This window comes from Ipomoea nil, unplaced genomic scaffold (genome assembly GCF_001879475.1).
Source record: "Ipomoea nil cultivar Tokyo-kokei standard unplaced genomic scaffold, Asagao_1.1 scaffold1900, whole genome shotgun sequence".
Classification (NCBI taxonomy): domain Eukaryota; kingdom Viridiplantae; phylum Streptophyta; class Magnoliopsida; order Solanales; family Convolvulaceae; genus Ipomoea; species Ipomoea nil.
This window is the reverse complement of record NW_017618328.1, coordinates 1-135,000: the sequence shown is the minus strand read 5'-3', so window position 1 is coordinate 135,000 and position 135,000 is coordinate 1. Positions and strand designations below refer to the sequence as shown.

Here is a 135,000-nt window from a genome sequence, read left to right as displayed (position 1 = left end):
CAAGCAAGAAGGTAAAAGATCACATTATGCATAATGTAACACCCCGCGTTACGACCCCTAAAATCAATTAATCATTTAACCAATTATCCAAAGAAAGAATTAAATTACAATAATTAATTAGGAAAAGGCCCACCATAGTCCGTGGGCCCTCACCTCTAAACCCAACCCCTAGTCCTAAAAGGAATAGAGTTAGAAAGCTTATAGTATTTGGGCCCTAATTAGGACTCTTAGATATGTAAATAGGGGACATAGGAGGCACTTAGAACCCCCACCACAATAATCTCTCACCACACAAGGAGTTCCAAGAATTCCCCTAGGAGGAATCAAGAAAGAAGAAAGACTTAGAGAAAGACCCTCCATAGCCAAGGAAATTAATTAAGGCTAAGAGGTAACCCATGTCTCAACAAAACCTATTTTCTTAGCTATGATCTCCATCTTAGGCATCCCCATATTGTAATGACAAATTTTCATTTTTGATAGTAATAATAATAATAATAATAGGCTAACTAGATATTTTTAGGTCTTATTCTTCCTAGGCCCAAATTATAATTTAGTTGGTTAAGTTTTGATTTGGGCTTAGTCCATTCTTGGGCCCAATAATATTTGTATATCATAAGCTTGAGAAGTCCATTAGGGGGAAGGAGATTATTCTGGAATCTTAGTAGAGAAGAAAGAGGAGAGAAAATGACACTTTGAGCTTTTGGCGTAAGAAGAGTGAGGAGGCAGTAGGTTTTGCTTTTGTGCTCAAAAACAAAGTAAAAAAAGGGGACAAGGTAATTACTTTAGTTTTGTTGTTAAAAGAAGATATTTTACACTTTAGCATCCTGGTTCATTTTTTGCTGTAATCCGAAGCTCAAGAATGGGAATTCTAGTGAAGAATTGAAATTGTCAAGGGTTGTTTTAAAGTGGGTGTTTTGGGATAGCTTTAGTAGGGTTATGTGCTAATTTATTATTTCATTTCCCTTGCAAACCTATGATTTATTACCCATGTTGCGGCTGATTTTTCTCCCTAATGAACTACATCTTATTTGTTCAATTTTGACAGTACTTGTTTCAAGAAGAGTAATAGAGGTCTTAGGCTCATTTATTTATATTTTTGGCTTGTTGCTTGGTGTGGAGAAAACATGGTTTTTTTTTATAAATTTACAAGAAGAATTTGTAAATATTTGGAATGCTAGTAAGTTATAATGGTGTATGTATTTGATAGGTGACCGTGAAGGTTAGTGCATAAAGGAATTTCTATGCTTAAAGCTTACTAAGGTAAGGGAACTTTGCACTTACTTACTCATTGTAACTTATATACCATAGCTTAAGTGATTGTAAAATATTGAAGCTATTCTTGAATATTATGGGCATGTTTTGTATGATAAAGAATTAGTACATATCTCGTGAAAATTTGGGAATTTGATGCGTTTTAATGTTGATCATGGTATATATAGATTTTCAAAGGTATTAATCATATTGGTGGTCTAACCACCCTTGTCTTGACTTGGAATGTTCCCTTGATTTCCAACTGGTGGTCTCGCCACCCTTGATTTGGAACATTCCCTTGATTTTAATTGGTAGCTTTGCTACCCTTGACTAGTGTAATATTATTAATTGATCTTGGCTCATCCTATGAGTATATTATAGTTCTCAAAGTAAAATGGTGAGTTAGGTATGTAATATCTTTATTTATTTATTTCTATGATATTTTGAGCACCGATCTATGATTCATGACTTGAAGGGAAAACTCTGGAATTATTGATACTCTTATGCGATAAAATTGTATAAGAATACTAACGCTTTTATTATACTTTTTATTAAACGTCTTATGTTACCTTATTTATTTGTGGTCCTCTTTATTCTTTATACTTGATTTGGTAGAGAAGTGTTATATGATGTACCATGCTTTGAGCTCACTTGTGTGTTCATGTTTTCAGATTAGAGTGTTGATCGAGGTTAAGACAAGGGAGGTCACATTTTGGGGTTAAAGACCATGGGGTATTAGTCTAGTGTTTTGTGATAGAGGAGGACTACTTCTAGTCTTTTTGTGGAGATCAAAGTCCATAGTAGGACCTTGGATTTCAAGTTGTAATTTTGGACCATGTCTAGAAGCTTAAATGTGTATATTATAATTCCAATTAAGCTATCTTCGGGGAAGGAACTTTAAGACCAAGAGGTTGTTTAGGTTATCTTGTGATTGATATTTTGTTTAGCAGGCTTCGTATTATAACGATTTTGTTTTTGTCGTAATAATACGGCCGGGTTATGCTCATTTTTGGGGCGTGACAGAGTTGGTATCAGAGCCTAGGTTTGGAATTGATTTTCTATCCAAGCATAGGTTGACTCCTTAAAAAAAAATAAAAAAAATCTAGGCTTGTAAACAAATGTATGTTCTAATATGGATTGGGTGGGTCGGTTGTAAATCTTAGGTATTTGATGTTGTGAATGGTTGTTTGTATTGTTTTTGTTATATTTCATTGTTTGTATGTCTTTCAGCAAATTAGTCAATTCATGGATAGAGGTCGTGGAGGAACCTCTGGCGGCGGAAGAGGAAGGCAGGCAAGGCAATCGAGAGGTGGTCGAATTGCTAGGCTAGTTCAAGGGATTCGAGATGTACCGGTTGATGAAGTCCCTTCTTCCGGTATTCCTCAACCTCAAAATACCTCTCAAGCTGCGCCTCAAACAACTACACAAGTTGACATTGTGGGCACCTTTCAAGTGTTAGCTAACCTTTTGCAGCAACAAGCAACTAATAATCAAGCGTCCTATTTTGAAAGGTTTAGACGTGTAAACCCACCAACTTTCGATGGTGGACCAAATCCCTTGGCAGCAATTAAATGGATCAAAGAGGTGGAGAAATTGTTTGTAGCTATGCAGTTCCCTCCGGAAATCAAATTGGGTGTAACTATACCATTGCTTCAAGGAAATGCAGAGCATTGGTGGGGGGTTACAAGGGCATCATACCAAGATGGGGATCATATAACTTGGGAAGAATTTAAGAGGGTGTTATATTGTAACTATTTTCCTGATAGTGTAAGGAGGGTGCTAGAAAATGAATTCCTAAATTTGGTGCAAGGTGATATGACAGTCTTGGAATATGCTCATAAATATATGGAACTAGGAGAGTTCTTTCCAATCTATATGAGTAATGAGGAAACAAAGACCAATAGGTTTGAAAATGGTTTGAGGTCTACAATCCGCAATCATATGTCATCTAATGTTTATCATAGCTATCAAGAAGTGTTCGATAGTGCCATAAAAGTTGAAGCAAGGTTGAATGAGTCCAAGGAGCAGTGGTCTGACAGAAAAAGGGTAAGAGAATCCATACAACAATATGGAAAGCCAAGGGATAGTGGAAATGTACCAAATAAGAAGACAAGTAAAGGACATGTTGTGCAGACCAAGGAGTGCAACTTCTGCCATCTTTATCACACTGGGGAATGTCGCCGTAAGTCTGGGGCATGTTTTGAATGCGGTCAATTGGGACACAAAGTGAAAGATTGTCCAAGGAAAATGCATATTGCAGCAGGATCAACTCAACAAAAACCCAGGACTAATGCTCGCGTATTCGCTATGACTCAACAAGATGCAGATGTTGCCGACAATGTTGTTTCAGGTATATTGCCCATAAACTCTATAAACGCTTATGTCTTGTTTGACTCTGGTTCCTCTCATTGCTTTGCGTCTAAGAGATTTGTGAAGTCTTTGAACCTAATAACGGAAAAATTAGATGAACCCTTGTTTGTTAGCACCCCTATGAAGAAGATTGAAGTTGCGGATATGTGGGTCAAAAATTGTATTCTTTTGCTTGGAGGGAGAGAAATGGTGGCAAATCTAGTTTTGCTGGATATACATGATTTTGATGTCATACTTGGGATGGATTGGTTATCAAAGAACCATGCTTATATTGATTGCTCTAAGGGAAAGGTTATATTCCAGATTCCAGGGCAACAAGAATTTTGCATGCAAAATTGCAAAGAGAGAGGTGTATTGGCCACTAAGATACCCCTACATATCATCTCAACCATGAGTGCAAGAAAATCATTAAGGAAGGGATGTCAAGGGTTTATAGCTTATGCAATTCATGCACAAACCAAAGATGTGAAATTAGAAGACATTCCAGTGGTTAGTGATTTTCCTGAAGTTTTTCCTGAGCAATTACCAGGAGTACCCCCTGATAGAGAGATAGAGTTTGAGATTGATTTGATCCCTGGAACAACTCCTAAGTCCAAAATTCCATATAGGATAGCTCCAGCAGAGTTGCGAGAATTAAAGGTACAATTGCAAGAGTTACTAGACATGAAATTTATCCGCCCTAGTGTCTCACCTTGGGGTGCACCTGTTTTGTTTGTTAAAAAGAAGGATGGGAGTTTTCGACTTTGCATCGATTATAGAGAGTTGAATAAGGTAACTGTAAGGAACAAATATCCGTTACCCCCGCATAGACGACTTATTTGACCAATTACAAGGAGCAAAGTATTTCTCTAAGATTGACTTGAGATCTGGTTATCACCAATTGAAAATCAAGGCAGCAGATGTACCTAAAACTGCGTTTCGAACTAGATACGGCCATTATGAATTCTTGGTTATGCCTTTCGAGTTAACGAATGCTCCCGCTGCTTTCATGGATTTGATGAACAGGGTTTTCAAGCAATTCTTAGATAAATTTGTTGTAGTCTTCATCGATGATATTTTGGTTTACTCTAAAACCAAAGAAGAGCATGTAGAACACTTAAGGATGGTGTTGCAAACATTGAGAAACAAGAAGTTATATGCAAAACTAAGTAAGTGTGAGTTTTGGCTTAACAGAGTATCTTTTCTTGGTCATGTAATATCAGAAAATGGAATTTCTGTTGATCCAGCCAAAGTAGAAGCAGTGTCTAATTGGCCACGACCTACAAATGTAACTGAGGTGAGGAGTTTCCTAGGGCTGGCCGGCTATTATAGAAGGTTTGTGGAAGGATTTTCTCAAATTGCTTCTCCCTTAACTAACTTGACACGGAAGCTTGTGAAATTTGAGTGGACAGCAGAATGTGAAAGAAGTTTTGAGGACTTGAAAAGCCGTCTAGTAAGTGCACCCATATTAGCACTCCCCTCGAGCATGGGAGGATTTGTTATATACAGTGATGCCTCAAAGAAAGGGTTGGGTTGTGTGTTAATGCAAAATGATAGAGTGGTGGCTTATGCTTCTCGCCAACTAAAACCTTATGAAGCGAACTACCCAACTCATGACTTAGAGCTTGCAGCGGTGGTTTTTGCTTTGAAAATTTGGAGACATTATTTATATGGGGAACCTTGTGAGATTTTCACTGATCACAAAAGTTTGAAATACTTGTTCACACAAAAAGATCTAAATATGAGGCAAAGGCGTTGGCTAGAGTTAATTAAAGACTATGATATAAGATTTCACTATCACCCAGGAAAAGCTAATGTGGTTGCAGATGCACTTAGTCGAAAATCATCTATGGGACTTGCAAACTTTCTAACTATGCAACCTCAGATACTAAAAGAGTTTGAAAGGATGGAGGTAGAAGTGATAACTAAGGATAAGTTTAGTAAGGTTCTGGCAACTTTAACTGCTCAACCAGCATTATTGGATAGAATTAAGGTTGCTCAAATTGATGATCCAGGGTTGAAAAAGATAAAAGAAAGATTAGAGAAAGGTGAGACTACAAACTTTTTAATTTTTGGGGATGGTTCATTGCGCTTCAAGTCTAGGTTGTGTGTGCCAAATGATGAGGTGATTAAGAGGGAAGTCTTAAGTGAAGCTCATAAGTCTCATTTTGCAATACACCCTGGTGCCACAAAGATGTATAAAGATTTGAAAAGAAACTTTTGGTGGAGCGGCATGAAGCGTGACGTAGCGGACTTTGTATCAAAATGCATGGTTTGTCAACAAGTCAAAGCAGAACATCAAAGGCCTGCAGGATTACTAAGGCCCTTAGAAATACCAGAATGGAAATGGGAACACATTTCAATGGATTTTGTGTGTGGGTTACCAAGGACTACTCGAGGAAATGATTCTATTTGGGTGATTGTTGATAGACTCACTAAGACTGCACACTTTTTGCCAGTTAGACGTACTACACCATTGAACGATTTGGCTCAACTCTATATTGATGAGATTGTTCGATTGCATGGAGTTCCAGTGAGCATTGTTTCAGATAGGGACTCAAGGTTTTTATCAAAATTTTGGAAGAGTTTGCAAAGAGCCTTGGGTACAGAACTTAAACTCAGTACAACCTTTCACCCTCAAACTGATGGGAAAACAGAAAGGACAATTCAGACCTTAGAGGATATGCTTAGAGCTTGTGTACTTGACTTTAAAGGCAGTTGGAGTAAACATTTGCCCTTAATTGAGTTTGCTTATAATAATAGTTATCAATCAAGCATTGGAATGGCACCGTATGAAGCATTATATGGGAGGAAGTGTAGGTCACCTTTGTGTTGGGATGAAGTTGGAGAAAGAAAGATATTGGGTCCTGAACTGGTAGAACTTACAGTTGAGAAGATTCAATTAATAAGAGATAGGATCAAAACTTCTCAAGATAGGCAGAAGAGTTGGGCTGATTTGAAAAGACGAGGCTTAGAATTTAATAGCGGAGATTTTGTGTATGTGAGAGTGTCTCCTACTAAGGGCGTGATGAGATTTGGAAAGCGTGGAAAGTTAAGTCCTCGCTATGTGGGACCATTTGAAGTTCTTGAAAGAGTTGGTGATTTGGCCTATAGGGTCGCACTTCCACCAGGATTATCTAGTGTCCACAATGTCTTCCATGTATCTATGTTAAGAAAATATATTTCAGATCCTAGTCACATATTGGACTATGAGCCACTGCATATCAAAGATAACTTGTCCTACACAGAAGTGCCTATTCGTATAGTTGACAAGAAGGAACAAACCTTAAGGCGACGTAAAATCCAGTGAGTCAAGATACAATGGTCTAATCACACATCAAGAGAAGCTACTTGGGAACGAGAGGAGATCATGAGAGAATGTTATCCTGAGCTCTTTACTGAGGAAGGTATGTAAGTTTCGAGGACGAAACTTTCATTAAGGGGTAGAGTATGTAATGACAAATTTTCATTTTTGATAGTAATAATAATAATAATAATAGGCTAACTAGATATTTTTAGGTCTTATTCTTCCTAGGCCCAAATTATAATTTAGTTGGTTAAGTTTTGATTTGGGCTTAGTCCATTCTTGGGCCCAATAATATTTGTATATCATAAGCTTGAGAAGTCCATTAGGGGGAAGGAGATTATTCTGGAATCTTAGTAGAGAAGAAAGAGGGGAGAAAAGGACACTTTGAGCTTTTGGCGTAAGAAGAGTGAGGAGGCAGTAGGTTTTGCTTTTGTGCTCAAAAACAAAGTAAAAAAAGGGGACAAGGTAATTACTTTAGTTTTGTTGTTAAAAGAAGATATTTTACACTTTAGCATCCTGGTTCATTTTTTGCTGTAATTCGAAGCTCAAGAATGGGAATTCTAGTGAAGAATTGAAATTGTCAAGGGTTGTTTTAAAGTGGGTGTTTTGGGATAGCTTTAGTAGGGTTATGTGCTATTTTATTATTTCATTTCCCTTGCAAACCTATGATTTATTACCCATGTTGCGGCTGATTTTTCTCCCTAATGAACTACATCTTATTTGTTCAATTTTGACAGTACTTGTTTCAAGAAGAGTAATAGAGGTCTTAGGCTCATTTATTTATATTTTTGGCTTGTTGCTTGGTGTGGAGAAAACATGGTTTTTTTTATAAATTTACAAGAAGAATTTGTAAATATTTGGAATGCTAGTAAGTTATAATGGTGTATGTATTTGATAGGTGACCGTGAAGGTTAGTGCATAAAGGAATTTCTATGCTTAAAGCTTACTAAGGTAAGGGAACTTTGCACTTACTTACTCATTGTAACTTATATACCATAGCTTAAGTGATTGTAAAATATTGAAGCTATTCTTGAATATTATGGGCATGTTTTGTATGATAAAGAATTAGTACATATCTCGTGAAAATTTGGGAATTTGATGCGTTTTAATGTTGATCATGGTATATATAGATTTTCAAAGGTATTAATCATATTGGTGGTCTAACCACCCCTGTCTTGACTTGGAATGTTCCCTTGATTTCCAACTGGTGGTCTCGCCACCCTTGATTTGGAACATTCCCTTGATTTTAATTGGTAGCTTTGCTACCCTTGACTAGTGTAATATTATTAATTGATCTTGGCTCATCCTATGAGTATATTATAGTTCTCAAAGTAAAATGGTGAGTTAGGTATGTAATATCTTTATTTATTTATTTCTATGATATTTTGAGCACCGATCTATGATTCATGACTTGAAGGGAAAACTCTGGAATTATTGATACTCTTATGCGATAAAATTGTATAAGAATACTAACGCTTTTATTATACGTTTTATTAAACGTCTTATGTTACCTTATTTATTTGTGGTCCTCTTTATTCTTTATACTTGATTTGGTAGAGAAGTGTTATATGATGTACCATGCTTTGAGCTCACTTGTGTGTTCATGTTTTCAGATTAGAGTGTTGATCGAGGTTAAGACAAGGGAGGTCACATTTTGGGGTTAAAGACCATGGGGTATTAGTCTAGTGTTTTGTGATAGAGGAGGACTACTTCTAGTCTTTTTGTGGAGATCAAAGTCCATAGTAGGACCTTGGATTTCAAGTTGTAATTTTGGACCATGTCTAGAAGCTTAAATGTGTATATTATAATTCCAATTAAGCTATCTTCGGGGAAGGAACTTTAAGACCAAGAGGTTGTTTAGGTTATCTTGTGATTGATATTTTGTTTAGCAGGCTTCGTATTATAACGATTTTGTTTTTGTCGTAATAATACGGCCGGGTTATGCTCATTTTTAGGGCGTGACACATATATTCTTGTGTCTTGATGAATTGTTTATGATATTGATAATGTGATCTTGATAATTGGTGATATGGTTTTATCTTGATAATCTTGATGATGATAAGGGTTTCTTGATAATTGTGTGATATTCTTGAGGAATTCGGGTTCTTGATAATTATGTGATATTCTTGATGAATTGTATTGGTTCTTGATGTTAAAGGATGAGTTACGTTCTTGATGATTTAAATATGATTAGAGCCCTAGGATGTATCGTGAAACTCGTGTGGTGTTATTCTTGATATATTGGGTGGGAATTCGCATGTTTGGGCGTTAATTGTATTTAGGAAGCATGATAAGGTACGTGCCGTACGTTTCTTGCTTTTGATCCGCTAACTATCCACGTGGTGTCATCGATTGCGTTTAAAAGTGTCTAAGCATGGTTTCGGGTTCCACAATGGATCCCGGGGCGTTTATTGTGAAAGAGAGTCAGTGGGGGGTAGGGGACCCGCCACCTACCCGCGGCCAGAATTGACGTCATCGGCAGCGGGCAGGCGACTGCCCGCCGGGCACACGCTGCCCGGAGACTTGTCGCCGGCGGGTGACCCCTCACCCACCGGCTACCCGCTGGAAATAATCCCACCTCGGGATCCCGGCTTCCCCGTTTGATGTTCCCCCGACCCTCGTGGTGTCCCAACGGACTCCGTCTATCGTGCCTATGTCTGGTTTGATGTTTCGGGTACCGTTCGTAGGATAAACGAGTCTTATATATTGCATGCTATTTGAATTGGTATCCCGTTGGCCTAGGTGAAAGAAGTATGAACCCCTTAGGATTATTCCTAGTATGTGAATGATCATGCATAGGTTTCATTATACGATTTCCTCCCCTTCCCAATGTGTCAATGTGGGTTGCATGTACTTGTTATGTGTTACGTGTGCATGATACCCCAATTTGGTTGCGATCAAATTGGTTATTACTGAGCTGCGGTTCAGAAGCTGGCTGCGGTCAGATTTACACTCTCGGGTTGCGGTCCACCGTTTGGTTGTGATCAAACGTTTTACATGAGCTGCGGTTCATATTCCTGGCTACGGTCAGATGACTACTCTTGGGCTGCGGTCCACTGTTTGGTTGCGATCAAACATTATGATGAGCTGCGGTTCATCGGTCGGTTGCGATCGACCCCTTCGTGTTGCGATACCAGGCAAGGTGCTGCGGGGCAGTGTCAGAGCTATATGCGCTGACCCTCATGTATGGGCTTGCGATTGGTCCTGTGGCGCCATCAAAGTGTGTTGTGTGATGAGATATGGACGGTTTGATGTTATGAATGTTATGATGTGAAAACTTGACCATAGGATATATGCTAGTAATTGTGTATGCTTGGTTATGACTGTTGGCGGTGCTTACCCCTATCTGTCGAGTCTATTCCCTGTTTTAAAAGCTAGAGTCTCTTAGGATATATCTTCATGCTTCGAAATGGTTTTTCTTATATCTATGTATATATCTATATATACTGTATATCAACGCGTTGGAGTGGGTTACCAGCATCTCTCGCTGAATAGATATATTTGGCTTTCAGGCACAGATGATTAGACACTGGAGCGCGCTAGAGATTCGGAGCATAGAGTAGATAGTTTCCATTTCGGCCTGCGTGCCATGTTTATGTATTGATCCTATTTGAGGATTCTAGAAGTAAGCCTGTGCACCTGAGTTCTCTAGCTCAGGTGTGGCATAGCACCCCGTACTCTTATGTATGTTTTGGGATTTATGAGCATTTACCTTTATTTTATAAGCTTCAAAAAGTTTAAAATTTTCGGGGTGTTACAGTTGGTACCAGAGCCTAAGTTTGGCCCTAGGATAATACTCTTAAGACTGGACTTTAAGACAATAGGCTTGAACTTTAGGTATTTAGGAACGTAGGACTCAGGAACTTTAGGACGCACGGTAAGACTGTGAAACCTACACATAACTCTCCCTCACTTTACCCTTCACTTATCTAAAGGGAACTTTCCCTCCGCTTATCACGCCAAAGTAAGGATATAAAACTCTCACCTAACATCCCTATAAACATTAACCCAGAAGGACGACAACATGCACTACTACAGAAAACACTTATAACGTCGCCAATTTAACGTTGGTTTTTTAAAAAACCGACGTTAAAAATTTAAAATTAATTAATTTTTTTTTAAAAATACATAAGACGTCGGTTTTGTGAGACAACCGACGTTTTATATGTATTTAAAATTAAAAAAAGAAATAAATATACTATACGACGTCGGCTAACTAACGAGCCGACGTCGTATAGTATACGATTTTTATTTTTTTATTTTTATTAAGGTTACGACGTCGGTCTTATAGAAAACCGACGCCGTAACCTTTATTTTTTTAAAAAAAATAATAAATTATTAAATATATGACGTCGGCTACTTTTATATCCGACATCGTATTTTTAATTCAACCCTAGATATACAGCCTATTCGAACAAAAGAGATCTCTTCTTCTTCAACACATCACACCGCCGCCCCATCACACCACACGCTACACTGTCGCCTAACACCATCGCCACTGCTCCAGCCCTTCTTATCGTCGCCACTGTTGCCGCCCACTTCGAGGTCGTCTTCGCCAGCCGCCGCAACAGTCAGCCGTCGCCCCTTTCAACTTCGTATTCGCCAGCTGCCCCAAGCCGTCGCGTTGCGTCGCCGCAAAAGCTTCACCGGACATCGCCTCGCCGCACCTGGTAGCCGGAAGTCACCTCGCCGCACACTGCGGTAAGCTTATTTTTGTAGAATTATTTGCCTATCTATGAACATTTGTACTGAAAATTTTGCAATTACCGCAATCAGGAACGCTCTATGAATTTAAGGGCATTGTCTATGTAATTAATCTAGCACTAATGGCTTAGATCTGAGGAAGAGTTGTTGCACATGCATATTTGTCTAATCCCTGCCTTTTAGGGTGGAGATGTGGTCTAATTAACTGGTTTTATTTTATGCAGATATATTAGGTAGTCTACTTGCATACTTGTGGAACTTTATCAGGAAAAATGTCGGCATATGAAAATGTAGTTGTTGGAAAGTTGAAGCTAAAGGGCAAGGCTCTAGATGTGAAGTCTGGAGGTGCCAAAAAGAAGAAGCACAAGAAGCTGCGTGATCGTGATCATGTGTTCCGAGTCACAACAGGTTTGCACCTTTCTTTTATTTGTTGTAGCTAAATTTATTTCAAATGTGTTTCTTAGGGTAGTGTAAATATGATTCTTTCATTGTTATATGCCGGTGTAATCAATATCTATATCTATATATACAACTATACTAATGTTGTGCACGTTTCAAAAAAAAAAAAGTATTGCATTTAGTTGCTTAATCATTGATGCCTGCATCTTTGTTGTCAGTTGCTCTTCCCTAATTGTTGTTAGTTTCGTTGTGTAAACTCGAATTGGTTTTAGGGAAGGAAGCAAATCAGCCTTATAGTGGGTGCATATCTTTAATCTTTATCTGTGATCGACTAGTATTTCTTGTGGTTTTCAGCGCAATGGATACAAAGAAGATGAAGATGGAAACTGAAGATTATTATATCATTTGCTTATAAAGATATCAAACTGACCAATATTGAAGTTGCTTTCCAAGCTGGTGAATTTCTCTTTATCTTCTTCCAGGCTGCTCCTAATTGTATTGTGATAAAGCAGTAGTATTCATAGTATTACTAATAGTGCCAATAAACTGATAATAACATGAAGAAGATAGTCAGGGCAAACCTTTTTATATTGAGACTATTTATTTCACTCCTAAAATCTATTCTTTGAGGGATTGAATAAATGACCTGTGGGTTAAGAGTTGGTCGTGAATTTCAAAAATTCTTATGAAAAACATAACTTTTGCGCTTTTGAAAGAAAAATGTGGCTGACAAAGATGTGCACATACTGTGAATTATATTCTTCTGTTATATGAGCAAGACTAGCCTCAAACTATTTTACATTGAATTGTTTGATCATATTATGGTTATATTAGAGCTACTTGATTAATCGAAGAGGATGTAAGATCTCTGGTTTCATAATCTAGTATTCTAGTGAGTAGTAGAGGTGCATGAGATTACACAACTTGAATGGTTTGCACCAATAATATATCTTGAGTTACTATATGGATATTCTTTGGTTGCTTAAGTTGGGGGAGGATGAGACTGCAAGTTTGTGTACCAAGGTATTCTTTGGTTGCTTATATGGATATTCTTTGGATATTAGTTAAACCTTTAATGAACTTGCAGTTGGACATGCTAAATTAAATTCATTTTAATTTACTTATTTACAGTGGGAGCAACAACAGATTGTGGAAGCTGAAATCATGAAGTGTAACAAGGCTATTGAGACCGTGTTACATGGTCTGCTCCTTACTCATATCTTGTTTCATCTACCTCAGTGGCCATTGCACATAGCCCACTTAGTTGAAAATAAAGTTATACGCATGCTATTTTAAGTTTAAGATGATTTTTTCAAGAAATTAGATAATTTAAGGACCGGCTAATCCATAATTGGTCGATTCAATATGCATGCTAGGAAATGATACCTATCAAATTTTGGCTTAGGTGAAAATTGCAATTATTATCCATTTTCTCTTTTGCGTTCTCAATGTGTACTTGGTTTGGACTTTCTTTCAATTGAAGTATGACAATCTGATTCAAATGTTATCCTTTTCTCATCTCTCCCATAATTGGGCTACTCCCTTGCTGTTGCTTTTAGGAGGTTCCATGGTTGAATGTTGCTCGTCTTGTTAGAAAGAAAAGGATGATCTCTTTCTTAGGAAGATCATTTTGCATGTTAATTAAATTATTATATACTAATAATTCGTACATGACTGAAAACTATTGACCTTGTCAGTATGGGAGCAAGGTGAAAATATGGATTTTCTTATGAGTGCTTCAAACTTCATTCCAAACATATGACGATTATTTTATTTACATCTTTACACTCATCATGCACCTCCGTTGTATTGACAGCCATGGCAGTGATCATTCAGATAATAGTGTCATATAGATGGGTGATCTTTTATGTGGAGAGAAATTAATTATTAGCAACTAATGAACGGATTCATATTGCTTATACATTGCCTCTATTTATTATTTATTATGTTTATAAAGGTGGTAAAAGTGATTTGTCAAGCATTGAACATATGATAGAAGATCCTTCTATTGCTTATCTGGAAATCGAAGAAATTCAACAGAGCACTAGTCTTACTGTGGAACCCCAATGCAAGCTAGGTATAGCATCTAAACTTGAGACTTTTCTTCTATCTTTCACTGTTCTTTATTTATTTCTCCTTTCAGTTTTGCTAGTTGATATGCCTGAAGTGTTTGCTAAATCTGAAATTGTTGCTTGGTACTTCAATTTTTTTTATCATCCTTAAATATCCATGTACAGTGCTGTTGGGAGGAGTTCTTGTCTGGTACTCTCATTCTCGTTTAAATTTTAATAAAAAAAAATAAACGACGTACGTTGTTTATTTATTTATTTATTTTTAAAGTGAACATAAGACGTCGATTTTTACAAAAAAACTGACGTCTTATGTGAATTTATTTTATTTTTTTTTAAAATATACGACGTCGGTTTTTTTAAAAAACCGACGTCGTTTCTTAATTAAAAATATTTTTAAAACTATACGACGTCAGTTATTACTTAATAATCGACGTCGTATGTTAATATTAAAAATTTAAAAATTATACGACGTCGGTTTTTTTAACCGACGTCGTATCTCATACTTACGACGTCTGCTACCTAGACGTCGGTCGAAATCCGACGTTAAATGGGGTAAAAAGACCGACGTTAAAGCCCTTTTTTGTAGTAGTGATGGCACCAAACAGAAGACAATCAAGGACACCGGAACCCGACATACACGACCCTCTAACCCAAACCGTGCAGCAACTAACACAAGTCGCCCAAGCACTAAGCGATGTGGCTCTTCGCAATAACAGACCCCCACCACGTCCATCAAACACAAACTCGGACATCGCCCGACACGTTTCGAATCATCGACCCCCCACGTTTTCAGGAGAAGAAGACCCCGTGATCCTGAAGGAATGGATCCGGACCCTCGACAAAATTCTAGGGCTAGTAGAATGCCCAGAGGAACGTCGCGTGGAGATAGCCACGTTCTACTTCGGACACGAGGCAGACCTTTGGTGGATCCACGAGGGACCCGCTTACCGACAAGAACCAGGGTTCGACTGGGAAACCTCAAAACACGTCAACGAGAGCGATTCTATCCAACACACGTAAAAGCATCTATGCACGAAGAGTTCCTCCATCTGAAACAAGGAACGACCACCGTCATGGAATACCATAAACGATTCCTAGAACTAGCACGCTTCACACTGGAACTAGTCCCCACTAAGGTAACCAAAATAGAGAGATTCGTATCGGGCCTCAACTTCGAAGCCCGAAAAGCACTAGTGATAAGCAGACCCCGGACCCTCAACGAGGCTTACTCCAGTGCCGCAAATCTCTATCGAATCCAACTGCTACAACGAGGGGTTCAAGAACAGATATGGAAAAGAAACACTGGAGGTGGGACACCACCCGTAAAAAGGACAAGAAACGACACCAACACAAGACCAAGTAACCTGGCCAGCCAAAGGCCACCACTAGGGAGCAATGAAGCTAACACAAGAAGCTTCCCTTGCCCAAAATGCAACAAAAGCCATAGAGGCAAAGACTGCATGGGCAATCCCTGGCGATGCTTCAACTGCGGGGAAGAAGGACACAAGGCCTTCCAGTGCACTCAACCCTAAAGGCCACGCACCACCACCATGGGTCAACACTGGGGGCACCACTCACCAAGGAAACTACAGCACTCCCGGAAAGATATTCATCATGAGCCGCACCCAGGCCGAACTCGGGAACGAGAACAACCTCGAGGAGTGGAACCTAACCCCAGAAGACGAGGACCACCAAAACCCCGCGGAAGAAAACCAAGAAGACGAGTTCTGTCTAGGATAAACCGGAAAATTCCTTGTAACCACCTTCGTAGTGGAACTACTTACTTAGCTTAATTACTTCGAAATTATTATAAATAAAAGACTAGATCGAAATTCGACCATACTTACGGGGTTGGAACTAAAATTATACATAAGGAAAACAAGCCAAGCCTCCCACCACTAGAAGACAAAAGAAGGAAAAAGACAAGGACCACACCATCAAAAAGCCTAGTGTTACCAATGGGAATTGAACCCTTGACCTCCCACATGCAAGACCAAGATCTTGACCACTAGGCTAAGGATGCTTCTTAAAACATCAAGGGAACACTCCCTTCTTAAAACCCCTACAAATCCCTAAAACCCACAAAATCCCCAAATAAAAAACCCTTCTTCTTCTTTTTCTTCCTCACTTCCTCTCCCTCTCTCCTCCCCTCTCCCACTCACCTCACCGCACCCCGCCCCCCAACACCGGACCCACGAACCCACCGCCGCCAGCAGCCGAGCCACCGCCGACCGCCCAGGCCGCACCCCACCGCACGCCGCCATCACCGCCGGAGGAAACCCGCGACACCAACGCCGCCCGCCACTCGCTTGAACGCCACCCGCTGCCACGCACTGCCCGACTCCACCCCAAAACCGCCGCCTCCCCTCGCCGAGCCGTCGCCGGAGCCAAGCTCGCCGCCGCCCTCCTCGCCGACGAAGAAACCACGCCGCCGGAAACCCGCCGGAGACACGCCGAAGTCCCACCGGAAGATCGCCGGAAAAGTACCATCCACCCAAAAATGCCAAAAAATCCCCTCGGAACCCGTACCCCGGAATAGAGCAACGCCGGCTATACCGTAATCGGAGGTAAAGCCCTTGAACCCGACCAATTTTCTTCGGAATTGGTCGATATGCTTAATCACCAAGGGCTTTTGGATACGTACCTCACCATCAAGGGGGATACGTACCCCGAATTGGTGAAAGAATTCTATCAACATCTAGTAGCCACCAAACGGGGTGATAAACTAGAAATCACCACCAAGGTTCGCGGCAAGGAAATCATACTCTCCGAAGGCCGCTTGGCTAAGCTCTTGAAATTGACCACCACGGGTGTGTCAAATTACGACCGAAAGGGGTGGATTGATACCCAAAATACGGGGTACAAAGACTACCTCGGGTACCTACTCGGGAAAGAGGAAGGGTTCACCTCGGCCACGCGACCAAATAGGAAGTGGCTAACGGCGGAGCAAAAGATATTGGTTATGATTGTAACTGACAGCCTCTTGCCCACAAATAATAAGAGCAAAGACGTGGGGAGCTTAGAGTGCACTTTTGCCTACCTCTTGAAACACAAAATCAAGTTCAACCTACCGGCCCTCATGTTAAAACACATGGAATTTTGCAAGACAAGCAACCGACTTAGCCTGCCCTACGGGATGATCCTAAGTTGGATCATGGAGAAAAAGGGGGTGGATCTAAGCCACACTGAGGTCAAGACTGTAAACGGCATGATCTTTAACGCCCAGAACCTCCGCCGCAATGATATCTACTACACCAAAGGGGGACAATACATCACCCTCGAAGAAATTTGCCTAAAACCCGAGGAGGAGCGAAGAGAATTGGTCGACCGATTGGACATCTCCAACAAAAAGCTTAAACGAGCAATGCAAGATTTTGGGGGTCTAGAGGAAGGTGGGGATCAGGAAGACGATAGCGAGCCTAACCCACCAGCACACACACGATCGGGAGGAAACCCAAGGGGACAAAACGAAGACTCGGTCAATGAGCGCATCCTAGCACAACTCACCCGGCAAAACCAAATCATGGAAGAAGGGTTCTCGTCCTTAATCCACACGACACGCGCATTAGATCAGAGGGTGGCAGCAATCGAGGCCACCTTGGGCACTCGCAGGGCATCCAGCTCCGGAGCAGGAAACCAAGGTAGACCCAAACTTTCCTATCACCACGACACCAGAAGTCCAGTCTACCCCAGCAAAGACAAAACGTGGGGCCGCATTCCTAACCAGGAGGCCAAAATACGGGATGTCCAGGGGTGAAAGAATGGATTAACACACCGAGCTTCGGGGACGAAGCCCCTTGTAAGGGGGGGGGGGGGGGAGAGTGTAACACCCCGTGTTACGACCCCTAAAATCAATTAATCATTTAACCAATTATCCAAAGAAAGAATTAAATTACAATAATTAATTAGGAAAAGGCCCACCATAGTCCGTGGGCCCTCACCTCTAAACCCAACCCCTAGTCCTAAAAGGAATAGAGTTAGCAAGCTTATAGTATTTGGGCCCTAATTAGGACTCTTAGATATATAAATAGGGGACATAGGAGGCACCTAGAACCCCCACCACAATAATCTCTCACCACATAAGGAGTTCCAAGAATTCCCCTAGGAGGAATCAAGAAAGAAGAAAGACTTAGAGAAAGACCCTCCATAGCCAAGGAAATTAATTAAGGCTAAGAGGTAACCCATGTCTCAACAAAACCTATTTTCTTAGCTATGATCTCCATCTTAGGCATCCCCCTATATTCTTGTGTCTTGATGAATTGTTTATGATATTGATGATGTGATCTTGATAATTGGTGATATGGTTTTATCTTGATAATCTTGATGATGATAAGCCGTTTCTTGATAATTGTGTGATATTCTTGAGGAATTCGGGTTCTTGATAATTATGTGATATTCTTGATGAATTGTATTGGTTCTTGATGTTAAAGGATGAGTTACGTTCTTGATGATTTAAATATGATTAGAGCCCTAAGATGTATCGTGAAACTCGTGTGGTGTTATTCTTGATATATTGGGTGGGAATTCGCATGTTTGGGCGTTAAATGTATTTAGGAAGCATGATAGGGTACGTGCCATACGTTTCTTGCTTTTTATCCGCTAACTGTCCACGTGGTGTCATCGATTGCATTTAAAAGTGTCTAAGCATGGTTTCGGGTTCCACACTGGATCCCGGGGCGTTTATTTTGAAAGAGAGTCAGTGGGGGGTTGGTGGGGGTAGGGGACCCGCCACCTACCCGCGGCCGGAATTGACGTCGCCGGCAGCGGGCAGCCGGCGGGCAGGCGACTGCCCGCCGGGCACCCGCTGCCCGGAGACTTGTCGCCGGCGGGCAGCCGGCGGTTGACCCTTCACCCACCGGCTACCCGCTGGAAATAATCCCTCCTCGGGATCCCGGCTTCCCCGTTTGATGTTCCCCCGACCCCCGTGGTGTCCCAACGGACTCCGTCTATCGTGCCTATGTCTGGTTTGATGTTTCGGGTACCGTTCGTAGGATAAACGAGTCTTATATATTGCATGCTAGTTGAATTGGTATCCCGTTGACCTAGGTGAAAGAAGTATGAACCCCTTAGGATTATTCCTAGTATGTGAATGATCACGCAAAGGTTTCATTATACGATTTCCTCCCCTTCCCAATGTGTCAATGTGGGTTGCATGTACTTGTTATGTGTTACGTGTGCATGATACCCCAATTTGGTTACGATCAAATTGGTTATTATTGAGCTGCGGTTCAGAAGCTGGCTGCGGTCAGATTAACACTCTTGGGCTGCGGTCCACCATTTGGTTGCGATCAAACGTTTTACATGAGCTGCGGTTCATATTCCTGGCTGCGGTCAGATGACTACTCTTGGGCTGCGGTCCACTGTTGGTTGCGATCAAACATTATGATGAGTTGCGGTTCATCGGTCGGTTGCGATCGACCCCTTCGTGTTGCGATACGAGGCAGGGTGCTGCGGGGCCGTGTCAGAGCTATATGCGCTGACCCTCATGTATGGGCTTGCGATTGGTCTTGTGGCGCCATCAAAGTGTGTTGTGTGATGAGATATGGACTGTTTGATGTTATGAATATTATGATGTGAAAACGTGACCATAGGATATTTGCTCATAATTGTGTATGCTTGGTTATGACTGTTGGCGGTGCTTATCCCTATCTGTCGAGTCTATTCTCTGTCTTAAAAGGTAGAGTCTCTTAGGATATATGTTCATGCTTCGAAATGGTTTTTCTTATATCTATGTATATATCTATATGTACTGTATTTCAGCGCGTTGGAGTGGGTTACCAGCATCTCTCGCTGAACAGATATATTTGGCTTTCAAGCACATATGATTAGACACTGGAGCGCGCTAGAGATTCGGAGCATAGAGTAGATAGTTTCCCTTTCGGCCTGCGTGCCATGTTTATGTATTGATACTATTTGAGGATTCTAGAAGTAAGCCTGTGCACCTGAGTTCTCTAGCTCAGGTGTGGCATAGCACCCCGTACTCTTATGTATGTTTTGGGATTTATGAGCATTTCCCTTTATTATATAAGCTTCAAAAAGTTTAAAATTTTCGGGGTGTTACACATAATATTGGAAATCGAGTGGCATGACACTTAACAATAAATTATGAACCAATGGAACACATTGTGATACTAGTGCTAGGCATAAATTCAATATTACACTCTTTTCATGTAACATTTTGGGAATTCTCAACCAGATCTCATCACAACACTTTAACACACACTTCTGGGAATTCTCAACCGGATCTCATCACAACAATTAAACACACACTTCCGGGAATTTTGAATCGAATCTCATCACAACACGTTAACACACACTTTCGGGAATTCTCAATCGGATCTCATCACAACACTTTAACACACACTTCCGGGAATTCTCAACTGGATCTCATTTCAGCATTCTTTTCAACTAACCGAAGATCAAGCACCTCCTCCAATATATAAAATTTTTCCTCACATCAAACACACAAGTGGCATACTACGCATAAATGAAGTTTGAGAAAATATGGGATACGTGATAGGCATGTGGGATATAAAGCAGGGCCGTCCCTGGGCATGATTGCCCAGGGCGCTTGCACAGGGCCCCCTAAATTTGAGGGCCCCAAATCCCCCACTTAGAGAACATATATATACATATAGAGTTAATATCATCTGAGGTCCCCCGAGTATAGTTGTTTTGTCACGTTTGGTCCTAAACTTTCAAATTAACCATTTGTGGTCCTTCGACTTTCAAATTTAACCATCTGTGGTTTAAGTTAATCACCCATAGTCCTTCAAGTTTCGAAATTTAACCAGTTGTGGTCCTCTTGAAAGGACCATGGCTAGTTAAAATTTAATAGGTGAAGGACCATGGGTGGTTAACTTGGACTAGGAATGGTTAAATTAGAAAGTCGAAAGACCACTGATGGTCAATTTGGAAGTTTAGCACTAAACATGGCAAAACCACTATACTCGGAGGACCTTAGATGGTATAAATGAAAGAGATAGAAAGAAGTAGAAACTTATCTATTACTCTGTAAAATGGAATGTGAAATGATGGAATCCAAACTTCAAGTTCGAAATTAAAAGCTTCCAAACTGTTAAAGGGTCTAAATTTAACCTTAATCTAACGTAAAAATATGAAAGGAAATGAATGAGAGGGTTCAACTATGGGTCAAAACCAAATAACATTAAAATGATTAAAAACAGGGACGGAGCCAGAAATTCGATTTAGAGGAGGGGGGGGGGGGGGGGGGGGGGGATGGCAAAGAAGTAGGACGGATTCCGAAATTTTTTCCAGTAAAAGCGAAACATTAAAACAAAAGATATAATTAAAAAAAATAAATAAATTACCTAAGATTTTTTTTTATAACCATTACTTAAGAAATATAAATGTAAATAAAATAATTTGAGTAGAAAACACATTATAAATAAATTGCAATAACAGTAGATAGTAGTTACAAAATGCTCCGTATTCTTTGCAAACCCTTTGCACCTGAGCTGCTTGCATGACGGCTCCGCCAGGGGCCGCCGCGCCCCCTCTCCGATCCTTCGCCGATATTCTATCAGCCTCCTCCAGAAAGATTCAAAGGGATGTCTGCAATATCCTTTTCAGATGATGATGTTAATCTTTTTGCGCACAAGTTCCGTTTCGCACTAGTCGGGAAGTTTGCGAAGAATCGGCCTCCAATGGCAAACATCAGAAAAGCCTTTGATTTTATCGAATTTGGTGGTGCTTTCACCCTCGGACTCCTTGATCAACGCCACATTCTCATGAACTTTGATCATGAAGCGGACTTTCAAAGATGTTGGCTTCGGAAGACTTGGTCCATTAAAGTAGCCCTGATGAGGGTTTTTAAGTGGACGCCGGATTTTCGTCCAGACATGGAGTCTCCCATTGTGCCAGTATTGTAACACCCCCCAAAAACAAGACCTAAAAACAAGTCTTAACACATGCAGATTAACAACAAAACACTAGCACAGCGGAAGAAAACGGAAACTGGATAAAAGAAATCCAAAACAGGGGTGTTATGCCACGTCTACCACACCCGGCAAACGCTAAGGCGAACAATCTGCAAGTGTATCACTATCCCAAAAAATCAATCTAAAACCAATCTAAAACCATTGGCACGCAGGCCACAAAAACACAATCTAGAGGTACAGGTGCTAAGCTACCGGCTCTAGACATCGCGCTTGACTACTCAACACCTGAAAGATACAAAGATAAACATCGGGGCGACGCCCGGTCAGCGAAAGATGCTGGTAACCCACCAATACCGTTAAGTATCATAAATAGGTAGATATAAGATATAAAAAATAATTTTCGAAACGGAATACATATATATAAGTCAAAAGCCAAGATCAAAAGACAACACAATACTCACCACTCACAAGGATAACACCGGGAACACATCCCAAACCACAAAGGTTAACCACACACAAGGATAAAGACTCACCCAACGGCAACACATGCCAAACAACACAAGCCTCCGTGACTACACACGTCACGAGAGAAGAGAACTCACCACACGGCTACACAAGCTGTAACACCCTAGATTTTGAAGACATTTAAAACTTATAAAATAAGGGTGAAATCTCATTAAATCCCAAAACATAATACAAGGGTACAGGGTGCTATGCCACACCTGAGATAGAGAACTCAGGTGCACAGGCTAACTAACTAATATCCTCAATAATGTAAATGCATAAGCATGGCACGCAGGCCGAAAGGGAAGCTATCTACTTCTACGTTCCGAGTTCTAGCGCGCTCCAGTGACTTATTCTTCTGTGCCTGAAAGCCAAATATATCTGTTCAGCGAGAGATGCTGGTAACCCACTCCAACGCGTTGAAATACATTACATATAGAGATATATATAGATATACGAAAACCATTTTGAGCATGAAGATATATCCTACGAACTCTAGCTTTTAAATCCGGGGATGACTCGACAGATAAGGCTAGACACAAGCAACAGTTATAACAAGCTTATACAATCCACAACAGGCAAGATAGATAAAGCTGAGCACCATTAATAATCATAACCCAACGTAAACAATCCCCAACACAAATCCCATAGTCACAACCCCCAAGATACTCATAATCACAACTCATCCATATCTCAACACATAGCACACTTTGTTGGCGCCACAGGACCAATGGCATGCCCATACATGAGGGTCAACGCATATAGCTCTGACACGGCCCGCAGCACCCTGCTCCGTATCGCAACACGGAGGGGTCGATCGCAACCGACCGATGAACCGCAGCTCATCATAGTGTTTGATCGCAACCAAACAGTGGACCGCAGCCCAAGAGAATGTCATCTGACCGCAGCCAGGAAAAAGGATGAACCGCAGCTCATATAGAAACGTTTGATCGCAACCAAACGGTGGACCGCAGCCCAAGAGTATCAATCTGACCGCAGCCAGCTTCTGAACCGCAGCTCAGGATAACCAATCCGATCGCAACCGAATTGGGGTAACACACACACATAACACATAGCAAGCACATGCAACCCATATTACACATTGGGAAGGGGGAGAAAACGTATAACAAACCTATGCGTGACCCATCACATACTAAGAATAGTCCTAAGGGGTTCATACTCCTTCCACCTAGGTTAACGGGATACCAATTCAACTAGCATGCAATATAATAGACTCGTAAACCTACGAACGGTACCCGAAATATCAAACTAGACATAGGCACGATAAACGGAGTCCGTTGGGACACCACGGGGAACGGGGGAACATCAAACGGGGAAGCCGGGAACCCAAGGTGGGGGAATTTCCAGCGGGTAGCCGGTGGGTGGGGGGCCACCCGCTGGCTGCCCGCCGGAAAGTACTGTTCCGGGCAGCGGGTCGCCGGCGGGCAGCTGCCCGCCCGCCGGCTACCCGCTGCCGGGCGGTGTTTCACGGCCGTGGGTAGGTGGCGGGTCCCCTACCCCCCCCCACTACCCCCCACTGACTCTTTTCATCACTTTTGCGCCCCGGGAACCATTGTGGAACCCAAAACCATGCTTAGACACCTTACAACGCAATTAACGACAACACGTAGACAATTAACGGATCAAATACGAGAAACGAACGGCACATAACCTATCATGTTTTTCTAGACATAATCAACACCGAAACATGCGATTTCCCCACCCCACAATCCAAGAATCATAACATACGATACAACCTAGGGTTCAAATCACTTTTATGTCAACAAGAATACGATTCGCCTTCTCATTGCAAGATTCGGTAAGGATAACACATAAGCATCAAGAACATCACACAATTATCAAGAACAACACATAATCATCAAGAATTCCATATAATCATCAAGAACACTATAATTATCAAGAATCTCCCAATATCAAGATTATCAAGATCCCTCATGGGATCATCACGTCAAGCATCAATAATAATCAACAGATCTCGCCATTCACAATAATATGGGGGAAACCCTAAGGGGGAATCATAACTATAAAAATAGGTTTTGTTGAGACATGGGTTACCTCTTAGCCTTAATTAATTTCTTGGCTATGAAGGGTCTTTCTTTAAGCTTTCTTGCTTTCTTGATTTCTTCTAAGGGGATTCTTGGAGCTCTTTTAGGGTGGTGGGGCGTTAATCTTGTGGGGAGGGTTCTAGGTGTCTCTTAAGTCCCCTATTTATATACTTAGGAGTCCTGATTAGGAACTAATATTATAGGCTTGCTAATTCTATTCCTTTTGGAACTAAGGATTGGGTTTAGGGATAAGGGCCCATGGACTATGGTGGGCTTTTTTCCTAATTAATTATTATAATTTATTATTTCTCTTCGGCTAAGGGTTAATTAATTAATTGGTTTTAGGGGCCGTAACACGGGGTGTTACACAAGCCCTTGTGACATCACCCATCACGAGTTGATATGCCTTCCTTATGCCCTGTTCCAACCTTATGGCTACCCCCATCCTTGTACCTTCGAAGCCAACCATTACCTTCAGAAATCCCCTGTACAACCAAGTCCAACCTTATTCCGCTGGGACCGTCGTCCCCCACCTATAACCACCAACGAAAACCCACCAATCACGGCAACACATGCCCGGATAACACAATGTTATCCCCCAAACACGTGGACTCAGCCACAACTCCATAATCACGTCACGGCCACCACGAGGACCGTTGCAATACCTTGGTGACTAGCGTCCCATACCACAAATCGTGCAATCCAGGTAGAGCCACACACGCACCACCACTCACACGAATCAATCAATGGATTGCAACGAAGGTATGAAACACACTCGATCAAGGAACGGGTCACAGCCCAACAACATCAACGATGAATAACACAAGTTATCATCAACCAAACGGAAGGTACGAACAACGCACACGCTAGCATTAAGACAACGAACTAGCATGCTTAACAACGGGGAAACTCAAGATAGTTCCGAAGAACACACAAGACACCACTCGGTTCAACGAAACACAAAGTTGAACACTTAGCACGATTCAAGACACCAAAGATCCTACATGGATACCTACCATAAAGCTCTAGACCTACGAAACATCAAGAAAACGCTCAAATAGTTCCACAAAGAACAACGGGAAGCCAAAAGATCAAACACCGAGACAAACGAATCACGGGGAACAAATTCCGAACCGATTCCACCGTGTTCCCCGCGGGTGGACCCACGAGTAGTGCCCCACCCGTGGTCCCGCCCGCGGGTACAACACCCACAAGGCAACACGTTTCCCGCGGGTAGGTCGGCGGGTGGTGCCCCGCCCGCCGTTCCGCCCGCGAGTACGTCCCTGTACCACAACAAATCCCTTCGGGGATTTTCTCCTCCAAACACAAATTCAAGGCCAACACATGCCAAATCTCACCAAGCACAACAAAATGACTTGAATCAAGGAAAATGCCAAGCAATGGCACAAAGGAACCCTAATCACAAGCTCTAGATATGCAATATCACAAGATAAATGCATAAACTCTCACATTTCATAACAAAACACAAGTTGAAGCCAAGAAATCATATATAGGTAAGAAAAATAGGTTTTGTAGAGCATGGGTTACCTCTTGAAGACCAAAGGACTCCTCTTACACCACAACAAGCTCTCCACTAAGCTCACTAGCCAAACCCACTTCAAGATCAAACCAAAAGATCATAAAGATCTCACCTTTAAGAAAAGACAACTAAGATGGAACCAAAAAGACTAGACAAGCTTAGATCTTACCCTTCTAGATGCCCAAATAGAGGAAAGATTGAATCTTGAAAGCAAAACTTGGAATCTTGACAAAAGTCTCACTAGGCTTGAAGAACAAGCTACTCTTCTTTTCTAGAGAGAAGGTAGAGATATTTTCTAGGAATTGTAAGGGATGAAAAATGAAGAAGTCTTCTAGGTTTAGGTTACAAAACTAACTCTTGGTGAAAAGACAAGGATACCCTTACTAACTCTTAGAAAGTGTAAGGAACAAGGGAACTCCTCTTAAAGCACAAGGTACAACACCACTTAAAGATTGACTAGTCAAATACTAGTCCCTAAGTATCAAAAATCAGGATTTTAGGAATCAATTCCTCAAAGAAATAGAATTAATTACTCAATTAATTCATGGATTGGAGTGTGGATTTTTGGGGTGTCACATCCTCTCCCCCTTCAAAGAAGTTTCATCCTCGAAACTTGGGTACAACGAGTTAAGACGAAAGGTAACAAGGAAACAAAATTGTGACAAGAATTTCAAGAATATCCCTTTTGGTCAAAAACTCCAAAAGTTCTCACAAGGTTCCAAGTTAAAGAAAAAGACATTACGAATTCAAGGATAGGCAAGGGTCAACAAACGGATAGATTGAGCATCAAGAACTCTACCCTCAACACAACAACCAACTTCTAGACAACAACTGAGGACTAAACAACTAACCCAAACACCAACTAACACACTAGCTAAACAACAAGGCAACAAACAAAACAAGCAAGCACACAAAGCACACAACAACCTAACACCAAGCTACAACAGCTAAGAAACAACAACAAAGAAGCAAACGGGGTTACCACAACACCACTAGAACTCCACACTCTCTGACTCTTCGGCCTCTTCACACTCTTCCTCTTCGGCTTCATCTCTGTGACTAGAACTAGCTTCAAACCGATCCAGCCTCTGATGCACTGCGGCAAACTGCGACTTCACAAACGCAAAACCCTCGGCGATCAAACTGTTCTGCTGACGAAGCAAAGAGATGACGTCCTGCTCTCTCTTGGTGCGAACTTCTTTCCTTCTCCGGCTTTCCTCACTGTCTGATTCACTTAGTTCAGCTTCAGCGGTCTCCGGTGCTCCTTCTTCTTCTTCCTGATCTGTTTCCTCCTCAACTTCTTCGTCACCACCCAAACTCTGGACTGCGAGGCTCAACTTCCTGGCATGGATCCCAAGCCCAGCAGCTAACTCTGCTCTCTCAACAGGTGCTTTCCTAGCAACCTCTTCAAGCGTGATGTACTCACCACTATCCAACTGAAACAGATTACAACTTCGGAGATTGGCGGTATCCAACACCATCTTTCCAACAGCCTTCGGGAGACAACCGTCCACACTAACACCTTTCTTAACCAAGATCCAGCTTAGCACCATTCCATACGGAAAACTCTTCCGGTTGTGATCCCGGCAAAACACCATGTGTTGCATCATCAAAGCAGGCAGATTGAACTTAACCATATTCTTCAAACAGAAAGCAAAGGTACACTCCAACTTACCCAACAAACTGCTCTTGTTGTTGTTAGGCAACAAACAATCTGACACCAACATCACCAAGATCCTTTGTTCCGCAGACAACCACTTCTTTTCCGGCCTCGAAGCTTGAGTGAAACCACTCGTACGACGAAACAGATAACTCAAATAGTCACGGTACCCCATGGTATCCGTACTAATCCAAGAATGACCACTGTACTGAGCTACTCCGGTAACAGACAAACTCAAGAACTGGGCTAACCTCTTCTCAGAAAGCACAACTTTCACACCTCTCACCTTAGAGGTGATCTCAAGCCTTTCACCTTCCTTCGTCACAACCATGTGACGGTAAAACTCTTTCACCAAACTCGGGTAAGTCTCGGCCCTTATGGCGAGAAACCCATCCAACAAACCTTGAAACTTAAGCAAATCCAACAAGGAACTTGAAAAAGATTCCGGATCAAAAGCTTTACCTTCAAGCACAAGGTAGTGCGCATCCACCCATTTCTCTTTCCTAGCTAAGCTTAACCTTCTAGGCATGGTGGAAGATGATCCAAAGCTCAACAAACAAAGCCCACAACTCTCCTTCTTGCTGCACTCTCTCTCTCTCTCTCGCTCCACTCTCTCTCTCTCTCTCTCACGGCTACTCGGCGACACGGCACAGCAGAACGGCGGCGGCGGCGGCGGAGCTCCAGCGGCGAGGCGGTGGCGAACGGCGATGGGCAGGTTGGTGGTGGCGGGTTGCGAAGGAGCGACGGGGTGGGGTGGCTTCGGGTAGCTCACGGGTAGGGAGAAGGAAAAAGAATAAGAGAATTTGGGGGAAGAAATTAGGGATTTGGGTGAGATTGGGGAACAAGATGATTAAATTTGGTGATTTTGAACAAAGTGGGAATTAAGGTTTAGAAAGAATTAAAATGGCTTAGGTTTCAGGAAAGATAATTGGCTCAAGTGGTTTAGAGGTTAGGTAGAAAAGAAATTGGCTAAGGTTCAAAACTCAAAGGCTACAAAGAAACATTAGGCTACACAAGGAAAGATTTTGGGTAGGGATTTGCTATTTTTCCAAATCAAAGAATACTTGGAAAATTTAGGGAAAAGCTCAAGGAATTGTTATAAAAACAACCAAGTCCAAAGGTGAAAGAATTGGGCTAAGCACAAGATAACTCAAGGATAGATGGCTACCACCAGAATTGGGCTAAGCACAAGATAACTCAAGGATAGATGGCTACCACCAGAATTGGGCTAAGCACAAGATAACTCAAGGATAGATGGCTACCACCAAACAAGATACCAACTAAAGAGAACACTTAGCAAAAAAAGAGCCTATACTAAGCATCTAACGAAAAACTAACAAGGAAAGCATGCCAAGGATTGCCAAACAAAGACAACTACGAAACACAAGATAACACCCAAGGCAACAAAGAACACAACGCTCTCGGGAACACAAGGATAGGCTCAGAACAAGGGTTACTTGCTAACTCCTCCTCCACCAGACCCTCCGACTCCGCCTGCGAACGCGCCATCACGAAAACTCTCCCAGGCGGCCTAGCTCCAACAGCTCCACGACTCGAACTCCCTCCTGGTGCTCCACCGGCTCCCGGGGGTGGCGGCAACGCTCTCTGACCGACAAGCTGAGGACACTCCGCGACTCTATGACCAACAACCCCACAGCGAAAACACTTAAATGCCTGGCCATAACAAACTTGACCCGGATGCACCTTCCCACACTTGCGACAACCAACCGACTTAGCTTGAACCGGAGGCTCCACCCTAACTGGTCCTTGAGAAGAAGATGACACAACTCTAGCCGGAAAACTCGGTCGGGGCTTCTTGAAAGCAAAAGAACCACCACTCTCAACTCTCTTCCTAGCCAACTCAAGCGAACTCTTCTGAAGCTGCTGAACACGAAACAGATCCGCGGCACACAGATACGCATCCTTGAGAGAACTAGGCCTACTCACCGTCAACGCTTTTCGTGCCTCATAATTCAGACTGGCAACGAAACGCTCAACTTTGGCAAACTCTGTAGGCACTAACACCCTCGCGAAGCGCGCCAGCTCTAGGAACTTCTTGTGGTACTCCACCACAGATAGAGGTCCTTGCTGCAGATGAAGGAACTCATCAAACATGGCGGCTCGCACATGCGCTGGGTAGAACCTTTCGCGCATCCTGTCCTTGAGCGCGGTCCAATCAAACCCAGGCTCTTCAAGAAAGGCTGGACTCTAGTGAACCCACCACAGATCAGCTTCTTGGCAAAAGTAGAACGTTGCCAGTTCTACTCTCCTCTCTCCGGGAGAACCCACCACGGTAAAAATCTTGTCAAACACCCGTAGCCACTCTTCAAGGACTGCAGGGTCTTCTTCACCAGCAAAGGAAGGCGACCGATGCCCTGACACAAGACGACCCACATTGCGGTGCCCAACAGGAGGCGGAGGCGGCGCAGCTTGATCGTTGTTCAACAGAGCTTCACTGAGAGACTGCATCGTCTGCGTCAACTGATGGAGATTCTGGGCGAGCTGCTCGTTGGTCGGGGTTTATGGGAGCGAGCGCGAGGACGAGGAGGCATCGCACTTCTGCTACAACAACAAGGTTACCAAAAGAACAAGCAAGCAAGCAAGACAGAAAGCAACGCACATCTCACCGCGCAACCTAGAGTCCTAAGCTTAACACTTAACTCCTTAAGGTCGCTTAGAGGTCTCAAAACACAATTAAACACTTAGGAAGTCTAGACTCAACTCTTCCTAAGCTCTAAACGAAGGCTCAAAACCTAGGCTCTGAATCCAACTGTAACACCCCCCAAAAACAAGACCTAAAAACAAGTCTTAACACATGCAGATTAACAACAAAACACTAGCACAGCGGAAGAAAACGGAAACTGGATAAAAGAAATCCAAAACAGGGGTCTTACGCCACGTCTACCACACCCGGCAAACGCTAAGGCGAACAATCTGCAAGTGTATCACTATCCCAAAACATCAATCTAAAACCAATCTAAAACCATTGGCACGCAGGCCACAAAAACACAGTCTAGAGGTACAGGTGCTAAGCTACCGGCTCTAGACATCGCGCTCGACTACTCAACACCTGAAAGATACAAAGATAAACATCGGGGCGACGCCCGGTCAGCGAAAGATGCTGGTAACCCACCAATACAGTTAATTATCATAAATAGGTAGATATAAGATATAAAAACCATTTTCGAAACGGAATACATATATATAAGTCAAAAGCCAAGATCAAAAGACAACACAAGACTCACCACTCACAAGGATAACACCGGGATCACATCCCAAACCACAAAGGTTAAACACACACAAGGATAAAGACTCACCCAACGGCAACACATGCCAAACAACACAAGCCTCCGTGACTACACACGTCACGAGAGAAGAGAACTCACCACACGGCTACACAAGCCCTCGTGACATCACCCATCACGAGTCGATATGCCTTCCTTATGCCCTGTTCCAACCTTATGGCTACCCCCATCCTTGTACCTTCGAAGCCAACCATTACCTCCAGAAATCCCCTGTACAGCCAAGTCTAACCTTATTCCGCCGGGACCGTCGTCCCCCACCTATAACCACCAACGAAAACCCACCAATCACGGCAACACATGCCCGGATAACACAATGTTATCCCCCAAACACGTGGACTCAGCCACAACTCCATAATCACGTCACGGCCACCAAGAGGACCGCTGCAATACCAAGGTGACTAGCGTCCCATACCACTAATCGTGCAATCCAGGTAGAGCCACACATGCACCACCACTCACACGAATCAATCAACGGATTGCAAAGAAGGTATGAAACACACTCGATCAAGGAACGGGCCACAGCCCAACAACATCAACGATGAATAACACAAGTTATCATCAACCAAACGGAAGGTACGAACAACGCACACGCTAGCATTAAGACAACGAACTAGCATGCTTAACAACGGCGAAACTCAAGATAGTTCCGAAGAACACACAAGACACCACTCGGTTCAACGAAACACAAAGTTGAACACTTAGCACGATTCAAGACACCAAAGTTCTTACATGGATACCTACCATAAAGCTCTAGACCTATGAAACATCAAGAAGACGCTCAAATAGTTCCACAAAGAACAACGGGAAGCCAAAAGATCAAACACCGAGACAAACGAATCACGGGGAACAAATCCCGAACCGACTCCACCGTGTTCCCCGCGGGTAGAGCCACGGGTAGTGCCCCACCCGTGGTCCCGCCCGCGGGTACAACACCCACAAGGCAACACGTTCTCCGCGGGTAGGCCGGCGGGTGGTGCCCCGCCCGCCATTCCGCCCGCGGGTACGTCCCTGTACCACAACAAATCCCTTCGGGGATTTTCTCCTCCAAACACAAATTCAAGTCCAACACATGCCAAATCTCACCAAGCACAACAAAATGACTTGAACCAAGGAAAATGCCAAGCAATGGCACAAAGGAACCCTAATCACAAGCTCTAGATATGCAATATCACAAGATAAATGCATAAACTCTCACATTTCATAACAAAACACAAGTTGAAGCCAAGAAATCATATATAGGTAAGCAAAATAGGTTTTGTAGAGCATGGGTTACCTCTTGAAGACCAAAGGACTCCTCTTACACCACAACAAGCTCTCCACTAAGCTCACTAGCCAAACCCACTTCAAGATCAAACCAAAAGATCATAAAGATCTCACCTTAAAGAAAAGACAACTAAGATGGAACCAAAAAGACTAGACAAGCTTATATCTTACCCTTCTAGATGCCCAAATAGAGGAAAGATTGAATCCTGGAAGCAAAACTTGGAATCTTGACCAAAGTCTCACTAGGCTTGAAGAACAAGCTACTCTTCTTTTCTAGAGAGAAGGTAGAGATATTTTCTAGGAATTGTAAGGGATGAAAAATGAAGAAGTCTTCTAGGTTTAGGTTACAAAACTAATTCTTGGTGAAAAGACAAGGATACCCTTACTAACTCTTAGAAAGTGTAAGGAACAAGGGAACTCCTCTTAAAGCACAAGGTATAACACCACTTAAAGATTGACTAGTCAAATACTAGTCCTTGAGTATCAAAAATTAGGATTTTAGGAATCAATTCCTCAAAGAAATAGAATTAATTACTCAATTAATTCATGGATTGGAGTGTGGATTTTTGGGGTGTCACAAGTATGGATTGCTTTTGAAGGTCTACCGGCTCACCTGCAAGATAAGCGGGCCATCTACTCCATTGCGAATCTCATCAGTTTGCCTCTCAAGGTCGACAGCTCCACTCTTCTTCACAATCGGCCTTCTGTTGCTAGAGTGTGTGTAGAGCTTGATGTCAGCACCACCCTCACGAACCAGGTCTGGATCAACAATGTCTCCTTCGGTGGTTTTGCTCAGAAGGTGACGTATGAGTTTATCTCGCCCTACTGCCTGGGATGCCGAATATTTGGCCACCTTAAATCAGAATGCTCTGCGCAGTCGAAGAAGCAACAGCATGATACCAGGCGGGAGCCCATGGCTAACCGGGAGCCCGGGCGCCCAATCATAGTACCACCTCGGAAGCGTTGGCGCCAGGAAGTAAGCCATGTAACAACTCCCGAAGATGCCCCAAATGAACAACCACCACAGGCGTGTCTGAGTAGTCATTAGCCGGAATCGGAGAATTCGACGGCTCCTTTCATTGTTCCAGATGCCAACGCACCTCTAGGAGCAACATTAATAGATGACCAGTGAGTTCGACGTGCTCCGTCAGACTCTCAGCTTGGACACCTTTCGGATGGAGATGAGCTTCTGAATGCGGAGGTCTACAGTCCTTCGCTGTTGGATTCATGGAAGGAGGCGAGTAAAATGTTCGCTCTGAAACTTTGAGGAAACAAACAGGACAATTATGTTATGGTAACTAAGAAGAAAAGCCGGCCTAGAAGGACTATTCCGCCCAAGTTCCAGCGGTGACCACACGCCTAGCGGCATGGAAAATCGCAAGAGTCTCTTTTTCCCATAGACTCAAATGAATCTGCTTAGTGGGAATGTCAGGGGTCTACTTTCCTCACGGCGTAGACTCAAGAGGAAGTTTGGCTTCCCGGATTTGTTTGCCAATCTTATTATGAACAACTCTACGGCCACTCAAATATCAGTCCTAGTTAATGGCGAGAGCTGCGGGTTCTTTCAGACTTCAAGAGGCGTCAAGCAAGGTGATCCGCTGTCCCCGCTTCTTTTCATCTTGGCCTTTGAGGCCCTCTCGCGGTTTCTTATTCTGAAAATGGGCGTTGCTATGTTGACACCATACTCCACGGCCCCGAGCTGCCCATTGATCAGCCACTTAGCATTCGCCGACGACATTGTTATTTTTGTAAATGGCACATCATCGTCCTTGAAAGCTTTGACAGATATCTTGAATGAATACCAAACTGGCTCTGGGCAGAAAATAAATTACAACAAAAGCTTCTTTGTGGCTTCAAACTGGTGCACTCGTAGCCGGACGAACGAGATATCAAGGATTCTGAGCATGCAGCAATCTACCTTGCTGTAACACCCCCCAAACAAGGCCCAAATAAAAGCCATAACACATGCAGATTAAACAACAAAACTAGCACAGCGGAAGATAAAAACGAGAACTGGATAAAAGAAATCCAACGGGGTGTCACGCCACGTCTACCAAACACGGTAAACGCTACGGCAAACAATCTGCAAGTGTATACATCTATCCCAAAACATCAGTCTAACTACATTGGCGCACAGGCCACAAAATCAAGGATAAAGGTGCTAAGCTACCAGGCACTAGACATCGCGTTCGTCTAAACATCACCTGAAAGATACAAAGGTAAACATTGGGACGACACCCGGTCAGCGATAATGCTGGTAACCCACCAATACCGTTAACATGACAAGGATGGATTGCTAACTTCACAACGAAGCTTATAGACCAACTAAAGAAATCACTTAGCAAGAAGAGAGTCTACACTAAGCATCCAACGAATTACTAACAAGAAAAGCATGCCAAGGATTGCCAAGCAAAAGACAACTACGAAACACAAGGGAACACTCAAGACAACAACGAACACGATGATCACGAAAAGACAAGGATAGGCTAGAAGAAAGGGGTTACCTGCCACTTCATCCTCCATCAAACCCTCCGACTCAGCCTGCGAACGCGCCATCACGAAGACTCTTCCAGGTGGCCTAGCTCCGACAGCTCCGCGACTCGAACTCCCACCCGAAGCTCCTCCGGCTCCCGGGGGTGGCGGCAACGCTCTCTGACCGCTAACAAAGGGAACTCCGCAACCTTGTGACGACCAACTCCAAAACGGAAACACCTAAACGCCTGGCCCTGGCAACCTTGACCTACGTGCACCTTCCCACATCTTCGACAAACGGCCGACTTAGCTTGATCCCGATACTCCACTCTGATAGGTCCTTGAGAAGAAGATGACACTGCCCTGGCTGAAAAACTCGGTCGGGGCTTCTTGAAGGTGGAAGAAACTCCGCTCTCAACCCTCTTCTTGGCTAGCTCAAACGAACCTCTCTGAAGCTGCTGCACGCGATACAAATCCGCGGCACTCAGATACGCGTCCTTCAGGGAACTTGGCCTACTCACCGTCAGCACTTTTCGTGCCTCAAAGTTCAGACCGGCAACGAAACGCTCAACCTTGGCAAGCTCCGTAGGCACAAGCATCCTTGCAAAGCGTGCCAGCTCCAGGAACTTCTTGTGGTACTCAACCACAGATAAGGATCCTTGCTGCAGATGTAGGAACTCATCAAACATGGCGGCTCGCACATGCGTTGGGTAGAACCTTTCGCGCATTCTGTCCTTGAGCGCGGTCCAATCAAACTCTGGTTCCTCAAGAAGAGCGGGGTCTTCGTGAACCCACCACAAATCCGCTTCTTGGCAAAAGTAGAACGTTGCCAGTTCTACTCTCCTTTCTTCGAGGCAGCCCACCACGGCGAAGATCTTATCAAACACCCGTAGCCACTCTTCTATGAGTGTGTATTAAATATTAAAAAAGTAAATGTGTTAAAGCCATAGGGCTGGAAGGACAAACTATGTTAATGCAAGGTTTTGAACCCAAAACCTTTCCTATTACTATAGATATGCTCTACCAACTAATCTAACTCCTTACTTGTAGACATTTACTAGTTTTTTTATACTAATACTAAAACATATACTATATAAACCTATATACATATACAGATTATATATGGGGTGGGGTGTGGGGTGAGGGGGGGGGGGGGGGGGGGGGCGCAGCTGACCCCCCTGCCCCCCCTCTGGCTCCGTCCCTGACTAAAAACGAGATTAAATACAAACAAAACATAGTAGTCATTGGCATGGACATGGTCATAACCGAGCCCGTGCCTAGAAAATATTTCACACTGGTCGCACAACCGAGCCGACTGACGAGCCAAACGAGGGGTATGCATGCGGTCCTCACTCCTCAGGCCATTGAGGCCCCTCCTCCTCATTCCGCTAAGTTTACCAACCATAACCACCCGACTGCCCTGGGGCATACCGGACTGGGATCCCCGATCAAGGGTATCCATCGAGCACATTCGGTTGTACTATCAACAGTAGGATCATTTGATGAATGCACATGCATGTTTAGAAAGAAAAATTATTAGTAAATGAATATATACCCAGGTGCATAAATTAATTACCCACACATATTAAGCATAAACATAAGTATAATCCATGAATATCATAAATGAAAGAGATAGAAAGAAGTAGAAACTTATATATTACTCTGTAAAATGGAATGTGAAATGATGGAATCCAAACTTGAAAATATGAAAGGAAATGAATGAGAGGGTTCAACTATGGGTCAAAACCAAATAATAGATCACTTTCAATTTAGGCAGCACGAGGCATTGCCTATTGCCTCAATTCAATTCTGGTTGTCTTAGCCTTATCACTTTCAATAATAGATCACTTTCTTATGCATCAAGATCTAAGGATTCTACAGATCTAGTTCTTTTCCATTCAATTTCTCTCTATCTCCTAAGGTATTACTATACCATAATCATTTCTAAGGGAAATAATCTGAAGATCGATGGACAGAAATAAATGTTACAAGAAATCTCTGATGTTGTGCAAAATTAAAATTTTCTCGATCTGCTAATTAAAATAATGTGTTTGTATTTTTGTCAAGAATTATCCTGGGGAGACAACCAAAAAGCTAAGGGAAACAAGTAACTGTACAATAAAACTCGATCTGATATGATCTTTTCTACAAAAATTTGTCTCCACTAATTAATCTAGCTAATTAAGCTGTTTGTAGTCTCGATCTCAAGATCTACTGGAGCTAGAGATGATGTCAAGAAACGTATCCTCCAAGCAAGGTATTGTGAGTCCACCCATTGGATGATCAAATCCGAATTCGTCCTCAGCTTGGCACAGCAAGTCTTGGAAAGAAGGGTCCTTCAAGTAGGAAACTGGAATGACAAAACGCTTCTTCTCGCTCTCACCAACATAAACTGCAAAGTGCCCCTTAGGAACCTCACTTTCTCTGTTTGTTCTTGAAGAAGACCTTCTGAGGCCCTGCTTAGCACGGAGAATGCGAGTCATACTAATCGCCATTATATTCTGGGATGTTTAATTTCTTCTTTAAGCAATTATTTGAGTGGGGTGAATACCAATTCAATTCGATCTATATGTGTTTATATAGATGGTTTGGGAGGTGGATTGAGTGGCTAATTTAAGAGAAATAATTTAGATGGATGGGCAGCCAGCTAGAAAGATAAGAAACATTACCACACATTTTTGTCATCATGAAATTATACATACAACTTTGTTGATAAAGACCTGCCTTTGAACATCATTCCCCACATGCATCAATGAAATTGAACATATAGAGAAAGCTCAACTACTTGTGTCATTCCAAGAAAACTAGCCAAATGAGAGAAGAAATTAAATGGAATTTGGCCATTTAATTTGGTAAGCATAACCATGTATGTGGTTCCTCATTTATATATATATATATATATATATTTCTGGTTGAAGCTAAAAGGCCCCATACAACCATGTGGTTACGTTCCTCATCAGTGTCAATCATGTGGTTTTGCCTCCTCAACAGCTTAAAGACTGTCTTAGCCTCCTCATCACTTTAAATACATCACTTCCTTATAATTCATCAAACACTGAAATTCAATTCATTCAATTCTACCCAATTTCCAAGCTTTCTACAAAATTAAATCTTATTCGATCTCTTCCATTCAATCTCTCTGATCGATCTCTATTTAATTTCTAAGTTAATATCATGATCAGTTCAAAGAGGCTCATTAAGCTGGCCAGAAGATGGCAGAAATTTGCTGCCATCCGAAGAAAGAGGATTTCATTTCCAAGTCTATATGATGATTCAGATAGCTGCAGTATTTCTTCTGCGGGTCATTTCACTATCTACACTGCTGATCAGAAGCGGTTTGTTGTCCCTCTATCATATCTCGAGAATCATATCATTAGGCAACTCTTAAGTATGTCTGAAGAAGAATTTGGACTTCCAAGCGATGGGCCAATTACACTACCATGTGATGCAGTCTTCATGGACTACATCATTTCACTTCTTAGCCGAGGTTTATCTAGACAACTTGAGAATGCACTGCTTGTTTCACTTACTTCTCATCGGTGTTCATCAGCTCCTCCGTTACTCCGAAATCAGGAATTGCTAGTTTGCTGATATTAATCTCAATAAATTTTGTAAATGAGGATATATATTAGTTGTAGCTCTATACATGATGTGAAATGTACATATATAAATCCAATACAGCAATACTTGATATCCCATATGTATGTTCAGTATTCTTATTACAAAATTCACTGCTATAATATTCTTCTTACTTCTTAATCTTCAGTTTGCTGCAATAATACACCTAGCTGTTGTCTTTTCATATGCATGTTGATCATCAACCACTGCAATTCAGTCTACAGAAGCTCATCAAGCTGGCTAAAAGTGGCAAAACTGAGGATATATAAAACAACAATTCCGTTGTCGGGAATCGAACCCAAGTCTCTCAGGTGAGAGCCGAGTATCCTAACCAACTAGACTACAACGGATTTGTCAATATACTCTGACCAACTCTTTGGTGATCCTTGTTTCGTGTTTCCTTGACCCAAAGCCAAATTTCCTTGCATATATTTACAATTGCATCTCAATCAGCATTTAGTATCAATGAGTACGTACTAGATGCCTTTAGGAATTCTCTAACTCCAAAAATCGCTGAGGCTCTTGCATGCACAAGATTCGTTGAGGTTGGCAATCAACCCATCTCAGAAATATAGATGAAGTTGAAAGATTTTTTTTTAAAAAAAAAAAGATAAAAATTTATAACCTTTTTAAATCTCAATTGTATATATTATCTTCTTAACTTCTATTTCTAACATACTTATTTGAGTTATTTCCTACATTCTATTTCTATTATTTAGTATTTCAGTTATTTTAAGTATTTGATTTGATATTTGAGGCTAATATTGTGTTGTATGACTTTATACTTATGAGTTATGTCCCTTAGTCCTTTGGCTGGAAAAAGACTAAATGACTTGGCAACATTATATTTTCAATGTTGATGCCATTGAGTTTAAAAACTCAAATTTGATGTATGTGACTCACTACGACATTGATTGATAAGGTTCTCCCGTCGACTATCAGGAGATGAGCCTCAGGGCCACCCTAGCGAGATCAGATCTTTGACGAGCTGAGCCTGTGAAGTGGAAGGCATTGGGCCAAGCTACAAGAAATAAAAATAACCAATGAAGGAGTTTGAGTCAAGCGACGATGAACACTGAACCTAACAACTGAGGAGACGATCACCGGTACCCACGAAGAGTATATTACAAATCCTTTAACCGCCATTAGTTTTTAAGGGGTTCATTCCTATTCAATTTGCATCTTGAATTCATGCCCAATGTATTCATATCGGATAGAAAGATTCAATCTTCTTTTCTGTATTGGAGTCGCTCTTGAATCAAGTTAATGAAGATACTACCCTAAATGGAAAGCTAGTCTTCTTTTATATAGTAAGCTAGAGATAGAAATGGGCAAATCAAGAAAGTGCTTATTAGCATATTTCAAATTCGAGTCTATGTTATTGAAATCGGTAATCAATTTGACCCTTTATCTTTGAATACCATGAATGTTAATTGGTATATCACTAACCCTATCTCACTTTATTTTTAGAGTAAATACCAGCCAAGGTCCTCCGAGTTTGGTGGTTTCGCCACCTTTAGTACTAAACTTTCAAATTGAGCATTCGTGATCCTCCGAGTTTAGAAATCAACCTGTCGTAGTCCTTCCGTTAAGATATCCCGTCTCACCTGTAAAATTAAAGGGCAAAATAGTCTTTTTATTGCAACCCTTGCCAAAACTGTTTATTTTATTGCATCCAAAATTTCCTGCAAGTATTTTAACTGAGATCAGGAGGTCTCGACACGTCGAGCCATCGAGCGAGGGCGCTGAAATTGAAATCGAGAATGACGCAGCAGCAAATTGTTTCCTAATGCAAATTTAAGGCGCTGGTCTCTTTCTTATTAAAATATATGGCATTCAGCAAAATTAAAGGTGATGCCTACCAAATTTAGAGGTGCTAACCCCCATGCCATGAAATAATGGAAATTACTTTGAGGAATTTTCCGAATTCAACATTCGGTATTTTCCAAAATTACATAGGAAATTCCAATTTCGCCCCAGCTTTGTACCTACTATAAAATCTCACCTTCCTCAACCCTAAAGAGAATTCAGAAATCTTTGGACACAAGACAAGGACAAATCAAGAGCCACAAGTTGTCTTGAGAAGCAAGAAGAAGACTAGGGAGATTCGAGAAAATCGTCTGGTTCATTCTTGTACTCTTTTGATAATTTGTATTTTCTTTATTAATATTTGCTATGTATAATTTAGCCATGCTTGGCTAAATTCTTTAGAGATTCTTGGGTAAAAGTGTTATGAACCTATGTGCCTGAGCTCTTAGATTTTTTAATATATTACTATTTGGGTTTAATGTTTGTGTTGCAATTGTGATTTTATTGTTTGATGCTTGTAATTAGTGGGCACAGTTACTTGTTTCGTTTGCTATCTTTGTGTCACAACGAGAGTTGGGCAAAATTTAGGGCACACATAATTGCACCTTGAGAAAGGGTAATTTTGTTAGGGACCTTAATTCTTGATTATTGCGCATCGAGAGATGGTAGTAGTTAGGAATTTATGATTCTTGATCTTGTTTTATTGGGTGTTTAAGCCACGAGAGTGGAAATTCACTAGTTTTAGTGACTACGAGAGTAGCTCTATACCACCTTACATCCTCACACTAGTTAAACCCAGATTTTAATATTGTCCTTAAGATTTGGCACTAGGTGATTAAATATTTGAATCCCAGGAATCTCATCATCTCTCTAATTGTTTTCAAAATCCTGAATCTCTACTTTATTTTATTTATTAATCATCTAAAAAATTGTTAGGATTAGCTCTAATGAATAAATTAGTAACTAGTGCTTCATACAACCACTTCCCTGTGTATCGATAACTCGTACTCCAAGTATTATTTGTTTGCAAATATACTACACATCAAATTGGCGTCGTTGCCGGGGAAGTGGCGTGTAGTATTAACATTAGTGAAAGTTTTATTGTAGGAGTCTAATCCATTTTTTATTTTTTATTTTTATCTTCATTAACAATTTTTTTATTAGTTTATGGATGTATATGAATTCCAAGGAACCATGCCACCGTTCTACCCTTCTTCCCATGATTATGATATGAGTTGGAATACGAATCACGGATATGGAGGAATGGAACAACAATTCCCTTTCTCAACAACCGAGGAGACGATCACCGGTACCCACGAAGAGTATATTACAAATCCTTTAACTGCCATTAGTTTTTAAGGGGTTCATTCCTATTCAATTTGCATCTTGAATTCATGCCCAATGTATTCATATCGGATAGAAAGATTCAATCTTCTTTTCTATATTGGAGTCGCTCTTGAATTGAGTTAATGAAGATACTACCCTAAATTGAAAGCTAGTCTTCTTTTATATAGTAAGCTAGAGATAGAAACGGGCAAATCATGAAAGTGCTTATTAGCTTATTTCAAATTCGAGTCTAAGTTATTGTAATCGGTAATCAATTTGACCCTTTATCTTTGAATGCCATGAATGTTAATTGGTATATCACTAACCATATCTCACTTTATTTTTATGTATGTTTTTGTGTTTCTTACATTTTTAAGTATTTATTAACTTAAGAATTAAGGTTGGCCATGATAATTCTTAGCAATTTACTTGTTCAACTTTGTCTGGAAAAAGATGTTAATACCCCACCATCGGGGTTCGATCCTATGATCTTCTATCAAGGATAGCCACAGAGGTGTCATTTGAGTACAAGTTGAATGTCAAAATATATTAAAATGTATAACATAATTAATATAGTACATAAGTATATGTACGTATTTAAGAAAATTCCTAAATATTTATGAATACACATTTAGTCAATTTTGTAATTTTATTTCTTAATTACATTTTATATTTCCTTAATTATAATTACGATAATAGCATTTAGAACTAATGGTTAAACTTTGAAAATATTTTCTAAAAAAAAAAAATAAACAGATTATTAGGTTCTTTGTTAGGGAAGCTAATCCTTTTTTTTTTTTTTTTTGGTGAATTAAGAGAAGCTAATAAGCCACAAATTATCTAAGAAATAACATTACTAACATGCATGTCAATAGAATACTCCCAAGAATTGTTACGAAAGACATATGAAGGATTTATGACATAGATTTCAACAATAATTCAAAGGAATATCTAGATTGGTTCTTTACAACGAATCAATGGACTTATACAACATAGCTCTAGACCCGAATAGCGTAAACAAATAATCAAAAATGCACGGGAGGCAACAAAACAACTCAAGAAGCAAACTCTTTTCTAACATATAGGATCTTTCTAAATAGGTGCACACTGTGAGGGTGCAAAAGCCACAGATCAAGAGAATAAAGCAAAACACATAATACAACAAGCATGCGCAAGTAACTTACAGTCTTACCGCGTATTCCTAAAGAAATTAGAACCTTAAAGAGATTCTAAAACACTTAATGTTTGGTTCACGTAATGAATTTGGAGGGAATAAGAATGATATTCCACAAGGAATGGAATATGTAAAGAATAGAGTAAGAATTGTATTCTATTATTGCTTGATTCATTGAAAGAATAAACATTAGTAATTGTATTCTAGTGTTTCGTTGGTTAAAAGAATAGAAATAGACTAGGCCTTAAAGACATAAATACCCTAATATAAAATAATAACAATAATAACAATAATAATAATAATAATAATAATAATAATAATAATAATAATAATAATAATGAATATGATTATGATATACTGAATATTATATATATATATATATATATATATATATATATAACAACAACAATAATAATAATAGTAACAATATATTTATTTACTTATATATTTATATACATGTATATGCCTGTGTGAGAGAGAGAGAATAATAATAACAACAACAACAACAACAACAACAACAACAACAATAATAATAATAATAATAATAATAATAATAATTCTTATTATTATTATAAAAAATACATATTTATATTTATATTTATTTTTCCATTTATCCCACATCAGTCGGAGAAGTGGGGAATGGAGCCTTGATGCTCCTATAAAGGAGCCTCAAGGCTCCATAATTTCAATTGCAATGCCTATTCGCTGGGCAAGTGGATGGGTAGGCTACTTAAAGTTTAGGAACCAAGGCTCCATAATTAAGGAGCCTTATACAATTAATTTATATATATATATATATATATATATATATATATATATATATATATATATATATATATAATTAATTAATTAATTAATTAATTATAATTTTTATCTATCAATCTATCAATAAATATATATTTAAATAAATTATATAGACACACACACACAGACATTTTGCAACATTTACAATTGACATTTCGGGGAAAGAAAAGTCTTACCCCAAAACGCCATTGACATATATATATATATATATATATATATATATATATATATATATATATATATATATATATATATATATAATACATTATATTTATTAAATATAAATATTAAATAATGTGTAAATGATATTTTTGGTATTTGTAATACAAAAGCTATTCCCAAGAGCATGGGAATAGCTAATACCAAGGCCCCCCCTAGGAATGGTTGTTCCCCTTGCAAAGGTAATAGCTATTCCTAGGAATATTATTCCCATGACAAAATGACCATACCAAACAATGGAATAGGTCTATTCCAAGGAATGTTATTCCAATCCTGACCTATTCCATGAACCAAACATGCCATTAAAGAAATTCTAAACCTTAAGGTTTCAAATTTAAGGGTTTATCAAGTCAACTTTCCTTGGCTGATATTGTCATTCCTTAACCACCCTAGAACATCAACCCGGCTCTGAGACCAACTGTAACACCTCCCATTTTTATACAATTGAGACTAGTCCTTAACATGAATTAAAGGTAGGAAAATGCGGGAAAAAATAAGGCAATTGAATACTAATTATAAAAAGGTACAAAAATAAAAAGGCCTAAAATGGGTTAAATAAAAAGTGTACAAAAATAACGTAACTCGTAAGCACGAACGCTAAGTATAAACCACTCCATCCTGTAAAATACATATCGATATAGATTGGAAAAATGGTTTGTTATTGTATGACATGTTAAGCCAATTAAGATCATAGATAGAGGACAAATAGGTTCACATGTATTTAAATATACATCTATAATAGTAAAACTTATTTATAGGCATTAAGCTCACATGCAAGTGTAATTCATATACAAACACTTATGCAATTCACACTCAAATATACATACTTACTATAATCGTTATGCTATGGACCCGTGTCCAGCATACATTGTGGACACGGAATGGTGCCGTAAGTGGCACCGTTATCTTCCACAAGTTTTTTTTTTTGAGACCGCTTCGTTATACGAGCATATGTTCATAATTTTATCACTATATATTATAATTGTAAGTTCATAATGTTAGAGCTCTATGTTCATAATTCCATAATTATACATTCATATTTCCATAATTGTACATTCATAATTCCGTAACTGTATATTCATAATTCAATAACTGTAAATTCATAATTTTCGAAGCTATATGTTCACAATTTTAGAGCTCTATGTTCATAATTTTATCACTATATGTTCATAATTGTAAGTTCATAATGTCATAGCTCTGTGTTAATAATTCCATAATTGTACATTCATAATTCCATAACTGTACATCATAATTCCGTAACTGTACATTCATAATTCAATAACTGTACAACATACTTTTCGAAGCTCTATGTTCACAATTTTAGAGCTCTATGTTCATAATTCTATCACTATATGTTCATAATTCTAAAGTTCATAATGTCAGAGCTCTGTGTTCATAATTCCATAAGTGTACATTCATAATTCCATAACTATATATTCATAATTTCATAACTGTACATTCATAATTGCACAAACGAATAACGCCGTTAACACCTTAACGGCCCAGACAAAATCAAATTTTTTTAAATTGGAATGTCGTCGTTTTCCCTAAAAACGACTCGTGTCCACAATGCATAGTTGACACGAGTCCACAACATAATTTTCTTACTTACTACACAATAACAAGATATGACGTCAAGTTTGACTTAATAGATCAAGGAATAGGTAGAGTGACATGCCATCAAAGGAGTAACCAAAACCAAGCAAGAAGGTAAAAGATCACATTATGCATAATATTGGAAATCGAGTGGCATGACAACTTAACAATAAATTATGAACCAATGGAACACATGGTGATACTAGTTCTAGGCATAAATTCAATATTACACACTCTTTTCATGTAAAATTCTGGGAATTCTCAACCGGATCTCATCACAACACTTTAACACACACTTCCTGGAATTCTCAACCGGATCTCATCACAACAATTTAACACACACTTCCGGGAATTCTCAATCGGATCTCATCATAACACGTTAACACACACTTCCGAGAATTCTCAACCGGATCTCATCACAACACTTTAACACACACTTCCGGGAATTCTCAACGGATCTCATTTAAGCATTCTTTTCAAGTAACCGAAGATCAAGCACCTCCTCCAATATATAAAATTTTTCCTCACATCAAACACACAAGTGGCATACTACGCGTAAATGAAGTTTTAGAAAATATGGGATACGTGATAGGCATGTGGGATATAAACTATAAAGTTTAGTGAAAAACAATGTGGATCATATGCAAAGTCTCATAACCAACACATAGGTAAATTATGCTTTAATTGAGGAAAATAATTTTGTACACGTAACACGTACCACATAGCACTTTAGAACAAATACCCGAGCCCTACGAATCCCGAAAACCCACAAAATACAAGTGACGGACCCGCAATAAATCAACAGGCCTAGTGTAACACCCCGTGTTACGACCTTCAATCCCGGATTAATTATTTAATTAAATCCATTAATAATAATTAAAAATGATTTAATTTGGTTAGGATTCCCTTTAATTAATTATTGTGGTCCACCATGGATCGTGGACCCTTGCCTAAACCAGAGTCTTAAACCTATTAGGAATAAAAAGAGTAAAACTTTTACTAGTCAGATTCTAATTAGGAATCCTAGACCTATATATCTATTAGGAGTAAAGAAAGTAGGCATTTACTTTTCAGATTAGAATCAGGATTCCTGATTCTATAAATAGGGGATTAGAAAGCAATTAGAACCCTTACCACCCATAGTTATATTACACGAAAATATTCCCAGGAGATTCACCACCACCCAAGCCTAGGGAGATCAATCGGATGGAAATCTTAGAGAAGAACCTTAATAGCCAAGGGAGGATTAATTAAGGCTAAGAGGTAACCCATGTCTCAACAAAACCTATTTTCTTTGCTATAATCTTCTTATTTGGCTCCTTCTCTATGCTTGTGTCTTGATAAATCGTTTATGATGATTATGATATGATCTTGATATTGATGAGATGATCTTATGTGTTGATCTTGATAATCTTGATTATTATAAGAAGTTCTTGATAATTGTGTGTTGTTCTTGATAAATCTAGATGTTCGCGATTTTAAAGATAAAGTATAATTTTATGATTTAAATATGATTAGAGCCCTAGGTCAAATTGGGAATTTCGTATTGTGATGTTCTTGATATATTTGGGTGGGATTTCGCATGTTCGGGTGTTGATTATGTTTAGAAGTCATGTTAGGTTATGTTCAATATGACTCTTGGTTTTTATCCATTATTTCACTGCGTGGTGTCATCGTTCGTGTTTAAAAGTGTCTAAGCATGGTTTCGGGTTCCACAAAAGATCCCGGGACCCAAATATTAAAAAGGAGTCAGTGGGGGGTAGGGGAACCCGCCACCTACCCGCTGCCCATTTTGGCGTCGCCGGCAGCAGGCAGACGACTGCCCGCCGGTCACCCGCTGCCCGGTTTCTCGCCGGCGGCGAGCAGCCGGCAGGTGGTCCTCCACCCGCCGGCCACCCGCTGGTTTTTCCCCACCTCGGGATGTTGGCTTCCCCGTTTGATGTTTCCCCGACCCTCGTGGTGTCCCAACGGACTCCGTTTATCGTGCCTAAGTCTAGTTTGATGTTTCGGGTACCATTTGTAGGATGAAAGAGTCTTGTGTATTGTATGCTAGTTGGATTGGTACCCCGTTGACATAGGTGAAAGATGTATGAACCCCTTAGGATTATTCCTAGTATGTGGATGACCACGCATAGGTTTCATTATATGTTTTCTCCCCTTTCCCTAAGTGTTTATGTGGATTACATGTGCTTGCTATGTGTTATATGTGCATGACTCCCCAATATTGGCTGCGGTGAAATTGGTTTTACATGGGCTGCGGTCCACCGATTGGGCTCGCCAACGGTGTGTAGGGCTGCAGTCCACCGTTGGGCTCGCCAACGGTTTTACATGGGTTGCGGTCCACCGATTGGGCTCGCCAACAATGTGTAGGGCTGCAGTCCACCGTTGGGCTCGCCAACGGTTTTACATGAGCTGTGGTTCATAATCCTGGCTGCGGTCAGTGACAAACTTTTTGGGCCACAGTCCACCGATTGGGCTCGCCAACGGTGTGTAGGGCTGTGGTCCACCGTTGGGCTTGCCAACGGTTTGATGAGCTGCGGTTCATCAGTTGGCTGCGGTCAACCCCTTCATGCTGCGGTATGAGGCAGGGTGCTGCGGCGCCGTGTTAGCGCTATATGCGCTGACCCTCATGTATGGGCAAGCGATTGGTCCTGTGGCGTCACCAAAGTGTGCTTATGTGTTGAGATAATGATTGGATAATGATATGAATGATGTGAAATAAATCTTGTGACCTTAGGATATATGCTAGTATCTTTATATGCATAATTATAACTGTTGAATGTGATTGTCCCTACTTGTTGAGTCTATTCTCGGTTTTAAAAGCTAGAGTCTCCTAAGTATATATCTTCCGGCATCAAAATGGTTTTCCTATATATATATATATATATACCTATATTGTATTTTAACGCGTTGGAGTGGGTTACCAGCATTATTCGCTGAACAGATATATTTGGCTTTCAGGCACAGATGATTAGCTACCGGAGCGCGCTAGAGGACCTCGGCTTAGATAGTTAGTCTTTCCTTTCGGCATGCGTGCCTTGATGATGTAATGATATTGTTTGAGGATAATTAGTTACCGTAACCTGTGCATCTGAGTTCTCCAGCTCAGATGTGGCACAACACCCCAACTCTTATGTTTAGTAATGCTCTATTTCGATATTACTAATAGTATTACCTTTATTATATAAGTTTTAAAAGTTTCAAGAAAATCTGGGGTGTTACACCTAGGCCGTGGGCTGGGAGGCAGGTCTCAAGAGACCCGCTGAACCAACCGCACAGTCTGGATTGAAGTGGCAAGCTGCTTAGGACCTGCCACCCAATCCTGCCACTGCGCCCGCAGCCCAGCCGGCGGGTCACCAAGGACCCGCGGCCAGGCCCGCACGCCTTCGAGGTAGAGACGAGGCAGTAGCCTCGTATCCCATTTTATGTTCCACACCTGGGCATTTTGTCCACTTTGAACCTGATACAACACCTCCAAACACGCCAACCAAGAAAAACATCAACAATACAACATCCTCCAACACATTTCCCACATCAAACAAGAGATTAAATCACTTCTAAAGCTCACACATCATCAATAACATTCTAACATGCATTTATAAGACAAATAGAGGAAAAATAGTATATTTTGGATATCCATGGGTTATGCCTCAAGCTTGATGCTTCCAAAAGCTAGGATCCTTAGCTTCCTCTACACCTCAAGAATAGTTGTCTTCTACACCTCTTAAATTCCCATAACCAACAAATACACACAATGTATCATTCACAAGCACATGAAATATTCAATACTACATCTATTCTAGCTAAGGAGAGGAGAGAAGTGTATGGAAACTCTTGGAAATGGAAGAGAAGAAGAAGGAGTCTTATACTTGAGTTGCTTCTTGCGCTCTTAGCTTTCTCAGGAGAAACAAAAATGAAATGAGAGAGATAGAGAGGCAAGACAATGGAATAGTATGATTTTATACCTAGGGCACAAAGCCCTAGGCTATGCATAACTTTGGGGAGTAAAATTGGGAATTTGGATTTTGAACTTTACTTTATAATTTTGGGTCACATGTTTTGTTAAACTTGGATTATAATACAATATAATACTTTTAGAAAGATGATAGGAGTATTTTGAAATCAAGTATTTAAAGAAAACTTGGCTATCAGGTTCACAGGTTTCTCTCATTGACTTTTGTGTTGACTTTTGAATAAAAGAATATTTTTTTCCAAATTGAGTCTCGAAAACTAAGGCACAAGAATAGACCTTTGTATTTATTTATTCACCATAAGTTTTTTTGAATAAATACTCTGTTTATAAAAATGCAATAGTCTACTTAGAAACAAAATATTGGGAAAATATTTTGACTAGTTATTTATGAAATAGGATTAATTGGGAAGACTAATTTTTGGGTTGTTACATCGTGCTCCTAACTGCATGAATTATTAATTAAGAATCATATAAAATATTTTTAACAAATAATAATGCGATTAACTATAAACGATTACTTAGAGCTGGTAATTGAGCAAAGAGTCCGGGGAACTAGCTTTTTCAATGTGAGATTGTGGCCCAACATTCACACATATGTTATCTTCCTACCTTGATTGTACAGCTTGGTGAATATGAGTCTACACACTACTAAATTACTTCATCATCTCAGCCATGGTTGCATGAAACTCGCCTTTTTGTTTCTTTAAAGCCACAATTAATGACAAAATGAGTCATTTAATTTGTTGAACATCTTCTATAGACATGTGGCTTTGGTGACGTTATGTTTTGCATGGCCAAAGATGATTTTTATGCTATATCTTCTTCCCATACCTCTAACACGTCCGGGATAGTCATTTGTACGTAGCGCAACAGACAATATATCTTGTCTTCCTAACTCAACGAATTCACTTTGAGAAGAGCCTCAGTGCCACCCTAGCGAGATCAGATCTTTGACGAGCCGAGCCTGTGAAGTGGAAGGCATTGGGCCAAGCTACAAGAAATAAAAATAACCAATGAAGGAGTTTGACTCAAGCAACGATGAACACTGAACCTAACAACCGAGGAAATGATCATCGGTACCCACGAAGAGTATATTACAAATCCTTTAACCGCCATTAGTTTGTAAGGGGTTCATTCCTATTCAATTTGCATCTTGAATTCATGCCCAATGTATTCATATCAGATAGAAAGAATCATTCTTCTTTTCTGTATTGGAGTCGGTCTTTAATCAAGTTAATGAAGATACTACCCTAAATGGAAAGCTAGTCTTCTTTTATATAGTAAGCTAGAGATAGAAACGGGCAAATCAAGAAAGTGCTTATTAGCTTACTTCAAATTCGAGTCTAAGTTATTAAAATCGGTAATCAATTTGACCCTTTATCTTTGAATGCCATGAATGTTAATTGGTATATCACTAACTCTATCTCACATTATTTTTATGCATGTTTTTGTGTTTCTTACATTTTTAAGTATTTATTAACTTAAGAATTTAAGTTGGCCATGATAATTCTTAGCAATTTACTTGTTCAACTTTGTCTGGAAAAAGATGTTAATTCCCCACCATCGGAGTTCGATCCTATGATCTTCTATCAAGGATAGCCACATAGGTGTCATTTGAATACAAAGTGCATTGCAAAATATATTAAATGTATAACATAATTAATATATTACATAAGTATATGTACATATTTAAGAAAATTCCTAAATATTTATGAATACACATTTAGTCAAATTTGTAATTTTATTTCTTAATTACATTTTATATTTCCTTAATTATAATTACAATAATAGCATTTAGAACTAATGGTTCATTTGCAAACTTGTTTTGAATGTTTTACGGTGTTTGTTAGTGTTTTTGAACAATTGTAGGTCAAAGTTATAAGCAAGGGAAGTCTTAGGACAAATTTGGACTCAAAGTTGACCGAATCGCGTGTACACAACATTCTTGACGCGTCGAGCCTCCAAATTTTCCAGCAAGTATTTTAACTGAGATCATGAGGTCTCGACGCGTCGAGCGAGGGCGCTAAAATTGAAATCGAGAATGACGCAGTAGCAAATTGTTCCCTAATACAAATTAAAGGCGTTGGTCTCTTTCTTATTAAAATATATGGAATTCAGCAAAATTAAAGGTGATGCTTACCAAATTTAGAGGTGCTAACCCCCATGCCATGAAATAATGGAAATTAGTTTGAGGAATTTTCAAAATTCAACATTCGGCATTTTCAAAATTAAATAGGAAATTCCAATATCGCCCCAGCTTTGTACCTACTATAAAATCCCACCTTCCTCAATCCTAAAGAGAATTCAGAGATCTTTGGAGACAAGACAGGGAGAAATCAAGAGCCACAAGTTGTCTTGGGAAGCAAGAAGAAGACTAGGGAGATTCGAGAGAATCGTCTGGTTCATTGTTGTACTCTTTTGATAATTTGTATTTTCTTTATTCATATTTGCTATGTATAATTTAGCCATGCTTGACTAAATTCTTTAGAGATTCTTGGGTAAAAGTGTTTATGAACCTATGTTCATGAGCTCTTAGATTTTTTAATATATTATTATTTGGGTTTAATGCTTGTGTTGCAATTGTGATTTTATTGTTTGATGCTTGTAATTTGTGGCCACAATTACTTGTTTCGTTTGCTATCTTTGTGTCACTACGAGAGTTGGAAATAATTTAGGACACACACAATTGCACCTAACTGTTGCACCTTGAGAAAGAGTAATTTTGTTAGAGAGCTTAATTCTTGATTATTGAGTATCGAGAGATGGTAATAGTTAGAAATTTATGATGCTTGATCTTGTTTTATTGGGCGTTTAAGCCACGAGAGTGGAAATTCACTAGTGTTAGTGACTACGAGGGTAGCTCTATACCACCTTGCATCCTCACACTTGTTAAACCCAGATTTTAATATTGTCCTTAAGATTTGGCACTAGGTGATTAAATACTTGAATCCCAGGAATCTCATCTTCTTTCTAATTGTTTTCAAAATCCTTAATTTTTTTTTTAGTTTATGGATGGATATGAATTCCAAGGAACCATGCCAACCTTCTACCCTCTTTCCCATGATTATGAGATAAGTTGGAATACGAATCACGGATATGGAGGAATGGAACAACAATTCCCTTTCTCAAATTTTGCTAACTCAAGACAAGGATATTTTCAAGAAAGTTCATACAAACATTCACATCACAACTTCAATGGTGCTCATTTTGTGGTGGGAATCACTTTGCGGAAAATTGTTACATGCTCAACCCCACCAACCATATTCCTCAACAACCTACTCAAGGATTTTGTGCCAACATGAGTCAAGCCACTTACCAAAGATGCATACCACCTACTCCACAACCCTTGTGGTGCATGAAATGTGGTGGACCTCATGAGGCAGAAAATTGCTTTATCATGGATCCCAATTACAAATATCCAGGGCAAGTTCAAGGGCCTCAATACCAAGAGTTTCAACAAGAATGCCAACCACTTGACCCTAGAATTGAGGTGAAGTCTATACAGACTAACAAGTTAATGCAATTGTACTCTCAAATTATGGGGAAACAAGCTCAAAGTGATCACGTGATGGCTCAATGGCAAGATTTGACAATTCAAGAGCCACATCAAGATTCATTTAATGAAGAGGTTCAAGAAGAGTTGCTTTTGCCAAATTAAGGTCATGAGGTTGATGGGAATGAATAGGAGGATGAGGACCTTAGAGAGGAAGATGAATGCATTGAGATGGAAACTTTTAGTGGAGAAGAGGATGAGGTTAATGGTGGAAAGGAACACATGGAGAGTTTCTCGTTAGATGAGGAAGTTTTTGATGGAGTACATGATTTGAACGAAGATGTCTCACCAATGGAGAACACTTCCCTTGGAGAGAACTTTAGAGAAGTTTTGAATTTGGGAGGCATTGGAGTTTTTAAAAATGATGGCACACATTTGCCTATTTATATATCCAATGACTACCAATACTTGCGTGTTCATGTGAATGATTCGAGACTCTCATTACTTGTTGAACAAGTGAATGTTGAAAAAGAAGGAAAAGAGAATGGAGGCATAATTCTTGATTCGGGCGAATGTGGTTCCTTACATGATGACATGAGGCATCCCATGTTATCTTTTATTGCTTTCCTATTTACTGCTTTCTAGATTCGTTTTATTTAGTTTTATTGATTTCTAGTTCGTGATTATTTTATTGCTTTTCAGTTTTCTCTCTTCTCTTGTTCTCCTTTTCTTTTATTTTGCATCAGAGACGATGCAAATTTTTAAGTGTGGAGGAGGAGTCATTAATTTGGGGATAATTTAAAATTTTTTGCTTTTGCTTGGATGACTCATATGCTATTTTTGGTGAAAATGTCACTTGTCTCAGCATGCAGTTACAATTACTCTCGCTTGTTGGTTTGTGGTTGGTTTTAGTGGTACATGCTGCATCTCAATTTGTGATTAATGATTTGAGGTGTAACACATAATTGATCTATTCCCTTGCCAATAGCTTTGTAAACCACTTAATAATTGGGTTAATTCTTGATCTTGTGTGTTATGCATTGCTAGTGAATGCTTATGTGAGATTCCGGTCATGGGTGTTTTGCTAGAACTTGCCTCATTACTCCCTAAATGAAGTCTAAGTTTTGCATGTTTTGAAGTGATTTAGGCCATTTTTGTTTAGGCATAGCCTTTAAACCTATCCCTACATATGTTTTTATCCTTTGTGTCCCCATTGTGCCTTTTGTTTGTTTAATAAGTGCTAAGCACTTATTCGGTCATTGTGATTGTTTTTCTTTGATTTACCCCCATTTATAACCCTTAGCCCTTGACCAAATATTTTCCCTTCCACCCTTGAGAAAATGGAAGTTATATCTTTATTATTTCTGTAAGAAGAGTTTTTATGGAGTTGTGCCAAAAAGCCAATGATGTTACAAATGTTCAAGTGTGGGGGTCATGAAAGTTTGGATTAAAATTGTCTTGCTATATTCAAAAGATATCCAAAGAAAATAAGAGAAAAGAAAAGAAATAAAAAAAAAAGATTAAAAGTTTTTGAGTTTGGACTCCCACTTTACCAAAGAGTTGCTAAGTTCTTAAAAGAAATTTGCTCCTTGAAATTGTAATTGTCTCATCTCTTCTAAATTTTGAAAAGATAGATAATTGTGACATTCTCTCTTTTTGATTAATTTTTCCATACCACTTTTTTTTTTAGCCATCACCCGTAGCCCCATTACAAGCTAAATAAAGTCCAAGTTAATCTTAGCATGCAATCTTAGATTTGATCTAGGGGAGTATGAAGGGCAAGCGTATGGGATCTCATTCATGAGCCGTGTCTTGCATAATCTCAACTGAGTACCTGTGCGCACTTGATCCTCATATACTTTAAATTCTTGGTGCTTGATTATTGGCTTGAGAATGAGCCTTATGTGCCAAGCTAATTTGATTCTTGAAGCTTGTTGTTTTGCAGTGAGTTGGTTGTTGGTTTGAAAGGTTGTGCAAGAGAGAGTAGGCGTAATTTGTATGTTTTGATTTGTGAGACACGTTAAGCCAATCAAGATCATAGATAGAGGACAAATAGGTTCAGATGTATTTAAATATACATCTATAATAGTAATACTTATTTATAGGCATTACGCTCACATGCAAGTGTAATTCATATACAAACACTTATGCAATTCAAACTCAAATATACATACTTACTACACACTAACAAGATATGAAATCAAGTTTGGCTTAATGGATCAAGGAATAAGTAGAGTGACATGCCATCAAAGGAGAAACCAAAACCAAGTAAAGAGGTAAAATATCAAGTTATGCATAGTGATGGAAATCGAGTGGTATGACAACTTAACAATAAATTATGAACCAATGGAACACATGGTGAAACTAGTGCTAGGCGTAAATTCAATATTACATACTCTTTTCAAGTAACATTCTGGGAATTTTCAACCGAATCTCATCACAACACTTTAACACACACTTCTGAGAATTCTCAACCGGATCTCATCACAACACTTTAACACACACTTCCGGGAATTTTCAACCGGATCTCATCACAACAATTTAACACACACTTTCAGCAATTCTCAATCGGATCTCATCACAACACGTTAACACACACTTCCGGGAATTCTCAACCAGATCTCATCACAACACTTTAACACACACTTCCGGGAATTCTCAACCGGATCTCATTTCATCACAACAATTCAAATAACCTTCCGAGAATTCTCACCCGGATCTCATTTCAGCGGTCTTTTCAAGTAACCAAAGATCAAGCACCGCCTCCAAGATATAAAGATTTTCCTCACATCAAACATACAAGTGCCATACTACGCCTAAACGAAGTTTGAGAAAATATGGGATACATGATAGGCATGTGGGATATAAAATTTAGTAAAAAACAATGTGGATCATTATGCAAAGTCTCATAACCAACACATAGGTAAATTATGCTTTAATTGAGGAAAATAATTGTGTACACGTAAGACGTACCACATAGCACTTTAGAACTAGTACCCGAGCCCTACGAGTAACGAAAACCCGCAAAACACAACTGACGGACCCGCAAGAAATCTACAGGCCTAGGCCATGGGCTGGGCGGCGGGTCTCAAGAGAACCGTTGCACCAACCGCGCATGTAACAGCCCGAAAATTTTAAAACTTTTCAATCTTATAATATGAAAGCAATTCCATTAAATAAATCCCAAATGGGGTATTCTAAACATAAGGTCTGGGGTGTTATGCCACATCTGAGCTGGAGAACTCAGATGCACAGGCTATTCTAACTAACTATCCTTTAAACATTGTCATTACATCATCAAGGCGCGCATGCCGAAAGGAAAGACTAACTATCTAAGCCGAGGTCCTCTAGCGCGCTCCGGTAGCTAATCATCTGTGCCTGAAAGCCAAATATATTTGTTCAGCGAATGATGCTGGTAACCCACTCCAACGCGTTGAAATACAATTTAAGTATATATATATATATATATATATATATATATATATATATATATATATATATATATACGAAAACCATTTTGAAGCAGGAAGATATATACTTAGGAGACTCTAGCTTTAAAAACCATGAATAGACTCAACAAATAGAGATAAGCATATTTAACAATTATAATCAAGCATATAAAGACACTAGCCTATATCTTAGAGTCACCGATCACTTCACATCGTTCATATCATCATTCAATTCATATCTTATCACATAAGGATACTTTGGTGGCGCCACAGGACCAATCGCATGCCCATACATGAGGGTCAGCGCATATAGCGCTAACACGGCCTCGCAGTACCCTGCCTCGTATCGCAACACGAAGGGGTCGATCGCAACCGACCGATGGACCGCAGCTCATCATAATGTTTGATCGCAACCAAACAGTGGACCGCAACCCAAAAGTAAACCTCTGACTACAGCAAGGAATATGAACTGCAGCTCATGTAAAATGTTTGATCGCAACCAAATGGTGGACCGCAGCCCAAAAGTGTATTTCTGACCGCAGCCAGCTTCTGAACCGCAGCTCAGGTATAACCAATTTGATCGCAACCAAATTGGGGCATCATGCACACATAACACATAGCAAGCACATTCCACCCATATTAACACATTGGGAGAGGGGAGAAAACATATAATGAAACCTATCCGTGGTCACCCACATACTAGGAATAGTCCTAAGGGGTTCATACTTCTTTCACCTAGACCAATTCAACTAGCATGCGATACACAAGACTCTTTTATCTTACGAACGGTACCCGAAACATCAAACTAGACTTAGGTACGATAAACGGAGTCTGTTGGGACACCACGAGGGTCGGGGAAACATCAAACGGGGAAACCACCATCCCGAAGTGGGAAAACCAGTGGGTGGCCGGACCACCCGCCAGCGGCGAGAAACCGGGCAGCGGGTGCCCGGCGGGTAATCGCCTGCCCGCCGGCGACGCCCAAATGGGGCAGCGGGTTCCCCTACCCTCACCTACCCCCCCACTGACTCTTTTTCAATTCTTGGGTCCCGGGATCTTTCGTGGAACCCAAAACCATGTTTTGATACTTTTAAACACAAGCGACGATACCACGTAGTCAAATAATGGATCAAAACCAAGAATCATATTGAACATGTCCTAGCATGACTTCTAAACATAATTGACACCCGAACATGCGAAATCCCACACAAATATATATCAAGAACATCACAATATAAAATTCTCAATTTAACCTAGGGCTCTAATCCCATTCAAATCATCAAGATCATAGTTCTTCTTTAATATCAAGAAACATCAAGGTTTATCAAGAACATCACACAATCATCAAGATCCTCTTATCATCATCAAGATCATCAAGATCACACATAAAATCATCTCATCAATCATCAAGATCATATCATAATTATCATAGAAGATTTCATCAAGACACAAGCATATAGAAGGAGCCACAGAAGAAGATTATAGCAAGGAAAATTGGTTTTGTTGAGACATGGGTTACCTCTTAGCCTTAATTAGATTCCTTGGCTATTAAGGCTCTTTTCTCTAAGATATCTTCTTCTTGATTTCTCCTACGTTTGCTGGTGGGGGATTCTAGGGAATTCTTGTGTGGTGATATTTATTGTGGTGTGGGTTCTAGGTGCTTCCTATGCCCCTATTTATATATTTAAGAGTCCCAATTAGGGTCTAAATGTATGGGTTTGCTAATTTTACTCCTTATAGGACTAAGGGGTTGGTTTTAGGGATGAGGGTCCATGGACTACGGTGGACCCTTCTTAGTTAATTAATGGATTTTAATTCTCTTTTTAGGGTAAGTGATTAAATAATTAGTTTGGGTTAGAGGTCGTAACACGGGGTGTTATAGCGCAGCCTGGATTGAAGTGGCATGCTGCTTAGGACCTGCCACTGCGAACGCAGGCCAGCAGGCAGGTCTCCCAGGACCCGCGGCCAGGCCCGCACGCCTTCATGGCAGAGACGAGGCAGTAGCCTCGTATCCCTTTTTCTGTTCCACACTTGGGCATTTTGTCCACTTTGAACCTGATACAACACCTCCAAACATGCCAACCAAGCAAAACATCAACAATACAACATCCAGCAACACATTTCCCACATCAAACAAGAGATTAAATCACTTCTAAAGCTCACACATCATCAATAACATTCAAACATGCATTTATTTGACAAATAGAGGAAAAATAGTATATTTTGGATATCCATGGGTTATGCCTCAAGCTTGATGCTCCCAAAAGCTAGGATTCTTCCTCTACACCTCAAGAATGGTTGTTTTCTCCACCTCTTAAACTCCTGGCCATAACCAACAAATACACACAATGTATCATTCACAAGCACAAAAAATATTCAATACTACATCTATTCTAGCTAAGAAGAGGAGTGAAGGGTATGGAAAGTCTTGGAAATGGAAGAGAAGAAGGAGTCTTATACTTGAGTTGCTTCTTGCGCTCTTAACTTTCTCAGGAGAAACTAAAATGAAATGAGAGGGGTTGAGAGGCAAGACAATGGAATAGTATGATTTTATACCTATGCATAAGCTCATTCACGCCAACTTGGAGGGCAAAATTGGGAATTTGGGGTTTGAACTTTGGTTTATAATTTCGGGTCGCATGTTTGGTTAAACTTGGACTATAATACAATATAATAATTTTAGAAAGATGATAGGAGTATTTTGAAATCATGTTTTTAAAGAAAACTTGGCTATTAGGTTCACAGGTTTCTTTTAGATTGACTTTTGTGTTGACTTTTGAATAAAAGAATATTTTTCCCAAATTGGGTCTCGAAAACTAAGGCACAAGAATAGACCTTTGTATTTATTTATTCACCATAAGTGTTTTTGAATAAATACTCTGTTTATAAAAAGGCAATAGTCAACTTAGAAACAAAATGAGTCACACATATGTTATCTTCGTACCTTGATTGTGCAGCTTGGAGAATATGAGTAACACACTACTAAATTGCTTCATCATCTCAGCCATGGTTGCATGAAACTCGCCTTTTTGTTTCTTTAAAGCCACAATTAACGACAAAATGAGTCATTTAATTTGTTGAACTTCTTCTATAGACGTGTGGCTTTGGTGACGTTACGTTTTGCATGGCCAAAGATGATTTTTATGCTATATCTTCTTCCCATGCCTCTAACACGTCTGGGATAGTCATTTGTACCTAGCGCAACATACAATATATCTTGTCTTCCTAACTCAACGAATTCTCTTTGAGAAGCTTGCAACCCGAGAGAATCCTAACTCACATAACAATATTTAATAATGATTACAATTATATTTTGTCCAATTTATTCAACATAACTATTAAGGAAGAAAATTATAACATATTTACTTACAATTTTTTCCACGACCATTCTAGTCGCTTCGGTGGGAAAATTTAATTTCAGAACTTATTCATTCTTGCTTCTTCCACTTTTCATGTCTACGTATACGAGCTGGATGGGTAAATACATATGATTGATTTGAATTTAATTTGTAGCTTCTTGTTGTTCTTTCAACTTCTCTTCCATCATAATATTCTCCAACCTATTATAGCCTCCTTCAGATAAACCATGTGAATCGAGATCCTTAGCTTATATCTCTTTGATGTTTTTTTTTTCTTTTTATCTACATAAAAAGAAAACATTATTAGTAAAATATAATTAATATATTGAGTTAATAATTGATAGAAAAATAATGATACCTCATATTATGGACATGTATGAAGCTCAACAAACTTTTCTCATGTCTCTTGGTCAAGATACGGGTATTTATCACATGGGTCCTTATTTGCGTTAGTACCCAATGTTGCAAAAATCACGCCTAGGCGCCGCCCGGCCACGGGGAGGAAGGCCGGAATTGGCCTCCTCCGTGGCCAGGCGGCTAGGCGGCCGCCTAACAGGCTGAACCGGCGAATTTTTATTTTTATTTTTGAAAACAAGTTGAAGAAAGTGTGGCAAGGCATAACTTTTGACTCGGTTATCTGTTTTGAACAATTTTTTTTTTTTTTGAAAACTCGCGTATTTTTTCGAGATCTATGTGAAACAAACAGCCATAGGTAGTTTGGCCTCCCAATTTCTCAAAATAGTGCGTCTTTTGGTCTTAATTTTAGTTTTTTATGTATTTAGATGGTTTCAACAATATTTTGAACCATTTTACAACCACTTACGTAAATAGTTTGTAAGAAAAAACTAGAGGAAACTTATATTTTATTAGTGAATTTTTAAAATTATTAATTAATTTTTCTTTTTTTAAAAAAATAAAAAATCGGGCACCTAGGGGCGCATAACGTATTTTGCAACCTTATTTGTACCGTATACATACGTGCTCGTCAATTTTGTTTTAAAGTCTTTTCACCTTTGACCCGTATTTTTCACCCAACAGTCATTCATTTCGGTTGTGTTGGAAATATCATAAGTACTCTACAAGACAAAATTATTTATCAATAAGAAATGCAATTATATTAATTTATTGTTTTGTATAAATCTAAATAATAATAAAAAATTACGAGGATATCTTGCCAAATAAGTTCATAATTTTATCACTATATGTTATAATTGTAAGTTCATAATGTTAGAGCTCTGTGTTCATAATTCCATAAACACTCTCAACAAGAACACGGGAACACATCCCAAGACTACAAGGAACAACAACGACTCACAAGAAGTCTCAAGGTATAATCTATCATCACACAATAGATTAATACCCGACATGCATAATACAAGGAATAAGGACACACCAAACGGCAACACATGCCTTTGTGACTACACACGTCACAAGAAGAGAACCCACAACAACGGCTACACAAGCCCTCGTGACATCACCTATCACGAGTTGATATGCCTTCCTTATGCCCGGTTCCAACCTTATGGCTACCCCCAACCTTATGTCTAGTTCCAACCTTTACCTCCAGGACCCCTGCACACCAAGTCCACCCTTTTCCCTCCGAGGACCGTCGTCCCCTCTCCAACAGATCTCCAACAGAACCACCAATTTCATAGTACACGAGGGTACCGATCACACACACGACAACACATGCCTCTCCCATAAACACGTGAACCATACACAAAGGTCACAACTCCATAATCACGTCATGGCCACCACGAGGACCACTGTAATACCTTGGTGACTAGTGTCCCATACCACTAATCGTGCAATCCAGGTAAAGCCACACACACATCACACCTCAACAGGAATCAATCAACGGATCACAACGAAGATATGAAACCGTACTCAATCAAGGAATGGGTCATAGCCCAACAACAACAACGATGAATAACACAAGTTATCATCCACCAATGGAAGTTACAAACAACACACATGCTAGCATTTAAACACCGAACTAGCATGCTTATCAAATTGGTAAACCAAATGTAGTTCCGAAGAACACACAAGACTCATCACGGTTCAACGAAACACAATGTTGAACACTTAGCACGATTCAAGACACCAAAACCTACATGGATTCCTACCATATAGTTCTAGACATACGTAACATCAAGAAGACACTCAAATAGTTTCACAAAAGAACATCGGGAAGTCAAAAGACCAAATACCGAGTCAAAAGAATCACGGGGAACAAATCCCTACAAAAGACCAAAGTGTACCCCGCGGGTGGACCCACGGGTAGACCCCTACCCGTGGTTCTGCCCGCGAGTACATACACCCACAAGCAACACGTTCCCGCGGGTGGGCGACGGGTGGACCTCCTACCCGCCGTTCTGCCCGCGGATACACACCTGTACCAAAATAAATCCCTTCGGGGATTTTCATCTCCAAACTCAAATTCAAGTCCAAAACATGCTAAATCTCACCAAATACAACAAAATGACTTGAATCAAAGGAATAGCCAAGCAATGGCATACAAGAACCCTAAACACAAGCTCTAGATATGCATTTTCACAAGACAATGCATAAACACTCACATTTCATAGCAAAACCACATGTAGAATCCAAGAAATAATCATATAGGTAAGCAAAATAGATTTTGTAGAGCATGGGTTACCTCTTGTAGACCAAAAACCTTCGCTTAACACCTCACCAAGCTCCTATCAAAGCTCACCTTCCAAACCCACTTCAAGAACACACCAAAAGATCATAAAGATTCTATATTTAAGAAAAGACACCTAAGAAAACACTAAAAACACAAGATGAACATGGATCTTACCCTACTAGATGTCCAAATGTATGAAAGGTAGAATCTTGGAGACAACTCTTGAAGTCTTGGCAAAGCTTCAACTTGGCTTGGAAGAAAAGCTATCCACCTTTTTAGAGAGAAGGTGGAGCTAGAATTTGGAAAGTGTAAGGAAAGAAATGAGGGTGTTCTTACTAGGTTAGGTTACAATACTAACACAAGGTGAAAGGACAAGAATACCCTTACTAACATGAAGAGGTGTAAGGAAACAAGGGAACTACTTACAAAGCTCAAGGTACAACTTTGACTTTGGGGTTGACTAGTCAATTACTAGTCCCCGACTATTTGAATTTCAAGAATTTAAGAAATTAAATTACAAATTGAAATAGGATTAATTACTTAATTAATCCCTTAATCGAATTTGGATTTCGGGGTGTCACAATAAGTACTCTACAAGACAAAATTATTTATCAATAAGAAATGCAATTATATTAATTTATTTATTTTTTGTATAAATCCAAATAATAATAACAAAATTACAAGGATATCTTGCCAAATAAGATCGTTAGTCTCTACTGGGACCTTACGCCATGACTCTATTGTGATAAAAACTTTGCTCCGTCCCAACAGTGTAACAGAAGTTTTAAATGCGATATTGTTTGACCCAACAGGATCCAATCCATCAAATTGAACCATGTCTTTTTTCATATGAGAGGCACCCCTCTTCTTAGCAGTAGTATTACTACCTTGGATAGTATCAATACCATAGGTTTTACAGCTTAAGGCAATCGGCAGCAGGCCAACACTAGCGTAAAAGTACTAAGTGAACAATAGAGTATTTGAGGAAAAAGTGGAATAGAGTAACAATGTATGCATTGAATTCAGAACCCTTTACAATCGGAAATTATGTCGTGCGACAGTGTGCACCATGCATGGTGCACACGGTTGCAAAAACGGTGTCGTTTTGATTAAAAACGACGCGTCCGACTTAAAAAAAAAAATCAGAATCGATTGCCGTTAACGGTGTTGTGTTGTGCATAAATTGAACTATATATCCAGAATTAATAAACTAAATATCCAGAATGAATGAACTATATATCCAGAATGAATGAAATATATATCTAGAACGAATGAACTATATAGTCTGGTCGGTCAGGGAAATTCACTGTTGCCCAAGGAAAGAATCTCCGCTGAATCCGTCCTACTCGCCTTTGATATACGAACTCGGTCAGGGACACCCCGACTGTAATTCATATACAAACACTTATGCAATTCATACTCAAATATACATACTTACTACACACTAACAAGAAATAAGTAGAGTGACATGCCATCAAAGAATAAGTAGAGTGACATGCCATCAATGGAGAAACCAAAACCAAGCAAAGAGGTAAAATATCACATTATGCATAGTATTGGAAATCGAGTGGTATGACAACTTAACAATAAATTATGAACCAATGGAACACATGGTGAAACTAGTGCTTGGCATAAATTCAATATTACACACTCTTTTCAAGTAACATTCTGGGAATTTTCAACCGGATCTCATCACAACACTTTAACACACACTTCCGGGAATTCTCAACCGGATCTCATCACAACACTTTAATACACACTTCCGGGAATTTTCAACCGGATCTAATCACAACAATTTAACACACACTTCCGGCAATTCTCAATCGGATCTCATCACAACACGTTAAAACACACTTCCGGGAATTCTCAACCGGATCTCATCACAACACTTTTACACACACTTCCGAGAATTCTCAACCGGATCTCATTTCAGCATTCTTTTCAAGCAACCGAAGATCAAGCACCTCCTCCAATATATAAAGATTTTCCTCACATCAAACACACAAGTGGCATACTACGCCTAAACGAAGTTTGAGAAAATATGAGATACATGATAGGCATGTGGGATATAAATTTAGTCAAAAACAATGTGGATCATATGCAAAGTCTCATAACCAACACATAGGTAAATTATGCTTTAATTGAGGAAAATAATTTTGTACACGTAAGATGTACCACATAGCACTTTAGAACAATTACCCGAGCCCTACGAGAAACGAAAACCCACAAAACACAAGTGACGGACCCACGAGAAATATACAGTCCTAGGCTGTGGGCTGGGCAGCGGGTCTCAAGAGAACCGCTGCACCAACCGCGCAGCCTGGATTGAAGTGGCAAGCTGCTCAGGACCTGCCACTGCGCATGCAGGCCAGCCGGCGGATCTCCCAGGACCGCCGGCCAGGGCCGCACGCCTTCGTGGCAGAGACGAGGCAGTAGCCTCGTATCCCTTTTTCTGTTCCACACTTGGGCATTTTTTCCACTTTGAACCTAATACAACACCTCCAAACATGCCAACCAAGAAAAACATCAACAATACAACATCCTCCAACACATTTCCCACATCAAACAAGAGATTAAATCACTTCTAAAGCTCACACATCATGATTAACATTCAAACATGCATTTTTTAGACAAATAGAGGAAAAATAGTATATTATGGATATCCATGGGTTATGCCTCAAGCATGATGCTTCCAAAAGCTAGGATTCTTCCTCTACACCTCAAGAATGGTTGTCTTCTACACCTCTTAAACTCCCGGCCATAACCAACAAATACACACAATGTATCATTCACAAGCACAAAAAATATTCAATACTACATCTATTCTAGCTAAGGAGAGGAGTGAAGGGTATGGAAAGTCTTGGAATAGAAGAGAAGAAGGAGTCTTATACTTGAGTTGCTTGTTGCGCTCTTTGCTTTCTCAGGAGAAACCAAAATGAAATGAGAGGGATTGTTGCCCAAGGAAATTCATTGTTGCCCAAGGAAAGAATCTCCGCTGAATCCGTCCTACTCGCTTTTGATATACGCACTCGGTCAGGGACACCCCGACTGCCTAGTCTAGTTGCAAAACCGAGCCGACTGACGAGCCGAACGAGGGGTATGCATGCGGTCCTCACTCCTCAGTGCATTGAGGCCCCTCCTCCTCATTCCGCTAAGTGTACCAACCATAACCACCCGACTGCCCTGGGGCATACCGGACTGGGGTCCCCGATCAAGGGTATCCATCGAGCACATTGGGTTGTACTATCAACAGTATGATCATTTGATGAATGCATATGCATGATTACAAAGAAAAATTATTAGTAAATGAATATATACCCAAGTCCATAAATTAATTACCCACACATATTAAGCATAAACATAAGTATAATCCATGAATATCATAAATGAAAGAGATAGAAAGAAGTAGAAACTTATCTATTACTCTGTAAAACGGAATGTGAAATGATGGAATCCAAACTTGAAAATATGAAAGGAAATGAATGAGAGGGTTCAACTATGGGTGAAAACCAAATAATAGATCACTTTCAATTTAGGCAGCACGAGGCATTGCCTATTCCCTCAATTCAATTCTGGTTGTCTTAGCCTTATCACTTTCAATAATAGATCACTTTCTTATGCATCAAGATCTAAGGATTCTACAGATCTAGTTCTTTTCCATTCAATTTCTCTCTATCTCCTAAGGTATTACTATACCATAATCATTTCTAAGGGAAATAATCTGAAGATCGATGGACAGAAATAAATGTTACAAGAAATCTCTGATGTTGTGCAAAATTAAAATTTTCTCGATCTGCAAATTAAAATAATGTGTTTGTATTTTTGTCAAGAATTATCCTGGGGAGACAACCAAAAAGCTAAGGGAAACAAGTAACTGTACAATAAAACTCGATCTGATATGATCTTTTCTACAAAAATTTGTCTCCACTAATTAATCTAGCTAATTAAGCTGTTTGTAGTCTCGATCTCAAGATCTACTGGAGCTAGAGATGATGTCAAGAAACGTATCCTCCAAGCAAGGTATTGTGAGTCCACCCATTGGATGATCAAATCCGAATTCGTCCTCAGCTTGGCACAGCAAGTCTTGGAAAGAAGGGTCCTTCAAGTAGGAAACTGGAATGACAAAACGCTTCTTCTCGCTCTCACCAACATAAACTGCAAATTAAAGTGCCCCTTAGGAACCTCACTTTCTCTGTTTGTTCTTGAAGAAGACCTTCTGAGGCCCTGCTTAGCACGGAGAATGCGAGTCATACTAATCGCCATTATATTCTGGGATGTTTAATTTCTTCTTTAAGCAGATCGAGGCAGTAGTGTTAACCAGATGCTATAGAAGAATGCAGAAACCAAGGTAGGAAATATTTGAGTGGGGTGAATACCAATTCAATTCGATCTATATGTGTTTATATAGATGGTTTGGGAGGTGGATTGAGTGGCTAATTTAAGAGAAATAATTTAGATGGATGGGCAGCCAGCTAGAAAGATAAGAAACATTACCACACATTTTTGTCATCATGAAATTATACATACAACTTTGTTGATAAAGACCTGCCTTTGAACATCATTCCCCACATGCATCAATGAAATTGAACATATAGAGAAAGCTCAACTACTTGTGTCATTCCAAGAAAACTAGCCAAATGAGAGAAGAAATTAAATGGAATTTGGCCATTTAATTTGGTAAGCATAACCATGTATGTGGTTCCTCATTTATATATATATATATATATATATTTCTGGTTGAAGCTAAAAGGCCCCATACAACCATGTGGTTACGTTCCTCATCAGTGTCAATCATGTGGTTTTGCCTCCTCAACAGCTTAAAGACTGTCTTAGCCTCCTCATCACTTTAAATACATCACTTCCTTATAATTCATCAAACACTGAAATTCAATTCATTCAATTCTACCCAATTTCCAAGCTTTCTACAAAATTAAATCTTATTCGATCTCTTCCATTCAATCTCTCTGATCGATCTCTATTTAATTTCTAAGTTAATATCATGATCAGTTCAAAGAGGCTCATTAAGCTGGCCAGAAGATGGCAGAAATTTGCTGCCATCCGAAGAAAGAGGATTTCATTTCCAAGTCTATATGATGATTCAGATAGCTGCAGTATTTCTTCTGCGGGTCATTTCACTATCTACACTGCTGATCAGAAGCGGTTTGTTGTCCCTCTATCATATCTCGAGAATCATATCATTAGGCAACTCTTAAGTATGTCTGAAGAAGAATTTGGACTTCCAAGCGATGGGCCAATTACACTACCATGTGATGCAGTCTTCATGGACTACATCATTTCACTTCTTAGCCGAGGTTTATCTAGACAACTTGAGAATGCACTGCTTGTTTCACTTACTTCTCATCGGTGTTCATCAGCTCCTCCGTTACTCCGAAATCAGGAATTGCTAGTTTGCTGATATTAATCTCAATAAATTTTGTAAATGAGGATATATATTAGTTGTAGCTCTATACATGATGTGAAATGTACATATATAAATCCAATACAGCAATACTTGATATCCCATATGTATGTTCAGTATTCTTATTACAAAATTCACTGCTATAATATTCTTCTTACTTCTTAATCTTCAGTTTGCTGCAATAATACACCTAGCTGTTGTCTTTTCATATGCATGTTGATCATCAACCACTGCAATTCAGTCTACAGAAGCTCATCAAGCTGGCTAAAAGTGGCAAAACTGAGGATATATAAAACAACAATTCTGTTGCCGGGAATCAAACCCGGGTCTCTCGGGTGAGAGCCGAGTATCCTAACCAACTAGACTACAACGAATTTGTCAATATACTCTGACCAACTCTTTGGTGATCCTTGTTTCGTGTTTCCTTGACCCAAAGCCAAATTTCCTTGCATATATTTACAATTGCATCTCAATCAGCATTTAGTATCAATGAGTACGTACTAGATGCCTTTAGGAATTCTCTAATTCCAAAAATCGTTGAGGCTCTTGCATGCACAAGATTGGTTGAGGTTGGCAATCAACCCATCTCAGAAATATAGATGAACTTGATAGATTTGAAAAAAAGAAGATAAAAATTTATCACGAAAACCCGCAAAACACATGTGGCGGACCCGCGATAAATTAACCGCACAGCCTGGATTGAAGTGGCAGACCGCAAAGGTCCTACCACCCAATCCTGCCACTGGGCACCCGGGCCAGCCGGCGGGTCTCCCAAGACCCGCACCCAAGCCTGCACGCCATCGTGGTAGAGACGAGGTAGTAGCATCGTCTCCCTTGTTCTGTTTCACACTTGGGCATTTTGTACACTTTCAATTTTGTACACGCCTTCGTGGCAGAGACGATGAACACTGAACCTAACAACCGAAGAGGAGGAGTTTGACTCAAGCGATGATGAACACTGAACCTAGCAACCGAGGAGACGATCACCGGTACGCATGAAGAGTATATTTCAAATCCTGTAACCGCCGTTAGTTTGTAAGGGGTTCATTCCTATTCAACTTTGTATGGAAAAAGATGTTGATACCCCACCATCGGGGTTCGATCCTATGATCTTCTATCAAGGATGTTGGAGATAATGAACCAAAATCGATTTAATATTACCAAATAATATTGATATATACACACACAAGTATATAAAATATTATTCGATATTTATCAGAAATATATATATACACACAAATATATATATATAACGGAACCAACGGTTATATATACATATATATCTACGAAAAAGATATACCAATATATATTAACCAAAAATTAGAACTAATAATCCTCAGATTATAAGTCCAATCCAACGAATATATCAAAAGAGAAGAACGGATTCTTGCTTAAAAGCATAATCCAAAACAAGAAAGAAGGAGAAGGAGGAAAGAATAGTACGAGTTAGGCAAAGTGTCTGTCTTCCCTTAAAACCTTATTTGCCACCTCCCAAAAGTGCTAGGAGCGTTGTGGCCAAGGTTTCCCAGAATAAAACGTACAACGGTTCGACGTTTGAGCACCCAAACGAACGAACCCGGCGAACAAGAGCGCGGGCAAAACACAGTAGCAAGAAAAAGAGTAGGAGCAGAGTTTTTGAGAAGAAAAAGTTCTTATCTTTGTGTGTTGTGTCTCTCTCGTTCTTCCCTCTTTTGGTGTAAATCACTTGCTCCTACTACCCCTTCTTATATAGGAATTGGAGTACTAAATAGCATTTAGTTGGTATTATTACACGTTGTGTAACATTTGAAACAACAACCCCATTAACAGAATTAAATTCAAAATTCAAAACTGGGTTAATGGACTGTTGGCCTTCAGCCTCATCAAGTTTCGGCTAGGCCGAAACTTTCGGCCTCGCGCTGCTGCTCACGAGAGTACATCTCTCGTGTGCAACCCGAGAGTGCATCTCTCGTGGTCACCGTTGCACGAGAGTTGTGCTCTCCCACTCTCGGTTTCGGCCGAACCAAGTGACTATAGTGGTTGGAAAATGATACCGAAGTTTGGCATAACTTAGCCCGCAAGGCCAGCCAATTTCCGAACGACATTCGTGCCCGCAGGTTCCGGCGCACTCGAGCTCGGGCTTGAATCAAGCCTTTTTCAATCTCGTCTAGTTGGAAGTTGATTAGCACCCCCCCCCCCCGCGCGCACGCGCGAGAGAGAGCCTCTATGCTATACAATTCTACAATTTGTGTGTATATAGAGCCGTCAAAAATGGGTTTTTCCCGCGGGTCGACCCGTCCCGTCCCGCCGTAAGTAGGGGACGGGTTCTTCATTAGGTGACCCGCCAGGAGGCGGGCTTTTTAGCCCGCCCCGCCTTGGTCACGGGCTCAGGTGGGGCGGGTCAGGCGGGTCGCGGGTTTAACCCGCGACCTGCTAACATTAAAAAAAAAAAAAAATTCACTCGTTCATCAATTCGCATATTCCTAATCCTTGAAGAGTTCACCGCTTCAACCTTCAGGGAATTTCGAATTTTCGACTTTCCTCCCTCCATCGACCACCGCCATTCATCAATTCGCATATTCCTAATCCTTGAAGAGTTGAAGCTGAAGGCATCAGTAGTAGTGTAGTACTCAGTTTCGTGGAAATCCCCAACCCTAGAAGGAGTAGTATCAAGTATCAACCAAGTATATAAATCGCAAAAACGCAATGTCCCACTCCCCAAATCCCAATTCCCCCAAATCGGCAAACCATCCACAGTTCTTCTGCAATCTCGCAAGTCGCATCACACCGGTCACAGGCGAGCAGCGACAATCCTGCTCTTGGCTCTTGCAATCTCGCATAAGACACCTGCGGCGCTGCGGCAGTCCTTCTGCTCTTGTAGTCTCGCAAATCGCAATCCCCATCGGCAGTTCGGCACTCCACACTCGGCAGTCTAATAGGTTCTCCACTTCTGCAGTTCTGCTCTTGTAGACAGGCAGTAAGCCTCACGGCCCTCATCGCCTCACAGCCTCACAGGTATGTAGTATGTACTGGAGTTTCAAATTATTTAAATAAATTCAAAATTCCAAAAATATTTACTCTGTACAGCATGTTACTATCAATTGTTCAATATTATGTTCAATAGAATCAATACTATCTTAGTAATTAGTCTGTTATTTGTGACCTATGGTTTCAATTTTTTATTTTATTTTATTTTTTTTTGTAGATTAGTAGTAAAACGGTAGAAATAAGCAGTGAATCTAGCGATGGACTCATGTGGTTTGAACCAAACGGAAATGATTAACCAAACTACTGGCGTTAAAGGAGAGACTAATAAACAAAAAGGTAAGTCTAAAGTACGTACCTCAGATGTTTGGGAATTTTTTATAGATAAAGGAGTTGGTGAAGATGGGATACAAAGATCTGAATGTAAAGGTTGTACAAAAGTATTAAAATCTGGGGGTAAAGAATATGGAACTTCGTCATTAAGGCGACATAAAGATAGATGCAAAATGTTGAAATTGAGGTTCAAACATTTTGAACAAATGCATTTTGATCTTCAAGGAAAAATGAGGTCCAAGTTTAATCAAAAAGTATACCGTGAGATGTTAGCTGAAACAATTATTGAACATGATATGCCATTTTCATATGTTGAGTATGCTGGTTTTAGGAAGCTTGCTTTGTATTTGAATCCTGAAATTCCTATTATCTCTAGAAATACACTTGTGTCTGATGTTAACAAAGTTTACATAAGGGAGAAAGGTAACTTGAAACAAGTTTTGAGGAATATTCCAAACAGAATTTGCTTGACTTCTGATTTATGGACTGCATGTACTACTGAGGGATATATCTCTTTGACTGCTCATTTTGTTGATGAACGGTGGAAATTGACTAGTAAAATACTCTCTTTTGAAAAGATGCCTCCCCCCCATACGGGTGTTGTATTGGCATAAAAAATATATGGGTTGTTGAAAGAATGGGGGATTGAAAAAAAGATTTTTAGTTTGACATTGGACAATGCATCTAATAATGATTGCATGCAAGATATTTTGAAAGATAAATTATCTTTGCATGATAGCTTATTGTGTTATGGAGAGTTTTTTCATATTCGTTGTTGTGCTCATATTTTAAATCTAATTGTCAAAGAAGGTTTGAATGTTGTGAGTGGTGGTGGTGGGTCATTGGATAGAATTAGAGAATCTGTGAAATATGTCAAAATGACCGAGAGTAAGAAGAAAACTTTTGTGGAATGTATAAATGAAGTAGGTAATATTGATACTAGTATTGGCTTGAGAATGGATGTGTCAACTCGTTGGAACTCTACATATTTAATGTTGGATAGTGCAATTAAATACAAAAGGGCTTTTAGTACTCTCCAATTGAATGATAGGAATTATAAGCATTGTCCTTATACTGAAGATTGGAAAAGAGATGAGAGACTATGTGAGTTCCTCAAACCATTTTATGAAATTACCAACTTAATTTCTGGCTCTTCTTATCCTACATCAAACTTGTACTTTATGCAAGTTTGGAAGATTGAGAGAATGTTGAAAAATGGTTTGCATGATGAAGACTCATTGATAAGTGACATGTGTAGAAGGATGTTAGGCAAATTTGAAAAGTATTGGAGTGAATATAGTGTAGTGCTTGCTTTTGGGGCTGTCCTTGACCCGCGGTTAAAGCTTACTATGTTGGGGCGTTTGTATGATAAGGTGGAGGAAGATCCTATTAAATGCCAAGAGAAAATGTCACTTTTGAAAAGAAAATTGTACAAGCTTTTTGATCAATATGTTATTCCTAGCAAGTCGGGTACTTCACTCTCAGATTCTTCTAATGCCATGCATTCAAAAATGCAAAGTCAAGCAGGGATCAAAAATAAAGGGAAAGGGCTTTTTGATGTGAGTTTACAAATTCTTTATATATTAATCCTGCTATTTAATCTATATAATATAATTTGCTTATATAATATTATTTAATCTTTGTAATTTGCTTATATTGTGATAATATACTTTACATAATGTAGGATATTAAAGATCTTAGTAGTGAACCTGTCAGAACTGTTGAAAAATCTGAATTAGACCGCTATTTGGATGAAGGATTGTATGAATTAGCATATCATGAAGATTTGAATGTCTTGGATTATTGGAAAGGTCTTGCTCATGTATATCCAAACCTTTCGTTGATGGCACGTGATGTATTGGCTATTCCTATCACTACTGTTGCATCAGAGTCTGCGTTTTCTATTGGTGCTCGTGTGCTCACAAAATACAGAAATAGTATGTTACCTGAGAATGTGCAATCACTTATTTGCACTCGTAATTGGTTGCATGGTTTTAGTCTTGGTAAGCTACTAAACAATTATTTTTCTTTACATTTTCTTACTTAGTTGTTATTATTATTATTATTATTATTATTATTATTATTATTATTATTATTGTTGTTGTTGTTGTTGTTGTTGTTGTTATTATTTGTTTATTGTAATTTTACTTTTAAATATCATTTTTATATTTTTATGTAGACGATGAAGAAGGATTAGAAGGCTCTAATGAAGACTCAAATGTTGTCCAAATCAATGATGATAGAGATCAAGGAGAAGAAGACCATGATATTGATATGAATGATATAATGATTGATGAATGTTGAGTTTTAGAAGTTTAGTACTTACAACACTATTTTATTTTAATTCTTAATGTTGGATAGAAACTTGAAAGTTTGAATAATTTCTTTTAGTTGATAGTTATTTTGCATTAATATTTAGTATTTAATGTATGTTATTACTTTTTAGTTAACTTAGTTTGCATAATTGCATGACATTGTTTTTATAAATTTACACAGTTACATACTTACATGTTGTATTTTTGTTAGTTAACTTAATTTTCAATAATTTAAAAAAAAAATTCTCTTTACTGTAGTTACACTACTGCAGTACTGTGTAACTTATAGAATAACAATGCAAAATTTTTTTTTTAAATTACAAGAAAATATTGGCTTGCGGAGTTGCGGGTTGGCCCGCCCCGCCAACGGGCTTTGGCATGGCGGGGCGGGCCAGCCACATTCCAAGCCCGCTAAGAGGTGGGCTTTTTAGCCCGTCCCGCTACGGGGACGGGCTTTGGTGTGTTTTGGCCCGTCCCGTCCCGCGAGACCGTTTTGACGGCTCTATGTGTATATATATATATATATATATTTCGGATAAATATATAATAATATTTTATATACTTGTGTGTGTATATATAAATATTATTTTGTGATATTAAATCGATTTTGGTTCATTATCTAAAACAAAGGATAGCCACAGAGGTGTCATTTGAGTACAAGGTGCATGGAAAAATATATTAAAATGTATAACATAATTAATATTGTACATAAGTATATGTACGTATTTAAGAAAATTCCTAAATATTTATGAATACACATTTAGTCAAATTTGTAATTTTATTTCTTAATTACATTTTATATTTCCTTAATTATAATTACGATAATAGCTTTTAGAACTAATGGTTCATTTGCAAACTTTGAAAATATTTTCCAAAAAAAAAAAACAAAAAAAAAAAAAAAACAGATTATTAGGTTCTTTGTTAGGGAAGCTAATCCTTTTACTTCTTCTTCTTCTTCTTCTTCTTCTTCTTCTTCTTCTTCTTCTTCTTCTTCTTCTTCTTCTTCTTCTTCTTCTTCTTCTTCTTCTTCTTACTTATTATTATTATTATTATTATTATTATTATTATTATTATTATTATTATTATTATTATTATTATTATTATTTTATTTTTTATTTTTTTTGTGAATTAAGAGAAGCTAATAAGCCACAAATTATCTAAGATGCGCCTCCAACATCACGCGCAAGGACACTCAGTAATTCTTTAACTCAAGTTATTCTATTACTAAAGAGTTTGAGGAAAGATCTATTAGGCACCGAGTTCTTTGGAAAAGGGAAAGTTCAGCCAAGTGGAGGGAATGGCATGGTCAATGGAACCAAAACAATGCCTGCCATTATCTGTGCTCACCTTTTTTTTTTTTTTTCTTTACATTCAATTCAACCCTATGAACCTTTAATTTCTACCATTGTAAGCTGCCCCAAATGCCAATGTACGTCTAATAGGATCTTTCAAATACAACCGACATCGTGTGTAACACCCCCAATTTTCATACACCTGAGCCTAGTTCTAAACAAGAATTAAAGGTAGAAAAATGTGCGAAATAAAGAGAGGGCAATTGAATACTAATTACTCAACAACCAAAACAAAGGGGGATGCTACTTCGTAGCTGCCCTCAATAGAGCGACTACATGGGAAACTAACAAAATTAACATCATCATAATACATCATAATGGGCCCACATCCAGATATTCGATGTCTAACTTGATAATAAAACATCATCATAATACACCATAAGTGTCAACGCATTAACAAAACATAAGAAGGGTAGTCTAAGCTACACATGTCTAGCATCAAGAAAACTAGGAATTAGAATAAAATCTATACTAATCTAGTTCCATCTAAACGCGTTCAACAATCATCGATCAGACTTGAAATCGGTTAAATAAAAAGTGTACAAAAATAACCCGTTAGCACGAACGCTAAGTATAAACCACTCCATCCAGTAAAATACATATAAATTGGAAAAATGGTTTGTTATCATATAACATGTTAAGCCAATCAAGATCATAGATAGAGGACAAATAGGTTCACATGTAGTTAAATATACATCTATAATAGTAATACTTATTTATAGGCATTAAGCTCACATGCAAGTGTAATTCATATACAAACACTTATGCAATTCATACTCAAATATACATACTTACTACACACTAACAAGATATGAAGTCAAGTTTGGCTTAATAGATGAAGGAATAGGTAGAATAACATGCCATAAAAGGAGTAACCAAAACCAAGCAAGAAGGTAAAAGTTCACATTATGCATAACATTGGCAATCAAGTGGCATGACAACTTAACAATAAATTATGAACCAATGGAACACATGGTGAAACTTGTGTTAGGCATGAATTCAATATTACACACTCTTTTCAAGTAACCTTCAAGGAATTCTCAACCGAATCTCATCACAAAACTTGAACACACACTTCCGGGAATTGTCAACAGGATCTCATCACAAGACTTTAATACACACTTCCGGGAATTCTCAACCGGATCTCATTACAAACCTTTAAAACACACTTCAGGGAATTCTCAATCGGATCTCATCACAACACTTTAACACACACTCCCGGAAATTCTCAACCGAATCTCATCACGACACTTTAACACAAACTTACGGGAATTCTCAACCGTATCTCATCACATTACTTTAACACGCACTTTCAGGAATTCTCAACCGCATCTCATTTCATCATTCTTTTTAAGTAACCAAAGATCAAGCATCGCCTCCAATATATAAAGACTTTCCTCACATCAAACACACAAGTGGCATACTTCGCCTAAATGTAGTTTGAGAAAATAGGAGATACGATATAGGCATATGGGATTTAAAGTTTAGTCAAAAACAATGTGGATCATATGCAAAGTCTCATAACCAATACATAGGACAATCATGTGTTAATTGTGGAAAATAATTTTGTTCACATAACACGTACCACATTACACTTTAGAATAAGTCCCCGAGCCCGACGAGTTACGAAAACCTGCAAAAACACAAGTGGCGGACCCGCGATAAATTAGCAGGCCCTAGGCCGCAGGTCTCAAGAGACCCGCTGCACCAACCGCGCAGCCTGGATTGAAATGGCAGACCGCAAAGTTCGTGCCACCCAATCCTGCCACTGAGCAAGAGGGCCAGCCGGCGGGTTTCCCAAGACCCGAAGCAAGCCTGCACACCTTCGTGGCAGAGACGAGGTAGTAGCATCATTTCCCTTGTTCTGTTCCACACTTGGGCATTTTGTACACTTTCAACCAGATACAACACCTCTAAACATGCCAACCAAGCAAAACATCAACAATACAACATCCTCCATCATGTTTCTCACATTAAACAAGAGATTAAATCACTTCTAAAGCTCACACATCATCAATAACATTCAAACATGCATTTATCAGAAAAATAAAGGAAAAATAGTATATTTTGGATGTCCATGGGTTATACATCAAGCTTGATGCTTCCAAAAGCTAGGATCCGTCCTCCACACCTCAAGAATGATTGTCTTCTCCCCCTCTTAATCTCCCATAAACAACAGAACCCAACAAATACACCCAACGTATCATTCACAAGCACAAGAAATATGCAATACTACATCTATTCTAGCTAAGGAGGGGAGAAAAGGGGATGGAAAGTCTTGGAAATGGAAGAGAAGGAGTCTTACACTTGGGTTGCTTCTTGCTCTCTTAGTTTTCTCAGGAGAAACCAAAATGAAATGAGAGGGATTGAGAGCTAAGACAATGGAATAGTATGATTGTATACCTAGGGCACAAATCCCTACGCCATGCATCAACTCATTCACGCCAACTTGGGGGCAAAATTGGGAATTTAGGTTTTGAACTTTGGTTTATAATTTTGGGTCAAAAGTTGGGTTAAACTTGGATTGTAATACAATTTAAAAAATTTAGAAAGCAGATAGGAGTATATTAAAATCATGTTTTGAAACAAAACTTGGCTATCAGGTTCCCAGGTTCCTCTTAGATTGACTTTTGAATAAAAGAATATTTTTTCAAAATTGATTCTCGAAAACTAAGGCACATGAATAGACCTTTGTATTTATTTACTCACCATAAGGGTTTTTTTTTTTAATAAATACTCTATTTATAAAAATTCACTAGTCAACTTAGAAACAAAATATTGGCAAAAGATTTTGACCAGTTATTTATGAAATATGCTTAATTGGGAAGAAGAATTTTTGGGTTGTTACATTCAACCGACCTTAAAAACATGCTTCGTCCCCGAAGTTTAGACTGGGGTAGGGGTGAGTTGAATAAAACTTTTAAGAATACACACTTGAAGGGTTGATGTGCACCTAATAATGCACATTTTTAGTATTGATTTATCTGTAATTGTTAGGTTTAGGATCATGATTGTGATAATTTAATTGCATAATCTTTTATTTTATTTTTTAGTTGTGGTTCACACTCGTTTTGAATGTTTTACGGTGTTTGTTAGTGTTTTTGAACCATTTTAGGTCAAAGGTATGAGCAAGAGGAGTTCAAGGATGAGTTTGGAGCAATTTTGAACAAGTTCAGAACCAGGAGACTCAGCGCGTCGAAATTTTCCCGAAACAATTAATTTCGCGCACAGGAGGTCTCGACGCGTCGAGCGACGCTAATTACACAAGACGGTCAAAGGCGCTATTTTACGAATGACGATGCGCTAAAAAAATTAATCAAAGGGCACAAGACAGATTTACGAAAGGGGGCAGTAACAATTGGAAGGCGGTGCAATTTCCAAAGTTAAAGGTTGCATTTCACTTTCCAAAATCAATTGTGGCATTCTCCATTCCAAAATCAAGAAGCAACAAATATATTCCAACTTCAATTTAGATTAGAGACGACAACTTCTAAAATAAAATAAAGAAAATTCCAATTTCATCTCGATTTGACTTCTACTATAAAATTCCACATTCCTCAACCCTATAAGAATTCTGAATTCAGAATTCAGAATTCAGAATTGAGAGATCTTTGGAGACAAGAAAGGGAGAAATCAAAAGCCACAAGTTGTCTTGGGAAGCAAGAACAAGACTAGGGAGATTCGAGAGAATCGTCTGGTTCATTCTTGTACTCCTTTGATAATTTGTATTTTCTTTATTATTATTTGCTATGTATAATTTAGCCATGCTTGGATAAATTCTTTAGAGACTCTTGGGTAAAAGTGTTTATGAACCTATGTTCCTGAGCTCTCAGTTTCTTTAATATATTATTATTTGGGTTAGCTGGTGTTGCAATTGTGATAATATTGTTTGATGCTTGTAATTAGTGGCCATAGTTACTTGTTTCGTTTGCTTTGCTTGTCTCACAAAGAGAGTTGGGCATAATTTTGGGCACACACAATTGCACCTAATTGTTGCACCTTGAGAAAGGGTAATTTATTTGGGAGATTTAATTCTTGATTATTGCGCATCGAGAGACGGTAGTAGTTAGGGATTTATGATGCTTGATTTTGTTTTATTGGGTGTTTAAGCCACGAGAGTGGAAATTCACTAGTGTTAGTGACTACGAGAGTAGCTCTATACCACATTGCATCCTCACAGTTGTTAAACCCATATTTTAATTTTGTCCTTAAGATTTGGCACTAGGTGATTAGACCCTTGAATCCCAGGAATCTCATCTTCTCTCTAATTGTTTTAAAATCCTAAATCTCTGCTTTATTTTATTTATTTTATGCAAATCAATCATCTAAACAATTGTTAGGATTAGCTCTGATGAATAAATTAGTAACTAGTGCTTGATACAACCACTTCCCTGTGGATCGATAACTCGTACTCGGAGTATTATTTGTTTGCAAATATACTACGCATCAAGGGTTTAAATTTAAACTCAAGGGTGACATAGATCAAGAAGAATGCGGAGATTATCAAGGTTACAACTTAGAAAATAAGGTTGCCACCCTGTACAAAATCATTTCGAGAGGAAAATAAGAACAAAGTTTGAAATGATAGGGATAATTTCTCAACAAAAGACATTTGATTCTACGAAGGAAAATGAGCGATTCCACCTCAAAAGAAAACAAGGAATTCAATTCACCAAAGGAATCTCAAGAAGCAAATGCAGTGAAATAGATTCCACAAAAAAAAAGATATTTAACAATGAATAATATCAAGGCAATAGCTCAATATTAATGGATTCCAAGGAAAGATACAACAAGGATATAATCTCAAAGCGATAGCTCAATATCAAAGGATTCCAAAGAAAGGTTACAACGAATAGATAAGCTCAAGTCAACAATTCAATAAGAATCAAGCAAAGGATATCAGAAGAGATCATACTAGCATCAAAGAAACAACATTACTAGCATGCAAGTCAATAGAATGCTCCTAAGAATTGTTACGAAAGACATACAAAGTATTTATGACATAGATTTCAACAATAATTCAAAGGAATATCTAAATTAGTTCTTTACAACGAATCAACGGACTTATACGACATAGCTCTAGACCCGAATAGTATAAACAAATAGTCAAAAATGCACGGGAGGCAACAAAACAAATCAAGAATCGAACTCTTTTCCAACATATAGGATCTTACTAAATAGGTGCACACTGTGTGGGTGCAAAAGCCACAGATCAAGAGAATAAAGCAAAACACATAATACAACAAGCACGCGCAAGTAACTCACAGTCTTACCGCATATTCCTAAAGAAATTAGAACCTTAAAGAGATTCTAAAACACTTACAGTATGTTTGGTTCACGTAATGAATTTGGAGGGAATAAGAATGATATTCCACAAGGAATGGAATATGTAAAGAATAGAGTAAGAATTGTATTCTATTATTGCTTGATTCGTTGAAAGAATAAACATTAGTAATTGTATTCCAGTGTTTGGTTGGTTAAAAGAATAGAAATAGAATAGGTCTTAAAGACATAAATACCCTAATATAAAATAATAACAACAACAACAACAACAACAACAACAACAACAACAATAATAATAATAATAATAATAATAATAATAATAATAATAATAATAATGAATATGATTATGATATACTGCATATTATATATATAAGAACCAATCCAAGCCCTACGTATTCACTCAATCAACGGTGTAGATAAAGTAAATATTTATATTTGGATCTCTTTCATAATTAATTAAAAAGGATACTAGTGTAATTTTGTTTGGAGACAAATTATAGAATAATATTATATTTGTTGTAATATGTTTATTAGCTCAAACATATTGATCAATGGAATTTAGATAAAGAAGATAGAGAAGAGATAAAGAACACAATAAGCCAGAGAGACCCCTCCATCTGTTATTTCAATATCTGAATATATATACATGTACAATCATTAAGTATTATACTAAATGACATAACTGTTACATATGTTACAAACCAACAATAATGTCCATAATGAATGAGATATTTATAACACTCCCCCTTGGACATTATTTGTCCACAATCTTGCTTTAATAACAAACTTGCTAGGAAAACCCAGTGGGAAAAACCTAGACAAGAAAAGAGTACAAGGTATATGGATAGCATACATTCATGCCTCATTAAAAACTTCACTAGGAAAACCACGTGGGAAAAAACCTAGTTGAAGAAAAGAGTACATGATATATGTAAAAACATATATTGTATTGATCGCCTCATTAAAAACCTTAACTTAAGAAAACCCTGTGGGAAAAACTTAGTTAAGGGAAAAAGAGTACAACCATAAGCCTTCAGGGCGCAAACTGCATAATCTTCAGGATTTTGGGGTTTGTCCATTTAAGCAATTATTTTGCAACATTTTCCATTGTCATTACTATATCATACACATGCCTCGTTAAAAACCACACTAGAAAAACCCAATGGGAGAAAACTAGTGAGGAAAAGAGTACATGATATTTATGAATTTATGTGTTGCAAATAATGCGCAACTGTGAGTCTTTTATGACTTAATCTTCAGGATTTCACATTCAATCTTCCGGATTGATTCGAGTAAATGTACTTCATGTCTCCCCCTGAAGATAACAATATTCAAGTTCTACATATATTTCAAAAATTTGAAGAAATAGATTGGACAAATCTTCTGGATTGTCACTAGAGTAAATGTCTAATAATCTTATGGCTCTTCTAGAGCTCATATAACATTTGTGCAACACAAGTATTATTGTCCTCATTTTGAACATTTAGGGAAAGACATTGTATAACCAGTTTGGACTTGGCATTGCGGGGATCAAACAAAAACAGCCAGTACCCAAGTAGCCTATTAAAATCGTATCATGGTTTCTTACATAAATGTCATGTTTTTGTATCTCGAAGATACCGGAGGATATGTCAATCATTATTCAAGTACTTCATTTGTAGGGGGAGCACTAGATTTTGCTAGCAATTTTATCGCAAATATGTTGCGGTTATGGAACTTCTGGTTCTATAATGGTGCTCCAATGATAATGAAGTAAGGGACTTCGAGTCCAAAAAGGTTCCTTATCTGCTTCAAGAGATTATTAGGCAACCTTTAGTTTGATAAAAACATGACACTTATATGCATATAGACATGTGAAAAAAAACATTTTTAGATGTAGGCTGACTGGTGTATATAAAAGAATCTTCAAAGAAAAACTCGATCTTCAAGTCGAGATAATACTTATAGCTTTCACAAGCTTTTTATTTCAAAAGTCTCAGTCTTTAAACATGAACTGACATTATCGAGTTCTTTATATATTTCATTGATGTTTACACCATCAATCTTGACTGAGATAATAAGTTCATTATCAACCCTTTATCGAGCACACAATGGTACATATTATTCCTTCAATGAGGATATTAACTCCATTCGCAACCCTTTAAAGAGTAAATAATGACACATAATAATACTTCAAAATCCTCATTTCGAGAATTATGAATCCATCAAGGATTTCTCAAGATAAATTTAACTGCATATCTGAATTTATTATTCTGCCAATTGTATTATGTAGCGGAACTTAATGCCATTTACCGTGGGAGAGTATATTTGATTAAAATCAATTAAGGGTCTCTGCGTGAACCCATAGGCTACAAACTCGCTTTATCACCTCATTATTCTTATTTCTCTTTCATGCACACACCCATTTGTAACCTTCAGGGTTAACACTCAAATGGTGTATTGTTATAAAGAGAATTTATTCATTTTAGCGAGTCAAGCTATGCCTTAATTGCTCCTTTATATATTAAATAGTCATGGCACTTCTGGTGCCTAACTCTGGATCCAGATTATATAACGAGCAATTTGTAATAGCAATTGTGTTGTCGACAACTATAACTTTTTTGTAAAACTCCCATATTTGTAAAAGTAATGGCAATTTCTAAAACAACCAGATTCTAAACATTTCCCAAAGATATTTTGATCTGGTTGTTCCGCATCCCTAGTATTACGTTTGTTTGGTGCACCTATAAGTCTTACCAGGGTTTTTCGTCATCTGGACGAACGTCTGCAGGACATAATTATTCAAACTATTTCAAGAGTGACAATATTTCTTTACTAGATCTAGTATTATGATTCATATCTCTTTCACTGATAGGTCTCCTACACTTCTGGTGTCAAGGAGTATCGATAGATATGTTTGGTCCAAGGATATAGGACCTAGTCACTTCTTTTATGATCATTATGATCAATAGATGTATTCGGCAGATTATTTGCTAAAATCGCAAATAGATTATCTTTTGAACTTCCAGTTCAATCTAACTAGTACATGGATTTAAATAATGAAGATGTTTTTATTCTTATGAAATTTCTTGGCATTCCAAAAAGCTACGGAGTAGTATATTATCTCCCCCTAATGCCGAGAAACAATCTTCATTAGGAATGCAGTCAACGTACCCAATTATATGTATTGATCCCCTATCATGGGCTTTCGGTATTTAATCAATAGACGACGGAGGTTTCTTTGATAGCCCTTTTAGAGGTACGTTGTGGTGGTGATATAAAATAGACTGCGCAAATAAAATAACGCAGATAGGGAAATGCTACTTCTGAAACCAGGTACTAGGTGAAAAGGGGGGAATAGCAATCCTTGAGGGATTGATTTGTGATATGCATTGAGTTAAGACTTGGGTAAAAAGAACTTGACTCATAGTAACGTCATAGCAATCCTTCGGGGATTGATGGGATAGGTGGACCATTTTTTGTCATGAAATTATCGTCAAGGTCCATCCTAATGGGTGACTTAGAGAATTAAAGTCCTTAGTCTACCTTCTGGGCAAATAAATATAAAAAATGAGGGGTATAAATTTAAATATCATATGCCCAAATCTCATGTCAAAGAGTTTCTATAGCAGAAACTAGCATTGTAAACATGTCATAGTCTTTAATTGTTACCACATGCAAGTTAAGGTTTAGCAACGACAGGTGCAACCTAACCATATTGAGAATTCATGCTATTTTCCCACTTATAAGTTGGGTGATAAATCTCAATAGCTATGGCCTATAGCACATCATAAATTTCCAACAAGAGAAATAACAAAATCTCTTATATAAACATAATCAAGAGATTATATGCTAAATGATGTCAATTAAAGAGAAGCACATGCAATATGTGATATATTTGTCCCTTATGTCTTGGACACCAAAAACTCAATTTAGTCATGCACATCATATTTGGTATACAAATACATGACATGACAAGAGAAATTCTTATTAATTCATAAAATAGAAAAATGAGAGAAGTACCGTTCGCCGAAGAATAATGAGCACATGTTTGCTGCCGGGCCCATTCATTCCTATTTTGGGAGTCAAAAACAGTACTTTTCCAAGCAAGCTCTCATTTTATCTCATAGTTTCATACAAGCATGAAAACATCACAAAATAGCAAGATATACAAGCTGAAAACGGCAAAAAGTTTCAGAATTGTGACCTGGATTTCAGAATTTTCTTGGGGAAAAATGGTAACACATTTTGGCACAAAACTTTACATATATGTAGTTCATCAAGTATAGAACGTACACGAAAATTTTCATGCCAATCCAAGGTGTAAAAGTATTTTTCCCGAGATTTTTTCCAACATTTCTCCAGGCAGAAAAATAATTGGCAGCACACTGCCAAAACTTTATAATTTTTTCTGGAATAACCAAAGCATATTTTTAACAAAATATTTTTATAGACATCAAATACCACGAGTCTATGTTCTCCAGAAAAAATTCCATGCCAAAAGGAGTTCAATAAGTATTTTTCACGAATTTAATTTTCAAACTGCGCCGGTCAGAATTTTCAGGCAGTGATTACTATGTGTAAAAAAAAAAAAAAAAAAACACAACTTGTTTGCTTCAGGCAAACCAACATGATGTGAATCAATTTTGACTTTCGGAGAGTATCATAGCATTGGAAATAGAAGTTGCAAACTTCATTCATAAGTCATTAGTCACTTTAAAGATCAATCCACATTCAGGGTCTTCCAGACCTTATTAAAAATAGCCCAATGACCAAACACTTTGCATAATTTTTTCATATACTACTACTAGAGTACAATACGACCATTGACAATGAGACCCGCATACACCAAATAACATACACCAAATATCCTTCAGGGATTGACTTAGGGTCTATAGATCCTTTTAGATCAAATATCTATAATCGAGTGCTTGGGCCAAGATAACGGGTGACAGATAAAATTAGTGCTCTTGATTTACCTTCTGGGCAAAACTATATTGAAAAAATGCACTATTATTTTGTTCAGATACTCAAATTTGAGATATTCAAGATTCAAGACTCATGCCATATAATTTTATGATAAAGACTAGTACCATCAATATGCATGAATTTGGACAAATAATCATCGACTTCCAAATCAGAATTAAATCAATTTGACATTAGTCACATAACTTGTCATAGTGCTATTATCATATAACTAGCGCTATGAATTCGCCTTCTGGGCAATGCTATGTTTAGAGTTTCGGTTATATATAATCACTTGTTAATCAAGACGATCCTTCAGGGACGATCATATAATAAGTGCTTCATTTCTAGGCAAAAATTACATGCATTTATGCAAATTCCGATTAAGATTTAAGAAAAATCTCATCATCAAAAATGGCCTATAGCAAATAATAGTCAGTTTAATATAACAAATTTCTTTTGGTAATAGGCAAGTTCAAAGAATGCACAGCTCAAGCAGAATAAAGCGTTAACTTTGACTAATTTGCAATCAAAGTGGCAAATAGCAAGTTCATAACAAAGTGCACCTTTCATGATTATCATTGACAAATTGAGGTAACTCATATATATTGATAGGTAATGACAACAAAAGCCTTATCAACTGACATATTTGCATTGAAAAGTTGGAGCACAAACTATTGAGAAAATATTTGGATCTAGTGCATGCAAAAAACTGGGCATAATGCTTGAATATTTAAGTGCATGCATAAATTGAAAACATCAGCAAAGCATAGCAGTTATCTAAGCATTTTAAAAGAGGGAGAATTGAGAAAAAGGGACCTGATTAGCAAAGGAAGAAGATGAGGTTGTAATTTGTAAACCATCATCTGTTCTGTTTGCACGTATTCAACCTTATAATCCCTGCAGGCATGCTGGAAGTATTCCAGTAACCAGTTTCACAAATTTCTGCCAACTGCTTCAGGGTATCAGCATAGCCACCAATGAAGCCAGCGTATTATCTTGGCCAAAAAATGAATTGTGGCGGATCGGCGGTGGTGTTGATGTCTTTCCCTCCAGCGAAGCAGCGGTGGATCGGATCCATCCTCCCACTACTCCTCGGCTTCGAAGGAGATCGACGGCACGACTGGATCTATTGCGGTCGACCTCCAGTCCCCCAAGAAACTCCCGATCAAATTGTTGCGCGGTTCTTGGAAGATCTGCGAAGAGTCGGATATTCTGCTCCACCGCCGGCAATTTCACGTCTAACGACCGGCGATCAGCCTCAGGTGCTCCAGGCTTATCACTATCAGATTGATCAGTGTGATCGTAATCAAGGTTCGACACCTCCTGGCGATTTACAATGATTTGTGATCATTCGATCGTAATCAAGGTTCGAAACCGCAGCAAGTACAGCCATCCGATCGTCGAACTGTTGGTAGGGGTGGTCTCGGCTCACTCTCACGATCCTTCACCGCTACTCAGGTTGATGACCAGCCTCCGGCGACTGGAACAGAGCATAAACAACCGGCAGATGGCAGTGATACTTTGCTGCAGAAAAACGACGGGTCTGGCATGCGTCTTCCACCGGGCGATCACTCCGTTTTCTAGACAAATCATCGCGAATGGCGATCTGATGTTGCAGAACAACTGCAACGAGAGGTCAACTCTGTTTGCGCGTCAACGAGGCGGAGAGGATGGCCGGAGCAGATCGTCGATTCGAAGACCGCCGCCGGCCGCTTTCCGCCGAGCCTCTCCCTTGTCTCCGATCTTGACCTGGAGGCATAATTGAAATCCTTGGCGACGAGGAAGGTACGCTATCACCGGATTCTGCCATGTGGAAGAGGTTTCCAGTGTTGGCGAGCGAATCTTCGATCCGAAACTGATAATGGATGTGCAACATCCTATATCGTGAATAAGTGCTCCCCTAGACAAGAACGGCGCAAGAGATAAACAAAAATCTATTGGCTAGAGCATTATATGCTGATAACGTGTTGTAATATGTTTATTAGCTCAAACATATTGATCAATGGAATTTAGATAAAGAAGATAGAGAAGAGATAAAGAACACAATAAGCCAGAGAGACCCCTCCATCTGTTATTTCAATATCTGAATATATATACATGTACAATCATTAAGTATTATACTAAATGACATAACTGTTACATATGTTACAAACCAACAATAATGTCCATAACGAATGAGATATTTATAACAATATTTGAATTGATTCCTAGAATCTAGGAAGAAAAGATTAACAAGGAATCCAATTTGACTCCAAGTCTGCGTCCGCCAACACTGTGCAGGAGAACCACCGCCACCGCCGATTTCGAACTTTTGGCGTCCGTGTGCATTGGAATACACACAATAAACCGCCGACAGTAAAACCTTGCTGTTGTAAGATGGCAAGTGAAGAGGACGGAGGTAATAATAATATCTGAACTATGTGTTGAATTGAACTTATTCATGGTAACGAACTGGGTTGTACCTTGCCATTATATGAGTTGATCATCATCAAATTGGTGAGAGGCACCGCATGAAGAGATGTCCTACACCCCTGTTTTTACAGTTTTGATGAATTCAAATTTTCCCTATCATATCGTTAGTAGTATGTCATTGTCGCAAACTCCCCTGAACGCTGCGGCACAGACAAGATACCACAAGTGCACACAATTATCTTTTACATGTTTCCTGAATCCATCCATATTGATGTTTACCATCTCCTAATACACACACTATGGCACACACCACATTACTTAAGTGCACAACCTCATGCCCTGTTGTTTTGGGTTTAGCATTTATGCACACTGACCAATACATTATGGCACACAGTGTATCAAAATTTGCAGCACACTATTTTTAACACCCATATAGTGGTTGTGTATTCATGTGTCCAGTATTTTAGGTGGATAGTACAGCACAGTTAGCCCAACCTAAGTGTACCCCCTAACGACTAAAGGTATGTGCACAAGCAGAAATGCATGACTACAAAGAATCGATCTGAACTTGCACACACTCCATTCTCCGTAGACGTGTTTTCTTTGTGTGCACATATGACATAACAAGTGTGCCACGATGGCCACAGAAACGTTGTGTGCGTGCATTTTGAGCGGGATGTGTGTGCCACATTGCTTTACCATATACACTCAATGCTTCACAGGTCATGACGGCTCATACGGGAGTTCATCTGGGTGTATGCACTTCCGTGAAGGGAATCACACGCAAACGAAGTAACTGCAAAGTGAATTAGATCCCTTGCATCTTTGACCATGTACCTAATTTCCAAGTTTTGTGCAAATAGAACGAAGATGGCATTTTAATTAGTAGAAGATGGGTAAGTTTTCATGACTATAAGTTATAAGTTTATAACCTATTAATAGAAAGAAGAATTGCTGTGCACCTAGGTTTATCTATGTGTGCCAAAATGTGCAGCGCTACTGAAAAAATGAAATCTCATAAACTAGAATGATGTGGACTATGGTGTGTACTTGGGTTACACCGTGTGTGCCATTCTGTGCAGAATTAGTGTGTGCACAAAAAGGCATAAAAAAGTTGGTCTGCACATGGGTCACACCATGTGTGCCATAATGTATAAAATTAGTGTGTCCATGAACAGGCGTAAAACAAGTTAACGTGCACTTAGGTGGAACTGCATGTGCCATAATGTGCCAAAATACTGAGATTGAATTCACAGAAACCAGGATGATGTTATAGACTTCGGTGTGCACTTGCGTAAAAATTTATGTGCGATAACGTACAGAATGAGTGTGTGGGATGTGAACCTGGGTTACACTGTGTGTGCCATAATGTGCATGATTAGTGTGTGTATGAAAGACATAAAATAGGATAGTGAGAACTTGAGTTGAACTGTATGCACTTGGGTAGATAGATTAGGGTGTGCACTTGGATAAACGAGTTTGTGCCATGATGCTCAAGAAAATTGTTATACGAAATACCATGTGCACTTGGGTTAACGAGCTTGTGCCAACATGTTCAAGAAAACTGTTATATGAATTATCGTGTGCACTTGTGTAAACGAGTTTGTGCCATCATGTTTCATAAAACTATTATACGAAATACCGTGTGCACTTGGGTTAACAAAGTTGTGCCATCATGCTCAAAGAAACTTGTTATACGAAATACCGTGTGCACTTGAGTTAAGGAATGTGTACATGCACACATATACAAATGTGCATGCACCAATACCCCCCTAAACGTTTTTAAGGAAGCGTCATATAAAAAAAAAGATTAAAAAAAAAAAGAGACAACACACCCAAGAATTAACTCTCAAACAACATAAACATAAAACATAACTGTGTCTAAATGAACTAAACAAAAGTACTGATCAACTTGTTCAAACTAGCTCAGGTATCTAGCATTATTCAATCGCATAATGGTATTCAATTGCGCTACGGATGTGAGGTAGGAACTTGTTCGTAAGCGTGTGCATATTTGTTGTGAACTGTGTCCACTTGCGATAAATATATTGCGCACATTTTTTCACTTAGATAAGAACAGTTTGTGCAAGTAAGAATAACTGAATGTGCATTTCCGGACAAGGGTGTGCACATTTGTTGTGAAAAATTACAAATATATATATATATATATATATATATATATATATATATATATATATATATATATATATATAATATCCTCCTTAACCATATACAAACAGAAAAACACCTGAAAAAAATATCTTACACTTTAACATGATTCTATATATTTTATAACACTAGGAAATGGAAATACTAAAATACAAAATAAACAAATAATTCCAAACCATAAAGAGAGTGAAAAAACAGACAAGTATGATTACGACGTGTGTCTTTGAGCTACACAAACTTACAAAAATTACCAGCATAAATGAAAGCGGAATTTCTCGAATAAATATAGAAGTTAAAAAGCATTCAAAAGTTTGTATAGCGCAAAAGCAAACATCCTTGAAATGTGAACTTGAAGAGTAGTTGACTTAGAAGCCTTGCCATTCACCCTTAATCATTTGCTGCACTTTCAGCCTCAACATGTACAGAATCAATTGCTCTTTAGCTTCCTCGACAACTTGGGTGAGCCTTCGTCGTATTAGAAGGAAGAAAAAAAAATACAGCACATATTTCCCAAAACTTTTATATTTCCGATTGCTGAGTAGGTATTCTTTCTCCTCTGTTTCTTCACTCCCTCCGGTTACCCGGTAAACATGCACCGCCCGGAACATCTCTGCGCGTAAAAGAACACAAATTCAACGAATTCTGCCGTTGCAGTTCATGTGCACACACAACAAACCAAAAATCCAGAATAATCTACAATCTTGAACCATATATATACCTGGATGTGTCCTGGGAAACTTGGAACCGCAGGGAAGTTTCCGGCCACGATCCATTTTCCGGCGGCCGTTCATCGAGCCAGAAGAATCCGCGCGTCACATTTGGTTTCCACTAGGCTTCACAATAATGCCGACGATAATTCCACGTCTTCGCGGAGCCGCCAATGTCGACAAGAATATGGGGTATGTTCATTTCGTCGTTGTGTACTCTCATATCGTAACCAGTACTAAACTCAAACCTCGTCGCCGGAAGGGGACGTTTGGGGTTCCTATCATCACCGTCGACCATCTGAGACGGAGAATTGAAGTAGAGACGAGGGAAAGCAGAAGCAAATCGGAATCTGGGCGTGAGGAATCTTGACGTCAACAAAAGAGTCCACCCAGCGATAAATGCTCATCTTCCTCCCACGTACACCATCTGAAGTACCTAAAATAACCCTTCTAGCCCAAAATATAATTCAATGCGAGAAAAAAACTATTAAGAATGATTAAACATGAGCCGTAGATTAAATAAAATAAAGGGTATAGATTGGTTCCTAGGTTCCTACCTAAAGATGGGTTCTTATATGATTGTTAATATATATATATATATATATATATATATATATATATATATATATATATATATAACAACATCAATAATAATAATTAATAATAACAATATATTTATTTATCTATATATTTATGTACATGTATATGCCTGTGTGTGTGGGCGAGAGAATAATAAAAACAACAACAACAACGTAACAACAACAACAACAACAACAACAACAACAATAATAATAATAATAATAACAATTATTATTATTATTATTATTATTATTATTATTATTATTATTATTATTATTATTATTATAAAAAATACATATTTAAATTTATATTTATTTTTTCACTTATCCCACATCAGTCGGAGAAGTGGGGAATGGAGCCTTGATGCTCCTAAAAAAGGAGCCTCAAGGCTCCATAATTTCAATTGCAATGCCCATCCTCTGGGCAAGTGGATGGGCAGGCTACTAAATTTAGGAACCAAGGCTCCATAATTAAGGAGCCTTATACAGTTAATTTTTTTAAATATATATAAATGTTAATGGCGTTTTGGGGTAAGACTTTTCTTTCCCCAAAATGTCAATTGTAAATGTTGCAAAATGTGTGTGTGTGTGTTTGTGTATTTATATATATACATATAATTTATTTAAATATATATTTATTGATAGATTGATAGATAAAAATTATAATTAATTATATATATATATATATATATATATATATATATATATATATATGTATATATATATATATATATATATATATATATATATATATATAGAATAAAGTTAAAATGCGGCGGGGTCTTCCCGTGCGGCGGTGCGGCGGAATTCCATAATACACCAACAGTTTTAACAATATGCACCAACAGTGTAATAAAAACACACCACAATGAAATGCAATAAAACATCACAAAATACACAACAGACTCAAAAAAATACACCATATAACTCACCACCCCCAATGGTGTATTTCCGAACAGTGTATGGTGTTTTTACTCACGTGTGTTTGGTGATGCAGGGCTCTGTTTACTCTGTTTTGTGTGGTGTATTTTCCTAACTTTGATGGTGCATATTTGTTGAACTATTGGTGTTGCCGCACCGTAATAAATCGCCGCACCGTAAGACACTGTCGCACCTGAACTCGCCTCTCTCTCTCTCTCTCTCTATATATATATATATATATATATATATATATATATATATATATATATGTATGTATATATACATTTATATAATACATTCTATTTATTAAATATAAATATTAAATAATGTGCAAAGGATATATTTGGTATTTGTAATACAAAAGCTATTCCCAAGAGCATGGGAATAGCTAATACCAAGGCCCCCCTAGGAATAGTTGTTCCACTTGCAAAGGTAATAGCTCATTCCTATGAATATTATTCCCATGACAAAAGGACCATACCAAACAATGGAATAGGTCTATTCCAAGGAGTGTTATTCCAATCCTGACCTATTCCATGAACTAAACATGTCATTAAAGAAATCCTAAACTTTAAGGTTTCAAATTTAAGGGTTTATCAAGTCAACTTTCCTTGGCTGATATTGTCATTCACTCATTCCTTAACAACCCTAGGACATCAACCTGTCCCTGATACCAACTGTAACACCTCCAATTTTTATACACATGAGCCTAGTTTTAAACATTAATTAAAGGTAGGAAAATGCAGAATAAAGAGAGGGCAATTGAATACTAATTACCCAACAACCAAAACAAAAGGGGATGCTACTCCGTAGCTACCCTCAACAGGGCAACTACACGGGAAACTAACTAAATTAACATAATCATAATACATCATAAAGGGCCCACATCCAACTATTCGATGTCTAACTTGAACAAAATCTATAATAATCTAGTTCCATCTAAACGCGTTCAACAATCATCAGTCAGACCAGAAATGGGTTAAATAAAAAGTGTACCAAAATAACCCGTAAGCACGAACGGTAAGCATAAATCACTCCATCTTGTAAAATACATATAGATATACATTGGAAAAATGGTTTGTTATCATATGACACGTTAAGCCAATCAAGATCATTGATAGAGGACAAATAGGTTCACATGCATTTAAATATACATCTATAATAGTAATACTTATTTATAGGCATTAAGCTCACATGCAAGTGTAATTCATATACAAACACTTATGCAATTCATACTCAAATATACATACTTACTACAAACTAACAAGATATGAAGTCAAGTTTCACTTAATAGATCAAGGAATAGGTAGAGTGACATGCCATTAAAGGAGAAACCAAAACCAAGCAAGAAGGTAAAATATCACATTATGCATAGTATTGGAAATCGAGTGGTATGACAACTTAACAATAAATTATGAACCAATGGAACACATGGTGAAACTAGTGCTAGGCATAAATTCAATATTACACACTCTTTTCAAGTAACATTCTGGGAATCCTCAACCGGTTCTCCTCACAACACTTTAACACACAACACACACTTCCGGGAATTCTCAACCGGATCTCATCACAACACTTTAATACACACTTCCAGGAATTTTTAACTGGATCTCATCACAACACTTTAACGCACTGATGTGAGCCTAATTGTGCATATTTTTAGTATTGATTTAGTTATATTTGTTAGGCTTGAGCTCATGATTTTGGTAATTTAATTGCACAAATCCTTTATTTTATTATTTAGATGTGGTTCACACTCGTTTTGAATGTTTTACGGTGTTTGTTAGTGTTTTCGAACCATTGTAGGTCAAAGTTATGAGCATGGGGAGTTCAAGAATGAGTTTGGAGTAATTTTGGACAAGTTCGGGGCCCAGAGGACTCGAGCGTAGAGCCTAAATTTACAGAAGCAATCGCGTTCGAGATCATCAGGGCTCGACGCGTCGAGAATGCGCCGAAGGAAATTAAAGGCGCTGCATTCCAAAATCAAAATGGCGCTGACTCCAAAATCAAGTGTAGTATCTGTTCTTATCAGTTTAATATCTGATACGTGGGCTATTAGTACACATGATATTAACTCACTTTTTTTAGGGGGAAGGCCCGTCAAGGCAGCTTGCTGTCTGGGCCTTCGAGCGTTGCCTTGGCATTCCACTATTGCTTCGGCCTGGCGCACCCCATAAAACAAAATCAAATAAGAGGCGGCATTCTTCTCCAAAATAAAGGGCGCGGGTTCCAATAATCATTAAGGTGCAAATCTCCAAATTGATGAAAGGTGGTGCTGTTTCAAAAATTAATTATAGGTAGCATTCTCCTAATTGATAAAAATAGAGATGGCAAATTCTTAAATAAAATAAGGGAATTACGATTTTGCCCCGGTTGGAATCCCGCTATAAAATCCCGTCTTGGTTCAACCCTATTATTCAGAATTTAGAGATCTTTGGAGACAAGACATGGAGAAATCAAGAGCCACAAGTTGTCTTGAGAAGCGAGAAGAAGACAAGGGAGGTTCGAGAGAATCGTCTGGTTTATTCTTGTACTCTTTTGATAATTTGTATTTTTCTTTATTAATATTTGCTATGTATAATTTAGCCATGTTTGGCTAAATTCTTTAGAGATTATTGGGTAAAAGTGTTTATGAACCTATGTGCCTGAGCTCTCAGTTTCTTTAATATATTATTATTTGGGTTTAATACTTGTGTTGCAATTGTGATAATATTGTTTGATGCTTGTAATTAGTGGACATAGTTACTTGTTTCGTTTGCTTTGTTTGTGTCACAACGAGAGTTGGTGTAGAATACAAATAAACAACAAGAAGAGGAAAAACTAATATATTGTGTCTTGTGTCAACTTCAATACAAGCACTTGTATATATAGTGCTAACAAGATGATGAAAAATAAATACAAATGAGAAAACAAAGAGACACATGGAAAACCCAAGAGACACATGAGAAACTCAAGAGACATATGGAAAACCCAAGAGACACATGACTATTAATATAGATGATTAATGTCATCAAATATCTCAACACCCCCCTCAAGTTGGAGCATGCGGATCTGAAATGCCCAACTTGCAAAGAAGAAATTCAAATTGCCTTTGCGCAAGAGCCTTTGTGAAGATGTCAGCTAATTGCGAATTGGTAGGAATGTAGGAAGGGAAGATCAAACCATCTTTAATTGCATCGCGAACAAAATGACAATCCACTTCAATGTGTTTTTTGCGTTCATGAAAGACTGGATTCTTTGCAATATGAAGGGCTGACTGACTGTCACAAAATAACTTTATGGTTTTGGGATGATGAACCCCCGGCCTTAACAACAAGCCCTTTAACCATTTGAGTTCACAAGTAACGGCTACCATGGATCTGTATTCTGCTTCTGCAGAAGAACGAGAAACAATAGTTTGTTTCTTTGTTTTCCACGAGATTGGAGAATGGGCCAAGAAAAACCAACCAACACGTAAGCGATCTCCGAGTAATAGGACATGTGGCCCAATCCGAATCACACCATCCCTGTAGCGTTAGATCAGTGTCTGCTCGTAGGAGAATCCCTTGACCTGGTGTACCTTTCAAATAACGGACAACTCTCAAAGCTGCCTCCCAGTGCTCATCATGTGGTTCTTGCATGAATTGAGACAACACATGAACAGAGTATGCGAGATCCGGTCGAGTTACGGCTAAGTAGATAAGTCTTCCAACTAGACGCCGATAAGCTGCAGGATTAGAGAAAATTAAGCCACTAGCTAGGCCGAGTTTGTGGTTTTGCTCAATAGGAACACTAACCGGTTTGGCCCCCAACAATCCTGCTTCAGAAATAATATCAAGAGTATATTTCCTTTGACACAAAAATAGTCCAGAAGCGCTACGAGCAACCTCAATACCCAGAAAGTACTTTAGAGTGCCGAGATCTTTCATATGAAAACAATCGCTGAGATAAGCCTTAAATGTCATAAGAGCAGTAGAATCATTCCCAGAAATGATGAGATCATCGACATAAACAAGTACATTTATCTGAATTCCACCCTGAGTAAATGTGAATAAGGAGTAGTCGGAATAGGATTGTAAGAAACCATACCCTTTCAAGGCCTGTTAGGAATAAAGTGTAATGGTTTTGATATGCCAAATATGTATTTGTAGATCCCCCAATTTTATTTATAGGTCTAGTAGAGTCTTAGACCATGATCGGGAAATTAGTTATATTGCAAAAGAGAAAAACAGAGGAAGATGCATGAAAATAGAAGAAGAAGATATAAAATCAAGAATTTGTCTGGAGAAAATGACAAATTGAAAAAGAAGATGAATGATATGATATTCACGTCTATGCTACTCAAGAAGATATCCCAGAAGAATTTTCGTGAAAGAAAATTAAGTTTGGAAGATTGCATGAATTTGACTTGGAGATCAAGCATCTATGGAAAGAAAAGAGTACATCAAATGTAATTGGAGATTTAACCAATAAGTTGTACGGATGAAGTGGAAGATGCCTGATGTATTATGCAAAATGTCTCAAGTTTGAAACTCACCATCAATAATTTTACAAGGTAAAATTTGAGAAGCCAAAATTAATTAAATCTTATGGAGTTGGGCGCTAGTTTGGCTTTGGGCGCCAATTACAAGTGGAAATTGGGAAGCAATTTCACTTGGGTGGCAATTGAGATGCAATTGCACTTGGGAGCTAGTTAGAATGAATTGAAATTCACTTGGGTGGCAATTGAGATGCAATTGCACTTGGGAGCTAGTTCGAATGAATTGAAATTGGGAGCCAGTTTCACAGAAATTGAAATCATGGAGATCAAATTGAATTGAGATGAAATTCAATACCAGCAGAAGTCTGGGAGCCAATTTCGAAGTCAAAGTCAACAAAGACATGAAATTCAATACAAGGAGGAGTCTGGGAGCCAATTTCGAAGTCAAAGTCAACAATTTGCCAATTTCGAAGTCAAAGTCAACAATTCAAATTGGGAAGCAATTGAAAGCACCAGGAGTAGATTGGGAGCCAATTACAAGTCAAAGTCCATTTGGAGCCAATTACAAAGGAGAAATTCAAATTGGGTGCCAATTACAAGTCAATTGCAATTGGGTGTCAATTACAAAGGAGAAATTCAAATTGGGTGGAAGTTCAAAGCCAGTTTGAAGTCTGAGAACACCCAGCAAATTGGGTGGAAGTTCAAAGCCAGTTTGAAGTCTGAGAACACCCAGACGTGAGAATGAAGAAGATGAAGATGAAATTACAGTGAAAATATTCCCACAAGGAAAAATACTAGTTTAACTAGTATGGGATTAAATTAAAGAATATTTTTTAAAATCCCAAAGATATAAGGACCACTTCAGAGCTGATCAGAGAAGCCGTTCTACACCCAGATATTCCCACTCAACGTTAAACCAGAGGAATATCAGATGAAGTTTGGGAAACCATTTATATGGAGATGAAGCTCTAACAACGGCTAGCTTATCCTTTTTGACATCTTTGCAGAAGATAAGATAAGATCTCTGACAAAAAGATACAAGAATTTAAAAATGAGAGCTTCTCTTTCCAACAGACAGATTCTCATTACCAGCTATAAAATGATGAAGATATGAAGACTTGGGTAAGGAACCATGGGTCGCCCAAACATGGTGTCATCGTAGAATCCAACTTCAACTCCACGTGTAATGCAATTGGTAATGAGAATAGTAAATACCCAATTGGTGAAATCTCATTCGCATGCCCATACATGAGGGTCAGCGCATATAGCTCTGACACGGCCCCGCAGCACCCTGCCCCGTCTCACAATACGGAGGAGTCGATCGCTACCGACTGATGAACCGTAGTTCTATATAATATTTATATACCTGACCGGTCTTTACCAGCCTGGTTAACAGTTGGGATGGTTCTCAACCCATTCAACTCCCCGTATAGTGGACCTTTGTCCTATATAATATTTATATACCTGACCGGTCTTTACCAGCCTGGATAACAGCCGGTATGGTTCTCAGCCCATCCGACTGCCCGTATAGTGGACCTTTGTCCTATATAGTATTTATATACCTGACCGGTCTTTACCAGCCTGGTTAACAGCCGGTATGGTTCTCAGCCCATCCGACTGCCCGTATAGCCCGATTGATCTCAACCAAATCGGGGTGACATGCACACGTAACACATAGCAAGCACATGCAACCCATATTAGCACATTGGGAAGGGGGAAAACGTATAACGAAACCTATGCGTGGTCATCCACAACTAAGAATACTCCTAAGGGGTTCATACTTCTTATACCTAGGTCAACGGGATACCAATTCAACTAGCATGCAATATATAAGACTCATACAACCTTTGAACGGTACCCGAAATATCAAACTAGACATAGGCACGATAGACGGAGTCCGTTGGGACACCACGGGGGTCGGGGGAACATCAAACGGGGAAGCCGAAATCCCAAATTAGGGTGTAAACTAGCGGGTAGCCGGTGGGTGAGGGTTCACCCGCCGGCTGCCCGCCGGCGGCAGCTATTCCGGGCAGCGGGTGCCCGGCGGGCAGCTGCCCGCCCGCCGGCTGCCCGCTGCCGGCGTTGCCCAAGAAGGCCGCGGGTAGGTGGCGGGTCCCCTACCCCCACCTACCCCCCACTGACTCTTTTTCACCAAAAACGCCCCGGGAACCTTTGTGGAACCCGAAACCATACTTAGACACTTTCAAACGCAATTGATAACACACGTAGACAATTAACGGAACAAAGATCGAGAAACATATGGCACATAACCTATCATGCTTTTCTAAACATAATCAACACCCAATCATGCGAATTCCCACCCAATATACCAAGAATAGTTCCATACGATACAACCTAGGGTTCTAATCATTTTTAAATCTACATGGACACAATTCATCTTCCAACATCAAGATTCGGTAAGAATATCACATAAACGTCAAGAACATCCTACAATCATCAAGAACATCATATAATCATCAAGAACGTCACATAATCATCAAGAACACCATAATCATCAAGAACCTTTCATCACCAAGATCACCCATGGAATCATCCCATCAATCATCAATAATAATATCACAAATCATCAATACACAATAATATGGGGAAATCCTAAGAGGGGAATCATAGCTATGAAAATAGGTTTTGTTGAGACAGGGGTTACCTCTTAGCCTTAATTAATTCCTTGGCTATGAAGGGTCTTTCTTTAAGCTTTCTTCTTTCTTGATTTCACCTAAGGGGATTCTTGGAACTTCTTGTGTGGTGAGAGATTATTGTGGAGAAAGATCTAGGTGCCTTCCATATCCCTATTTATATATTTAAGACTCCTAATTAGGGGCTGAATGGTATGGGTTTACTAATTCTATTCCTTATAGGACTAACGACTTGTTTTAGGGATAAGGGTCCATGGTCCATAGTGGACCATATTAATTAATTAAAGGGAAACCTAACCGAATTAAATCATATTTAATTATTATTAACGGGATTAATTAAATAATTAATCCGGGACTGAAGGCCGTAACACGGGGTGTTACACTCTCCCCCCCCTTACGAGAGGCTTCGTCCCCGAAGCTTAGAAATCATTGCGGGGGTAACGAGTCAAAGGTACTACGGTGGTCCTATAGAGAAAGTATTCTACGGGGAAACTGTATAATTGTATGTCTATGTGTGCTGGGTTTTTGGGAACGATTAGGTTTAAAGGGCAACCCACATTAACACATTGGGAAGGGGAAGAAAACGTATAACAAAACCTATGCGTGATCCTTCACATACTAAGAATAATCCTAAGGGGTTCATACTTCCTTCACCTAGGTCAACGAGATACCAATTCAACTAACATGCGATATATAAGACTCATACAACCTACGAATGGCACCCGAAATACCAAACTAGACATAGGCACGATAGACGGAGTCCGTTGGGACACCACGGGGGTTGGGGGACATAAAACGGGGAAGCCGGAAACCCGAGGTGGGGTGTAAACCAGCGGGTAGCCGGTGGGTGAGGGTTCACCCGCCGGCGGCAACTATTCCGGGCAGCGGGTGCCCGGGAGGCAGTTGCCCGCTGCCGGCGATGCCCAAAAAGGCCGCGGGTAGGTGGCGGGTCCCCTACCCCCACCTACCCCCCACTGACTCTTTTCATCACAAAACGCCCCGGGAACCTTCGTGGAACCATACGCGATTAATAACAACGCGATTAATAACAACACGTGGACAATTAACGGATCAAAATCAAGAAACGTACGGCACATATCCTATCATGCTATTCTAAACATAATCAACACGCAAACATGTGAATTCCCGCCCAATATACCAAGAATTAATACCACACAAGCTTCACGATACAACCTAGGGTTCTAATCCCTTTTAAATCAACAAGAACACGATTCATCTTTTAATATCAAGATTCAGTAGGAAATAACACATAAACATCAAGAACATCATATAATCATCAAGAACATCACATAATCATCAAGAACATCAAGAACTCCATTTAATCATCAAGAACCTCTCAAGAACATCAAGATCACCCATGGAATCATAATACCAATTATCAAGATTATTATAACGAATCATCAATCACACAAGAATATGGGGGAAATCCTAAGAAGGGAAACATAGCTATGAAAATAGGTTTTGTTGAGACATGGGTTACCTCTTAGCCTTAATTAATTCCTTGGCTATGAAGGGTCTTTCTTTAAGCTTTCTTCTTTCTTGATTTCTCCTAAGGGGATTCTTGGAACTTCTTGTGTGGTGAGAGATTATTGTGGTGAAAGATCTAGGTGCCTTCCATATCCATATTTATATATTTAAGACTCCTAATTAGGGCCTGAATGGTATGGGTTTACTAATTCTATTCCTTATAGGACTAAGGACTTGTTTTAGGGATAAGGGTCCATGGTCCATAGTGGACCATATTAATTAATTAAAGAGAATCCTAATCATAATCTGAATAGTAAAAGGCCTACTTCCTTTATTCCTAATAGGCCTAAGACTCTCATTTAGGCAAGGGTCCATAGTTCATAGTGGACCTCATTAATTAATTAAAGGGAAACCTAACCGAATTAAATCATATTTAATTATTATTAACGGGATTAATTAAATAATTAATCCGGGATTGAAGGCCGTAACACGGGGTGTTACACTCTCCCCCCCTTACGAGAAGCTTCGTCCCCGAAGCTTAGAAATCATTGCGGGGGTAACGAGTCAAAGGTAGTACGGTGGTCCTATAGAGAAAGTATTCTGCGGGGAAACTGTATAATTGTATGTCTATGTGTGCTGGGTTTTTGGGAACGATTAGGTTTAAAGGGCTAAGAGAGTGGGTTTCAAACCTAAGGACAAAGTGAATTTAGGAATTAGGATCAAAGTTTTCAAGGTTGCAACTTAGGGTGTGAGGTTGCCACCTTGTATGGAATCGTTAAAATAGGGAATCAAGAATGTGGTTTGAAGGGTAGAAAGGGTTTTGAAATAAGGAGGGGGCCGATTTCCCGAGGGAGGGAAGGGAATTCGGCTAGGATGGGTTAAGGGTTCTCGATTTTAAGTGACTATTCTGGTTTGATGCTTTGATCCCGACGTATTGACGAACTGATGATCCTTCTTCCTTGGTGTTGGCACTTGCTTGACTTTAAGATCCTTGTTAGACCTTGCTTCCCAGGCTAAAGTTTCATCCTTCTCTCCTATCTTGAGGGAATCTCCCGTGATGATTTAACTTCATCGTAGAATCCAACTTCAACTCCACGTGTAATGCAATTGGTTGTGCTTTTCCGACGGTGTCTTGCGTGTCAAGGTCTTTTACCGATGAAACCATGTTTGGGCGACCCATGGTTCCTTACCCAAGACTCGCGTTCATCAATCGAGGCACACAAGTGCGCCACGAATCAATAAAACGAGGGGTTAAGAAATCAGCACATTGTACCAGTGGGCGCGAGGTGGGCGGTCGTCTGCCTGCCAAGCTCCTGTCAGGGACCCGTCAAGGTCCCGCCAAGGTCCCGTCCAGGACCCGTTAGGGTCCCATCAAGGTCCCGTTGGGGACCCGCGGGAAGGTGACTAGGAAGAGTGAATTTCTTCGGGAAAAATCCCAAGAATGCACCGATTCAAGTCCCGACAAGCCCCATGCCCATGTGCACAATAAAAAGGTACTTGAATACATAGGATGACCCATCGTATAGTTTTATTGATCCTTAAGTACGAGTTATAGATGAGTCAAGACTCTCGCATGTTCTTTCCGTTCAGTAGGTCGGGTCCGGTTTCCAATTAGCAACCTCGTCACCTTCACCGGGAAGTTGGTTATAAGCCAACTTTGTCTTTTCTTGTTTGATTGATGACAAGCCTTCTTGGTTTTTTTTGGAGTTTGGCTTGTCGCTCGTTCTTTGTTCAATCCTTTGGTGACCAAGTGCTTGGTGATGCGTTTCTCTTCCTTGGAATGCATTTGATTGACTGCCCTTTGACGTCGCATGGTGTTTTGGCGATTTTGTGTGTTACATGTACTTCTTACGGTGCCTTAAAACCATCAAGGTCCTTGTTCCAAGGTAAGGCCCTTATTGCCGGGAGGCTCTAGTTGTATGATACTTTCTATGCGTCTGTGTAAATCTTGCATTGCACTCCGTATAGGTAATGCCTCCAAATTTTCAGTGCGAATACGATGGCGGCTAGCTCGAGGTCGTGGGTGGGGTATTTTCTTCGTGGGTTTTGAGTTGCTTAGTTGCGTATGCTATTACCTTGCCTTTTTGCATTAGCACGCACCCTAACCCCTTTTTGGACGCGTCACTGAAAACCTCAAACCCTTCCACCCTGGAGGGGATGGCTAGTACGGGTGCCGTGGTTAACTTATCCTTCAATTCCTGAAAGGCTGCGACGCAGTTGTCGTCCCATCGGAAAGGGGTCTCCTTTTTCATGAGTTTAATGAGAGGTTGGGCTATCTTGGTAAAGTCGGGTACAAACCTCCTGTAGTAGCCAGCCAAGCCCAGGAAGCTTCGGACCTCTGAAAGTGAGTTCGGTGTGGATCATTCCTTAACGGCCTGGGCTTTGGTGGGGTCCACCTTAATTCCTTCTTTGGTTATTACGTGGCCCAGGAAGGTCACGCTGTCTTTCCAGAATTCGCATTTGGAGAACTTAGCGTATAACTGGTGCTCTCTTAGAGTTTGTAAGGTTATGCGGAGGTGCCTTTCATGTCCTTCCATGTTTCGGGAGTAGCCTAGGATGTCGTCAATGAATACAATGACGAAGTCATCCAGGTGGGGTCGGAATACTCAGTTCATGAGGTCCATGAGTATGGCGGGTGCGGGGTGGAGTCGTCCTTGTAGCCGTGCCCCTAGGTACTCTTAGTTGAACCCCCGGTTGTTGCCCATAAGTTCTTTGTGGACCTATCAAAGATCAACCTCGTGTCTTGAAGTAGAACGAGGCTATCTCTACGTGGCGTTCCTCTGGGCATTCTCCTAACCCGAGGATTTTGTTGAAGGTTCGGATTCATTCTTCGAGGAGTGTGGGATCCTTGACTGTCTTCTTATTGGCGCCATGCTGCTGGTTTTCAGGGTCAATATTTATCGTAATGATGAGTCAGTGTGCTACACCCTTACCTTGGTGTGGTAAGCGTAGGGGGAGTTCTTTTAGAGAGGGATAAAGTGAGGGGAGGTTATGTGTAGGTCTCACAATCTCACCGCGCGTCCTAAGATTCCTGAATCTTATGTTCCTTAATACCTAGAGTTCAAGCCTAATGTCCTAAAGTCCGGTCTTAAGAGTCTTATCCTAGGGTCAAACTTAGGCTCTGATACCAACTGTAACACCCCAGATTTTCAAGACATTTAAAACTTATAAAATAAAGGTGAAATCTCATTAAATCCCAAAACATAATACAAGAGTACGGGGTGCTATGCAACACCTGAGCTAGAGAACTCAGGTGCACAGGCCAACTAACTAATATCCTCAGTAATGTAAATGCATAAGCATGGCACGCAGGCCGAAAGGGAAACTATCTACTTCTACGCTCCAAGTTCTAGCGCGCTCCAGTGACTTATTCTTCTGCCTGAAAGCCAAATATATCTGTTCAGCGAGAGATGCTGGTAACCCACTCCAACGCGTTGAAATACAATACATATAGTTATATACATAGATATACGAAAAGTCATATTCGAAGCATGAAGATATATCCTAAGAGACTCTAGCTTTCAAATCAGGGAACCGACTCGACAAATAGGGGTACACACAATCAACAGTCATAATCAAGCATATACAATTCTCACATAGGGCACAGTTATAGATAAGCACAACCAATAATCACAATTAAGCATTACTAGCAAGAGCCCTATGGTCACGTTTCCATAACAGTCACAACATCAAACCTTCTTATCTCATCATATAGCACACTTTGTTGGCGCCACAGGACCAATCGCATGCCCATACATGAGGGTCAGCGCATATAGCTATGACACGGCCCCGCAGCACCCTGCCCCGTCTCACAATACGGAGGGGTCGATCGCAACCGACCGATGAACCGCAGCTCTATATAATATTTATATACCTGACCGGTCTTTACCAGCCTGGTTAACAGTTGGGATGGTTCTCAACCCATTCAACTGCCCGTATAGTGGACCTTTGTCCTATATAATATTTATATACCTGACCGGTCTCTACCAGCCTGGTTAACAGCCGGTATGGTTCTCAGCCCATCCGACTGCCCGTATAGCCCGATTGATCTCAACCACATCGGGGTAACATGCACACATAACACATAGCAAGCACACACAACCCACATTAACACATCAAGATCACCCATGGAATCATAATACCAATTATCAAGATTATTATAACGAATCATCAATCACACAAGAATATGGGGGAAATCCTAAGAAGGGAAACATAGCTATGAAAATAGGTTTTGTTGAGACATGGGTTACCTCTTAGCCTTAATTAATTCCTTGGCTATGAAGGGTCTTTCTTTAAGCTTTCTTCTTTCTTGATTTCTCCTAAGGGGATTCTTGGAACTTCTTGTGTGGTGAGTGATTATTGTGGTGAAAGATCTAGGTGCCTTCCATATCCATATTTATATATTTAAGACTCCTAATTAGGTCCTGAATGGTATGGGTTTACTAATTCTATTCCTTATAAGACTAAGGACTTGTTTTAGGGATAAGGGTCCATGGTCCATAGTGGACCGTATTAATTAATTAAAGAGAATCCTAATCATAATCTGAATAGTAAAAGGCCTACTTCCTTTATTCCTAATAGGCCTAAGACTCTCATTTAGGCAAGGGTCCATGGTTCATGGTGGACCTCATTAATTAATTAAAGGGAAACCTAACCGAATTAAATCATATTTAATTATTATTAACGGGATTAATTAAATAATTAATCCGGGATTGAAGGCCGTAACACGGGGTGTTACACTCTCCCCCCCCTTACGAGAAGCTTCGTCCCCGAAGCTTAGAAATCATTGCGGGGGTAACGAGTCAAAGGTAGTATGGTGGTCCTATAGAGAAAGTATTCTGCGGGGAAACTGTATAATTGTATGTCTATGTGTGCTGGGTTTTTGGGAACGATTAGTTTTAAAGGGCTAAGAGAGTGGGTTTCAAGCCTAAGGACAATGGCTCAAGTTCGAAACTCACCATCAACAATTTTACAAGTTAAAATTTGAGAAGCCAAAATTAATTAAATCTTATGGAGTTGGGCGTTAGTTTGGCTTTGGGCGCCAATTACAAGTGGAAATTGGGAAGCAATTTCACTTGGGTGGCAATTGAGATGCAATTGCACTTAGGAGCTAGTTCGAATGAATTGAAATTCACTTGGGTGGCAATTGAGATGCAATTGCACTTGGGAGCTAGTTCGAATGAATTGAAATTGGGAGCCCGTTTCAGAGAAATTGAAATCATGGAGATCAAATTGAATTGAGATGAAATTCAATACCAGGAGAAGTCTGGGAGCCAATTTCGAAGTCAAAGTCAACAAAGACATGAAATTCAATACCAGGAGGAGTCTGGGAGCCAATTTCGAAGTCAACAAAGACATGAAATTCAATACCAGGAGGAGTATGAGAGCCAATTTCGAAGTCAAAGTCAACAATTTGCCAATTTCGAAGTCAAAGTCAATAATTCAAATTGGGAAGCAATTGAAAGCACCAGGAGTAGATTGGGAGCCAATTACAAGTCAAAGTCCATTGGGAGCCAATTACAAAGGAGAAATTCAAATTACGTGTCAATTACAAGTCAATTGCAATTGGGTGTCAATTACAAAGGAGAAATTCAAATTGGGTGGAAGTTCAAAGCCAGTTTGAAGTCTGAGAACACCCAGACGTGAGAATGAAGAAGATGAAGATGAACTTACAGTGAAAATATTCTCACAAGGAAAAATACTAGTTTAACTAGTATGGGATTAAATTAAAGAATATTTTTTAAAATCCCAAAGATACAAGGACCACTTCAGAGCTGATCAGAGAAGTCGTTCTACACCCAGATATTCCCACTCAACGTTAAACCAGAGGAATATCAGATGAAGTTTGGGAAACCATTTACATGGAGATGAAGCTCTAACAACGGCTAGCTTATCCTTTCTGACATCTTTGCAGAAGATAAGATAAGATCTCGGACAAAAAGATACAAGATTTCAAAAATGAGAGCGTCTCTTTCCAACGGACCGATTCTCTTTACCAGCTATAAAATGATGAAGATATGAAGACTTGAAGATAGAGCAGACAACGAACTCACGAATAAGAGAGCAGAAAATTCGAACTCATCAAGGAGATCGAATAGAGCAATTAAACTTAAAAGAGCATAGAGCAAAAAATCTCATTTGGTACAGAGCATACCAAAAATCTTCAAGTGAGAAGTGAGAAAAGAAAAAGAACTCAGAGAGCTTCAAGAGAAAAATATTATGAGAGTTCTTAAATAGAGCAAAACAGAGCAAAAATATCAAGTGCTTTACTTGATATATTCAAAGAGAGAAAACACTCAGAGCTATCAAGAGAAATCATTCCAGAGTGTTTATCTTCATCAAAGAGACCTGCGTATCATTGAAGATCATCTACAGAGTCTCAGAATTTGGAAGCAAGACAACACTTGTTTTGGAGCAAAACAAGAGAAGGGAGGAAAGTAGCATGGAGCTGTGAAATCCTGGATTGCCACACGGAGCTGTGAGATCCAAAGCAGCAGTGTCGGAGGCACTGGGCGTGATTAGTGCGGGCTTTGTGATCAAAGCACTAGATCACGGGATACGTTTCTACCGGAGTGTGGAAGACGGGGGGAAAGTAACGCGGAGTCGTGAAATCCTGGGATAGTAGCGCGGCGACGTGAAACCCGAAGCAGCAGTGTGGTGTCACTGGGCGTGATTAGTGCGGGCTTTGTGATCAAAGCACTAGATCACGGAAATTCATTGTATCTTGGAACCAAGGAGTGGTAGATATAGTGAATTGCTCTTGGAGATAAGAGCAAGTGGAGTAGGAGGATTACACCACCTCGCGAACCACTATAATTGTCTTATGTTCTTTACTGCTTTCTTTACTTACTGCTCTTTACATATTTGCTCTATACGAGATATACTGCTCACACAATCTCACACACACTTTATGTTTATTTATTGTCGCTATGCACCATACTCTAACAATCTAGTTAAGAGTTTTGGTTTATCTCTGGCTTAGCAATTGTTGTGCTGTGCGAAAAAGTTTGAAAGTCTATTCACCCCCCCCCCCCCCCCCCTGTAGACTTTCATCTTACCTCTTTTGGGACCAACAATTGGTATCAGAGCCTGTAGCCTATTTGAGTCAGTTTATACCAACCTTTGGTATTAAAACACGTTGCCCAACTGGGTTAACTGTTTTTGACTGCTAGGCTGATCCATTCTACAAAGTGTGTGAATTGGATTAATCTTTCATATCTCTCTCGTGATGATGATGAAGACAGATTTAGCTCAAAATCTATTATTCTCACTTGATAAATTTGATGATTGGAAAGTTCGTATGTAGGTACACTTCTCGGCTTTACATGATGAAATGTGGGAAGTTATTTCCACTGGCCCTATAGAAATATTAAAAGTCAATACGGCATTTGTTATATCTCCGGATGCTCCACAGTACGTACAAAAGCCAAAACCGGAATTGACATCGGATGATAGAACGCGGAATAATCTTGACAATATTGCCAAGGATATTCTATTCAAAGCTGTAGATGATACAATATTTCCGAAAATCCGAAAGTGTGCTACTGCTAAAGAAATATGGGAAACTCTCATCATGATTGGCGAAGGAGATGAACAAGAAAAAGACAATAAGCTCACAATTGCCATGGAGAAGTTTGAAGATTTCAAAATGCTCTCAAATGAAAGTGTTGCAGACATGGAAGCTCGAATGATCAAAGTTCTTGGAGAGATTAGTGATCTTGGAAAAAATATTAGCCAAAAAGAAATTAATCTCAAAATCCTACGAGGCTTACCATCTGCATGGGATATGAAGGTTACGGCTATGCGCGATCATCGAGATCTAAGAATCTTGTCTACAGACAAATTATTTAGTGATCTAAAAACATATGAGTTCGAAATGAAGGCAAAAGATGATGATGTTCATGAAGCTCGAAATGCTGCTCTAATGGCCGAACAACCGTCAACCTCCAGGTCAGTAGAAAATAATGTTGATTTTATAACTGACGAACAGTTTGCTCTTTTGGTTAAAAGATTTAAAAGGTTTATGCGAAAAGGAGACAACAAAAATTCTGCTCGTGGAAAATTCGTCTCTCGCACCCCACAAGAAGAAAAAGTCGAAGAAAATAGCAATTTGTGCTACAATTGCCGCAAACCCGGACATTTTGAAATAAATTGTCCATATCCGATCGTTAGCAAGTATCAAGGAAAAAATGTTGAATCTACGCCGAACAAATCCGAAAGCAAAAGGTTCAAGCGCGACAAAAGAAAAGCTCTCGTTAGCAACGAACCAAACGAAAATGATGATTCGGAAGATTCATCAATCATCATCAAGCGATGAAAGTTCATGTTCGGATGATGATACGGCGCTAGTATGCAAGTCAATTGAGTTGAGTTCTAGTGAAGATTGTTTTATGGCTCTTGGAGCAGAGGAAGAAGAGGTAACATCTAATTCTTTCAATTCTGTTAATTCTTCTTTTTCTCGTGAATCAATTGACAATCTAATGCGAGAATGTCAAGAGATTATGCTCACTCATCCTCAACTCAAGAAGCGCAATAATATTCTAATTCTTGAAAAAGAAGAAATGAATAAAAAATTGCAAGATGCTTTACTTGAAATGAGTAAATTGAAGAATGAAAATATTCATCTTCAAGAAGAGTGTAAAGCAAGAGAGGTTAGAGAACATAACCTTCGGGCAACCATTGCTACGTTCACTAATTCGTCTAAAATAATAGATAAAATGGTGAGCATGCAAAAGCCATCAGGAGATAGAACCGGAATCGGTTATAACTCCACATGTTCTCAAACCCCTCAAAATCTGACTAATTCTACTACTACTTTAAATAATAAAGTTCAAGTGGTAAAATTTGTTAAAAGTTAGAATAGCACGATGAGACAAGGACTTGGCTATCAAACAAAAGCAAAATTGAATGTTGAAAGGTCGAAACAATTCGATTACACGGCAAAGCAACAAAAATTCATCAAGCAAAGATATGCCAAAGAGTCAAGTGCAAAAAGATTTCATAGAAAAGAGGGAAGCTTTTCTAGAAATAAAGTTGGGAGATTTTATCCCACTCAAAAGGATTGGTTGTGTTATAGATGTAATGCTTTTTATAGACTAAAGCAACCATTCTCTTCCCAGGTGCCAAAATATAAAAATAATTTTCAAAACCCGGCGCCAAAAATATTTTCTAATGTGAGTTATGATTATCGTGTCTCTAATGGTTACAAATCGCCTCATCTTAATTCAATAAGATCAAGGTGGGTTTGGTTACCAAAAATCACTAACAGTAAAGGACCCAAGCAAGTATGGGTACCTAAATTTAATTAATCTTTTTTGCAGGATGTTTGGTACATCGATAGTGGTTGCTCACGCCACATGACTAGAAATAAATCATATCTGATCTAGTGAATTTCAAAGAAATCGATGGACCAAAAGTAATATTCGGAGGAAATCAAAATTATGGAATCACAAAAGAAGTTGGCACGATCAAGAAAAATGGATTGAAGATTGAAAATGTTTCTTTCGTTGAAGGATTAAAATTTAATTTGTTGAGCACTAGTCAATTTTGTGATAAAGGCTATCTTGTAGAATTTTCTAAAGATAATTGCCTAATAAAAAATGAGCTCACAAATGAGATTGTTCTATCTGGAAAAAGGCGAAAGAACATGTATGTTGTAGATTGGAGTTCAAGCAAAGATTCAGTGTGCTTAATGGCCAGAAATTCAAATGAAGCTAATTGGGAATGGCACAGAAAGCTCAACCACTTAAACTTCAAGACTATCAATCAGCTTGCAAAGAAAAATCTAGTTGAAGGCTTGCCAGATATTATCTTCAAGAAAGACCAAGTGTGTGATGCATGTCAACGCGGAAAGCAAATCAAATCATCATTCAAATCAAAGACACACGAGTCAACGTCAAGACCGCTAAGCTTGCTACATATGGACTTATTTGGACCGGTTGATCCAATAAGTGTAAGTGGTAAGAAATATACACTCGTTGTTGTTGATGATTTTTCTAGGTACACTTGGACCGTGTTTCTCTAGAAGAAAAATGAAGTTGAGCAAGTTCTACCGAAGCTGTTGAAGCAACTACAAAATGAGAAAGAATTGCAAATATCAAAAATACGAATGGTTCGCGGAACCGAGTTCGTGAATGGAGTTATACAAGCTTTTTGCAATTCACACGGAATTTCTCATCAATTATCTGCCGCAAGAACACCACAACAAAACGGTGTTGCCGAAAGAAGAAACCGGACGCTCAAAGAAGCCGCACGAGTGATGATTAGTGCTGCCGGTCTCCCGAAACGATATTGGGCGGAAGCTATCAACACTGCTTGCTACACGCAAAATCGAAGCATGATCCATAAGCAGTACAAGAAGACGCCATACGAGCTATATAAAGGGAGAAAACCAAATATTGGTTATTTTCATATTTTTGGATGCAAATGTTTTATTCATATTAATGATAAATTGCATCTAAAAGCTTTTGATGAGCGTGTAGATGAAGGAATTTTTCTAGGATATTCTACTACCAGCAAGGCGTTCAGAATTTTGAATAAAAGATCAATGGTGGTTGAAGAATCCATACACGTGGTATTTGATGAAAAATCACAGATAAAAAATGATGCTCTGGGCGAAGAATTCGAATAAAATGGTAACAAGTGTCATATTGATTTTTGTGATACTAATGATACGTGTGAAGATGATGTTTTGCAGGGAATGGATGAGTTGGAAATTAATTCTCTAGAAAATCCCATCCCTCATCAAGAAGAAGTTGGAAATTCTTTTAATAATAATTTTGGTGGTGATGCCTCACGTGAGAATGAGGATGCAGTACGGGTTCCAGTTTGTGATCAAGTTACTGGTGAAGTTGGTAATCAATTTCAAGAAGAATTAAATGTGGAAATTCGAACCAACTCCCCCAGTACACAACAAATGGATCCACCCAGTACCATGCACCCATTTCAACTAGATTTAAGATGGCTCAAAAATCACCCTCCAGAATTAATTATTGGGAATATCCATGAAGGCGTGAAAACAAGATCATCTACCATGGAAGCATTGTTCACGTGTTATCTATCTCAGATTGAACCAAAAGAAGTTGATGAAGCTCTCAATGATCCGGACTGGATAAATGCTATGCAAGAAGAGCTCGATCAATTCAAAAGAAATGATGTTTGGGAACTTGTTCCAAGACCGGCGAACCACAATGTTGTAGGAACCAAATGGGTCTTCCGGAACAAAGCAAACGAAGAATGCGTGATTGTTAGGAATAAAGCAAGGCTCGTTGCAAAAGGATACTCTCAAGAAGAAGGAATAGATTTTGATGAAACTTTTGCACCGGTGGCCCGACTTGAAGCAATCAGAATTTTCCTAGCCTACGCAGCACACAAAGATTTCACCGTCTATCAAATGGACGTGAAAAGCGCTTTCTTGAATGGTCTACTCGAAGAAGAAGTTTATGTCGAACAACCCCCAGGTTTTGATGTAAAAGGCGAAGGTGATAAAGTCTACAAACTTAAAAACGCATTGTATGGGTTGAAACAAGCACCTCGAGCTTGGTATGATAATTTGTCAATGTTCTTAATAAGCTGTGGATTCACCAAAGGCCTTGTTGACAAAACTCTATTTAGAATTCAAGATGGTGATCATATTTTATTAGTGCAAATATATGTTGATGATATTATTTTTGGAAGCACTAACAATTCTTTGTGTGAGAAATTTTCGAAGCTTATGCAGAATAAATTCGAAATGAGCATGATGGGTGAATTGAATTACTTCTTGGGCTTACAAGTCAAACAACTGAAAGAAGGAGTATTCACCAATCAAGCAAAGTACACCCGCGACTTGATAAAGAAGTTTGGCCTTGATGGAAAATCAGCGATCAAAATTCCAATGAGCACATCAATAAGGTTAGACAAAGATGAAGATGGAAAAGATGTCGATCAAACAAAATATAGAAGAATGATTGGTTCTCTTCTATATCTTATTGCAAGCAGGCTGGACATTTCTTATGCTGTGGGAGTGTGTGCAAGATTCCAAGCAAATCCAAAAGAGAGCCACCTCGCCGCAACAAAGAAGATCATACGATATTTGAAAGGCACAATCAATGTTGGATTGTGGTATCCAAAAGGTACAGATTTTACTCTAACGGGTTTTTCAGATATGGATTTTGCAGGTTGCAAAATAGACAGAAAAAGCACTTCCGGGACATGCCAGTTCTTGGGAGGAAGGCTTGTTTCTTGGTTCAGCAAAAAGCAAAATTCCATCGCAACTAGTACTGCCGAGGCCGAATATATTGCTGCAGGAAGTTGTTGTGCGCAAATTTTGTGGATGAAGCAACAATTGAAGGATTACGGGGTTAATTGTGATGACGTTAGTATTTATTGTGATAATACTAGTGCAATCGCTATCACTCACAATCCGGTGCTTCACTCAAGAACCAAACATATCGACATCACTTCATAAGGGATCACGTTGAAAAGAAAAATCTAAAGATCGAATATATCCCTACGGAAAACCAAGTTGCTGATATTCTCACAAAGCCTTTATGCGAAACGAGATTTTCTACCTTAAGGCATGAGTTGGGAATGATCGAAATGAGCTAAGTATCACTGAACTTAATCTCTCAATTTAAATTGATACTTGTGCTCAAAATAAATTGTTCTATATGAATAAATTGTTTTATGTGTTTATATGCATGTTTTTATTCGAAATTTTTGTGTAATAAAATTGCAGTATGTGTTAGGAAGTTATTTGTGTGTTTGCATGTGTTATTTAACGTAAGATCATATGCCATGCAAATTGATTTGATGAAATGTGCATTTTGTGTTTATTTGTCAATTTGTTTAAAATTGCGTGTTTTAATGTGTTAATCAGTTTATGAGTATGTGTTCATGTTTTGTAAATTAATTAATTTGTTTGCATGAACAATTTGCTCTAAAAAGTGATTTACTGTGTTTATTTAAACAATATATGTGCATAATGTGATCTGACATTGTATTATGTGTTTCGTGTATATGTAGTATATGTGATGTAATTTGCAATAAAATGTTTTAGAAATCTAGAAGTTAATATTTCTGTTAGTTTCTAAAATATTTTGTAATCTGATTTGTGTGCTAATTATATAAAGATGTTTCTAAATGTTAATTTGGAATATGTGTGTTAATTTTGTTAATTTCCAAATGTGTTTAATTTTTGATTGGAAACTACCGTGTATGTGTTTATATATTTTGGAGTGTGTGCTTAATTATTTGTGGAGTAATTTTTGCTACTAACGAGATGTTTGAGTATAATTATGTTTGTGGTACACGAATTTGAGAAGGAAATCAGGAGATAAAGGAGGAAAATTAGAGTTTAATTGGGCATCAAACCTCCACCCATAAACTCGTACCCTTTCTAAACCTCCCCCCATAATCCTTTCCTATATCAGCACTCAACTGATTCCTTCTCTCTCAAATCATCACCCTAATCCCTCATTTAATCTCCTAGAAACCGTTACCCATCATATCCACCGCTTTCTCGACCAATGAAGAGTCATGAAAGCATTCATCACACCTTTTGAAACCAAACGTCGGCTATATCCAGAGAAAACCTTTCAACCTCTTCATCATTAGGACACACGGTTCTAGCACCTTCCTAGGCCTATAAATTAGGACCTGAAGCAAACAAATCTGTGTGGAGATTTCTTTTGTCTGTATCTATTTTTTTTGCAGGCTTCGATGACTCCAAAGAATCAAGAAAAGGGAAGATCTTCCAGGAGAGTGGCCGAGCAAGCAAGACAAGCGATGCTGAGAGCTCGACGTGCTGCAAATGGAGGACATGAAGTTGGAGACACACCTAGCGATCCTCTCATCCTATTCTCTGAAGAAGAGGAAGGACAACCACCGACCAAGGATTAAGTTCAAAAAGGTCCGAAAGTCTCAGCAGTGCAGCTACGACGCTCGACGCCATCACCAATGTCCTCTCGTCCTCTAACCCGCAGCTTCAAGCGATCTGCTCAACTCCCAATGGAACCCGGATTAGTCTATGCCTTGAAATCAAGCTCTCCGTCTCCACCGCATGCTGATCTTGAGACTAATCACGGTGCTGGTCTCTCTACCGATGAAGCCTGAATATGGGATGTGATCTGAAAAATGTTATCTCTTTCTCTCTCCATAAGAAGGAGATAAATAATGAAAAAGGGATGTTTTTGCTACTGGTTTTGTCTATCTCTATTTTCTCTATCTCTCCTACAAAATGAAAAATCCCTACGTATACAAAAAGATCAAAAGTTTCGTAGCCAAAAAGATACATAAAAAAAAATAAAAAATTATATGAATAAAAATAAAATAAAAAGGAATTAAAAAGGAATTGTTTATGGCTACAAAAAGGGATAAAAGAAGAAAAGAATTAAGAGGAGAAGTGTCAGTACGAGAAGAATTAAGAGAACAAATGTCAGAAGAAAGAAGAAGAGATATACCAGTGGAAGTTTCAGTAGAAGTTGCTACTGAGAGTAGACTGCAAATCACAGAGGATCTATCCAGTGTATTGCCAGTACACCATACCGAGTCTACCACGCCTACCATGGACCCTTTTCTAGAAAATGAAGATTTATTTGCCGATAATTACACGAGAACAGAAGTCCTAGAAGAACAAATTGGTGATCTCAATCAAGAAGCCGAATCACCTGAAGAAGAAGGGATGCAACTTATTGATACAGTTGTTCTCACATATCCGAATAGAAGTCCATTCGGATCCCCTCAAAACTTTGTGCAGATGAATGATCAAGATGATGGCATATTTTCATTTCTATTTGCAAAAGTGGTCGAATCCAGTGATGTTGTTTGTCAAACAATTGGAGAAAAATTGGTTGAACAAAACCAAAAGCTAGAACAACAACACACGGATACACGAGTCAATCTGAAGGAATTAATGGAGCATCAAAATATTTTGAAGACTCAGATTGACAAAGCAGAAAGAATCTTGAAAGGAGAATTGACAAAAGGCTTACTTGAAGTGATTCAGCTCATGAAGAAAGAACGAGAAGCAGCTGAAAAGATTAACAACGAACGCCACTTGCGACAAGTCAAGGCAATTCAAGATCAAGAAAGCCGAATCAACAAACTTGAAGTTGAGCTCGTAGTTACAACAAACAAGCTGGACAACGTACAAACCGTTTCCATTGAAACGCAGAATAGTGTTGAAACTGTGAAGGCAAACCAAGACCGAGATTGTAAGACCCTTGCATTTTTGGTTGATAACGCCAAAAGGGGGGAAGAAATTCTCAGTCACTTGGCTTTGCAACAACAAGAATTTATTCTTGGAAGCCAACAACAGCCAGTAATATCCACTCAAGCTACTCAAGGTAGAGGCCGAAGCCGCGAACAATCCTCACAAGCACCATCTCAGATTGGTTTTGCTCAGTTCGCGAATCTTAGTCTTGGTACGAGTACATCGAAGGTTGCTAAACAGTGTGGCTGGTTTGAATGCTCTAAGGGTACCGCCACTCAGACAATAATATGGACTAAGGAAAATCTACCAAGCATGATCAAGAAATGGCCTGCAGCCGATCAAGCTCAATGGATCTCGGAGAAGAATAAAGAAGAAGAAGGCAAAAGGAAAAGAACCGAGATGTGGTATGAACTAAGAGATTTCACTGGAAATATGGGCATGAATCTTGGAGAAGAAAGAAGCTTCGAAGAATGTGTCTTATGGTGGGAAAACGGAGTTCTTCCGGGCAACAATATCAAAGAAGCTTTTGGACATTACTTGGCCGGACATCTTACAAAGAAATTTCAGAATGCAAAGCTCAAAGATGATTTCTTCAAGCTCAGAGAACATGTCAAGGAAATTTTGAAGAAAGACATGGGAGTGAAGAAACCTAGAAGGTAATCTGAAATATCTCTTAAAACTGATATTTTCTATTTTCGAACCTCTGTTGCGTTTTTCTCTATAATTTCGAAATATATCAATAATAATTTCCCATAGTCTATTTTGAGTCTTTAATTTTATTTGTCTGATGTAATTAGACTTTCGTGAATTAAAAGACAAGAAATATGTCAAACGCACGACAAAATTAAAAATTGATGATGATCAAAATAAAAATAATTCAAGATGCGTTTAAGAGATTGTCTAAAAATTTAATTCACAAATTTTCTTTTGATTGTGTCTAGAAAACCATTTGTTAAACTCATCTTAGCTTTGTCAAATAAAATTGAGCAAAAAGATTATTTTTCAAAGACTTAAAGCCAATGACTGAGTATAGGTTTTGGCATTATCAAAAGGGGGGAAATTGTTAGGAATAAAGTGTAATGGTTTTGATATGCCAAATATGTATTTGTAGATCCCCCAATTTTATTTATAGGTCTAGTAGAGTCTTAGACCATGATCGGGAAATTATTTATATTGCAAAAGAGAAAAACAGAGGAAGATGCATGAAAATAGAAGAAGAAGATATAAAATCAAGAATATCTGGAGAAAATGACAAATTGAAGAAGAAGATGAATGATATGATATTCACTTCTATGCTACTCAAGAAGATATCCCAGAAGAATTTTCGTGAAAGAAAATTAAGTTTGGAAGATTGCATGAATTTGACTTGGAGATCAAGCATCTATGGAAAGAAAGGAGTACATCAAATGTGATTGGAGATTTAACCAATAAGTTGTACGGACGAAGTGAAAGATGCCTGATGTATTATGCGAAATGGCTCAAGTTCAAAACTCACCATTAAAGCTAGTTCGAATGAATTGAAATTGCGAGCCAGTTTCAGAGAAATTGAAATTGGGAGCAAGTTTCACATGAGAATCAATCAATTGAAATTGGGAGCAAGTTTCACATGAGAATCAATTCAAGATGGGAGCCAATGTAGAAATTGAAATTGGGAGCCATTAGGTTTAAAGGGCTAAGAGAGTGGGTTTCAAACCTAAGGACAATGGCTCAAGTTCGAAACTCACCATCAACAATTTTACAAGGTAAAATTTGAGAAGCCAAAATTAATTAAATCTTATGGAGTTGGGACGCTAGTTTGGCTTTGGGCGCCAATTACAAGTGGAAATTGGGAAGCAATTTCACTTGGGTGGCAATTGAGATGCAATTGCACTTGGGAGCTAGTTCGAATGAATTGAAATTCACTTGGGTGGCAATTGAGATGCAATTGCACTTGGGAGCTAGTTCGAATGAATTGAAATTGGGAGCCAGTTTCAGAGAAATTGAAATCATGGAGATCAAATTGAATTGAGATGAAATTCAATACCAGGAGAAGTCTGGGAGCCAATTTCGAAGTCAAAGTCAACAAAGACATGAAATTCAATACCAGGAGGAGTCTGGGAGCCAATTTCGAAGTCAACAAAGACATGAAATTCAATACCAGGAGGAGTATGAGAGCCAATTTCGAAGTCAAAGTCAACAATTTGCCAATTTCGAAGTCAAAGTCAACAATTCAAATTGGGAAGCAATTGAAAGCACCAGGAGTAGATTGGGAGCCAATTACAAGTCAAAGTCCATTGGGAGCCAATTACAAATGGAGAAATTCAAATTGGGTGCCAATTACAAGTCAATTGCAATTGGGTGTCAATTACAAAGGAGAAATTCAAATTGGGTGGAAGTTCAAAGCCAGTTTGAAGTCTGAGAACACCCAGACGTGAGAATGAAGAAGATGAAGATGAACTTACAGTGAAAATATTCTCACAAGGAAAAATACTAGTTTAACTAGTATGGGATTAAATTAAAGAATATTTTTTAAAATCCCAAAGATACAAGGACCACTTCAGAGCTGATCAGAGAAGCCGTTCTACACCCAGATATTCCCACTCAACGTTAAACCAGAGGAATATCAGATGAAGTTTGGGAAACCATTTGCATGGAGATGAAGCTCTAACAACGGCTAGCTTATCCTTTCTGACATCTTTGCAGAAGATAAGATAAGATCTCTGACAAAAAGATACAAGAATTCAAAAATGAGAGCGTCTCTTTCCAACGGACCGATTCTCATTACCAGCTATAAAATGATGAAGATATGAAGACTTGAAGATAGAGCAGACAACGAACTCACGAATAAGAGAGCAGAAAATTCGAACTCATCAAGGAGATCGAATAGAGCAATTAAGCTTAAAAGAGCATAGAGCAAAAAATCTCATTTGGTACAGAGCATACCAAAAATCTTCAAGTGAGAAGTGAGAAAAGAAAAAGAACTAAGAGAGCTTCAAGAGAAAAATATTCTGAGAGTTCTTAAACAGAGCAAAACAGAGCAAAAATATCAAGTGTTTTACTTGATATATTCAAAGAGAGAAAACACTCAGAGCTATCAAGAGAAATCATTCCAGAAGTGTTTATCTTCATCAAAGAGACCTGCGCATCATTGAAGATCATCTACAGAGTCTCAGAAGTTGGAAGCAAGACCACACTTGTTTTGGAGCAAAACAAGAGAAGGGAGGAAAGTAGCACGGAGTTGTGAAATCCTAGATTGTCACACGGAGCTGTGAGATCCTAAGCAGCAGTGTCGGAGGCACTGGGCGTGATTAGTGCGGGCTTTGTGATCAAAACACTAGATCACGGGATACGTTTCTATCGGAGTGTGGAAGACGGGGGGAAAGTAACGCGGAGTCGTGAAATCCTTGGATAGTAGCGCGGCGACGTGAAACCCGAAGCCGCAGTGTGGTGTCACTGGGCGTGATTAGTGCGGGCTTTGTGATCAAAGCACTAGATCACGGAAATTCATTGTATCTTGGAACCAAGGAGTGGTAGATATAGTGAATTGCTCTTGGAGATAAGAGCAAGTGGAGTAGGAGGATTACACCACCTCGCGAACCACTATAATTGTCTTGTGTTCTTTACTGCTTTCTTTACTTACTGCTCTTTACATATTTGCTCTACACGAGATATACTGCTCACACAATCTCACACACAGTTTATGTTTATTTATTTCCGCTGTGCACCATACTCTAACAATCTAGTTAAGAGTTTTGGTTTATCTCTGGCTTAGCAATTGTTGTGCTGTGCGAAAAAGTTTTAAAGTCTATTCACCCCCCCACCCCCTCTAGACTTTCACCTTACCTCTTTTGGGACCAACAAGACCAAAAAATTCTTTGGTGTCAAGATCAAACAGCTTCCAACCCTTTTTCCCAAATGGATATCCCTCAAAGATGCACTTTCGACTCTTGCTAGCAAATTTATCTCCTTTTGCTTTTTGATTGTGGGCAAAGCAAAGACACCCAAAACACGAATTGTGTTGTAAGATGGAGGACTACCAAAAAGAATTTCATAAGGAGTTTTGTTACCAAGCAACGGTGTTGGTGTCCAATTTATAGGATGTGTGGCCGCAAAAACACATTCTCCCCAAAAATAAATTGGCAAATTGGCTTGGAATCTCAAAGCTCTTGCTACATTGAGAATATGTTTATGTTTCCGCTCAACCCTACCATTTTGTTGAGGAGTTCCCACACAGGAAGTTTAAATAGAATTCCAGTATCAGAAAAAAAAATCACACAAGCAATTCAATTCGGTTCCGTTGTCACTCTGAACGACTTTGATTGATTGAGAGAATTGTCTATCAATCATAGCCACAAAACACAAAAACATTTTAAAAACCTCAGTTTTATCCGTCATCAAATAAATCCAAACTGCTCGCGAATAATCATCTATTATAGTCAAGAAATAACGTGCACCACAAGTGGATTGATGTTTCTAAGGATCCCACAAATCACAATGTATTTTCTCAAATATTTGAGATGCTCTGTTATTACTCAAAGGAAACTTATCTCTAGGTTGCTTAGCACGAAAACAAACCTCACAAACTTTATTAAAACTTCCCACAGCAGTGCCAACAGACGGAAGTAGTTTTACCACTTTTTCAGATGGATGACCCATTCGTTGATGCCAAAGATTGACTGAACTTGTCACACCATTTACTGTAGGATGTTGCACTGAATCGATTCCCTTGAAGTAGTAAAGTCCATCCCGTCTAACACCCGTTCCAATCAGTTCCCCCGATTGGTCCTGTATAGCACACATATAAGAGTTAATGTGGACATTGCTATGCATAGCATCATTTAACTGAGAAACAGAAATAAGATTGCAACTTAAAGACGGAACATAAAGGACATGATTAAGAACAATTTTGTCGGTTAACCGAACCGAGCCTTCTCGAGTTGCAACCACTGTTTTTTCCGTTGGGTAAACCAACAGGGCAATGAAATATATCTTTTGCATCAGTCATTCGAGTGGAATCACCAGTAACGTGGCGAGAAGCCCCTGTGTCAATTATCTACAACCGTGGATCAAATTTACCATTCAATTGATCATCAAAAATCTCTGTACCACTAATCAGCCCTGTTAATGCCTGCGGCTGCTCGTCGTCAGTCATTGATGAGTTTATGCGCAGGTATAAACCTTGGCGACTGATACCATGTAGAATACAAATAAACAAGAAGAAGAGGAAAAACTAATATATTGTGTCTTGTGTCAACTTCAATACAAGCACTTGTATATATAGTGCTAACAAGATGATGAAAAATAAATACAAATGAGAAAACAAAGAGACACATGGAAAACCCAAGAGACATATGGGAAACTCAAGAGACGTATGGAAAACCCAAGAGACACATGACTATTAATATAGATGATTAATATCATCAAATATCTCAACAGTTGGGCATAACTTTGGTCACACACAATTGCACCTAACTATTGCACCTTGAGAAAGAGTAATTTTGTTAGGGAGTTTAATTCTTGACTATTGCGCATCGAGAGATGGTAGTAGTTAGGAATTTTTGATGCTTGATCTTGTTTTATTTAGTGTTTAAGCCACAAAAGTGTAAATTTACTAGTGTTAGTGACTACGAGAGTAGATCTATACCACCTTGCATCCTCACACTTGTTAAACCCAAATTTTAATATTGTCCTTAAGATTTGGCACTAGATGATTAAATACTTGAATCCCAGGAATCTCATCTTCTCTCTAATTGATTTCAAAATCCTGAATCTCTGCTTTATTTTATTTAGTTTATGCAAATTAATCATCTAAACAATTGTTAGGATTAGCTGTAATGAATAAATTTGTAACTAGTGCTTGATACAACCACTTCCCTGTGGATCGATTACTCGTACTCCAAATATTATTTGTTTGCAAATATACTACGCATCAAATTGGCGCCGCTGCTGGGGAAGTGGCGTTTTAGTGTTAACATTAGTGAAAACTTTATTTTAGGAGACTAATCCATTTTTATTTTTTTTATATTAACAATTTCTTTAGTATATGGATGGATATGAATTTCAAGGAACCATGCCACTGTTCTACCCTCGTTCTCAGGGTTATGAGATGAGTTGGAATACGAATCGAGAATATGGAGGAATAGAACAACAATTCCCTTTCTCAAATTTTCCAACTCTATACAAGGATATTTTCAAGAAAGCTCATCTCAAGCATTCGTATCACAACCCCAATGGTGCTCATTTTGTGGTGGGAATCACTTTGTGGAAAATTGTTACATGCTCAACCCCACCAACCATATCCCTCAACAACCTACTCAAGGATTTTGTGCCAACATGAGTCAAACCACTTATCAAAGATGCACACCACATACTCCACAACCCTCATGGTGCATGATATGTGGTGGACCTCCTGAGGCAGAAAATTGCATCATCGTAGATCCCAATTACAAGTATCGAGTGTGACACCCCAAAAATCTGCATTCGTTCCATGGATTAATTGAGTAATTAATCATATTTCAATTGAGGAATTAATTCCTAAAATCTTGATTTTTAATACTTGAGGACTAGCATTTGAAAGGTGCTCCCTTGTTCCTTACACTTTCTAAATGTTAGTAAGGGCATTCTTGACCTTTCACCAAGTGTTAGTATTGTAACCTAACCTAGAAGACATCTTCATTTCACCCCTTACACTTTCTAAAACATTAGCTCTACCTTCTCTCTAGAAAGGTGAGTAGCTTTTCCTCCAAGCTAAGTTTAGACCTTGCCAAGACTTCAAGATTTGCTTCCAAGATTCAAACTTTCACCTATTTGGGCATCTAGGAGGGTAAGATCTAAGTCCATCTTGTGTTTTTAGTTCCATCTTAGATGTCTTTTTCTTAAAAGTAGGATCTTTATGATCTTTTGGTTTGTTCTTGAAGTAGGTTTGGAAAGTAAGCCTTGTGGGGAGCTTGTTGAAGTGTAAAGTGAAGTCTTTTCGTCTACAAGAGGTAAGCCATGCTCTACAAAACCTATTTTGCTTACCTATATGTGATTTCTTGGATTCTACTTGTGTTTTTGCTATGAAATGTGAGTGTTTATGCATTTGTCTTGTGAAAATGCATATCTAGAGCTTGTGTTTAGGGTTCCTTTGTGCCATTACTTGGCATTTCCTATGATTCAAGTCATTTTGTTGTATTGGGTAAGATTTGGCATGTTTTGGACTTGAATTTGAACTTGGAGTTGAAAATCCCCGAAGGGATTATTTTGGACACAAGGATGTACCCGCGGGCGGAACGACGGGCAGAGCCCTACCCGCCGCCCACCCGCAGGTGCATTGGCCTCGTGGGTGTGTACCCGCAGGCGCAGGCGGAACCACGGGTAGCGGCCTACCCATGGGTCTACCCGCGGGGAACACAGTGGTGTTGTGATGGGATTTGTTCCCCGTGATTCTTTTGACTCGGTATTTCGTCTTTTGACTTCCCGTTGTTCTTTTGTGGAACTATTTGAGTGTCTTCTTGATGTTTCGTATGTATAGAACTATATGGTAGGTATCCATGTAGGACTTTGGTGTCTTGAATCGTGCTAAGTGTTCAACATTGTGTTTCGTTGGACCGTGAAGTGTCTTGTGTGTTCCTCGGAACTATCTTTGGTTTCCCCGTTGATAAGCATGCTAGTTCGGTGTCGAAATGCTAGTGTGTGTGTTGTTTGTACCTTCCGATTGGTTGATGATAACTTGTGTTATCCATCGTTGTTGTTGTTGGGCTGTGACCCATTCCTTGATTGAGTATGTTTCATACCTTCGTTGTAATCCGTTGATTGATTCCTACTGTGGTGTGATGCGTGTGTGGCTTTACCTGGATAGCACGATTAGTGGTATGGGACACTAGTCACCAAGGTATTTGTTAGGAATATGTTGTAAATTTTGATGAGCCGAATGTATTTTTGAAAAATCAAGTAGTCCCCATTTTTATTCTATTTGAGTCAGTTTAAGTCTACAGAGTATGGTGCACCCATATCATGCAACCCATGTACAAGTCTGGAAAATCACAAGTTGATTTTAGATGTTAAGCGGGATTATAGCTTAACACAATTATGATGCGGATAAGTCACCAATAACCATGCTAGAGGAGTTGGAAGAAACGTGTGTGAGCTATGCCAAATGATCCTAAGTTTGAATCTCAACTAGCTAAATGGAGACTAGCTTGGAATGGAGACTAGCTGAATGGAGACTAGCTAATTGGAGACTAGCTAAGAGTATGGAGACTAAGTAAAATGCACAAGTCTCACAAGCTATAAACACACCCAGTATGGTGGACCAAGCTTAAATTTGAAACAGAGCATCTCACCATGGACAACTATGAAGTTTTTACAGAGGTTCCAGTATATCATTTTTGTTAGAATCACGAAGGAGAAAATATCTGATATATTTTCATCTGAACATCAAGTTTTTTCGGTGGAACCGGAGACGCTCGAAGAAGGCTGATTCGCGGAGAAATTATTTTATACTCAAGCAAGAATCAGCAGATAAATTATTTGATCAACTTGACATGTCAGAACATTTATGAAGAACAAGAAATATCAAGCTTGCCGCGCCGAACTTATTCAAATTTTGGAGGCTACAAAATTCAAGACACGGCAACGGGCAAATTATTCAAATCATCTGACAAAAGGAGAAATGACATCTACCTAATATTTCAGATCAAGTTGACAATATCTTTTGATCAACTACAATTCAAAATGGACGATCGAGATCGAAAGTTGATCAACGGGCAAATAGCTTTCACTAGCTATAAATTGTCCAAGCAGACTTGAAGACAAGCAGAGATAACAACCCCAAGTGATAGAGCAGTTCAACAACTTGAACAACGGCTAAGACATACAAGCAAAAGATACAAGCTATATTTTCTTTATTAGCCGAAAAGGGGGAAAACAGAGGTTCATAGAATTACATTCAAGTCTGAGGGAGAGAAAATTTTTTATCTCTTTGTATATTTTCTCTACTGAGTGTAGAAAGAGGGCGGAGTAACTAGAGAGAGTGAAAAACCCTGGTTGAGTGTAGCTTTGTGCGTAGCACTCGGTGTAAAGGGCAGAGTAACAAGAGGAGCTTGTGAAAACCCTGTGAGGACGTAGCTTTGTGCGTAGTTCTCGTGGTGTAGGAGTACAGCTTGGTGCGAAGTACTCGGGAAGGTGGAGTAACAAGAGGAGCTTGCGAAAAACCTTGGAGGAGTGTAGCTTTGTGCGAAGCACTCGGAGAAGTGTCGGTGGACACTTATTCACTATTGTATCTGGGTGATCGAAGAATAGTGAATTTCCTCCTTGCAGTGAAAGGAGAAGAGTGGACTAGGAGGATTACACCACCTCTGAACCACTATAAATCTCTCTCTCTATTTACATACTGCTCATATATTTTGTGCATGCTTATTCTAACAGCGAACTAACCCGATTACGATTTATCGCATATCTTTATCTGTCTGGGTTTGATAGTTCCCACGTTTGCATGCAAGCCAAACTTTGCGCACATCATCCTTGAACCATATCAAGTATTTCTAACGTGTTGCATGTTTAAAATATCTCTTTGAGCACCGCACTATTAAGCATAACACTTTACGGCTACTTATTCCGCTGCACACTCTAAGTTGATTATCTTGTTGATGCTTGTTACTTAGAGTTGAAATTACCAAAGTGTTATTTGCCTTGTGTGTTTTAGAAGAAAGTTTAAAAAGTTATTGAAGTCTATTCACCCCCCCTCTAGACTTCTTGCCACCCTTTCGGGACCAACAAGTGGTATCAGAGCGGTTGTCTATTTGAGTCAATTTTGACTGCTAGATAGATCTCGAAACTTCAAAATGAAGAGAGATATGGCTCTTGCTCAAAATTTGCTTTTCTCACTTGATAAATTTGATGATTGGAAAATACGTATGCAGGTGCACTTATCTGCTTTAAATGATGAAATGTGGGAAGTCATCACCACTGGTCCAATCCAAATCATGGAAGCTAATACTGCTACTCCACGAGATCCAAATGTTCCACGATATATTCCAAAGCCAAAAATGGAGTGGACAAAAGAAGATAGAGGGCGAAATAAATTGGACAATATTGCCAAGGATATTTTGTTCAAAACGGTCGATGACACAATATTCCCAAAGATTCAAAAGTGCACCACAGCAAAAGAAATATGGGGCACTCTCATTAGTATCGGTGAAGGCGATGAACAAGAAAAAGACAACGAACTAACCATTGCCATGAAGAGGTTCGAAGATTTCAAAATGCTACCGAACAAAAGCATCACCGACATGGAAGCTCGATTGATCAAAATTCTTGGAGAGATCACGGATCTGGGAAAGACCAATCCCCAGAAGGAAATATCGCTCAAAGTGTTATGCGGATTACCTACAAATTGGGATATGAAGGTGACCGCAATGCGCGATCATAGAGATCTAAGGACATTATCTACGGATAAACTCTTTAGTGATCTTAAGGCGTATGAGTTCGAAATGAAGACACGAGTCGAGGAAGAACGTGATGAATGAACATCCGCATTGATGGCCGAACAACCCTCAACATCAAGGTCAGTAGGAAATAATGATTTTTTATCTGACGAACAATTTTCCTTATTTGTTAAGAAATTCAAGAAGTTCATGCGAAAGAACAAAGGATCACCACAAGGAAATTTCTTTCGAGAAAATAGAAGATCAAGAAGGGAACCGGTCGAAGATAACACAAACGTGTGTTACAATTGTAGAAAGCCTGGACATTTTATGGCCGAATGTCTACACCCCAAGGCGGACAAAAATTCGAATAATTCTCCACAGGTGGAATACAAATCCAAAGAAAAGAAATTCAAAAAGGGCAAACGGAAGGCACTAATAAGCGATCCGTTAGAAGCAAGTGAATCCGAAGAATCATCTAGCGACGAGAGTGATTCATCACAAGAAGATACGGCGCTACTATGCCTAGTGGGCAAAACATCCGAAAATGAGGAATGCTATATGGCGCGTGAAATCGACGAAGTGGTATCTTCTAGCTCTTTTAGCTCTTTTAGTTCCGTTGACACTTCTTTCAAGACTCAAGAATCGTTTCAAAGTCTTATGGAAGATTTTCAAAAAGTCATGGCCACTCATACTCAAATCAAAGAGCGTAATAATACGTTAATTCTTGAAAAGGAAGAAATGTCACAAAAATTGCTAAATTCTCTAAATGAAATGAGTAATTTGAAAGCCGAAAATGTTCGACTTCAAGAAGAGTGCAAAGCTAGAGAGGTTCGAGAACATAACCTTCGGGAAGTAATCGCATCATTTACAAATTCATCAAAATAATGGATAAAATGGTAAACATGCAGAAACCCGCTGTAGATAAAGCGGACTAGGCTACGATCCATAATGTTCTCAAACCCCTGTGAAACTGACTAATTCTACAACTACTTTAATTAATAAAGTCCCAGTGGTAAAATTTGTGAAAAGTCAGTATAGCACAATGAGACAAGGAGTTGGTAATGAAATAAATGCCAAGAAAAATGTTGCAAAGCCGAATCAAAAATTTAATATCTCGGATAGGCAACAAAATTTTAAAAGGCAAAAATTTGTATCTCCAAAGAGAACCAACGAGTCTAGTGCAACAAAACCTCATAGGAATATGGGAAGAATTCCGAGAATTGGGGTTGGGAGATTATATCCCTCAAAACAAGATTGGTCGCTTGATGACAAACTATGGACCAAGTCCAGATTTGCTCTTTTTCATAGAATCAAGCAACTATCTGCTTCCCAACCCGCACCAAAGCATTATTCGCAAGTGCGTTATGATTATAGAGTCTTTAATGGTTACAAATCACCTACTCTTGGATCAGTGGGATCTAGGTGGATTTGGATGCCAAAAATTACTAACACAAAAGGACCCAATCAAGCATGGGTGCCTAAAATAATTAATCTCTCTTGCAGGAAGTTTGGTATTTCGATAGCGGTTACTCTCGACATATGACCGGCAATAAAGCTAGTCTAGTTGAGTTCAAAAGTATCGAAGGACCAAAAGTAGTTTTCGGTGGAAACGATCGATATGGAATGACAAAAGGAACTGGCGCAATTGTGAAAAATGGTCTACGAATTGATGACGTATCTTATGTCGAAGGATTAAAATTCAACTTGTTTAGTACAAGTCAATTTTGCGACAAAGGATATCTTGTAGAATTTTATAAAGGCAAATGTCAAGTCAAGGACGAATCTACGAATGAAGGCGTACTAGCCGGATCAAGAAAGAAAAACATGTATGTTGTAGATTGGAGCACAACAAAGGAATCCGTATGCTTGATGGCAAATAATTCGAATGAAGCTTGTTGGGAATGGCACAGAAGGCTAAATCATTTGAATTTCAAAACCATCAACAAGCTTGCTAGAAATAATCTAGTCGAAGGACTACCCAACATTGTGTTCAAGAAAAATCAAATTTGTGATGCATGCCAGAAAGGAAAACAAATCAAAGCATCATTCAAAGTCAAAGCTCAAGAGTCAACATCAAGACCCTTAAGTCTACTGCACATGGATTTATTTGGTCCAGTAGACCCAGTAAGTATAAGTGGTAAGAAATATACTTTGGTTGTTGTTGATGATTTTTCTAGGTACACTTGGACAATATTCATCAAGAAAAAGGATGAAGTCTTATCAAAGCTGCCAGAGCTATTAAAGCTACTACAAGTTGAAAAGGACATGAAGATTGCAACAATACGAACCGATCGAGGAACAGAGTTCGCGAACAGAGTGATTCAATCTTACTGCAATTCACAAGGAATTTTACATCAATTGTCTGCCGCACGAACGCCGCAACAAAATGGTGTAGCTGAAAGAAGAAATCGAACACTCAAGGAAGCCGCACGAGTCATGATAACGGCCGCCGGTCTACCAAAAAGATTTTGGGCAGAAGCAATTAACACGGCGTGCTATACTCAAAATCGCAGTCTAATCCACAAGTCTTATAACAAAACACCTTATGAATTATGGAAAGGGAGAAAACCCAATCTCACCTATTTTCATACATTTGGTTGTAAATGTTTTGTACTTGTTAACGGAAAGTCTCAATTAAAGACTTTTGACGAGCGAGCGACGAAGGAATATTCTTAGGATATTCATCCACCAGCAAGGCGTATAGAATTTTCAACAAATCAACCATGGTGGTAGAAGAATCGATTCACGTTGTGTTTCGAACGAAAATCACTACAATAATGGCAAAAATGGTGAAGGTAATCGTGATTTAATTATTTCTAATGACAATTTCGAAGATAATGTGTTGCAGGAAGTAGAAGAATCAAGTGATACGGTACTCACCAAATTGAGGCAACATCCAATCTGATACCCGAAATATCACGTACAACTGAGATTGCACCCAGAATTCAACAAGAAGAAATTCCAGTAGTTGAACCCGAAGATGCACCCGTCCATAATACACAACAAGTGGAATCACATCAAGAAAGAAACTCTGAGAATCCAACAAATTTCCAACCAAATCGGAAATGGCTAAGGAGTCACACCACATGACTTAGTCATTGGAGATCCAAGTGACGGAGTAAAGACGCGATCATCTACTAGGAACCAACAACAAGACGCAATGTTCTCATGTTTTCTATCACAACTGGAGCCAAAAGAAATTGATGAAGCTTTAGCCGATCCAAGTTGGATAGATGCCATGCAAGAGGAATTAGATCAATTCAAGCGCAACGACGTATGGAAACTTGTTCCAAGACCAATCCACCAAAATGTAATTGGCACTAAATGGGTCTTTAGGAACAAAGCAAACGAAGACGGCGTCATTGTTAGGAATAAAGCAAGATTAGTCGCGAAGGGGTATTCACAAGAAGAAGGAATTGATTTTGATGAGACATTCGCCCCGTCGCACGACTCGAAGCAATCGGATATTCCTAGCATATGCAGCGCACAAGAATTTTATTGTGTATCAAATGGACGTAAAGAGCGCATTTCTTAATGGCTTACTTGAAGAAGAAGTTTACGTCGAACAACCACCCGGTTTTGAGGTAAAAGACGTTGGTGATCAAGTCTACAAATTAAAGAAGGCATTGTATGGGTTAAAACAAGCTCCGCGAGCTTGGTACGACACCTTGTCGATGTTCTTAATAGTTGTGGATTCACCAAAGGTCTAGTCGATAAAACCTCTTTAGAATTCAAGAAAATAATCATTTATTAGTACAAATTTATGTTGATGACATTATCTTTGAAAGTACTGATAAATCTTTATGTGAGAAATTTTCTAAGCTCATGCAGAACAGGTTCGAGATGAGTATGATGGAGAATTAAATTACTTTTTGGGACTGCAAGTCAAGCAACTTGAGGAAGGAATTTTCATAAATCAAGCCAAGTACACAAGAGATCTTATCAAGAAATTTGGCGTAGATGGAAAATCCTCAGTCAAAATTCCCATGAGTACATCTCAAAAATTGGATAAAGATGATGAAGGAAAAGACGTCGATCCAACGATGTATCGAGGGATGATTGGATCGTTACTATACTTAACCGCAAGCAGACCGGACATATCCTACTCGGTTGGCGTATGTGCAAGATTCCAATCAAAGCCCAAAGAAAGTCATCTGATTGCAACCAAGAAGATAATTCGATATCTCAAAGGAACAATCAATGTGGGATTATGGTATCCCAAAGAAGGAGATTTTACACTAACTGGTTATTCAGATGCAGATTTTGCAGGTTGTAAAATAGACCGAAAAAGTACCTCAGGGACATGCCAGTTCTTAGGGGGAAGATTGGTCTCTTGGTTCAGCAAAAAGCAAAACTCCATAGCTACGAGCACTGCCGAAGCCGAATATATTGCAGCTGGGAGTTGTTGTGCACAAATCTTGTGGATGAAGCAACAATTATTGGACTATGGATTAAGTGCGAAAATGTTAGCATTTTATGCGACAATACAAGTGCAATCGCCATAACCCAAAATCCGGTGCTTCATTCGCAAACCAAGCATATCGACGTTCGACACCATTTTATCCGAGACCACGTCGAAAAGAAAGATTTGAAAATCGATCATGTTCCCACGGAGAATCAAATTGCCGACATTCTCACAAAGCCGTTGTGTGAGTCTCGTTTTGCAACTCTAAGGCAGGAAATGGGAATGATCGAAATGAGCTAAGCAATTCCTTAACTCTTAATTTTGTTAATTTTTGATACGTACTGTGTATATTACATGTAATTTATGTGACCTATGTGCTTTAATTTAAATTGGTATGTACGTATGATATATGTTTAATTGTGTACATGTTTTCGTAAAATTTATGTGTTATAATTTTATCTTACGTAATCTGCGTACCTAAATTTGCAATTTATATATGTGATACGTATGTCTATTTAATTTGTCACGTTTTAGCATAATTGATTTGTGTAATTTGTTTGCTAAATGTGTTTAATTAAATTAATTTGAGATTAGTATGTAATTTAGGGGGAACAATTTTTTCAATTAGGTTAATTTTGATGAAATTGTATATATTTAGGGGGAATTTAGATATTTGCATGTCTAATTGGGTTTGTGTTAAGAATAGATTTTCTGATGAATGCTTACCAAATTTGGAAAATCAAAAGTCAAAAAGTTAGGCCAATTTTTAGAAAGTCAAATGTTTTAAATGATTTGGGAACTTGAAATTTCTTTTCAGATATTAGGTATCTGTCTGATCAATTTATTTTTATCAGGTTTCTTTTCAGAAAATCAGCTTTATTGAAATATGAAATTGAAATAATAATATTTATCTGGAGTATATTTATTGGTCTAACAGATTATTTTCGAGATTTTTTTTTATCTGATTTGCTCCAGGTTGGCGGTTATTTGAAGCACAATTTTTGGCGCCATGTACTCACAAATGGAGTATATAAATCTGAGCTGGCAAATTTAAATCATGTGGAAGGTCAAATTTATCCTCAAAGAGATTAATACTCTCTCTCTACCCACTAGAGGGCAAAAGAGTAATTTCTCACCCTTCTCCCTCAATTCTAACGGGTAGAATTGGAAATCTAGAAGAACTCAAAGTCTTCTTCCTCTTCTCTCTCCGGCCGGAAACATAGCACAAGAAGAAGCCAAAATCTCTCAATGCTCTAACACCCACTCTAAATTTTCTACACAAAAATCTTCTACACACAAAAATCCATCACCCAAACCCAAAATCCTACCCAAATAACCTCACAATCCAAAAAACCCATTCCTTCTATCCTATTTCGGACCTCACTGCCGAAACATCAATCTTTCACCCAAAAATTCCTAAATTCTATTTCTACTCAAATGGAGATTAATCAAGTGGAGATGGAGTCATTCACAACCGGAGGACAAGGAAATCTAGCCGTGTACTAAGCGGGATGATTCTTGATGTCACCGACTTTAACAAGCAAGTGGAGGACAAATCTATTGGGGTAAAAATTATCAACTCTCTCGAATCTTGTGGGTTGTTAAATTTTTGCACTTTTAGATATGTTGGTTTCTATAAAGATGAGGTGACCGAATTTTACATGAATGCTAGAATAGAAAATGGCTCAATTATTTCTATGATCAAAGGTGTTGATGTAGAAATTAATCTCGATGATTTTCGGAGGATGTTTAATCTTGTTGAATCGAGTTTGAGGGTAGAAAATCATGTGCATGATATTAATGCCATTTGGGCCGAGGTACGCGATGCAAAAACGCACCGCTATCTCCGAAGGTTAATGGCAACAAGAGAGATTTAAAAGGATTATGGATTGTTGTTGGATATTGTTCATAAATGTGTAGAATCCCGGTATCATTGCCGTGACAAGTTGTCAAAAGAAAAATTGTTGATTATGGACATTATTTTGAACAATGTTTGTGTGGATTGGGTGCCTTATGTTTGGAAGGTTGTGTGAGTCTATAAGGAAGGCCAAGCCTTTGGTGGATGGATGGTTTCAACAGGAGATAGGTTACGGGTTTGCCGTTGGTGAGATTTTGAGAACCAAAAATGTCACCCTTACCAAAGCCAAACATATTACAAACCATAGCTACCTCTTTCGGCCACCCAACTCCAATGAACCTAAAAATCCTACCTTACCCACAAGCCTACCAAAACACCCGAAAAAGAAAATTGCCCAACCCCTTCCAAAATCTTAAACAATATATCCGAGAACCTAGCCATGAAGGATCAAACACCCATGCCGTCCGATCCAACGAAGAACAATCAAGCCACCCAATCTCAAGACCCTTAACCACTCAAAATCCGAACCCAATTATCCTTGAGAGCCACGGGTTTGTTGAGGCAAATAGAATGGAAGTTGATGTTGGTGTGAGTGACTTAGTTGAAGTTGGAAGTGATGATGAGATATCAACAATTGGGGCGGATAGTGCACTTTTGGAGGAGTATAAAAGAGCACTAGAATGGAGAGCATGGAGATTAGGAGACCATAGCATGTTGGCCGAAACAATAGGGCCAAATACATTGGAAAGAGAATTGTGTTGAATTGGATAGGCTCACGTGACCTTGCTAGAGCTACCCGTCTTTCGGTGATTAATTCATGCTTTTGACTAAGCTTGCAAGGAAAGAGAACCGAGAAAAGTGTCCTAGTTGAAGCCACATCCGAAGTGCCTATAGGTGAATTTGACCAAATGATATTCGCCGGGCAACCGTTTTGTCTTTGGAGGATAGCCGAAGAGGACCCGGAGAGGGATCTTTGGTGAGGAATGATGATGTAGGGCTCCCGGAGATTGATCCGTATCCTGCAAATGTCGGGGATGAAAATTTGAGTTTTGAGTCTTGTTTTCCACATCCCGTCACGGAGGTTACGGAGTCTATTCGTGAAGATGAAAATGCACCAAGTCAAGGGGTTTCTTTAAATTTGGATGAGACAAGGAATTTGCCACCTTGCTATGAGTTTTATGATCAACACCATCCAAGGAACCGAAATACATTGATGATTTGCTACAACACCGAGGAAGCCGAACCTAATCTTGTTGACACAATGATCACCACACGCAAGATGATTTTGCACACCCATTGCCGAATCCAACCCACCACCGTACAAAGTGAACCACGTTCAATGCTCAAGCCTTAAGGGAAGAAATTGTTGGGGATGTCAAAGCAATTCTTCAAGAGTCTACGGGAGGATTAAACACCAAGGTGGATGCAATGGATAACAAGCTTGATGGCTACCACAAGGACATGGTGGACCGTGTTGTGCAATTGTTCAATAGGCAAGGCCTATTGAAAAATGAAATTGATTCGGCCAAGGGAGAATTGAAAAATGAAGTGATCAAATTGTTTGTTGAAATGGGAAAGTTTGGGTCCGAAACAACTTCAAGGCTTAAACTTTTGGAGCAACAAGTGAATGGCCTTCTACAACAATCCCGTATCAACTTGGATCTACTTGAAGGAGTTCGTGACAAGCAAAATTCTTCCACCGACAGCTTTCAAAGGTTCATCAATGCTGCCGAAAAGGGGAAGGATTGGCAAGTCATTTTGTACCACAAGCCTATGCTTATGCGTCATCCCAACCGAGGGCTCCACGACCAAGAGGACCACTTGTGGAACTTGTCCGACCATCAACAACACCTAGAAGCCGAGGGAGCATGATAGACTATCTTAGAGGTACTTGTCCTAGCTCAAGCTCAACTCCTCAAGGTGTGTTTCCACCTACGCCGATTGCACCTATGCCGAAGCCAATTGCCACGAGGATACAAAAATTGCAAGAGCTTCAAACGGAGTTCGGACACCGAAGTGAGCAAATGAGCGATGGCCGAACATTTGATGAGTGCATTACTTGGCACGAAGCCGGCGTGTTGAGAGGAGAAAATATAAGAGAAGCCTACGGCTACTACATCATTGGACAAGTGACTGCCCCCGTACCAAAACAAGAGCTACGAAGATGACTTCAAGAAGCTACGGGCATACATCAATGCAAAGTTGAGAGGGAGGTAAAAAATTTCGATTGACAAATCAATTTTTGGTGTATAAATTATTTTAGCTAGCACATTACTCTTTGATATCATATCTATGCTAAGCTAAAATGGGTTGAAATTGCATGGTGACAATATTTCGTACCATACTAGTATATGTCTTAGTTAATTTATTTATTTTGTGTTTTTATGTCACAAGATTTTAATTTGGACTTAGAATTAATATTGTAACACGTATAAAATGAGAATATAAAATTTAGGGGGAAGAAAAATTCAAGCTAAAAGAAAATTAAATACCCCACGATCAAAGTCTCAAGTATACGTTTAGGATCGTCCAATTTTAAAATCTCTAAGTCTCAATTTTTGTCAAACCCGTCAATTGGCTAGTCGAAATAAAATGGAATAAAAAGAAATTATTTTTCAAAATTGACAAAGCCAAAATGACTTGGGTATAAGTTTCAGGCATCATCAAAAAGGGGGAAATTGTTAGGAATATTTTTTAAATTTTGATGAGCCGAATGTATTTTTTGAAAATCAAGTAGTCCCCATTTTTATCTATTTGAGTCAGTTTAAGTCTACAGAGTATGGTGCACCCATATCATGCAACCCATGTACAAGTCTGGAAAATCACAAGTTGATTTTAGATGTTAAGCGGGATTATAGCTTAACAAAATTATGATGCGAATAAGTCACCAAGAAC

General features: G+C 39.0%; 3 protein-coding genes, 2 long non-coding RNA genes and 2 other non-coding genes across 8 annotated transcripts; 4 read left to right on the top strand and 3 right to left on the bottom strand.

Annotated features, from left to right (window-relative positions):
* The first annotated feature begins 702 nt into the window (after positions 1 to 702).
* Positions 703 to 2,218, top strand: LOC109193641. The gene is made up of 3 exons (XR_002056310.1): positions 703 to 773; positions 1,208 to 1,260; positions 1,923 to 2,218. It is a non-coding gene; the product is annotated as an uncharacterized LOC109193641 (long non-coding RNA).
* Positions 2,219 to 11,367: 9,149 nt separating this feature from the next.
* On the top strand, positions 11,368 to 14,024 carry LOC109193640. Of its 2 annotated transcripts, XR_002056309.1 has the most exons (4): positions 11,796 to 12,019; positions 12,365 to 12,466; positions 13,142 to 13,211; positions 13,968 to 14,024. It is a non-coding gene; the product is annotated as an uncharacterized LOC109193640 (long non-coding RNA). The 2 variants fall into 2 exon arrangements; XR_002056308.1 differs by lacking the exons at positions 13,142 to 13,211; positions 13,968 to 14,024 and adding an exon at positions 11,368 to 11,608 and having other exon boundaries at positions 11,836 to 12,019; positions 12,365 to 12,604.
* A 22,806-nt stretch (positions 14,025 to 36,830) lies between these two features.
* On the bottom strand, positions 36,831 to 37,315 carry LOC109193685 (auxin-responsive protein SAUR21-like). Its single transcript, XM_019344537.1, has one exon. It carries the CDS (start codon positions 37,286 to 37,288, stop codon positions 36,998 to 37,000), a length of 291 nt encoding a protein of 96 aa, XP_019200082.1. The 5' UTR covers positions 37,289 to 37,315; the 3' UTR covers positions 36,831 to 36,997.
* A 652-nt stretch (positions 37,316 to 37,967) lies between these two features.
* LOC109193652 (auxin-responsive protein SAUR68-like) lies at positions 37,968 to 38,384 on the top strand. Its single transcript, XM_019344505.1, has one exon. The coding sequence runs from the start codon at positions 37,968 to 37,970 to the stop codon at positions 38,382 to 38,384; it is 417 nt and encodes a 138-aa protein (XP_019200050.1).
* A 304-nt stretch (positions 38,385 to 38,688) lies between these two features.
* TRNAE-CUC lies at positions 38,689 to 38,761 on the bottom strand. Its single transcript has one exon. It is a non-coding gene; the product is annotated as a tRNA-Glu (tRNA).
* Positions 38,762 to 67,980: 29,219 nt separating this feature from the next.
* Positions 67,981 to 68,053, bottom strand: TRNAE-CUC. The gene has a single exon. It is a non-coding gene; the product is annotated as a tRNA-Glu (tRNA).
* Positions 68,054 to 70,903: 2,850 nt separating this feature from the next.
* LOC109193651 (zinc finger BED domain-containing protein RICESLEEPER 2-like) lies at positions 70,904 to 73,280 on the top strand. Its single transcript, XM_019344504.1, has 5 exons — positions 70,904 to 70,982; positions 71,028 to 71,399; positions 71,787 to 72,535; positions 72,661 to 72,979; positions 73,156 to 73,280. Exons 1-5 carry the CDS (start codon positions 70,904 to 70,906, stop codon positions 73,278 to 73,280), a joined length of 1,644 nt encoding a protein of 547 aa, XP_019200049.1.
* Positions 73,281 to 135,000: the final 61,720 nt, after the last annotated feature.

What these genes read in the sequence shown, in the direction of transcription:
- LOC109193685 (XM_019344537.1), bottom strand. Translation starts at nt 37,288, where the DNA reads ATGGCGATTAGTATGACTCGCATTCTCCGTGCTAAGCAGGGCCTCAGA.
- LOC109193652 (XM_019344505.1), top strand. Translation starts at nt 37,968, where the DNA reads ATGATCAGTTCAAAGAGGCTCATTAAGCTGGCCAGAAGATGGCAGAAA.
- LOC109193651 (XM_019344504.1), top strand. Translation starts at nt 70,904, where the DNA reads ATGGACTCATGTGGTTTGAACCAAACGGAAATGATTAACCAAACTACT. An exon ending in AAGGGAAAGGGCTTTTTGAT is followed by an intron (nt 72,536 to 72,660) that starts GTGAGTTTACAA and finishes TACATAATGTAG; the next exon opens with GATATTAAAGATCTTAGTAG. An exon ending in GTTGCATGGTTTTAGTCTTG is followed by an intron (nt 72,980 to 73,155) that starts GTAAGCTACTAA and finishes ATTTTTATGTAG; the next exon opens with ACGATGAAGAAGGATTAGAA.